This window comes from Mesoplodon densirostris, chromosome 3, assembly GCF_025265405.1.
Source record: "Mesoplodon densirostris isolate mMesDen1 chromosome 3, mMesDen1 primary haplotype, whole genome shotgun sequence".
NCBI lineage: Eukaryota > Metazoa > Chordata > Mammalia > Artiodactyla > Ziphiidae > Mesoplodon > Mesoplodon densirostris.
In genome coordinates this window covers 126,447,393-126,571,919 of record NC_082663.1, presented here as the reverse complement: position 1 = coordinate 126,571,919, position 124,527 = coordinate 126,447,393, and the positions used below count along the sequence as shown (strand labels likewise).

The window sequence follows — 124,527 nt, the reverse complement described above, 5'->3', positions numbered from 1 at the left end:
AAAGAAAATCAATTTGTGATCCCAGAAGAGGAGGACATGGATGCTAGGCAGATAAACACAGCAGGTGGCCACAGGCAGCATTCTCAAGCCTGCAGGGCACGACTGTTTTCTCAGCACAGTATCTGTGTGTAGGCTGGGGTAGGTGCGGGAGAGGATCAGGAGATGGTAATTCCTGGTGAATTGCTTTTATGTGTGATGAACACCCAGGTGAAACCACGTCAGAAGCTACTCTGAGTGTATAAGGAATTACTTCAGTTTGACGTTCAAGGTTTGATGATTAAGAAGCTTTTGCCCTTAGTCGCATTTTGTGGCTTGAACTCAGGACTGGTGAAACACCTCTCCCTGCTCATGACCATGGCAGCAGCTGAGCTCTGCTTAGGATAAGCTTGGGTGTAAAGGGCAGGGTCAGTGCTTAAAATGATCTCAGCCTGCAGGGCTCCGAAAGGGATGAAGCAGGTTTTTTTGTTTTTTTAAGTGCGTGCAATTCACACATTGACTTTCACACCTCTGCGGACTGAGTCACATCCACCAGGTGGGGAATAAGAACACTGAATAGGAATAACAAGGTCCCTCTGGTTTTGAAGAACTTTCTGGAATCAACTCCGTTACCATCAAGCTATCCCAAGGAGAACACCAACCATGAGCAGGAAATGGGATGACAGGGCCAAAGCAGCCTGCAGGAATGAGGTTGCATCCTTAAGGCTGGCATTGCTCAGAATGGAAGGTCTAGATCCTGCACTGTGATCGGTGGATGCTGAGAACAAGATAGCACACTTCACGTGACCTGGACAACAGAGTACTCTGCATGCAGGACTTCAGAGCCCACAAGACTTAACGAGAACCTATCCCGGGAACCAGTTAGCCTGTGGCTGCTAAGCTGTTGTGGGTCTGAGAGGTGATTGGAAGGCCCCTTGATTCTCCCCTGAGGCAGAAGTTGCTTCTGGCTGCAAGAGTTCAGAGCTGTCTGTTAACCTTCCTGTCCCGGGATATGGGCCTTGGACCATCCACCTGCTGCTTGGGTATGTGGAACAGGACAAAGATGTGGAGGGGTAAGAAGGCAGAGTGCTGAAAAAAAGAGGTGCAGGGACTCTCCATGGCCTTAAGGTCATAGTGAAAGGCAAAATCCAGAATTCTGGGCTGTGCTTCCTTAGGTGTGAATACTGGAGGAGTCAGGTTTTCAGTTTCTACATATGCGGAGCAGCTAGACTGTGCTGCATTTCATAGTTACAGTGCCAGAGGGTTAGAACACCATCTCTAACATTCCATAGTTCTAGAACATCATCTCTAACATTCCATAGTTCTAGAACATCATCTCAAACACCAGCTTGTCTCTAGTAAAGGACATTCCTCACAGCAGGAAATGGAAATAAGACCAGGTGACTTTGACGCTACCCCTAGGGGAAATGATTACACACACACACACACACACACACACACACACACACACACACACACACACACACGGCTGACAAAGAAGGAAGTGGCTTATGGTGTGCAGAAGACATTTTAATACAGGCACACTGACAGTACATATGCTACAGCTCAACAAAAGCACAAATTTCCCATCCAAGGGCTACCTGTTCACAACAGCACAGTTTGTGAACTGTGTTTGGATTTTTAACATCAGTGTTAAATATCAGACACACTGAGATTGTAAGAAACGGTAATCACAGGCACAGTTTCTAGGAAACAGGAATTTGTGTTGACAGAATGCAGGGACAACTGGATACTGAAACAGTTCACTGCTTTTCATGCCTTTTCATTCAGCCCTTGAAGAATTAAAGCCTTAGCATTACTGTGTCACCCAAAAGCAGCAACACTGGCCCCTGCTAGCTATATGACCCACTCTTTATCCCTAGTTATTTATTCATCCATCCAGTCTGGAAAAGCTATTATGATATGAAGTCTACTTTTTTCTGGTTAAAACTTTACTATCAGTAGTAGTATTGTTGGGAAATTATGTGAGATAGTATATGTAATCTAGAGCACTTAGAATGGTATATGGTTCAACCAAAGACTATATATGTGTTTGCTTTCTTTATGGTATTTTATTGTGTATATACAATATAATTAATTTAGCTAGTTTCCAAAAACAAAAACAAAAAACCCCCCAAAAAACCCTTTACTATCAGAAGCAGCCTAACCACTAATTAATTAAGTGACCCTAATTAATGGAGCAATGCTCTGTGCGGCTTCACATTCATTCCTGCCCTAGCAATGCCCTCTGCCAAAAGCAGTGCTGCCTTTTGGGGTGTGAGCCATTAGCAAAGCCTCTCCTTCCATGGAGTCCGGGTCATGGCCAGGGTCACAGGGCTGCCCCACCCATCTACTAGCGGTCCCTGTGGATGCACTGGGGTGGGTGACCCTGCTACGGTGCCAGAAGGTTAGAACCAGGATGCCCCTGGTCTTCCAAACCTGCTCACTTTTCAGATGTTCCATATAGGTAAGGGAGGAAGCTGTGAGGAGCAAAAGATGCCAGAAACGCCGGACAAAAGGAATTGAGTCACCCTGTTTTCTAAAATGCTTAGCCCTGAGCCTTCATTGTCATAAACCTAGATGAGATATGTTCCACACTGTAGGGTAGTAACTTTTAGCCCAAGTTATGGAATAAAACCCAAGGATCTGATTTCAACAACTAGCAATCATGGTAAGGATTTAAGAATTCTTTTATTTTTTGGAAAACATTTTTGTCCTAACACTCAAATGTCCAGTGGTGGGAGGTGCTTAAACTCAGCCATTCTGTACTGATGCTTTTTCTTTTCTAACTTGAAATATTACGTGGTGGGTCTGTAACCTATTTAGGACTGGAAATCCATCTTACCTCTCTAGTCAGTGCATCCATGGTTCTTGACATCCCATAAGGGTGCTGTAGGCATGGAATCAGGTCATTGGAAGTAAAAACTAGGGGTTCAACCTACAGAGGTTGTATTGGGTTCCTATCCCACTATAAACTGTATAGACGTGAAATGGCACACATGAGTTAACTCCCATCCCAATGGAGACCCTACCAATCCCATTGCACTTGGGTAAGTGTTTCCCCAAGTCTCTCCTTTGGGATGATATATATAAGGTCAGAGCGAGAGAAGGAATCAGGTAACTGGAGAGATGAGGTGACAGCACATCAAGGCTTGAATTGGAACAAATGAAAGAAATGGGTAAACATGCAAGTGGCCCTGACACTCCTTGTCACCCACCAGGAGCAGGATCTGGTCACCTCCTTATAGCTCTGGTCAACCCAGTCCCCCTCCTTGGGAGATTGAGCCAGAGTTTATAGTGTTTGGAGAAAAACATAGCACAGACAAATAAGGTGGGGGAAATGTAGAGAAAAGGAATCAAACAGAGAACAAGAGCTGGCTTCTAATTCTTAACAAAAATATGGTTACTCTTAAAGTAGAGAGACACTATTTCACAGCTTTTCAAGGCCAGAAATTTGGGGCCTATTAGCTCAGTGGGGAGAAAACCATCAATGCTGAATTAAAAGTTCAGCACTGGCTTTCTGCTCATGTCTCATTGCCCCAGTGTGACCTCCCTTTTGGAAAAGTCCTATGTAGCTTGCCGCAGTCTCTGTTACTTCGGCCCATTTCCACCTGTCTGGTCTCCCCCGTTGCCAGCTGACTGCCACCCTGCTGAGGCCCATAGTCTCCCTAAGTAAGGACAAGGTTTAGGTGATCTGAGTGGCCAACAATTAAAGCAATCCCCCACCAACCCTGTTTATTCTTGACTCTACCCAGCAGCATCTGTGAGTTGCCAAAAATAGTTCTCCTGCAAAGATCTTCTGTGTATCAGGAAAGTAGAGTTACATCCCAACTTAGGTGAATTAAACTTTGTGTTTGGCAAATAAATAAATACAATATAAAGAAAAAGTGAAATATCAATACTATTTTAAATAGGAGATTCTGCTCGCCATTCTTGCAGTAAGCACAAGTAAGTATTGCTGTTCCCTTAGTCAGTCTTAGACCTCTCAGATGTGTGGGCATCCCATGGTTCTAAGCATGTGATTCTAGTTTATAAAGGCATGTATAATCTGTTCAACACTTTAGTGCATCTTTTATTAGCCAAAAGTGAGACCAAAAGAGGTGATTCGTTTCATTAGTGAAGGGTCTCATGATATTGGGCTTCTCTAAGAAAAGATACTCACCATGTGTTGTGTATATTAAAGGAATTTTTCAAGGGTAAATTTTACTATCTTCCAAATTCACCTCACATTCTAACAGACTGTAACTCCCATATAAGATACAACTTCAGGTAGTACAAGGTGGAGGTGCTTTCAATGTGACAATGTTCTTTTCTGATGCTCTCCGGACACAGGTCTCTGGTAGTCGTTAAGAAGACAATTAGCTCTCAAGGAACATGCTTCTAGAAGGCGGCCAGTGGTGTGCTAATATTTCACAACAGGCTTCCCGGGGCCGGGTGGGCGGTGGGGGCTGGAAAGGGTGGAAAGCCCTGATTTGTAGCATCTGCCAGTTTCCATGATGTAAATCCTTCCACCATCACCAGTTTCAACTCTCAACTTCACATCACTGTACGGGGTGCTGGGACAGATGCGCATAGTGGCTCTTAACAATTGATACAAGCTGGTACGGTGTTCTGACTTCAGCACACCACTGGAGGGCCCTCATCAATCTGTGTTACTTATAATCTGGTCCCACTCATTTCTTCCTGAATGAATTCCTTACTCCTATTCAGTCGGATTTGGGGATTCTGACCAATTTATGAAGTTTTCTAACTCTGAAGAGATTCACTCCATCACCCACCTATGTCCATTTGTCACAGTGTAATTAGGAGTGGAAAAATAAATCTGCGTCCAAATATTCCTTTTAAAATAAAAATAGAGGCTGTTTAGAATAACAGAATGGAGAATGGTGGCAGTAAAAAGGCAGCATAGGGCTCATCTAGTATTACGTTCTCGTTTTTAGATGAAAAAACTGAAGCAGAGAAAGGGGGTAAGTAACTTGCTCAAGGTCACGTGGTGGTGAATCTAGTTCCCAGGAGCCTGGGGACTCTTCCCTGGGTCATGCTGCCTCCCTCCAAAGGATTCAGTCACATTTTCTAAGGTGTGTGAGGTGTGGAGAGGTGAGAAGTTCTGTCAGCTCTTCCTGATGTGGAAATGTCCCAAGAAGAAGATGAGGACTTCACAGGTTGTTATGCCGGCCATCCTTTTCTTGTGGGTCTTTGGTTTGTTCCAAGGCTTGATTGGCTTGTCTTTTATTAAAGTCCTTTTTGACTCTTAAAAGGAAAAAAAGCCAAAGTGGGTTTATTCATTGAAGTGAAAAAGAAAAGATTTAAGCTTTTGAAATGATAGCATTAAGCCCAACAATTTATAAAGAGGCGTGAGCCAGGGTAACTCTTAAAAACCTCATTGATTTTAAGTGTTGAAGCCCCCATTCTTCTGCCCTTCCCATCCACAGAAACCTGATACTAAGCTAATTTACCTATTACAATTTTTGAAATCTCTTACAAGAAAAAAAAGTTTCTGAATTTTCCAGATTTTCTCTCATGGATATGCCTCATTTTTGTAATCAGAAAGAAAAAAATGTTTACAACTATATTAAGTCTTTGCAAGTTGAATCTGGCTGAAACACTCCATCATTCGCTGAGCTGCTGTTCTTCCAGGGGTTACTTACTTCTCTCTGTTGAAAATTATGAACTCCTTTTGGACAGATTCAAGGTGCTCTTGAAGAAGGCACATCTTCCGGGTGAACGTTGAAAAAAAATAGAGGTATAGTTAGCAGACCAATGAAGATCCTCAAGGAGCCAATAACCTACTGAGTGTCTGTTAACTGAGTGACCCAAATCGATGAGGACCAATGTGTCCTCAAAATAGATGCTATCTGAGAGTTTGTAGGAGTGAGACCACAACCAGATTAATAGAGGAGCATATAGGAAAGAAACAGGGAAAAATACATCAACTCTCTGCTCCCCACAATGAGGCAGCAAGGAAGACCTGGGTTATGGTTTATGAGCTTGATGTCTTTCAGCCATTTAGCCCAAGAAACCACGGCTTCAAGGCAGTTGGGCACAAGGGTTTATTAAGCTGGTCACCTATTTGCTTCTCATCTCCTGGCCCTCATGTAAAAGGTTTGGAGGTTCTGAAACCAAGTCCCCCTAAAACTGAGTTCCCCTGCCAAGTTTATGATTAATCTCTCTGTCCAAAACTTTATTCCCTTTTCTGTCCTTGCCCCTGTCCCCCTCAGAATTCAAAGAGAAGGGGAAACTGAAACTGAGCAGGACCCTGTGGGGCCTTCCCGGGTACAAAAGTCCCTCTGTGCCCCCATTTTTCTTTGTAGAGAAAAAAAGGCTTTAGTCTCCTAGGCCTTTCCCAAGTTCCAAAGAGCACTCAAGCAGTTACTGATTAGGACAATAGAATCACAGGACTCCCATTTCCTCCTGAAGGGAACTGGATAACAATCTGATGCATATCTTTGAGTTGTTCTGTAGAAACTCAGACCCCCCAGCCAAGTGGGGGTATGGTGACTAAATGCTGACCAGAGCACATAGACCCCAGGCTGGTTGGAACCAGAGGGTTGAGATTCCCAAAACATCACCCTGTTCCCTCGCCACCAACCAATCAGAAGAAGGTCCGTGGGCTGAACACGCATCCTAGGACCCCATCATGCATCCCATGACCCTCTCTCCTAACACTGTCTTTAAAAACCCTTGTCTGAAAGCCATCGGGGAGTTTGGGTCTTTTGAGCCCATCCCCTCCTCCCCTTTCACCTTGCTTGACCCCTGCAATAAACCTTTCTCTGCTCTAAACTCAAACATTTCGGTTTGTTTGACCTCACTGTGTGTCAGGCACGCAAACTTGGGTTCAACAACAGTTCTACTTGGATTTAAGGAGTAGCCTAGAAACATGTCTTCACACTGAATTCTGACTGACCCCCTCAACTGCACTGGGGCTGATTAATTACACTTCAGTTGTGGTGAGCAGCCTTCTTCATTTGTGAATTGCTCACAGATTTGCAAAGCATTTGCTTTGCTGCTTCACTGTCTGGCTGTCAATATCTCTAGATGACTTTTCCAACATAATGAGAAAATTTAGCCTCAAAGAAATGACCATCATCAGGCCCAGGATAGTGTCAGCCCCAGATCAAATGTTTTAAAAGTCTGTAACAAAATACTTCCAAATTACTTCTGATGACAAATATTCTTCTCAAAGGAAAAAATATCATTCATTCATTTTGTTTTTAAATCTAGGAATTAGAAAATACTAAGTCTTCAAGTACCAGAGAGTTGTTTTTTTGTTTGTTTGTTTGTTTGTTTTACCTTTCCTGAACAAATAATTAAGTGCTAGGAGAGTAAACTATAAAAATGAGAGGAAATTTTCAGAGAAGGGGTGGGGGGAAGCAAAACAAAGGAGAGAAAAGAGATTCTGCTACACCTCACTCTTATCCTCAAGTTGGGGTACCTGTAACCCTGGGGGTTTCCAGTATCAGTAATAGGGGACATGAAGCTATGGGATAAACATGATCTGATAGAGGTCCTTGGAGCAGCAGCTTTACCCCAAGATTGTAGAACAAATATTTTTAACATTTAAATATTACATAAAAATATATAAAATATGACATAATGTCTTAACATTTATATAATACTTTAGATGTTTATATAAACATGTTTATATGTTTTATATATGTTTGTATTTTATACATATACATGTTTCTATATGTACATATGTATGTATTTATATATATTATAGACATAAAAATATATGTATAATATAAACATATAAATACATAAACATACAAAATGTTATATAAAATTTAACATGAAGATATTTAAAATATTAACATTTAAAAATATTTTAACATTAAAAATCAAGATTATAATCACTAAAATGCAGAAATTCACTCAAGTTCTTTTCTCTGTCATGTAACTCTGTCTTATTTAAACAAAGCTGTAAAATGCACACTCAGATGAGTTTGTGATATGGCACTGCAGACCCTGTGAGTCCCACCCTGGCCCTAAGGGCTCATGTGCCACATGTTCTTTTTCCTCTGCTTTAGTTGGAAAAGTTTAAGAAGTACAGCTACATGGACAAGTCAACAGGAGTAGCCAGAATGAGAGTATGAGGGAAAGGAGTGGGGAGCAAACAGAATGGAGGAACGAATGAGTCTTATGTGATTGAGAAGAGAACTACTGGTTAAAAATCGTAGAATGTGCTTCTCAGGGGTGACAGAGCAAACAGAGATTAGACTGGTGTAAGTAGAGATGCCATCAGAAATATCTGAAGGGTTTAGAGCAGGTGGAAATCTCAGGAGGCAGAAAAAGAGGACTCAGGTCATTTGCTTCCATAGCAGGCAGACTGGGTGTGTGTCAGTTTTTGGTTCTTTAAAGGGGATGATGAGCAGAGAAGGTCAGTGGAGAACATCCTGGATGCAAAGAAACAACAGAGGCATCTACTGTGAGCATGAACCAGAGTCATGGAAAAGAATGAAGTTAGAAGTCAGGAAGTCGAGTGGAAAAGTAAAACATAAAAAATGGCTAACTTTTTTTTTTTAGGGTTAGCACTTTAATATTTTTTGGTTTTGTTTTTTAATTTTTATTTTATACTGGACTATAGTTGATTTACAATGTTGTGTTAGTTTCGGGTGTACAGCAAAGTGATTCAGTTATACATATAGCTATTCTTTTTCAAATTCTTTTCCCATTTAGGTTACTACAGAATATTGAGCAGAGTTCCCTGTGTTATACAGTAGGTCCTTATTAGTTATCTATTTTAGATATAGTAGTGTGTACATGTCAATCCCAAGCTCCCAATCCATCCCTCCCCCACTCCGTCTCCCCCTTAGCAGCCCCAGGTCTGTTCTCTGTGAGTCTGTTTTGTAGATAAGTTCATTTGTGTCATATTTTAGATTCCACATATAAGTGATATCATATAGTATGTCTTTCTCTTTCTGACTTACTTTACTTAGTATGATAATCTCTAGGTCCATCCATGTTGCTGCAAATGGCATTTCATTCTTTTTTATGGCTGAGTAATATTCCATTGTGTATATGTACCACATCTTCTTTAACAACAGCTAGCATTTTGGCAGACATGTACTAATTGACTCAGAACAGTCTATGAAGTAGGTAGCAATACTAACTCCATTTTATAAACGAGGAAACAGAGACACAGGGGGAAAAGGAAAACTTTAGTGCTTTTACTTTATTTAATCACAGCCTGCATTCTACAGCTGTAGATAGTAACAGTCACTACATACCTGAATCACCTGAAGAACTTAAAAAATCCTGATGCCCAGGCTACACCCCCAGATTCAGCTGAATGAATAAACAAGCATAATGATAATGTAAGGAGCTGCTAAGATTGACTCTCACATTTTAAAATCCTTGAATAGAGATAAAGTGCTACTTTGAGATTCACCATCTTTCTGATTCTTCTTTGAGGGAAGGCTACTCTTTGTTTTGAAACAAAATCCTTTTTATTTTTAAATGGAGGCTATGAGATTAGGAGAAACTAGAGCAAAATGATGGCACAGGCAGCTCCAAACCCTCAACCCTCAACAGAAACATCAGAAAACAAACAGAAACGGTTAGGGCCAACACTGTCAGAACTCTGGAAAACAAGCAAAGGTTTATAGCAACCAGACAAACACTGAATCAAGAAAAAAGCAACTTAAAAATGGTCCTGGTGTTTAAGGAAATCTCTATCAAAATATTATCCGAACACAAGCTAACATAACAAGAGACAGCAGTGGTGATGCATAGTCTTTTTGCAGAAATAGTTTGTAAAAGTCACTCAAAAATGCAAGTACAGCCTTCAACAATCAAAAAACAGTAAACCCTAGAGAAGGAAGGGGAGAATCTGATTTCTGGAGTTACTGGATTGTAAACGTCAACTAGCAAGTTTTCAACAAAAATACCACAAGGTGTACAAAGAAACAAGAAAGTATGGCCCGTTCAAAGAAACCAAATAAACGGACATAAATCATCCCTGAGGAAGCCCAAACATTGGACTTACTGGACAGAGACCCTAAAACAACTATTTAAGGTATGCTCAAATAGTCAAAGGAAACCATGGAAGGAAACCATATGTTAGGCCACAAAACAGGTCTCAACAAATTTAAAAAGATTAAAATCATACAAAATATTTTCTCTGACCACAATGAATGAAGCTAGAAATCAAAAACAGAAGAAAAACTGGAAAATTCACAAACGTGGAAATTAAACAACACATTCTTAAGCAACCGATGTGTCAAAAAATAAATCACAAGAAGAATTAGGAAATATTTTGAGGTGAATGAAAACAGAAATACAACATGCCAAAACTTAAGAGATGCAGAGAAAGGCAGTGCTCAGAGGGAACTTTATAGCTGTAGATATCTACATTAAGAAAGCAGAAATATCTTAAGGTCCAGAATGGCATAGTACAAGGGTTGGGGCTGGGCAGGTAGACAGATTATATAGAGCATGGAAGGCATGGAAAAAGTTAGTCACAGATTGCTGTCATCTCTAAAACTTTAGAAAACTTGTAATTAAGGTGATGTCTTGTACTTGGCTAATTTGGGGGTCTGTTAACAGAGGAGCCTGCATAGGCAAGCTTTCTAGGTGCAAAGGAAGGAGCTGGCCTGGAGAAGCTGGTTGGTTATGATATGAAGAAGAACAGATCATTAGGAGGAAGACGGGTGAAGTAAAAAGCAAGAAGCAAGATGGGTTTGTGGCATAGCTAAGCATTCCTTGGAGGGCCCTAGAAAACACTTAAGGATGGGAATCTGGTAAGAGGCCAGTTCTGTGGACAAACAGGATGTGGACTTTGGTTAACTGACCGTTAAAGGGTATAGTAGCCCCTGAGGACTAGAGAAATTAGGGACATTGAGGATACTTATTTGTTTGAAGAGCTATTTTCACCACAAGACTATGCAATCTTTGAGAACAGGGATGTCAGTGAACACAGGAATAATATCTCATCTATATCTCTCTCCAGTGTTGAGCACAGAATGTGGCAGATAATAGGGATTCAATAAAAAGAGCCTAAACAATTGGATGGGGGGAGGGATGGAGGGGTGGAGAGATGGAGGAATGAAGGGATGGAGGGATGGAAGAATGGACAGATGGAGGGAAGGAGGGATGGAGAGATGCAGGGATGGAAGAATGGACGACCATTAGTTGAGTGGGTAGGGTGACGGGTGGATGATGGCCATTAGAGGCAAAATGAATGTTTGTTACTTTACCATCATTATAATACGCAGAACCACATGTATAAAATCCTCCTGAGTCCCTGCAAGTCACCGTATTGAAATCTGACCTCGAACTCTGACAGAGGATAATGCAGTTAGTTACAAAATTAATTTGACTCAGCCTGAATTCCAGCAATAGCGCTCAACTGTATAAGAGTTGTATCTTTTCTGTGAATAGATACCCTTACTTCTGCTAGCCCTGATATCACAAGATTCTGCATCTGGCCAAGAACAGACACCCCCGTCTAGGGTCGGCTGCTCCCTGTGAGTCCTTAGAGTGTGGCCCAAAACAGCCATGTGTGTACTTTAGAACCAGTCCATTTCCATCATTTTAGGGATGGTCGCCTGACCTAGGCTTGGCCAATTAGATTCTCTCCCAGGAGATTGTAAAGTTTGAATTGAGAGCTGGGAGAGAGCAGTAAGGGAATCAAGTTAATGGCAGAAACCTAGGGAGGAAGTCCACATGTGAAATGTTGCTGCTGGGACCCCCAGAGCTGCCCTTTCAGAAGCTGGGGTGTTCAGCTCCGCCTCACATTCATGAAGCAGCCAGTTCTCGTGGGATGGCCGCCCACCAGAAGCTCTCCAACGAATTGCAGCTGCCATGAAGATTCCCATGACCCTGGGTCTGAGGGGACTGCTTACCTGAGAGGAATCACATTTCCTCATTTCCTTCTCCTTCTTGGCCAGGCGCTTCTTTTTCTTGTGAAGAGGCTTGGACTCCAAAATCATTTCTTCGAGCTCAAAGGTGGGGTCGCAATTCAGCCTGCCTTTCTGCAAGGAAGACAGGTTGACCACTCCTTAGATACCTGTATCTTTCTAAAACTAGACCCAGCCAAATAAGGAGAATAACACTCCCTCCTGCAGGAGCAGTCTAAGGATAACCAGCTGGGAGTCCCACTTGCAGTTTGAAATAATTTATTGCCAACCTTGCTTTTCATGTTCTTTGTTGTTTATTTTTCTAAACTCCCAAGGAGCCTTCCATGAGTTAGAAAGGAAACCCTATTATAATTATTTTTCTAAAGTTTGCCTTTGGGGCTGTTTCTTGAAGTGGGTTCAAGGGTAGATCAGAATCACCTGAGTTGATTCCCAGCTTCCCCAACCAGACGTGGAGAATCAACACGAGGGCCAGGAAATTGCATGTTTAACGAGCTGCCCAGATGATTCAGATTCACAATTAAGTCAGAGAAGTCGAGGTAGAAGGTCTCTCGAGGCAGCACTGCCGGCTCATTGCAGGGCTCGTGGCAGAGCAGAAACAACAGGAAAGGTGCTTAGATCTCCGCGGCGTCATGCATCACCCACCGTGCAAGCGGCCCCTGCTGGACCCTGTAGGGTGGCCAGGTAGGACCCCACCCCCTGCTGCTCCATGAGCTTGTTATTCTGCCGACAACTGAATGTGTAAAATCAGGCTGTGGGGAGAGAGGGGAGTCAGAGCCTTCACTTGGCCCCTTGGCCGGAGCTTCTGGGTATGGCTTTTACCGGCCGACTGCGGGAGGCCACAGATACCTTGGCCAGGTATAGCCGGTGGGAATTATTTCCCTTTGGTTATTAGTCATTGTGAATATGGTTCCCAGCATAGAACTACCAGAGGAGGAGGCGTGCATGGTAAGGATAAATACCCCACCCCATCCTCAGTAGCTGTCAGACCTTTGACTCAGAACTCCTTGGATACAAATTTGTATATCTTTGGAATCAGAGAAAACTTTTTTTTTTAATTGGCAGATTCCCAGAAATGACTGTTTGTAGGATTAGGACTTCTTTCCATTAAAAGTAAGCCACAAGGGCTTCCCTGGTGGCGCAGTGGTTGAGAGTCCGCCTGCCGATGCAGGGGACAGGGGTTCGTACTCCGGTCCGGGAGGATCCCACATGCCGCGGAGCGGCTGGGCCCGTGAGCCATGGCCGCTGAGCCTGCGCATCCGAAGCCTGGGCTCCGCAACGGGAGAGGCCACAACAGTGAGAGGCCCACGTACCGCAAAAAAAAAAAAAAAAAAAAAAAAAAAAAAAAAAAGCCACAAAACGTGGTTAGGAGCTAGAACTCCCAACAAAGATCTAGATTAGAATCCCAACTCAGCTGTGTGACCTTTGGTGGCCAACCTACCCTGTGTGCGCCTCAGTTTTCTCATCTGTAAAATAGAAATCTGGGCTGTCTTACAACATTGGCGTGTTATCTAATGAGACCATGTGCATCTGGCACACAGAATTAATGCGCATTGAATGAGAGTTACTATGGGTTTGTTAAGATTGACTCACATTAGGAATAAATCCTGGAATGAGCCTCTTCTGCAAAACTGCGTCCCAGTTCATATCATTCATATATGGGAAGTTTTGAACATCAGACAAATGGGAAAATCGTTGGTCTGGATTCGGTTCCAGTAGCTGCCAATGGAATACAAACACCAAGATCATGAGGAAGGTCAAAACTTGGAGTGCAAAAAATCATACAGATTCCCTATGAATATTTCCAAGTATAGGATTGAAGGAAACAAGTCGTGTTCTCCTTTCTTAGCCCCATAAACAAATAATATAGATGAGTGGTCAGAATGGATTGTAAGTTGGTTTTTGTAAGTTGCAATGTGGTGAGTGAAAATAGCTTGTCCTACTGAGTCAAACTTATGTTTGATTACTGATACCCCAACTTAGTAATGATGGGCAAGTTTGTTCTCTAAACCTCAGTTTACCCATCTGTAAAAAAGGGATAATAAGCTATTTCATAAGGTTTAGCTACGATTAAGTCAAGCCATGTTTATAAAGTGACCAAGAGAAGGTCTGTTCTTCTTACGTGGAAAATGTACATTGGTTTTCTGAAATGAAATTTGTTTCACACTAAAAACTTTAGCAGTTTTTACCACTAATCAAAATATACTGGGGTGACACAGATAAGATGTAACTAAGGTTGCTGTGATAGTTCTGGGTTTTATGAACTGGGATTAAAGATTTTTTCCCCTTTAACCACTCCAGAGCCAACATCATTTCAATCCTGTGGCTCAAATGGAAAATAGCAGTTCCACCTGAGAATGGGCCTGGAGGTGACAGCTGTGGGTCATCAGTGTGCACTTTGGGGATAATAGGGCTGTCTCGGAGCTAAGGAAAATTTGCTTATGGAAAATGACCCCCGCCCCCATTCTTCCTCTTTGACATCACCAACGGCAATATCCCTATTCCAAAACAGAGCACTGGACCCATAGACAAGAGACGTAGGTTTTGAATTCTCAGCCCCCAAAGCTCTTTTCCTTGACCAGTTACAACCTGGGCAATTTTCTCTCTTCAGAAAAAAGCCAAGCTCATCCTCTTAGGCTCCTCATTCTTTCTTTCACGTAATTATTCACTACACATGACTGAGCTCTCACTACAACTGCCCTTAATCTTTCTGGTGAACACAGGCATCATGAAAAGCTGAGGAAAACTGTGGACCTCATTAATTCAAATACCAAAGTCTACCACCTGTCATACTCTGTGTTAAGTGCTGAGGACACCATGAACAAGTCAGACGTGGTCCTTCCCTCATGCAGCTTAAAGAACAAGGGTCATGAACCCAAGAGTCACACACGTGCAGTGTATAATTTAAAAGTGTGAAAAATATGATGAAGGAAAGTTCGTACTGTGTGATCTGACAACAGAGGGAGGCTCCCAGAGGAAGTGATACGTGAGCTGAGATCTAAAGCTGTGTTTCTCAAACTATGCAGAAGGGCCAGTTATTTCTCTTTGTTTGTTTGGTTTAATTTCCAACCCACTGAAGTCAATATGTGGTGTTACTGTGCATGGCTAGTATAGAACAACACACTGTGTGCAACTTGTGATTTGAGTTCAACATCACTGCATAGGCTTGGACCCTATTCAGTGAGATGAGTCCACTGACCATGTGCTTTGAGGTATCAGAGGTATCAAGTTGCTATAAAAGTTTTTAAATACTTCCCTCAATTTCTATACGTGTTATGGACCTGTTGGAAGTAATTCATGGACTTGAGCCAGTCAGTGAATCGCATTAGTAGTACTGACCTAAAGGAGGGAGCTGGAAGAGCTGGGGATGGGAGCAATGTTCTAGGCAGTGAGACTAGCATGTGCAAAGGCCCTGTGGTTAGCGAATGATACGTGAGGGGGAGGAGGGGGAGGGCAAAGAGGAGAGAAAAGAAACTCAAAGCAGTTTGTAGTCAAAAGGGGGGAAACAGTCCAAAATAAGACTTGAGGGGTAGTTAGAACCTTTATACCATACAAATAATTTTGATCTTTACTAAGAACAATGGGAAGGCAGTAAACTTTGGATTGAACAGATCCCTATGGGGCACAGCAGAGAAGAGAATGGAGTGTATAAAAGTGTACAGGGGCAAACCAGTGAAAAGGCAAGACTTGATGGCAGCAGGACTAGGAAGATAGATGGAGAGAAGTGACAGATCCAGAAGACATTTAAAAGGTCAAATATGAACATGGTGATGAACTGGGTGTGCAGATGATGAATGATTTCTGGTTCTGGCTTATATTAGTGGGTGGACGGAGACGCCAGCGCAGGAACGCTGGAGAAAGTCCAGGAAATAATGAGTTCAAGAATCCCATTTGGCACATGGAGTTTGAGATGTCTTTGGGACATTTAAGAGGACATGTGTGTTGCCTTATTAATGAAGCCATGTATTTGAAAGCTGTTAGCTGCAAAACCCACTCTGGAAATGTATTTATCATGACTGCCTCCAATATTGTAACTTAACTTTTAACTTCAAACCAGAGCATGTGCTTCATTTTTATCACTTCCTTTTGCCATGCATTTGTCCTTCTTACCTTTTTAAGAAGTGACACCATTTCCTGTGACCAGGCAGAAGGGTAAGTCACAAGCGCCGTCTCAAACATGTGTGCAATTTCCTTGCTGGAAGTACTGGAGCGAATATGATACGGTCTCTTAAGGGAGAGAAGTAAGAGTCCTCATTTTTAAAGGGTAAAAGAAAAAATGTTCCTTTGCAAATGCTTCCAAGCTAAATGTTCAACTAGTAAAATCTAAATAGCATTTTCTAATCCCCTCCAGCCAATTGTTGTGTTGCCATATGCATATGTGGTCCACGGTTGCCAGATTTCCTACATTTTTGTTTGTTTTTTTTTTTCTTTGCGGTACGCGGGCCTCTCACTGCTGTGGCCTCTCCAGTTGCGGAGCACAGGCTCCGGACGCGCAGGCTCAGTGGCCATGGCTCACGGGCCCAGCCGCTCCGCGGCATGTGGGATCCTCCCGGACCGGGGCACGAACCCGTATCCCCTACATCGGCAGGCGGACTCTCAACCACTGCGCCACCAGGGGAGCCCCAGATTTCCTAACTTTTAAAAAAGCATACCAGAAATCTATACATCCTTGTGAAATCTTGGAATTTTTAAAAGTTGGTAACCCTCTGGGTCAAAGGAAACATTTCTGTGGGCTAAATCCACATCTGAGATGTCAGTTTGGAAACGTTTTGTAAGGTTAACTAATGTAAGTATTTACCTAAAACACTGGACAAGCGCTCAGTAAATTTTAAAAATTGTTATTTAAGTGTTGATTATAAAGAGATTCAGAGTTTTACCATACACACACCACTTTTTACTTGTTCGAATCATAATGACCAAGCTCAGGTTAGAAGGTTACCCAGAAGACTTCAACCCGAGTCCCAAATGCTATGAGCTGCTAGTACTACGGAGTGGGGTAGAGAATTTTGTGATGAGGCAAAAGTATTTTTACCTCTGAGAGAACCAGATTCTTCTATAGTCCTAACTTGGGGGAAAAAGAAATTAAACAAAACGGTGGCTTTGTTATAATTTTCACAGATATCCACTAGAGGGCAGCCTTTACCTACATTGATTTCTCTGTTTCATAAAGGGTTCACCCTGGGATTGTCTCTCTTTATGTGAAGTGAGCTACTTAAAGCTGGAGATTTGACCATATTCACATTTTTGCCCATGGGACCTAGCACCTAGTGAGTGCTCATTACATGTTTGTTGAATGAACAAAATTTTCATATTAGATTAACCAACAATAGAACAGTGAATATAGATATGTACATTAATCAAGTGCCTGACTCTTTCGAGAAAATAGATGACTGGACCGATTTCTCCCAACTAAATTGGGAGAAATGGAGGAGCTTAATTTTTTCCTTGTTGTAAATCATTATTAAAAGGTAACATAATGTAATTAAGTGTTGGAGCTCTGAAGGCAAAAGGATTTGAGTGCTAAACTGGGTCAATTTGAATTTCAATTCCATCATCTGTAGATGAAGTTACTTCTTCTGTAAAACGAACCACCTTAGGGGAGTGTTGGGAAAATTAAAGGACATAATACATGTAAAGTTCTCAATAGAGTGGCTAATATATATTAGCCATAATACAGGAGAGATATGATTATTGACATAAAGGTAAAAAGGATGGTGGCTATAAATGTAAATAATGAACAGCAAGATGAGTCATCACAAAAGGTGATGTGAAGGAAGGCTTAAGTCTGTGCATGGCATGTCAATAGCAGTTACCCAGGGAACCAGGAAGTGCTAGGGGTTGACTCCCTAAAAGGGAGATTGACCAAATTTATTTTTTTAATGCAAGGTTTAAAAACCCCTGCCGCATATTTTCTTCCCTCAAGACTGAATAAAGGACCATAGTTAATTCATTTGTCTCAGTAATGATACAGTGGAAACAACCCTTGTAACTCAATATCAGAAAAAGAGTGCTGGGCCGGGTACCTTATCAGCGTCATCAATGTTTATTGACTGTTTGCAAGCCAAGGGCACTGTGGGTCACTACATGTGATTCACTGCATGTTTACCATTAAGAGCTGGGGCAGGTTGGCACACCACGTTTCCTGGGTTATATGCATGTGCACATATATTTTTTCTTTTTTCTAATTTTCTTCTTTAATTCATTGATGTCTCTAAACCTGCTTTTGAGACATCTAAAAACACAAAATGCTTTGATAAGCTGATAAAGGAACTGACAAATGTCACAAGCAAATGGCTTAAGTTATGTTGTGTTTTTTTCATTTACCTTAGGCCATATGACTGAATGTAATATACATATATTTAAATCCTCATGCTCTATCGACTTGTTCAAAATAGTCAAATTACCTTTGTCTTATATAATAATGTATGTTTCTAGTTCCAAACTTTAAAATCCACATTAAGCCATCAACAACCAGAGCTTTATATTTATTCATTTACCAAATATTGATTGAATGCCTACAAAGTCCCGCACCTCTGCTGGGCCCTGGGGATACAATGAAGACAGGACAGATGGGATTTCTACAGTGGTAGAGCCTACAGTCTACTCAGCAAAACCATAAATAATAACAGAGACTGTACACACACACACACACACACATACACACACAAATCAATGGCATACATGCTATAAAGAAAAATTAGTGTGCAATGACAGGATATAGCAGACAATTTTAGGGCAGCATATAAATTAAGAATGAGAATATAAAAAATAACCAAGGCAGAAAAGGTAAAATGTTAGATGGGACAAAGTGAGGTGTTGTGATTATAGTCTTATTTCAGGAGTACAAAAGCAAAAGAGCTGCAGCCAAGGATGTACAATTAGTGCAAAATGACATACTTCCCTATCATAAGCTAATACTATGGATAATACAAAATTAGAGAAGACGTGGACCTTGCCTTTACAATAGCAATGCGAGCAGGGACACAGAGAGATGACAAAGTAGCTTAAGGGCTAAGGGACCACGGTCAGGACAAGATCAGACACCACAGGGAAGTTTCAGGCACATTTCCCTTTGAAGCATATATTTTTCTGTTAATCACAATTTGTAAATGTGGAGGAAATGATTGTTTAGCACCCTTCTTCTGTGGTTTAGTTGTGTTGCCAGTTGTAATTAAATGTTGGTATTTCATTTCTTCAGACTAGCTGTATTTTGAAACATAATTACATGCAGGCTCCTTGGTGATTCTTTGTGAGAATGTGTCTGAATTGTTTTGTAGTGACTTGTTCCTCTGTACTTTCAACAAGCATTTGTTATGTACCTGTTGAAAGCTAAATATTGTGGATAATACTAAACTGTATAAAACACTGGCTTCACCTTTACTAAATTTACAGTCTGATGATATAGAAGAGATTAAAACCATAAAGATAGATATACCTGGAAAAATTTACAAGGGCAATATATTTGCAAAATGGATTTAATCCTAAAATGTAAAATAGATTTACGTGTTCTGATGTAGAAAGTTCTACATTTTAAGTGGAAAAAAAAAGTCTCAACAGGTTAAAGCATAATTCTCTTTTTACTGAAACAACAATAATTATGTATATGCGCATGTATGTGAAAACATTATCCTTATAAAATCAGAAAAGGTTTGGAAGTAAATACAAGCTGTTAATTCTAGAAGATGAGATTGGAAGGTCAAATGAGCTTTTAATTTCTTAATTGAGAATTTTTTAAGTCTGTCCTTTCTTAGAAATGATCAATATACATGAGATATAAGGATTCTGTTCTACAATTAAGACACATCCTTAACTTTACTCAAACTTAATTTAGCAACTTCCAAACTTATTCAAAGAGTGATTTTTTTTTTTTTTTTTTTTTTTTTTTTTTTTTTTTTGTGGTACGTGGGCCTCTCACTGCTGCGGCCCCTCCCGCTGCGGAGCACAGGCTCTGGACGCGCAGGCTCAGCGGCCACGGCACACGGGCCCAGCCGCTCTGCGGCATGTGGGATCTTCCCGGACTGGGGCACGAACCCGTGTCCCCTGCATGGGCAGGCGGACTCTCAACCACTGCGCCACCAGGGAAGCCCCAAAGAGTGACTAAAAAAAAAAAAAAAAAAAAAAAAAAAAGACCAGGGCTTATCTTAGGAAATATCTTTATAGGCAAAGGAACAAGAGGAAAAGAGCTCCAAGGGATGCCTCGAGACAGGAGGGAGTCCAAAGAGGCTGAAGTGAGTTTGTGAAGAGTCAGGGTCATTCAAATTGAAGCAAAATCTGAAAAGTTAACATGGTTCTAAAGGGCAAAGAATGCCAAGCTAAGGTGTCTGAAGAGTGTCAGGGAGGAGAGGGGTGGGTAAGGCAGGTGAAGTGTGTGTGTGTGTGTGTGTGTGTGTGTGTGTGTGTGAATATACGAGGCATTAGGGAGTAACAGCATTTTTTTTAACATGAAAAGTTATATCTGTGCTTTACAAAAAAGAATCTGCATTCCCATGTTCATTGCAGCATTATTCACAATAGCCAAGGCACAGAAACAGCATAAATATCCATCAACAGATGAATGAATAAAGATGTGTGTGTATATGATATACATATATATATTTATACATGCACATATATACATATATTTATCTATAATATATACTTATATATGGTATTATATATTTACACATAATATTCATTATATATGGATAATTACAAATGAATAATGGCATATTATACATAACATATAATATATATTCATATACAATATATATGAATAATGGAATATTATTCAGCCATAAGAAAAAAGGAAATCCTACCATTTGCAGCAACATGGACAGACCTTGAGTCTAATACACAAACTGAAACAAGTCAGAGAAGCCAAATAACTGCATTGTATCACTTACACATGGAATCTTAAAAAAAAAAAAAATTCAAACACATAGAAACAGAGAGTAGAATAGTTGCCAGGGGTTGAGGTTGGGGAAAATAGGGAGAGGTTGGTAAAAGGGTACACACTTTCAGTTGTGAGCTGAATAAGATCTGAGGATCTAAGTGTAACGTAGTCACTATAGCCGATAACCCCAAATTTATATATGTAGATATGAATTCAGCAACCTAACAGTAACTATGCTTCACCTTTCCTAAGCAGAAAATGAAAAGAAAAATGAATCTGACAGTGTTAATACATTGTCAGTTACATCAAATCACAGGGAACTACCACGAGGTACAATAATATGGGAGGGAGGAAGAAAATCTTTTCTTAGCAAAATTTTTCCTAGGCATTTTCTTAGTTTAAGATATGTTTCTTTTAAAAGGAAACTACTCGGGCTTCCCTGGTGGCGAAGTGGTTGAGAGTCCGCCTGCCGATGCAGGGGACGCGGGTTCGTGCCCGGTCCAGGAAGATCCCACATGCCGCGGAGCGGCTGGGCCCGTGAGCCATGGCCGCAGGGCCTGCGCGTCCGGAGCCTGTGCTCCGCAACGGGAGAGGCCACAACAGTGAGAGGCCCGCGTACCGCAAAAAAAAAAAAAAAAAAAAAGGAAACTATTTTAATTTGCCTCTGAACCCAGAACCCAAGAGGCAAATGAAAGACAGGAATCCAACAAGACAGGGCATGAATTGTATTATATTAATAATTCACACTGAATCAGAGCCCTGGACTATGACTGCAAAATTATTTTCTTTAAACAAACAAATATATTTATATAAGATATGGAGTGACATGTATTGATTTTCCCTCTCTGGGAGTTAATAATATCACTATAATTCATTTAATTTTATCTGCATAATTTAATGTCAACTCACATGCTTGGCTCCATATGTAGGAGAGTGAATTAATTATAGGAGAGTGAATTAATTATGGGCAGAAATCCCGAGGGTTGTTACCAGCATCACATGGCATTGTTGCTTTCATCTCTGGAACAAACTACTTGACTTTTGGCAAAAAAAAAAAAAAAAAAAAAATCCTTTCACTGTAAAAATGAAACTTGCTGGAAGAGTCACTAAAGAGAAATGTAATTCTACTGTACCCGGCCTCTCAACAGCTCATATGCTGTAACTCCCAGTGACCACCAGTCAACAGCAAAGGAATAACCTGCTTCTCTTCTGGAGTTGAACATCTCAGGTGCTGAAAAACACAGAAGAGTTAGGTCAGTTTTACTTCCTGAGACATTAACAAATCTACCTTCCCAACATGTTCCTCCAAAGGTGAATTGCCAGGGAAAAGGGTGCAAACACTTTTATGTGTGTTTATCATCCATTGCTAGATTGCTCACTGCAGGCAGAAGTTTCTAATTTTCTAGTCTTTCTCATTCATCACCAACACACACAGGCATACACAGCCCTTAATGGACAAATTCTTCTCTGACTTAGAACATGCACCTATGAAAAATTGGATCCCATCAGGCCTCAAATGTGTGGCTGACTCTGAAAGCGGGAAGGCTGAGAAGAGGTTATATTCATTGTCTTGATTTGGAAGGGTTGTGATCAGGACGTAAATTTGTATTACGGCTGCGAACCTTGTTCAGAATTTGGCTCCAACTACGTGGGATTGACTCTCCATCTCAGAGTCATCTGGAAGAGGCAAAGGCAGCATTTGCAGCCTGTACTGGGGGTGAGGGAGAGGAGAAAGGGCGGGGCACTCTGAGAGAGACGGTTTCCCATCACTTGTGGGGCATTGACACTTTGTCCCATAGTTCTGTGAATTGGCTCCAGTGGAAGGCAGAACCTCAATCTTACCCCAGTGGAGACCCCTAGTTATGTGTTCCCTAACACACTGAGAACCTTCTACCTTCTGCACACCCTTCCAAGACTATACCTAACTCCTGAGGGATGGAGTGGGGAAAATGAAGTACAAAGCAAGGGCAGGTCTCTTCTCTGTTTGCTTGTCCAGTACCGAATCCGGCATTTAGTGTCACTCAACAGAAATGGGTTAAAAGAATGAACAATACTGAATCAATCAATCAAGCCCTGGTTGCAAACATTAGCTGAAACCAGGCTGTCTGTGTTCAAAAACTGCCTTCACCACTTATTGTGATCTTAAACGAGTCAGTGGGCTGAGCTTGAGAATCTTCATCAGCAAAATCAGAACAATGAGAAGGCAGTTCCTACAGAGGTGAGAAACTAAATGAGATGATGCATGCCAAAATCACAGCACAGTGTCTGGCACCTGGAAAGTACTCAAAAAACTAGGCACTCTTCTAGAGAGGCAAACATCCATAATAATGGGGATTTTACCTAGCCAAAAGCTGCACACTTGACCCAAGCCTCTGATAGTAAGGTGCTGGCTCTGGACAAAGGCAATTGGTGTGATGTGAGGCCTGCATACAGGTTTGCCCTGCCTGGTGCACTCAATTTCAAGAAAAATCCTGTGGACAACATCCAGTTTGAGAGGTAGAATGTTGACATCCCAACGTCCAGGGTTGACCCGGACTATAAAAGCCCTCTGTAGCAGAACTAAGGAAGCTTCATTCCCTGGTGGATTCACCTTTCATGCATCACTGCATTCTCTCTGCAAGTCACAGCTCCCCATGCAATTTGGGAGATAATGGTCCTGACCCCACGGTGCTCCCACAGACTGGATGGAGTGGGCTATACTTCTGCTCTCCCTTATCAGTATCTCACAGCAAGTCATCTGTAGATGACGTAGTCCCTCCAGGTGACAGGTGACAGATATCTCAGAGAAGCTGCAGAGAACTTTGAGGGATAAACAGACAACTGTGCTAAGAAATTATCCACCAGCATAAACATCACTCTATGAAAGCTGTGTATTCTGTTGTCTTGGACCACCCTTGGAGTTTATATGAGTAGAATCCTCTTCTACGTAGTTTTCCAGCATGGAGACACTTGAATATGCATTCATTCATTCAACAAATATTCATGGTATGCTAGGCATTGAGGAATTTTGGAAGAACACTGAAAAAACATGATGGCAACATACAAAAGCATAACAGATGGGTAATTCTTTGAGCCCTCAAAGAGCTGAAAAGTCAGGGCAGGGAGATGCTGAGGGCTTCCATCAACCCTGCAGGAGGATCCTTGCTCCTGAGATGGTACAAATAGAGGTGGAGAGGGACTAAGTTTCCTTCAATAAAGATGTTGAGTATTTCATTTAATTCTTAAACTATTTCCATATTTCCATTCAGAAAAGTAAATATAACATAAAAGAAAAATTAACAGCAGTTGTAAGTAAATGGCCACGTAACCTTACACAGGGCACATTATAGAATCTTGACTCCACCACTGGGTCCTGTCCTGTTTACAACCATAGAAGTAACCACTATCCTGAATTTCTGTTGGTAATTTTCTTCTTGACTTTCTACATAGATTTACTACCTGTGTATGCATTTCTAAGCAACACCTTAGTTTTGCCTATTTTAGTAATACATATGTTATATGTATGTTGTGTATATATATATGTATATGACATTATGTATATATAACAGATGTGTGTATAATGTATATGTATTTGTGCATATATATAACATGGGTATGTGTGTTGTGTGTGTGTGTTAAATCTTACTCCTTGTTTTCTTCGGTGACTTGCTTTTCTTTTTCAACATTATGTGTATAAAATTTATCCAACTTGCTGCACATAGTTTGTTCACATTCAAAGCCATACGAATACACTGTCATTTACCTACCTTTCCTACTTTTATTTTATTTTTATTTAATTTATTTATTTATTTTTTTGTGGTATGCGGCCGCTCACTGTTGTGGCCTCTCCCGTTGCGGAGCACAGGCTCCGGACGCGCAGGCTCAGCGGCCATGGCTCACGGGCCCAGCCGCTCCGCGGCATGTGGGATCCTCCCAGACTGGGGCACAAACCCGTGTCCCCTGCATCGGCAGGCAGACTCTCAACCACTGCGCCACCAGGGAAGCCCCTTTCCTACTTTTAATGGCCGTTTGGATTGTTTTCAATTTGGAGTATTTTGAATAATGCTCTGATGAACATTCCTGCACATGTAAGACTCCTCTAAGTCCACACGTCTTTAGGTTACATTTCTGGGAGGGGAAATTCTGGGATGGGCTGTGCATCTTCACCCATGCTAGATAATACCAAACTATTTACCACAGTGGTTACCAATTAACGCTCTGACTAGCAACGCGTGAGACTTTGCTCAACCTCCTTATCCACACTCGACATTAACTAACTTTGTGACTTTTCCAATCTAGTGGGTATGTAATGGTCTTCCATGTGGCTTAAATTGGCATTCTCCTGATTACTAATAAGCTTGCCCGTGCTTTAATACATTTATTAGCTATTTGGATTTCCATTATTTGCCTTTCAGATTTTAAAGAAACTAGACAGTAGATTCTGCTCAGGACATAAAGAAAGGGGCCAAAAACTGATATATAAATATAATACAACAGAAATAATTCATGGAATTTACAAAAATGATTCTAAATTTCCTCTATAAAATATGTGAATAATAAAGGTTTTCTGAAAAAGGATAAAGGGACTTGCATTCCATGTGTTAAACCACATTATAAAGCTACAATAATTGATTTGAAAGCCACAGAATATAGATGCTAGTACATAAAAATACTTAGTTTATGATGAACGTATTTCAAATTAGCATGTATGGGATCTTGTGTGATACATGGTCTCAAAAAAATTATTTAAGAATATAACAAAAATGAAGTCATATCCTTACTGTATATCTTACCACATATATAGCTGGATTAAGAAAAATTGAACTATAACAAAAATAAGAATATAGGTAACCATGTCTAAAATCTAGAGGTAAGAAGATCTTGCTAAGAATACCATCAAAGGTATAAAGTAAAAAGACTAATGGTTTAAGATCTGGAAGCAACCTAAGTGTTCATCAACAGATGAATGGATAAACAAGATGTGGTAGATATATACCATGGAATACTACTCTGCCATAAAAAATAATGAAATTTTGCCATTTGAAACAACATGGATGAACTTGGAGGGTATTATGCTAAGTGAGATAAATCAGAGAAAGACAAATACTGTATAATATCACTTATATGTGGAATCTAAAAAATACAACATCAAAAAGAGTCATGTACCAAAATGTTCATTGCAGCTCTATTTACAATAGCCAGGACATGGAAGCAACCTAAGTGTCCATCAACAGATGAATGGATAAAGAAGATATGGCACATATATACAATGGAATATTACTCAGCCATAAAAAGAAATGAAATTGAGTTATTTGTAGTGAGGTGGATGGACCTAGAGTCTATCATACAGAGCAAAGTAAGTCAGAAAGAGAAAAACAAATACCATATGCTAACCATATATATGGAATCTTTAAAAAAAAAAAAGGTCATGAAGAACCTAGGGGCAAGATGAGAATAAAGACGAAGAGCTACTAGAGAATGGACTTGAGGACACAGGGAGGGGGGAGGGTAATCTGGGATGAAGTGAGAGAGTGGCATGGACATATATATACTACCAAATGTAAAATAGATAGCTAGTAGGAAGCAGCCGCATAGCACAGGGAGATCAGCTCGGTGCTTTGTGACCACGTAGAGGGGTGGGATAGGGAGGGTGGAAGGGAGGGAGCTGCAAGAGGGAAGAGATATGGAGACATATGTATATGTATAACTGATTTATTTTGTTATAAAGCAGAAACTAACACACCATTGTAAAGCAATTATACTCCAATAAAGATGTTAAAAAATTTTTTTAAATAAAGATAAAAAATACAACAAACTAGTGAATGTAACGAAAAAGAAGCAGATTCACAGTTATAGAGAACAAACTAGTGGTTACCAGTGGGGGGAGGGAAGAGAGGAGGGGCAGTATGGGGGGAGGGGCAATATAAGGGTAGGGGATTAAAACGTACAAACTACTGTTAGGTATAAAATAAGCTACAAGTACATACTGTGCAATACAGGGAATATAGCCAATATTTTATAATAACTATAAATGGAGTATAACCTTTAAAAATAAAAAATAAAATAGACTACAAAAGAATATGACTAAGGGTTTGATGTTAGGAACATAGTTTTCATGTAAAAAATGCTATAAGAACAACAGCAACTAAAAAGTAGGAAATTTATAACACATGATACATTAGAATTTAAAATCCTTTATATATAAAGGTCAAGAATTCTTTACATAATAAGAAATAGAAAATAATGTATTAACACTCTAACAGAAAATGGGCAAAGAACATGAACAGGCAATTTACAAAAGAAGTAAAATAAAAGCAACTTTCATGTCATAATGAGCTACCATTTTCACTTATCTTTTTTGCGAAGATTAAGATATTGACAGTGCAGCCCTGGTGAGGATGCAAGGAAGTGAATATCCTCAGGTGCTTCCAGAGCAAATGAGTAGAAATCAACGCAAACTTTCAGGAGGGAAATGCATTAACATAGATACCCTTTGACCAGAAATTCCTTGAATGGGGATTTATCACGGGAAATAAGTTGTAGCACATATTTCTGCTAACAGGACTTTTATCACAAATTTATTTATATTTCAAAATGAGAAATAACCTAAAATTCAACAATAAAGAATTGGTTCAATAGATTTTGATGCAGCTCTCTAATTCTGTAGCATGTGAACATTAAAAACGATAGTTATATATATGGGCCTGGAAAAATAAGTAGTGTCAGTTGTGCAGAGCCGGGCTCTGAAGTCAGAGAGAAGTGGTTTCCGTTCTGGCTGAGACACGCTTATTGCCAGGAGGCAGAGAGATAGCACAGCAGCGTGTGGAGGGTTAGACTCTGGCATCCCTCACTGAATTGCTTTTAGTTTAAATGATGTCACATGTGCACTTAGGACAGTGCTTGGCCAATAGAAAGAGCTCAGTAAATGTCAGCCATTACCCCTCCTGCTCTGTTGTCATCACCATCAACATTCCAGACTTGAGACGTTTTCGATTTGGATTTAACTTTGTGCTCTGCCCGTTGCTTGCTGTGTGATTATAATCATGTCGCTTTCTCTGTAGGCCTGATTATTTTTAACCTATGAAAACATATTTCGTTGAGTTGCTTTGAAAATTTAATGATATAATGTTAAAAACTTAGCAAAATGCTTGGGACATAATAGATTCTCACTATATGATGCCTATTATTGTTATTACATTTTAAAGTGAAAATTTAGGTTGCAAAACTCCAGTATGATCCAACTTAAAAAAATGTGTTTGTGTGTATACAGAATAAAGGTCTGGAAGGAAACCCTAAATATCTACAAGTAGAGAGATTAATTTCCCCATTGCTTAATCAGCATTTTACACATTTTCCAAAGTATATCTGTTTGTTTGGTTTGGTTAATTTGGAGAAGAGGAATGTTTTAATTGGTTAAGCTCTAAGTGATCTGGATGATATTCACACAGACCAGGGGTTGGGAGAAGGAGGGATTGGAGTTGATTGGAAAGAGCATGGAGGTAGAAGATGAGGAATTCAAAAAAGTAAAACTTCCTTGTTGGGTGCAGGTGCTTAAGAACTGACAGACAAGGGGTGGGATAGGGAGGGTGGGAGGGAGACACAAGAGGGAGGGGATATGGGGATATATGTATATGTATAGTTGATTCACTTTGTTATACAGCAGAGACTAACACACCATTGTAAAGCAATTATACGCCAATAAAGATGTTAAAAAAAAAAAAAAAGGGCTTCCCTGGTGGCACAGTGGTTGAGAGTCCGCCTGCCTATACAGGGGACACAGGTTCGTGCCCCGGTCCAGGAAGATCCCACATGCCGCGGAGCGCCTGGGCCCGTGAGCCATGGCTGCTGAGCCTGTGCGTCCGGAGCCTGTGCTCCACAACGGGAGAGGCCACAACAGTGAGAGGCCCGTGTACCGCAAAAAAAAAAAAAAAAAAAGAACTGACAGACAGCTCATCTTTTTATTGCCAGAGTCGAGGAACTGCTATATAATATGCTAAGCATCTTACATTAGAAAATGTTGTATATTTCTATAATCTTCATTCAGTATTTCATCCTAGTTTTCTTTCTTTTTAGAATTTTTTTTCTCTCTGGGTAATTGCTAATTACATTCTGCAGGAATGCTATAAAATGAGTGCTGGTGAATGTCTGTTAGGTAGATTTTACCAAATTATTGGGAACATAATTTTTAAAAAGAGAAAGCAGACTTCTGCCTGTGGTACCTCTTAGGAAGATTCCCATCCAAAAATCAAAGGCAAGAACAACGTCTGGATGAAAATATAAGCATTGACAGTCAGATACTCATTTTTTAAAATAAAACTAGAAACATTTCTAAGAGCATGGCCTACCTAATTCAGCTTACATCTATTTAAGAATCATAAATACATAAACTTTTAAATTTCTCTCTTTTAGGGAGAAGCTTGGTTTTCTAAAGTCAGAACGAGCTTGCTTTAAATCTAGGCTTTTTCAATTATTAGCCATGTGATCTTGAGCAAATTACTTAGCTTCTTATTTTCCTCATTGTAAAATGGTGATAATTACAGTTTGCCTCACAGGGTTGTTGAGAAAAAATTAATGAGTCAATGAATGCAAAACATTTAACACATTGTCTGGTCCCTAGAAGGCTTTCAATAAATATTAGTAATTGTTAATTATAAGGGTGAGGGTGGAGAGGTGCAGAGAAACTTGACTGGATTCCAATTTCCTAGCTCTATGTCATGAAAAGACTGGAAATGCCAACTTTTAGGAGAATCAAATTATATGGATATTGTATTTAAAATCACTGGGGAGAGAAAACAAAGATGGTCTTCCTTTACTCCTTTCACCATGGAAACCAGGCTTAGAAAACCCAGATGCACATTTTCTGATTTGGCTCCAAGCAAATAGCCCTTAATATGGAAACCCAGGAAACCTGGGGAATAAACTCATCAGACCAGCAGTCTCAGAGATTCCTTTTTATCATTTGAGTACCATGGGTTTCAGGCAAGAAAATAGGCTGAATTATATGTGTCCATTATTTTAGAAGGACAAAGGAGACTTCTTCCCCCCACTGATAATTGGAAGCCAGGAACTTACAGTTGTTCAAATACCATATAAAATCAGGCTCATTTTTCCCCACGGATGATTTCTTTCTCTTGGAAAGTGAGGTGGCCCTGCACAGTTCTCTTTTCCTCTCTCTCTTTAGTTCTCTCTTTAGTTCCATGAGGAAGAGAATGAAATATTGAAAGAAAGTGGCATTGCTCTTTAATTTCAAGTTCAAATATTTCACCTGCGAATTATTTATGGGATTGTTGTGGTGATAAACCTAAAACCAAAATTATAACTGGAAGTTACTTTGTGAACTTACAGCCCTGTGTATGTTATGCAGGATTATGTAAATCATGGTTATAATAATACTTATGTGACTTATTACCATCCTACTTATGGCTGTACCTTCTCTGTTTGATTCTATTTTTTTTTTTTTAACTCCTTTTACTAGAAGGTAAGCTCCATGGGCTGGAGACTTTGTTTTGCTCCCTGCAGGATCACCAGCACCTGAAACAGTGCTGAGTCCATAGAGGCAATTAGTAGATATTTATTGAATTAATTATTAATATTCTTCATCAGGAAGTAGGTAGAAACTGTCCTTAATAACTCATAAAATAGTGTTTTTACATGTAATCCGTGACTCTCCTGAATCAAGATCAGACTGGGTGCTTGCTAAAAGGAGATTCCTGAGGCTCATCGCAGACCTGTGAAATTAGAAGCTCTCTAGGTAAAGTCAGAGGGGGACTTGTCATTTCTAGCTGCAAGGCCCTACAGATGATTGAACCCGTAGTACATGGTGTCTACAGGAATGAATAAAGAAGCCTTCCTCTTAGTCGCTGTGGTGGCTCAGGGGGCCCATACCCATGTAAGGCTTGGTGCCGGCCATGGTGGTGATGCACATCTCCACAGGTAGCACCGTAGCAATGTTGAAGTCTGTGATGTGCACGTGCCCTGCGAGGGAGAAGGACCACAGAGAACATTAAGTTCCATTCAACCCAGTGGCAGACCACGCTTTTTTTTTTTTATCAATAGTACCTGGAAGCTTAGTTTGTAAATTCTTGTACGCCATTAGCAATTGGGTACAGACAGTAAAAACTCAATATCCTTAAGACCAATATAGTCTAAAGCAGCATCCCTCCAGGTTCCAAAACATGAAAAGGTTAATGTCTGGTTGTAAATTTGTAGTTCAATGTCAGAAAGTTTTAACCTTGGTCTTTAAGAGCCCACGCCCTGGTAAATTCTACTTAGGCAATGTTTGCCTGTTGTCAGCATTTTAAGTTGGTACAGCCTGTGAGAATCAAGAGGGGGGCAGATAAGAACTATTTGAAGTATCAAATTTCCAAGCATCTTTACAGGATCTTTTTTTTTTTAAGAAACAAATATTGTTAATACAAAGCAGACATGACTGTGGATGCATATATTTCTTTCTTTGCCAAGAAAGAGTTCTTTCTCTCCTTGTTTTTCTGAATATCATTAGTAGTTTTTTGTCTGATAGTTCAGGTCGTCCCCCAGTGGTCCCCAACAAAATAATGTACCAAGGAAAAGTAGGGAAAAGTCAAGTTTTATTTTTAAAGAGGCTCTAGAAAGAGCCCTAGACTGGGAGCCAGGAGACTTAGGTCCTGCCCTGAATTCTGCTCCAAATACATCATACACTTGCAGTTCCTTTCCTGTGTTGAACCTAAGTTTCCCTTTAAAAAAAAAAAAATTCATGGGCGGACTAGATGATCTCTAGGGTTTCTCTGCAGTGTTCGCACTCATGGCAATATAGTGTGGGTCTAACACTTAAGTTCAGCAGGGGGCACACCCTACAAATTGTATTACGGTCCTTGCATTCACAGCCAGAAGTAGGATAAGCCCGTTCTGTCAGCTGTTGGCAGGAAATTCATATGCTTTGAGAGGATCGTGAAGTGTTGGCATTTCCATTTGCATGCTTCTGTGGTTGTGATGAGACATGGTGGTAACTGGAGGGGATTCTTCTTCCATATCCCACAGACCATGCTCCCCCTGCCAACTGCGCTGTCTGCTCCCTGATAGCATCCAGCCTGCCGCTAACGATAAATCTCACTGTCTTTATCACCAGGGTTTTGTGTGGTGCAAAAAGTGTTTTGTTTATATCTGATGACATTTTAATAAAGTAAAAGTAGCGCTCATCAAGCTGAAAGGGAAGGTATTCTTGCATAAGTGGTACCAACAGATGATTTCCAGAAATCACCCTATCATAATATAGGTTGTTTCAGTATTTTCTTTCTCTGTTTCTCCCCATGGGTCACGCTCAAAGCACTGGATCAATGTTTCCCAAGGTTTGATACAAAACAGGTGAGCCTGGAGACTTAATGATTAAGAGCCTGTTCTCTGGAGTCTGACTGCCTGGCTTCAAGTCCCGGCTCTAATACTAACTAGCTATGCTACCTCAAAAAGGTGACTTATCCTCTCTGTAAAGTTGAAATGATAGTAGTCATCTTCTCATGAGGTTGTTGGGAAGATCAAATGAAATGATACTGTGGAAGGCTTTGCTCAGCATTTGGCAGGAAGTTGCTATTTGTCATGATCAGACGCTCCAGAGTGATTCTGTGAAACCCACACGCCCGGACTTCATTCTCCTGGGACACCAGTGCAGTGGGACTGGTGGGAGAGCCAGGCATCCACGTTAGAAACAGAACAAGAAACTCCACAGGTGATTACTGGGCAGCCAGGCACAGGATACTCTACGTTAGCCTGAGCAGGTGCTCTAAGCCGACTCAGTCCTATGATGGGCTATGCTCATGTAGAAGTAGAAGGTAGAGGATGTTTCAGAGTCAGCTGGTTCTCAAAGTGCAGTCCCCAGACCAGCAGCATCAGTATCACCTGGGAAAGTGTTAGAAATTCAAATTCCTGGGCCCTACCTCTGCATACTGAATCAGAAACTTGGAGGATGGGGGCCCAGTGTTTTAAAAAGCTCCCTAGGTGATTCTGATACCCAGTAAAGTTTGAGACCACACTTTTAAAAGAAGACCAGGCTTAGTAGAAGATCTTGACTGCAGTAAGTACTCACGCATTACATTTCTTTTGAATGTGGTTGAAAGAATGTTAATGTTATAAGTAGTAGTTTTTACATTCATATGGTTAATTGCAATTTTCAAAAGGTTTTCGTACACTTTAGCCTAATGAAGTAGCTCCTGTTTTACAGAAGAGCTGTTTGTGGCTAAGTTCTCAGTGCTTAGAAGTAGCAGAGCTAGAATTAGGATCTAGAATTTGGTCCAGGATGTCTTTGGTGGGTTATAAATCGCCCAAAAACTTTTTGCGCTTTCTCATAAGACCAAAGAGCTGAACAAACTAAAAGAACTATGTGCTGGTTGGCTCAGGGTTCCCCCACCAGGGTGCATAGTAAACAATGGGGAGGAATCATTTGAGGGTCAGGATCTACTGGAAACTGGTGCCTGGTGCCCTCAAGCTGAACAAGGAAAGCAGAGCCCCTGGCCACCAGCCCCGATGTCTCCATTCCTGGCCCAGGATGCTGCCATGCTTCCCTGTGCTCACCGTGGGGATCCTTCTGCCATGTTCCCTTCTGTGCTGTGGAAATGAATCTGAGTTCTGGCTCCCAGAGGAAGATTCGGTCACCTGCTCATGGAGGGACACAGGAATTGCTTGGGTGTGAGGGACCACTCTGGCCTTTTCCATAAGCCCCGGCTCTGAGGGAGCCTTAGAACAGAGTTTGTCAACCTGGAACTATTGAGATCTTGGACCTGATCATTCTTTGCTGTGAAGGGCTATCCGGTGCATGGTGGAATGCTTAGTTGCATCCCTGGCCTCTGTCCACTAGATGCCAAAAGTACTTCCCTCTCCTGGATAGAATCCTGACCATCAAAAATGTCTCCAGACATTGCCAGGTGTCCCCTGCAGGGAGAAACAGTAGAGCAAAAGCATCCCCAGTTAGAACCACTGCCTTACTGTGAAGTTTTTCAGATACAAGGCTCAGAACTTCCTCACTGTGAACACCCTATAGGGAGTGATCTGCCAGCTCTTTTCACCTCTGTACCTTGAGGCACAGAATCACATTAAAAACTGGAGTTCATAGTATTGAGTCACTGAATTTAGTCATCATTGTGGTCATTACTTATACTCTTTCTCACTGTGCCTGTGTTCAGCTTGAGGATGTTTCTCAACACAGCCCTCAAGGACACCATAACCAATTGGTTGGCATGGCTCCTCTAACTTTCAAAAATTTCCTCAACTCAAGAATAGTTAGATCATGTGTGCCACATTTTTCTAGGATTCTTATTAAAAATTCATATCCTTAGGCACTTGCAGAGACTTATACACCTGATTATCTGGGGATAGGGTACAGAGTTCTCCTATATATATGTGTGTGTGCATGTGTGTGTGTATATATATATATATATAATATACATATATGCATAAGTATATATAGGTTTTAAGATGCTACCCACTTGATTTTTAGGTACCTTTTGGGACTCTGCAAGGGAGAAGCTGTTAAGGTAGCAGGATTATTTCTTCCTCATACCCCCAAATGGAGTTTTTGCCTTTCTCTATTCCCTGTGACTAGGGATGATATTAAGAAACCTAAATTATAGATGATGTGGTAATTGTCATTCTCTCAGATACACCAGGGAGGCATTATTGCTCCTTGTATGCAGCACTTATTTACTGAATAGCTTAGGAAAAACACAAGAATTTTAGACACTATTGAACTGATAGAATTGGATGGGGTACTTAAGTTGGTAGGACATGAAACCTATATATCAGGACAGTTGGTTATGAGCCATGCAAGATCTAATGCCATCTTGGGCTCTGAACTAGTGAGTGAGACATTTAAGGAGAACAGGTATGCTCTAAATTACAGACTTTTTAAAGTCAAATTCTGATGTATAAGGAATGTCCATTCACACCAGTGAAAGGATTTTCCATTTACAAAAGAATTTAGCTCCTTTAAATATCAGCCTTTTCTGATGAACATGAACCAATATGAATCAGTAAGAGTAAAACAAAATTTCTGCCTCTTACTGATGGTGCTGAATTAAAATATAAGCCATGTGGTGTAATACGCAGCTCCCTTGGAGGAACGGGCATAGGAGGTGTATTAGAGGTAAACAACTATCCTTTACAGTTGCTAAATCCCCATGCAAGAGGCGTACATGATCTTGTCCATAAAGGGTGAAAAGTTATAAATGTGGACAGAGGAGACAAATGAAGTTTTCGAACGTGAGACCTTGGCAAATCACACCAGAAAGCACTCCCAGAGGCAGGCATTGATTTGTGGTCCAGTTGGCTGTCACAAGAGCAGCTCTGCATAATGAGCTGGGGAGCGAGGGCCACCGGGAATCGCTTCATTTCAAAGTAGTTAATTATGGTCCCTGAGCAATGCCTGAAAGCTTAATTTTTCAGAATTTGAATAAATGGAAAGTAAATAACCTCAACAAATTATTTTCTCCAGAAAGGGATCCCCAGGACAATGCTTAGAGAATGACTCGCAACCTTTTTGTTTGCTTGCTTCTATCCCATTCACATATCCAGTCCTTCCCAAAGCAATGTTTCTCTCATTGACTGCAGTGATCCTCCAGTTGAGTTTAGGATGGGAACAAATATAGAAAAGCCCCCTCTTAAGCCATTGTCCAAACCCCAGAACTTGAGAGTGAAAAAGACCTTTGTAAATAGTACACCAGATAACAGGTATAGACTAGGACCATCCCTCAGGCAGACCGGGATGCCTGCTTGTAGGCCCTAAGTAACAGAGCCCCAGTCCAACCAAGAATAAAATGCCCTGAAACGTGGGCTTAACCCCCTGCGTGCATGAAGGAAAGGCAGAATGGGCCACTGAAAGTGTAGTTACCTGAGAATTAAGTGTCAGAGAAGATTGTTTAAACACAAGACCTAAGAAGTAGACACACACAATCTTTGGTATATCCCACCTGGAATCACAATAATTCTTTAGTAAAGACAGGTGAGGACCCAGCTTTCACTTATGCTCTATGATATAGATAAAGTCATATAAAACAAAATGAAGTCACCTAAGCTTCCTTCTGTGGGGAGAAAGCCCCTACGAACTCATGGAGTCATACTAGCATTTAACTGTTATTGAGTGATTTCCTTGTGCACGTGGCAATCAAGTAGTTTATAACCAGGGTGTCAGCTAGTGTTTACAGTTACCCTGAGAAGTAAGGACACCTTTCATCCCTGAAGAATCTAAGGTGCAGAGAAGTTTTAGGCAACCTGTCAAGCGTCTCAGAGCTGGTGAGTGAGAGAACTGGGTTTTGAGCTCCGAACCCCACACTCTTATCTACAATATCACAGAATCTTTCCCAAGGGTAGTCTCTAAGCGTGGATAAACTCGAAGATTAATTTATTCCTGGATCTTTCTCCTAATCTACAATCACCAAGTTGACAAGAAAATGAGGAAGAGAAAGAAGTTGAATGAGAGAGAACAGGATGACCTCATGGTAGGAATAAGATGAAGCCATGTTTGAGATCCAAGACCGAAACGTTGTTCTCTGAATGGAAGGTACATTTTTTTGGTTGACAGGACCAATATGTCTCCATTCAGGGTCCTGACAAATGGTTGAGCAATATATGGGGCACAAAGGCAAGCAGGTGAGGGGGAAGTGGGGACAGAACCCGAAATCAGGCTCTGTATTACCAGTGGTCACCTTCCCAAGGCTGTGGTGGGCACACAGAGCAACTTCTTGTACATCGTGCAAAGATGGCCTCTAGAGGCTGGAGGAGGCCTTGTCCACAGCTGTGAAGCTCCACAGAGTTTATCTGCACCGGTGTGAGAGGGGGTCCTGCTTCCCATTTAAGGCAGAGATAGCTGGTGCTTTAATGAAAGTCACCTTCATGTTGCCTCACCATTGCCCACATTTCTGAGATTCAGAAACTATTCCCAAATGTCAGAAGCAGTAAAGGGAAGGAAGAAATAAGGCATTGCAAGAAAGTAGAGAAAATCTTTTTAGACAGTCCATAAATAAATAATGACTCCAAGCTTTGAAATTAGAGGTCATACACAAAAGTGTTTCTTAGCCCTCTGAGCACACATGGCGTCTGGCAAATCAGGCTTAAAATGCAACTAGGTAAATAAATAATAAGTGATGGATGGTCCGTGGAGTTTCGGTCCCACTTGCAAATCCCTTTTGTAAAAGTTAAAGAGATACAGAGCTTTGCAGATTTAGGACTCCCTCCCCTAGCAGCTTTCTAAAAATTTAACAAGGATCTTATTGCCTCTGTAACATTTATAACATGCAGGCTGTGTGTCCTACACGTCTGCTCTAATAAATAAGTCCAAATGTGCATTAAAATAATATTAGGAAGAGATTATCACGTTTAATCACTGTTGGCCAAAGCTTGTTCTATAGGACATCTTCAATCAGTGCTTCTTGGACTTCAGGCATTCATGTATCACCATCATGGCCATTGCCATATCCCTCGGTCACTTTCATAGCTGGGTACCAGAGATACTCTTATCTGCTTTATATCTTTCTTTAAATGGACTGATTTTTAGTAACTGAAAACCTTTGAACAGAAAACTTGATATCTCTTCTGTAAATGTGAAACCAGTTTACCGTCAGAAGAAGGAAAGTCTGTCACGAATCTCCAGGTAGATACTATTGCCTACCAAATGCTCTAAGCCTCTTCTGTCTTTATGAAAAAAAAAAGGGAGATGATTGCTATGGAGATATTAAAGCAAACTAGCACCAAAAAACTGGGATGCTTTTCTTGAAGAAATCAGTAGGAATGGAAGAAAATTGAAAAGAGAATGACTTTCTCCTTAGGTAAATGCAAGGCTATTTAAGGGTGTACTACGTCACTGCAATAAATGATAAAGTTCCCCCATATGGCCCCTCCCACCATAAAATGGAGTTTGTACATGCAACTCAACTGAACCGAGTAAGACGCTTTTTCCCTATATAGTACTACTTTGCTGGGGATAACCAACTTGTTCTACATGCATGTTATGTGGTTGATGGCAAACAAATCATTTACTTACCATGTTCATCAAGCAAAATATTGTCAGGCTTCATATCCCTAGGGGAGTAAAAAGAAAGGAGAAAGTTGCTCATAATAAAACAAAGAAACAGAACTAAAGGATAAAGGTGAACTGCTTAAGAATGCTAGCTAGGAATGAATGTACTAACCCTTCATCACTCACAATCTCATTCAGTTCTCACAGTGGATTGAGATAGTTACCATTAATACCCCCAATTTCTAGGTCAGAACTGAGGCTTAAAGAGGTTAAGGAACTTAACCCAAGGTTACAGAGCTAATAAACAGAAAAACAGGGCTCTGAACCTGGGTCTCTCTCATTCAAAAGCTCAGACTCTTTTAAAAAAAAAATATTTATTTATTTATTTGGTTGCACGGGGTCCTAGTTGCAGCAGGCGGGCTCCTTAGTTGTGGCCTGTGAACTCTTAGTTGCGGCATGCATGTGGGATCTAGCTACCCAACCAGGGATCGAACCTGGGCACCCTGAATTGGGAGCGTGGAGTCCTATCCACTGTGCCACCAGGGAAGTCCCTAAAAGCTCAGACTCTTAATTTCTACAGCGTATTATATCCAAGTGTGTCAGTATTGCTCCATAGATCATCCGGCATTTATTTATTTATTTAAATTTTATGTATAATTTTTTGTTGTTGTTTTGTTTTTTTATTTTGCGGTATGTGGGCCTCTCACTGTTGTGGCCTCTCCCGTTGCAGAGCACAGGCTCCGGACGCACAGGCCCAGCGGCCATGGCTCACGGGCCCAGCCGCTCCGCGGCATGTGGGATCTTCCCGGACCGGGGCACGAACCCATTTCCCCTGCATCGGCAGGCGGACTGTCAACCACTGCGCCACCAGGGAAGCCCTATGTATAATTTTTATTTATTTTTATTTTTAAAATTTTATTGGAGTGTAGTTGATTTACAGTGTTTGTTAGTTTCAGGTGTACTGCAAAATGATTTATTTATACATATACATATATTCACTCTTTTTCACATTCTTTTCTCATATAGGTTACCACAGAATATTGAGTAGAGTTCCCTGTGCTATATATAGTAGGTCCTTGTTGGTTATCTATCTTACATATAGTAGTGTGTGATCATACAGCATTTAAATTGTCATAAGGTGGTAGTACAGTAGTAGTACTAATCATCATTGTTGCCTGTGTAACTCTAGAGCTACAGAGATGAGGTAAACTTAAAGACTATAAAAAAGAGAAACAAAACAATCTATAAGGTGATTATATTTTAAACTTGCGGAGATTAGAATCTTTTTTAGGATGATGCTATAATGCCTCTAGTTGCTTAATAAGTATCATTCCTGGGATTGTTAATTAAAGGATTTGGACCAGTTTTCTATGCATTGGTGAGATCCTTAAATCCATAGAAGGGAACATAATCCACCCTCTTCCAACGAAGGCAGTAGTTTGATGGTAAAAACTTAGAGGTTTGATGGTAAATACTTAGAGGAATGGCCTGGAGAGTTTCAAAAGTCCTCAAGAAACAGACATTATTGTAAGCAGTGTTCCTCAGTGAGAGCACAGCTCTGTAGTTCATAACAGCCCTCACTCTTCCACACTCCGGTTTTTACTACCCTTCCCTGATGTACCATTAAAGCCCTTAAACCCAAACTCCCAGAAGCCATTAGGGAAGAAATTCTGCAACAGGTTTGGGAACACATTTTCAGCCTAGTCAAGTGGCTTTTATGTCACTAGAATAAGGTGACTTTAGTCTGTGACAGACCAAGACTGTCAGAGCCCTCTTTTGAAAATATTAATGAATAACAAGCCTCTTGCCTACACATAGAACCAAGTATATGCCCCACCCAACAGGCAGGTGAATGGGTACTTTCAGGAGCTTTGAATATCTTCTCATTTAGTTTATGAGGTTCTTAAAATTGGTTCTGGATTCATAAGCAGTCATCTGTAGCTGTGGCAAATTTTTCTCTGGTTCAGGGTATAATTTGCTAAAAAGATAGAGTGCAAGGGGGTTTCAAATTGCATGTTTCCCTGGCTGAACTCTCAGTATTGCAGACTCCACCCTAACCCCTTTGATGGATTTCATTATTCCAAAAATTATCAAGTCTAAATTCACTCACATGGATTAAAGACCCTTTCATAAGCTGGCTCCTGTGCCAGCCACATGGAGTGCATGGAGTCCCCTAAAAGCTCCCTGCATCCCCTCACCTTCTGCCGTTCCTTTGCCTGAATCAGAGCCCTGAACCACCGCACCCAGAAAATGCAGATTCATCCCTCATCTGTTAGCTCAGATGCCACTTCCTACAGGAAGCCTTCCCTGATTTTCCAGTTCTGAGTCAATGACCCCTCCTGTGTGCTCTGCATGGTATGCTTATCCCATCACAACATTTATCACACTTCTATTCATTTTTTCTCCAACTGGATCATGAACTCCTTGATGGCGGGGATGGTTTCTTGATTAATACATAAACCAGGATATACCAGAGCACTCCAGCACACCATTGAACATTCTGCAGTTTAAAGCTCGAGGTAAACTAGCCATTAGGCTCTTGACACCTCTTTCCGACCTGTACCAGTGAGCATCAGGTAGTGTCTGCCAGGCGAGGAGGAGGCTCTGAGGAGCCCTGCCAGGAAGGCAGAGACTTGGGTGTGGCAAGATGAGCACAGTGATTTCTTGGCCTGAATTTATGAGGGCTTGCTAGGAGAAATCAATTGCTGTGGGTTTGGCACTTTATGAGCTTTCTATTAAATCCCTAGGTGTAATTTTTTTTTTTTTTTTTGCGGTACGCGGGCCTCTCACTGTTGTGGCCTCTCCCACTGCGGAGCACAGGTTCCAGATGCACAGGCTCAGCGGCCATGGCTCACGGGCCCAGACACTCCATGGCATGTGGGATCCTCCCGGACCGGGGCACATACCCGTGTCCCCTGCATCGGCAGGCAGACTCTCAACCACTGCACCACCAGGGAAGCCCTAAGTCTTTAAATTTGTTATAGCCACACTTCGTTATATCCACTACTTTCCCCAGAAACTTCCTTGCAGCTTAAAGAATAATATGGAGATCAGAGAGGTCATAGTTTAAGGTGATATGTCCTACTTCAATCTTATATTCATTTATTTAGCAAACATTTATCTACCTTGATAAGTCACTGTGTTAGGATATGAGAAATATAAAGATAGATGAGACATAGTTCCCTCAGGGATGGGGAGGGTAAGAAAGGTTCAAAAGGAACCATGCCAAAGGGGTTTAAAGTGGTAAAGAGGCATGTTTATTACTAAATTCAGAGAAAGACTATGAGGAAAATCTAAGAAAAATATAAAAGAAAAAGTGGACTTTTAACAGAAAAATAAAGTATATAAGCATAGATTCTAAGTACATAGTTTCTCTAAAAAGTGATGAGGTAACCTCTAAGTCACTACAGGGTGAATGGCAGTGTGATAAGATTGTTTATTCATGCAGTAGGAGAAAGGAAATGAAAATAAACCCAGGTGCTGTATTAAAATTCCTGCTAGAACAAGTTGAGATTTTCTAGTTCAGAATTTTAGCACCACTTCTTTTCTGTCTTCTCCAATAATCCAATAATCCTAAATGGTTTTCTTCATTTAAGGCAATCTGTAAGATGGTTTAACTGGGTAGTTACCAAAACTGGGTATATCTAGGATCACCTGGGGAGCTGAAAACAACATGCACCCCAACTGTTTCCTCACTCCCATTTCCCTAATCATTCCTTTGTCATCATGACAGCCTATCCACCAGGCAGCATGACCTTATATCATATACCTTTTATCACCAGACCCGACCCAGGGATTCTAGACTAATAATATGTAAAACTTCCTGCCTGATGTTTCCACCTGTATGTTTAGCAGCCATGATAAATATAAATATAATATGTCCTAAAGAGAACCTTTGATATCCATCACATCCCACACAAACACCAAAAAAACCCATGAAATTAATACTTGATCTAGTAATTCTACTTCTGGGTATATACCCCAAAGAAGGGAAAGCAGGTATTTGAACAGATATTTGTACACCCGTGGCAGCACTATTCATAATAGCCAAGAGGTGGAAACCACCCAAGTATCCATTGATGGGTGTATAGATAAATGTGGTATATACATATGGAATAGTATTCAGCTTTAAAAAAGAATAAAATTCTGATACAGTCTCTAACATGGATGAACCTTGAAGACATTATGCTAAGTGAAATATGCCAGGCACAAAAGAGCAATTATTGTATGATTCTACTTATATGAGGTCCTTAGAATAGTCAAATTCAGAGACAGAAAATAGAATAGAGGTTCCCAAGGGTTGGGGGGAAAGAAGGATTGATGATTTTTTGGTTTAATGTTTATAGAGTTTCAGTTTGGGATGACAAAAAAGTTCTGGAGATGGACGGTGGTGATGGTTGCACAACAGTATAAATGTACTTAATGTACTTTGTCACTTAAAAATGGTTAAAATGATAAATTTTATGTGATGTATATTTTACTACAGTGAAAAAATATTTATACATAGACACACATTAGAATTACCATCTCCAGCACTACCACCATCATCATATGAAGTCTGCAATAGTATAGTACCTTGTTCTTCTTGCTTCTCCTCTTGTCCCCTGACAATCCATTATCCACATAGCAGCCAGGGTGGTGTTTTTCATTACACACACCTTCCCTGCCTAATGACTCCATTGGCTCCCAACCCACATGGAATAAAATCCGAACCATTTACCCCAGTCTTATATGACCTGTAGGTGCTCTAGTCCTGCGGAGCCCTGAGCTACATCTCATAGCATACTCTCTCTGCCACACACCATGCTCCAACTGCACTGTTCTTCCTGGTCTCCTTCACACGTTGTCCCCTCTGCCTGCAATCCTGTCCCCCTACACCTTCAGGTGGCTTGTGTCTTCTTGTCACTCAGATCTTGGCTAAAATATCACATCCTCCAAGTTCTTTCTTGACCACCCAATCTAGAGTAGTAGCCCTCTCCTCCTCATCTCTTCACCTCCATCTTATTTTCAGCACAGCACTATCATTACCTATTTTCTTCTTTATTTGTTCATTATTTGTTTTCCCCCCAAGTTCTCAGAGCTAGGACATCTTTTCTGTGCTGTTCAGTGCTGTAGCTCCTAGGCTCATCAAAGTGCCCAGAACAAAGTCAGTGTTTAAACAAATATTTGTCAGAAAAATGAGTGAATCTAGTCCCTTGGCTTCTCAAACTTCTGGAATAATAAGCCATGTATTTCTTTTTCTCCTAAGAAGAGAAAAACAAAAACAAAAGAATAAGAACAACGACAACAAAACACCCTCCATGTGCCAGATGCACTGTATTTACTGTTGGCAACTAAAAAAAACCCATCCTTTGCAGAGTGGTAAAGTACACTTTTAGGAACACACACATTCTGTAGAAATCCTTCATTGGATCTTGATTTAATGAAACAGAAAAGTCCAGGTCCTGCTGAATCAGCTGATTCCTACTGTGAAAACTATAAATAGCAGTGTGAAAACTAACACTCCTTGTGGCAGGGTCTGAGGGGCAACTGATATATCTGCTGTTCTCACCTGAATGACTTTAACAAGACATTAGCAGAACTTAATAGGCTAATTACATCCCCTCACTGCACCTACCCTGGAATCAAGTTGCTCACCCTGCAATCTGATATGGGGTGTTGTGAGAAGAGGGAACAGGAAAATCAGTGTATCCAAATCAAACTCAGCTTCTTCAGTGTCCCACGGCTTTCTGACAGGTCCACAGTTTGGATTTAATTCTTTGTCACATAATGCTCTCCTGGATTGGGTCCTCTCCCAGTTCTTGAGAGGGGGAAAATATACGTATAATATTTTATTTATATATTTATATAATGTTATTTTATAATATCATATTTATCGTGCATATAATATATTAATTACAGTGTTACATGAAGGCTATTGGTCACATAAACAGACCCATGTTAAGAAAAGAGAGGTTTGGGGGTATGAGAGTGTGATGGGAAATTGTAAGCAAAAACATGTAATTTCGAACAGGAGACAGAAGTGAAAAGCTTCCAGGATTGGATTAGTAAGGGCCAGGTATCATCCTCCAACTTTCTTACCACCTGGATGCTGCTGCTTTTTTTTTTTTTTTTTTCCTCGGTACGCGGGTCTCTCACTGTTGTGGGCTCTCCTGTTGCAGAGCACAGGCTCCAGACGCGCAGGCTCAGCGGCCATGGCTAACGGGCCCAGCCGCTCTGTGGCATGTGGGATGCTCCTGAACCGGGGCACGAACCCGCGTCCCCTGCATCGGCAGGCGGACTCTCAACCACTGCGCCACCAGGGAAGCCCCCTTTTTATTTTTATTTTTTAAATTGAGACATAAATGACTATTATATCAGTTTCAGGTGTGCAATATAATAATTCAATATTTGTGTATATTCTGAAATGATCACCGCACTACATCTAGTTAGCATCTATCACCACACATAGTTATGAATTTATTTTTCTTGTGATGAGAACTTTTAAGATCTACACTCTTAGCTACTTTCTGGCTACTTCTTTTTGTTGTTACTCAATGCCAGCCTTTCCCACAGTTTGTTCAAGGTAGTATTAGTTACAGAAGCCATTACAAGGAAATGAAGTAAAGAGACTGAAGGCTTTCAGGCTGTGTTGGTAAAGGACCTCCATGTCCAAGGGAAAAGATTGATTAGCAATGCCTGCCATTGCCATAGGAAGAGGTGTTGGGGCTAGTCCATAAGAGTGTTTTCAAACTGCTGTGCTTCCCATGAGTCAAGAGAGTGGTATAGCTATTATTTATTGTCCATGCTGTGGCAGGCACATGGCAGGCACTTGAGAGACAGCATCTCTCTTATTCTTCGTAACAGCTCCATAACTTAGATATTACACCCATTCTTTTTTTTTTTTTTTTGCGGTACGCGGGCCTCTCACTGCTGCGGCCTCTCCCGTTGCAGAGCACAGGCTCCGGACGCGCAGGCTCAGCGGCCATGGCTCACGGGCCCAGCCGCTCCGCGGCATGTGGGATCTTCCCGGACCGGGGCACGAACCCGTGTTCCCTGCATCGGCAGGCGGACTCTCAACCACTGTGCCACCAGGGAAGCCCTACACCCATTCTTGCAAATGAAGAAGGGGGAGCTCAGAGATGGTTCAAGATTTTAAGTAACAGACAGAACTGGGATTACAACCAAAAACTGCAAGGTGCAATCTTAGTTTATATCTCAAACGTTCATATCTTACTTCCTCTCAGGAGAGAGAATGTCCTAACATACCCAGGGGTCTGGGGTGTGGTTGAAATTGGTCTGCAGCAAGTTTAATTTTTTTCATAATTTCTATTGTATATTTGAAAATCATATAGACTTTGCACCCTACTCTATAATATATACATATCTCTTTTAATATAAAAGTAAAATTCCACCTTTCTTATTCTGGATAAATGTGTTGTTCTAGGAAGGTGAATCCCCAGCAGTACAATAGTGCAGACATTCTAGTTTGAGAAGTATGACCATGTACCACCATCCCAGAAACTTGAGATTTTTAACCATTTTGTAGTCTCTGGAGGCAGAAGGTTTAGATGACAAGGCTTCCTGCCTTACAGTTTAACATTAGTCAATGCTCGTTCATCACCATTGTTTTCCTTAATTTGGATTCACACAGCTAGAATCCTAGGTCACATTTATGCGTTCTGCACCCAAGGAGACAGGGACACAGAGTAAATCACTCTGCCACAGAGACCAGCCTAACTCAGGGCTCCTGGGTCTTCCACTCAAACCCAGGAGGTTTTAGGTAAAGAAATGTACTAGTTAGAGGCAGGGAAAGAGTCTGCAAAATAAGAGGAACCAGAAAGGAACAAGACCACTTGTGGTCCGTTGATGGTAACAGATAAAGTCTGTCATCTGGATGCTGGTGGGGGCACAGGAGCAGAACCTTAAGGGGCCCCTGCTGGGCCAGGAGTTAGCACTTTAGCTGCTAGATCAAGGAAGCTGGTGGGTGAGAGAGCAGAAAACAGGAGGAAGGGGTGCAGGAAAGGGATTGGGTAACAGGAAGGCTCAGGCAGCAGCTCTATCAACCAATACAGTGAAATACAAGAATCTCAGTAGTTTTACAATGGGTATGTCTATACCAGTATATGGACTAAACATGTGCCTTATATATGCTATACTGTATTGTACTGTGTAGTGTGTTTGTGTGTGTGTGTGTAGAATACAGTTAGTAATCACAAATGTTTCTATCCCTTCCCAGGCATTACTAGGTTTATTTGGGAAGCAGTAGAACCTAGATGTTAAGAGTGGGGCTCTGGAGTTAGATGACCCAGTTTCAAATCTCAGCTGAGAACTTGCTAGTTCTGGGACCTTGGGCAAGTTATAACCTTGTATAATGTACATTGTGATTGCCCTCCTAACGTGCCATTCTTCATTCTCTTAATCATTTCAGTTCTCATTTGGTTATTTAACCTCTCTGCCACACACACACACATACACATATACACACATGCTGTAGTCCCTTTGTTTGGGGGAGTCTATCCCACGCTTGACTGTAGGAGACGGTTCTGTGACTAAGGCCTAAGCTAGTGAGAGTTATGCTACTCCATAGTCCTGGTTATTGGTTCTGGGATGGGCTGTAACGCTATTTAAGCCATTAAGTAGGAAGAAGAGTTAAGCTATGGGCTTCTGAGGAAGAAGTGTCCTTGCTGTCCTGGGGAAAGCTTCCAGAAGGTGTGTGATTCATTGGATTTAAAGGAGTTAGCATAGAGTCCTAGGCTGAGGTGTTGGATCAAGATAGCCTACAAGTATGGCATACATCTGGACTTGCAAGTATCATAGAAGAATAAATCCCCTTTATTGATTAGTCTCATGTGAGTTAGTTTTCTATTGAGACTAGAAACATGTTTGGTAATATGTTTCTGAGACTCGGCCCCCTGAATCTATAAATCGAGGACAGCAACAGTATCTGCTTTATAGAGCTGTTGTGAAGATTTAGTGAGATGGCACATGTAAAACTTTTAGTTTAGTATCTGGCACATAGTAATTGTTCAACTGACTTTCAGAAAACATTGAACAAGTAATTAGGAAGTGTCAGTGTAGGAAGGGCTAGATGGCAAGAAACTGGTGTTAAACTGAGAACGATAAATGCTGAATAGCTGTTTTCAACTATCATGGAACCATTGTGATGTACTCATGATGATAGATCTCACTTAATGCAACAAGTGAGATAAGGATAAGCCTTTTAAATACTTTACTCCCTATTATCCTCTAACAACCTTATGAAGTAGGTATAATTATTACCCTTATTTCATAGATGGGACCACTGAGGCACACAGAGGGCTAATTCCAGGAACTACTGCATTGTCATCCACTATTATGAGAAGAGTCAGGATTCCAGTTCATGTTTACCTGACACCAGGAGTGATATTCAAAATACTTAACAAGGAACAAACACTAATCACAACAGGGCACCGACCATAAGGAATCCTGGAGGCTAGAGATAAATTACCAGTAAGATTACGAGTGGGTGACGACTAATAGAAGCCCTGTCTGACTTGACACCTTACTTAGTTCAGCTCCAATGGGCAGCAGGGGAACCATGAGGCTGATTGTGAATCAACAGAAGGAAGAACTTTCTAATACTTCAGCATGTCTAAAAATGAAATCATCTACCTTACGTGGTAATGAGTATCTCACCTCTGAAGTGTTTAAAAGCTAGGAAGACAATTCCTTGTTGGAGAGGTTGTGGAAGAAATTCTGCCTTTGGATGTAGGTAGCACTTGATCTCTATGTTAATCTTCACTCTAACATCCCAAGGTTCTGTAATAGCCCATAGCTGTTTTCCTACTGGCAGGAAAATAGTATGGCTTCCCTTTATTAGCCATCCCTGACTTTCTGAGCAATGTAGTAAGGGCTTGTCATATTTTTCCTGCTTTAATATATATGACATTATTTTTTATTTTTTATTTTTTTTTGCTACGCGGGCCTCTCACTGCTGTGGCCTCTCCCGTTGCGGAGCACAGGCTCCGGACACACAGGCTCCGCGGCCATGGCTCGCGGGCCCAGCCGCTCCGTGGCATGTGGGATCTTCCGGGATCGGGGCACGAACCCGTGTCCCCTGCATCGGCAGGCGGACTCTCAACCACTGCGCCACCAGGGAAGCCCCTATATATGACATTATTAAATCTACTTCACAAATTAGTGAAATAGATCTCAGGGCTTATTAATTTTCCTAAAGTCATACACCTAATAAGTGGACGAAGCCCCAAACTGAACCCTGATCTGACTAGTCCAAAGCCCCTTACCCTGTCTACTATGTCATACTCTGCTTTCAAATGAGAATATTGTGTTTTCTTAATGGTTGTATTATAAGATAAATGTGTAATTTTGGTGATGATGTATTCTAGAATATGAGAAGGAACAGTATGTTTTCCCCATAGTTTAGTGCAAGGAAGGTAATGGAAGCAAATGGATATAGTGTATCAATATTAATCAATAGCTATAAATTTATTGAACACTTTCTATGTAGGTGTTGTGCATATGTTAGAATTTATCTCCACCACAGCCCTGTATTTATGTATAGGTTTCTTCATTTTACTGATATAGCAAATGAGGGTCAGAGATGCTAAGTAACTTGCCCATGGTTGCCTCTCTTGTAAGTGGAAGAGCCATCATATAATTCTAATGAGATCAGTCACTGCTTATGACGGACACCTTGCAAATAGCCTTGCTATGGGCATATGATTATCATGGTGGACAACTACATGATCTGAGCATATAAAATATCTTCATATTATTCTGTTTACAAAGGATATGACTATATGTATATATTTGTATATTCCTATACATCTAGTGATAATTCTATAAAAGATTATCAGTATATATTTAATGCTCAACCAAATAAGACTAGAAATAAACAAAACACATTAGATTACCACTGGGTTTTTATTTTCTGCAATACTTTTCTATATTTCCCCACAAATTTCTAAAATAAACATGCCATCTTTATCGATTTGAACCAAAGTATTACATAAAAATCTTATTATAAGATATTACATAATATCCTCTCATTACTTTTATCCATGAAGACACTATTTTTTTTTCTTTTAAGTACCAGCCTAATAGCTAGAACACATGATTTCTTATCTTAGCCTTCTCTCTGATTTGCCTTGTGACCTTGGGCATATCACTTGCTTCTCTGGGCCACAGTTTTAGCATCTGTACCGGGGTTGACAAACTATGGCCCATGGGCCAAATGTAGCACATCATCTGGTTTTGTATGGCTATGAGCTAAGAAGGGATCCTACATTTCTAAATAGTTGAAAAATAAAAAAATGAATACTATCTTAAGACACATAAAAAATCATGTGAAATTCAGGTTTCAGTGTCTGTAATAAGGTTTTACTGCAACACAATCATGTTCATTTGCTTACATGTTATCTGGATGCCTTCACTCTACAATGGCAACGTCGATGAGTTGTGACAGACCCTATAGCCTACAAAGTCTAAAACATTTGCTCTCTAGCCTTTTACAGATAAAGTATGCCAATCCCTTACCTACAGAGGGAGCAAGTTGAACTAATAATCTCCAGGCTCTGTTTTGCCCTAGTATCTAGAATAGCTAATGGATCCCATTCTCTATGATTTCCCTCCTTATTTTCCTACCACCCACTGTGAATGTTCTATCCTTATCTCCAAACTGATTACAAATTCAAATATGTCCCCTCTCCTGACTGGCTCTGTATTTTCATTAAAGCACAAATACGAAATAAGTTTGAACTAGAGCCTTTGTTAGAGCATGGTAAGACAACCTGATTTCGGCTCACCTCTCCTGTGGCTTCTTGAACCACGCTCCCCCTTTCTCACATGTTCCAACCACAGAGGCCTCTGTTCTGCTCCAGGACACCTAACAAACTTCCACCTTAGAGCTGCTTGTCCTGCAAGGCTTGGCTCAAATGCCACCTACTGGCGAGGCTTCTTCGAGAGCAATGGCCCTCACCCCCAACTCTGTACTTTTTCTTAGATCCTTGTTTATTTCCCATAAAGCACTCAACAGAATCTGTAACTAACATGATTATTTATGTATTTGTTCATTGTTTATGTTTCTGTATTATATTCATTGTCCATCTCCTCAACCAAACTGTAAGCTCTAAAGGGACAGAAACCAGGTTTTTATTCTTCAAAAACTCTTCATACTAAGTGAAGTAAGTCAGACAGAGAAAGTCAAATATCATATGCTATTGCTTATATGTGGAATCTAAAAAAATGATACAAATGAACTTATTTACAAAACAGCAATAGAGTCACAGATGTAGAAAACAAACTTATGATTACCAAAGGGGAAGGGGGGAGGGATAAATTAGGAGTTTAGGATTAACATATACACACTACTGTATATAAAATAGATAACCAAGAAGGACCTACTGTATAGCACAGGGAACTTTACTCAGTATTTTGTAATAACCTACAATGGCAAAGAATCTGAAAAAGAATAGACTTATATATATATAGATAGATAGATAGATAGATGCACACACATATACACATATATATGTGTATATATAAACTGAATCACTTTGCTGTATACCTGAAATTAACACAACATTGTAAATCAACTATACTTCAATAAAAAATTTTAAAAATATACATGTGAACAAACAAAGTTGTTAATAAATAAAAAAAAACCTCCATTCAAGAGCTGTGTGTCTGGCACATAAATAAGTCATCAATACTACCTGTTAAATGACTAAACCTGAAAGGATGAAGCTTCAGCTTTGTACTAAAATGTAGGCTAGGCAAAGTAAAATTTAATTTGGACTAAGTTACAGGTTGCATATTAACGAAACTCTTGACCTTATAGAAATTATTAAAAGCTCAGGACCAGGCGAGTTAAATGTTAACCTGTAAGCGAGCAGCTCTTTGCCTTGTTCACGTGGGTTTTCACAAATGGGTGCCCTCGTGTGAGAAGCACAGTTTCAAAGCTCCTTTCGGAACTGCCTGACGCACAATACAAAGCAGGCAGAGCCTCCTGTTTTCACAATGTGTAATTCATGCTCATTCATTATTCGGTAGCTTGGGAGCAGGTGCTGAATAGAACGTACCAACCTAATACCCTCATTACTGCACTGCCGTTTTGTTTTTGAGGCTCAAATGGCCCTTCTGCCATGGGAGTTAGGAAGAGAAAACATTCGCAAGGGCTGGTGAGCTTCTGAAGAGAAGATTTACCAAAACAACAAGCAAGGGCATTTTCTCAACCACTCCACAGAAAATGGCAGTCGGAAGCCAAAATCTATTATCCCACTGCAATAAACAGAAAATATTATCAATACATTGGGAGGAAGAAAGGCAGCATCACGTAGAGCGTGAACAATACAAGTAATCGGATCATCTATAAGTATTTTTAGACTTTTAATTTCATCATCCTAGACATGCTGCTTTGGTAAATTGGAAAAGATTTCACTTCCCTTAGAGATATGTTAAGTGCAAAACAAAACTCCTTGGACTAGAGAAACGTTATGAAAAAGTCAGAGATATCTGAAATATCTCACCAAATCTGAAATATGAAAGTAAGCAGAGACAGTCTCTGGGCAACATAAAATAGCTTACCATATACTAAAGCTAATGGGTTTGACTTAGTGAACTCTCTCTCGGGTTACTGTAATTTTATAAACAATTCTAACAAGTTTTGTTCTGGCCCTCCATCCCATAATATATTTGAAGCAGCATATCAGGAGTGAAGTAGAAGCTGCTCTGAGTAGTACGTGCTAGAGAAGCAAAGAATGAAATTTCAGCACCTAAAAAAACTGTGAAAACTTACTGTCTTCATTTGCCAGGGCTGCTGTAACAAAGTACCTCAAACTAGGTGGCTTAAAAAAACAGAAATATACTGTTTCATGGTTCTGGAGGCTAAAAGTCTAAATCAAGGTGTCATCAAGGCCCTCCTCCTTCTGAAACCTGTAGGTGAGGGGTCTTCCTTGCTTCCTCCTAGCTTGTGTTGGTTTGCTGGCAAACGTTAGCCTTCCTCAGCTTATAGACACATCACTCCAATCCTTCATCTTCACACAGAGTTCTCCCTGTGTCTCTTCACATCATCTTCCTTCTGTTTATATCTATCTCTATGTCCACGTTCCCTCTTTTGATAAGAATCCCCGTTAGATTGGGTTAGGACCCACCCTCATAAACTCATTTTTACTTGATGACCTCTGTAAAGACCTTAATTCCTAATAAGGTCACATTCTGAGTTACTGGGGATTAGGACTTCAACATAGCTTTTGGGGGGGACACAAAATTTAACCCATAACACATACCAACTAAAAATGTGTATCTAAGCTAGTGTTTGTTGCTGTTGGGTAAATAGCACTAAATAGCTCATCTGATCTTGAAGAAGTCTATTACGTTCATAAGAATGAAACTAAAAGAGCCTATCTTAAGAGCAGGATCTTTGAATCAGTTCATCCTACTTTTGAATGTGGCCTTAGTATACCAACTGTATGGTACTGGGCAAGTCACTTAACCCTGTCATAGTATTGTTGACTATCAGACTAGGCAGTGTGTGCAAAACGCTTGTTAGTGCAGTGCCTAGTTCTTGGTATATGCCCAATGAATGACAGCTCTTCTTATGCCATTAAGAAAATGAGATAGGTACTTGTAGTATAATTTAAATGGTGAGCAGAGGGGAGTAAACACCTCCAGGAATTAGAAAAGCATCTCTCCAGATGACTCATTTCCACAGGCTTCAGAAACCTGGGGTGTCACTGTGTGGACAAGTTCATTCATCAGAAACTCATCTGTCACTCAGTGATCATTGACTAAAATGATTAGCTGCAGAAAGATCTTATTTTTTCCCTATGAATGATCATCCCAAGAAAATAAAATGTGTTTTCTAAGATGCTGCAGTGTGTATGAGTCAGACAAAAAGACGAAATCTCAGCCTTGAAGATCTCTGCCTGTAACAAACTGAAGACCTTCGTTAAAACAAAGAATTTGGGCTCACAACTGAATTGCAAAAAGGTCTTGATTATTAAATGTGTTAAAGGCTGATTATCCCACCTCACTGTTACATGCCCTTTGACAGTTCATTTCGGTCATGGGGCATTGCTGGGGAGAAATGGGTGCGTGGTAGAGAGTAGAAAGTCAAAGAGGTTATACTTTGAAGAGTGTCATCCTATCAGCCCCTATCAGGGCTGAGGGGAAATCACCCTAGACTCTTAGGTATGAAAGAACCATTCCTGTTCATTTGGCCAAACCACCTCATTGCTTCCTTGACAGGGATGTCCAGGGTTATGTTTACGGTCATAGAGGATATTGATGTCGGAGTCAGGCATAGGAAAACTTGTTTAGAGGAAGTATGGTAGACAGACTTTATGGTGCCCCCCATGGTCCCCACCTCCTGCTGTTCATGTCTTGTATCATCCTCAGCCCTTGAGTGTGGGCTGATTGTATGATTTGCTTCTAACCGACATTACACAGCAAGGGTGATGGGAGGTCGCTCTTCTTTGTGAGCGATTGTGTTATGTAATTTTATTCAATGTCTTGCTAGCAGACTCACTCTGGAGTCTTGGTCTCCTCACTGAGTTTGAGGAAACAAGCAGAGTCCTATAGTCATGAGGCAATGAATTCTGCCAACATCCCTACTGAACTTGGAACTGGACCCTTGCCCAGTCCAGCCTCCAGAAGAGAACCCAGTTCTGGCCACCACCTTGATTACAGCGTTTCTGAGAACGCAGCTAAGATGTGCCCAGACTCCTGGCCCAAAGAAACTGTGAGATAATCAATGTGTGTTATTTTGAGTCACTACATCTGTGGTGGTTTCATTACACGGCATAAAAACTAACACAACATGGAGGAAAGGCAGTATGGAGCCCCATACACTGTAGACACACAGTGGGGATAAATTAAAAAGATGCTGAAGACAACTTTATCCGCAGCAACCTTTACCTTCCACGTCCACCCAAGGAGCACGTGTATATTCTGTCCTCATTCATTTGTTCAGTCACTGATGTATTTAGCAACCGCTCTGGATTAGACTAGAGATTAGATTAGAGATTAGAACAGGAGTGAGAAGTAGGGCCTCAGTTTAGGAGGGAGAGACCACTTCTTATAAAGAATATTGTGAGCCAGGGGCTACCACTAAAAGTAGGATCAAGACCACTGTGAAGATGCACTGAGTGTGAGTGATGTGTATGGGTGGCACAGGATACACACATAACTGCTTATTTCCTTTGTAGTAAATGCCACAGAATTTAAACACCTTTCTGGTACGAGTGTTGAATTGTTTACTTGACTCCCTTTCATGCTATATTATCAACTCTGGATGACGGGGAAGTTGTCTGCCCTTTCAGCATTGAGGGTCAGCACCGAGAACATTGTCTGGCAAACAGATACTCAAGAAACAGTTCTTGAATGAATATTTTTGAGAGAGCATATCCCTAAGTTTTTTTCTTCACCATCAAAATGCTGATTTCTAGAAGAATGATATAAACACCTGGCAAGCAGCTACTTCAGTCCAAGAGGGGATGTGCAAAAACTAATTCCTTTGTGTATTTTATGGAGGCTCCGAGATGGACTGGGTGTTAGTTAACAGTTTCTATGATTATAGCAGAGAAGATAAAGGTGATGAATAAAAATAGCATCCTATTCTTTTTTTGACAATCATGAATTTTCTTTTATTCCTACTTCAGCGTATCTGTAATCAGTTGGAGATGAACTTTTGCAGCTCACTCTGTTGCACCGCTATCATTGATACCAATGGCCTAATTAGATTTTTATCTTATTCCTGTAGGAATTTAGAAAGCAGTTAGTTATAACTTCATTAGAGTGAGATAGTTCTTAGAATGACGGAAAAAGAAACATCCTCTCAAATGGTATTTTGACCAAGATGACTTACTATTTAACTGTCCCAAACAATTCATCTCATTAGATTAAATCTGTAATTGAGTCTTTAACATCTGACAAGGGAAGGAATACAAATTTGTCATTAGACTGTAATAATTACTTTCTATCACTTTATTCACTGGAGAGACTGTGGCAATCAACAAATCAGAGTACTATCCCACAGGAAGGATTGTAATGAGTTTAATTTTCCTTATTTTTAAAAATAAAAGCAAATAATCACGGTATCCATATCTTAAGCTCTTCATTCACCGATGTAATGTAAGTAAAGCGGAATATTGAACAAGGAAATGGCCATAATTTGGAAACTAGAGCTGATTTTCAAGCTATAGTCATAGAAAAATGTTTGACTTCCCACCCAATAAGAAATATGTCTAATTGCACAATTCGAAATTAATGATTACTGTGCAATCCTGTGTCTTTCACAGCTATAGAGAAAACAGATTGTAAAAGTGAAAAAAAATTAGCTAAATATTCTACATATTTAGGAAACTACAAAAAGTCAAGTCTGTGGATTAAAAAAAATCCACAAACAAAATAAAACAAAACCCCATTTAAGTCTCATTTGGAATTTAGGCAGAAATAGCATTTATGGCATTTAAAAAAAATAACTAAGCTGGCCATGCTGGCAGGAAAAACAATGCAAACAAAAAAACTAAAGACAGAGCCTATTCTGTGTTACCACAGGGAGACAAACGAATACTTTCATTTGGAATACAGTTCCCCTTACACAGACTAAACTCTCCTTCCTGCTTTTAAGCCCTCTGAGCTCAGAAGAACCTTGTTTCGTTACCCCAAAGCATCTTCCCTACTGAAGCACTTCAGTCTTTCTCATCCAATTTAGCTTCTAGTTTTAGGCTCTTCTGTTGTCTGTTGGCTCCATTTGCATCATCTTCACTTGTGCAGCCAGACAGCGGGTACCTGAAGGCAGGTGGCCGTGCCCCACCCTGTACCACACCCTCCTCAGGGCAACAACAGTGCTGAACAGCAGTAGGTGTGGAGAGTGGCTAAGAGCTCTGCATATCCTTCAAGTGTAGGTGGCCTCACCTACACGTTAGCCAAGTGATTTTCTGAACCGGAGTTTCATCAGCTATAAAATGAGGACGATCACACCATCAGCCTCTTGGACTTGTGGGCGGACTGAGTGAAATAATTCACAAGTGTTTAAGCAGAGCACCTGGTACCCAGGAGTCCCTCAGTCAGGGCAGCCTATTACCGCTTCTGCTCTACACATATTCGCTGACCACCACAGGTAATTTGGAACCTTCTACCCTGTCCAGAGACAAAATGTTTTGTTTGTTTGTTTGTTTGTTTGTTTTTTGCAGTACGCGGGCCTCTCACCGTTGTGGCCTCTCCTGTTGCGGAGCACAGGCTCTGGACGCGCAGGCTCAGCGGCCATGGCTCACGGGCCCAGCCGCTCCGCGGCATGTGGGATCCTCCCGGACCGGGGCACAAACCCGCGCCCCCTGCATCGGCAGGTGGACTCTCAACCACTGCGCCACCAGGGAAGCCCCAAAATGTTGTTTTGAAATTAGGAAGTCACATATTTTATATCTGCACTTTTATGCAGATGATCTTTCCTTGCCTGGGAAATCTACTGTATTCTGTCCTTTTTTTTTTTTTATTCACATTTTAATACCTTAGAACTCAGGTTGTGTCTTACAATCCAATCCTCTAAGTAGCTGAAAGATGTTTTGTTATCATAGATGCCATCAAATACAGCAGGAATTCTTCAGATTCTTTGGAAGAAAGAGATTTAGAAAGAGAATTACAGTACTCAGAAGCCTCTATCTCTTCTTCTATGTTGCTCTTCACGCTTTTAACTCTGCCCCAGGAGCCCTGAAGCTGGCTTCAGAGTGCCACCACTATTATCCTCTAAATGCCGTAGACAAAGGGACACTGCTTACTTCACCATGTACATGTCTTTTAAGCCATTTGATACCACTTCACAAGGAAATCACTTCACATTGATAGCTAGTAGTCTGAAGGCAGAAAGTCCTGGTTATTAGAGCTCTCTCACAATTAAAATGCCTATTTGGTCATGGCTGTCTTGAAAAGCCCTAATGAGGTTGATATATGTTCTGATTTTTCCAAAACACTTAGGAGTTTTGCCCGTTGTCCCAGCGTAATTATTAACACAACTCCTTTCATTCTCAGGAGTACCCTGGTTTGGATGATAAATTATATGATTACCCAATGTGAAAACCAAGGTAGGTCTGAAATTTATGGCTTTAATGCCTTCTAGTTTAATTTCGTCTTTGTTATCTGTAAAGCTGGGCTTTTAGTCAATCTGTCATCCGTGTGGTTCGAGCAGTGTTCATTCCTTCAGATTTTTGTCACACACTGGTTACACAGTGAGAAGCACATCATGCATGGCCCCAACTCAGGGAGTTTACAGTTTAGCACAGCAGACAGACATTAGGTAATTACATACCCAAAACATCACAACTCCTCAGGAGAGGTACAAAATGCTACGACTGCCTATAAAATATAATGCATGGGGAGGCAAGGTAGGACATATGGGCAGTAGAAATACATCTGGATTGTTTTCTGGTTTTTTTTTTAACATCTTTATTGGAGTATAATTGCTTTACAATGTTGTGTTCTGCTGTATAACAAAGTGAATCAGCTATACGTGTACATATATCCCCCTATCTCCTCCCTCTTGCGTCTCCCTCCCACCCTCTCTATCCCACCCCTCTAGGTGGTCACAAAGCACCGAGCTGATCTCCCTGTGCTATGCAGCTGCTTCCTACTAGCTATCTATTTTACATTTGGTTCTGTATATATGTCCATGCCACTCTCTCGCTTTGTCACAGCTTACCCTTCCCCCTCCCCATGTCCTCAAGTCCATTCTCTACGTCTGCATCTTTATTCCTGTCCTAGGATGCTATCTCATTTTAACCCAGCATTCATAACGTCATGGTGTTTGCCTCCCATTCCTCTGCCATGAGAAGGAGACATTCCAGTACAAAGAGGCCCTCTGAAGACGGGCACTAAGTAGTAATTGTGAGTGTGTAAAGGGCAAGGAGCAGAAACTTAGTCCTTGGTTTCTTATTCAAGTGGCAAAACCATGATAGGAGCAAAAGAGAGTGAGGGAGACAAGGACAGAAAACAATGCTATTTGGTATGGTTATGTTCCTTGGGGGTGAAAATTGTATCAAGTTTTCTGTTTCGTTTTTCTCCTGTATTCTTCTTGGAACATGGTTCTAAGCACTTGGCAAAAATGCTCAGAGCATCTTGACTTGTGATGACTGAGAAAATGAAGCTCAGAGAAAGAAGGCACAGAACTCAGATTCAAACAGAGAAGGGAGAAAGTTACAAGGTGGCCTCTGGTGATGTTGGCTTTTCATAGTCCCTGGCTTCTGCCTGAGATCTGCAATGTCAGCACCCCAAACAGACTGTGGGTTGGCAATTCGGGGGAGGATGAGTGAGCATGAAGACCCTGACAGGGACTCTATAGCCTACAAATACGAAAAGTTTCTCCTCGGAAAGAACTAGGCGCGAGGTACCAGAAAGCCACTATGGGAGAAAGATCGCTTGTCAACAGGATTCCAAGTTATTGACAAAAACACCAGGTGTGTAAATTTACTTCCGAGATCATACAGGATTAACTGGTCTGCTTTCCATTTATCCATTGCCTGAAGAGTATGTTTCCAGTACAAATGGGCCCTTCCAAAGATAGAAAATTAAATAATAATTATGTAAGCACCAAGGCCAAAAAGAAAAAAAAAAAAAGGATTGGTCCACAGTGCTTGCATGGAGAATCTATAAATTATGATGTTACATCTTCAACCACAGGCCCTGTACTAGTCCTGATAAGTTCTAGATAAATGTCAACTAGTGGTGGGCAAAAATTTTATCTAGACAAATTTTCAGTAAGTGAGACATAATTAAACTTAAAAACTCAGCAGATTCTTCTAGGATTAGAGATGACAGTGGCAGAGTCACATGTTGGTTGTTCATTTAACAATGTAAAATTAATTAATGTATATATTTCATATGTGTAATTAATGCAAGGTAGTATAGTAGACAGAGCTCTGACTTTAGGATCAGAGAGATATAGATTTGAATCCCGGCAATGTCAATTGTCAGGGTCTCTCCTTGGCACATCTTTGAGCCACACATTTCTCATCTGTATAATGGGAATAGTGTAATGAAATGTGGAGTCCTCTTTGAGTTTTGAGAATTTAACAGGATAATATAGGAAAGTACCTAGCAGTACCTGGCATATAGAAAGCCAGGTAAATAGTAGCTGCTTTGATGGTGATTAGGTTCAAACTTCTTATAAGTAACCTAGATGATACTTTAATGCCTCCAAGTCACAGAATCTCATATTTAATACTGGTCTGACTATACCTGCTCAGCTCACTTGTCACTTATTACAGAGATCAAGTGAGATATTATATAGAAAATTACCATTAGAACTACGAACTTCTTGGGCTTCCCTAGTGGTGCAGTGGTTGAGAGTCCGCCTGCCGATGCAGGGGACATGGGTTTGCGCCCCGGGTCCGGGAATATCTCACGTGCCACGGAGCGGCTGGGCCCGTGAGCCATGGCCGCTGGGCCTGCACGTCTGGAGCCTGTGCTCCCCAACGGGAGAGGCCACAACAGTGAGAGGCCCGCGTACCGCAAAACAAAACAAAACAAAAAAACTACGAACTCCTATATAAACATAAAGTATTATCCTTTTCTCTCTGTTGTCTGTTTGGGTTTATAGCTACTTGTGTTATTTGTTTGTCTTTAACACAAATGCCCCAAGTGAAGGAGATACATTGCTTTTGCTGACTTCTGCCTTCAGCATGCCCACACAATAGGGTAGATGACAGGCAGATGCTAGGACTCAAATTTTCTCCCCAAAGAATTTTCTTCCTACCCATTCTATTTCTTTCCCTTCATGCACTTCCTCCATTTCTTTTGATTAATTCATTTATATTTATTAAGTTCCTATATGTCACCTTTTCTTCTCTTTGTCTAGGCTTAGTTATAAGCAGCACCAACACTCACTAATTCTGGTCTTGTTGTTTACAAACTGTGACCTTGGGCAGACTAAGCTCAATGTGCTCAGTTTTTGGGTTTTTTTCATCTGAAAAATGGGGACAGTACACCTCCCTCCAGGGATGTCGTAAGAATTGAGTAAGAATTAGATGTCACGTTCAACAAGGACCTGTTGAATGCTTCAGGTTGTGCATTCCCTCCTGTGCATTCAGACCAAGGCTGTCCCCTTGGACTTGACTGACCTGTGAATGATGCGCTGGCTCTGCAGGTAGTCCAGGGCCATGGCCAGCTCACAGATGAAGAGCTTCACGGTGTCTTCCTGGAAGCGGACATTCTGCTGCAGGTGATAACGCAGGTCCCCGCCCAGCAGGAGGTCCACCACCATGAACATGTCTTCCTCATCTTGGAAGGAGTACCTGGAGGGGAATTAGAAATGCAAGTGGGTTAAATACATTTACACACTAAAGAGGCCCAGAGGCAAAGGACACCTTACAGATCAGAGCAGAACTTTCCTAAGCTAAGGGTTCAGGCTTTGGGAGTACTGGTCTATTATTCACTCCAGGCCCTCAGTTTCCACATGTGTAAAATGGGAATGATAAGAAGATCTTCCACATTTGATCATAGTAAAGACAAGATATGATGAGTATAATATTTAATGTCATTCCTGGCATATAGTAAGAACCCATTAACTGGAGGTCTACAAAGCTATAAAGCCCAGGATATAAAGAACACCCCATTTATTCACCTATTATTAACGATCATATCCTGAACACACTGTTGTAGGAGGTCCATAAAATATGAGTTACAAGCCCTCCTTGAAGCACCTCATGCTTATTTTTCCACACTAACAACTTCATTGCCCAGCAACATTATAACAAATCATGAACCACATAAATGATAAGAAAAAGATATAAAAAGGGCAATAAAGAAGTAAGTGCACAGTACAGGGCAGTAATTCACTCAGTCCCTGGGATAAGGAGGGAAGGGAAATCTACTCAGCAGAGGAGAAAACTGAGTTAAATTTTGAAGGATGGTGACAGTAATAATAACTACAAAATAAAGCCAACATCTCTGGGGCAGACTCTAAAGCACTCCACAAATGTGGTGTCATTAACCCCACAATGCTGTTCTTACGCTCCCATTTTACAAATGAGGAAATCAGGGCCCAGTGAAGCTTAAGTAATGTGCACGAGGTAAAACACCCAATAAATGGTAGAGGTGAAGGGGTCTCCAGGTCCAAAAGTAAGATTTGAGAGAGGAAAACAACACGAATTAAGCACAGACATGGGAAAGAACACAATGTGAGGGGGGAAAGGAAAATAGTTTGGGTTTGTTGGAACAACAGGTGTTAGGGGAAGCTTGAGCCTGGGGAGAAGGAAACTTGAGCCTGAAGAGAAAGACAGAGGGCAGATCCCATGACAGGAGCTTGTTCACGAGTCTGTGCACGTTGGAAAGACGGTGAAGAGGTTTAAGCAGGACGTATGATCAGACGGGGACTTCACACTTGAAGGAGCATGGGCTGGAGGGACGGGAAGAGGAAAGGAGACACAGGCCAGCAGAATTGGCCTCTGCTGTCTGCAAGGAGTCTTCTGTAAAAATGCATTCCAACTGCTATGACTTGTTTTGTTTTCCTCAAAGCACAGACATGATTTCTAGTCACAAAAAGCTCTCTGTATCAGCACTATTTCGACATGTTTCTTTTGACATCATGTCACTGAGATCGTATTTTCAAGTTTTATTTGAATCACAGAATGAAGAGTCTGCAGAGCAGTGCCCAGGATGCAAACGAATTCCTAGTGACAAATTCTTTGCTTAGGAAACAAACATAGAATATCAATGATGGGAGAACTGTACTGAGTACATTTTCTTCTTTAGAGTGATCATTGTGCTAGAGGAGGAAAGGACTTGCAAACAAAAGAAAAAAGAGAAATTCAATGAAGCATAAATCTGAGGCTGTAACATTCTAATGAAGACTAGGTCCTCGGTGTTTACTTGTTCAGTCAATAAAATTCTGTTTACCACTGAGGACTGATTCACACAGAAGATGTCAGAAATTAAGCTCTTAGGGGGAGTTTAGACAGAAACACGGGAAGTGCTTGTAAAAATGTGGGCAGCGCATCCTTGGTATTGTCTTTTAGGAAGTGTTATTGTTCACCTCCTTGCAAGGACTGGCTGGGCATCTCTGCCATAGGTTTAGTGAGCACCAGGATATGTTCCTGAACCTGGGCTATTTGGTTCAGAATCCTCCCAGCTGCACCACTACACGTTATATCCATTGTGTTTTACACATCTTTCAGGAAGTAATAATGTGCTAGTTATACGTAACCCTGCCCGGGGTCTATTGCACTTAAGCTGCCCTTAGCTAATATAACAAACAATGGTGGCTCATGGGATGTGAGCAGTGTCTTGTTGGGATAGCTGGCAAATGAGGTGGCTGAGAACTGGGTAGCAAAAGAAGGGAGAAGAGAATGCTAACCATGAACGTAACTCGATGCCAATGGATACAACCCAGGCAGACTGGGTTCGCATAGAGAGCAGTGATTGGCTGCATTCAGCTCCCCACTGGAGGCAGGCGGAGGTCCCAAACCCGCTGACAGAGAAGAGGACTCCTCTCCCATTACTCTAGTTAACTCGAAGTGGGGGACAAGGGTATTATTAAATTCACCCTAAGTGAACGAGCATTTTTATTGCAACTTGGGCTCAGCGATTTTTATTCAAAGAACAAACTGATAAAGGTGGCAGTTGTGTCAAGTTAGCGACAGTGTCCGGCCACACGGGGGATTATTAGTCAGAGAAGAAGCAGCCCAGGCAAGAGGCAACACGCTTCCCTTGCCCAGTATGATTTTAAATTAATTTAATCATGGAGCCAGTTGGCTGTTAAGAATCCTTTTTCCCCTTCGGCACATCAGACCTGAAGCCCTCTATCACAGATCCTAGACTCTCAGAGGGAGAGAAGATAAGATTTTAATTTCCAGAACTATATCCAGTAAAATATGTGGGCACAGCACAGTTTGGTAATAACTAGGATATGAAGATTCATATCATAACCTGATTTTTTTAAACCTAAAAGTGAAAGAGCTTCCCTACACCTTGGCCATTTATCCCATAGACTCAATGATGCATTTCCATTACTTTAAAAAAATGCTATGTCATGGCTTATTTGTTAGTTGACAGCTCCAAAATTAGTAAATCTGGTCCCACTGCATGTGAAATGCATTGTAAAGTCTGCTCAGTAAGAGCGGAGATAAGTAACAAAAGACCACCACCCTACTCCACCCAACTCCATCATATTGCCATAGACTATACACAGCTCTCTCTGTGTAATGTTTAACCTCTCCAATCCACGCGGGCCTCTCACTGCTGTGGCCTCTCCCGTTGCGGAGCACAGGCTCCGGATGCGCAGGCTCAGCGGCCATGGCTCACGGGCCCAGCTGCTGTTCGGCATGTGGGATCTTCCCAGACTGGGGCACGAACCCGTGTCCCCTGCATCGGCAGGCGGATTCTCAACCACTGCGCCACCAGGGAAGCCCCTTGGTTATCTTTTTACAATGTGAGTTTTATGTTATTCAGCCCCATAAAACCCCTTTTCCTCTTTCCATGGTCCGCAGGACCCTGTGTGGTCTGGCCCTGTTTACTTTTCCAGACTTAGTTTGAAGACCTTTTCCTTCCATTACTCAACTAGCGGTTCATGCCCCCTCCAGCTTTAGAAGACTGTGATATGGTATGACCTTGCCTGCACGCACAATGCTGTCCACTACCTGGTTATTGTCTCTTCCTCTTTCAGTCTCAGCCCAAAGGACACTTCTCACAGAGACATTTCTAACACTCCATATCAAATCTTGTCTCCCTGTTATACACAGTGCCATATTCTTGTTTGCTCAACGTATCATACTTTGAAAATATTTTCCTGTATGCTTTTGGATTAACAGCTTTCATTCCCACTCTGCCATCAGGAAGCATGCCTGCTTTTACTCATCCTTCACTCCTCGGTCCCTGTATGCCTCCTGAAATGTAGACTCTACAAACAGCTGTAGAAAAAGTAACAAATTCATGAATGAACTAAAAAAAGGAAAGAGAAAAGCAAGATTAAAACTCAGGTTTGGGTGGGTCTGACATATATTCGTTAGGTTCTATTTTTAGAAAGTAGCATGGCTACCAAATCAGTCACTCACCTTCTTGAAGCTGTCTCATGCAGGCCACTTTGAAATAAATCTGAATTGGAGCACTGGAAGAGATCTAAAGTATTTTCCAATGGAGGGTTTTTCAAATTGTGGCTCATAATGCACTAATGGTTGTGAAATCAGTTTGGTTGGTCCTAACAAGCATTTTTTTCGAAGAAATAAAATAGACTGAATAAAATAAAATAAATGCTATTAACATATAAGGCCAAACATTGTTTTTGTAAATATAATGTGTGTCTCTGTGAGTATATCTACTGGGTTGTGATGAAAAATAGATTTCTTCCTGTGGGTTGAAGATAAAAAAAGCTTGAAAACCATGACACTAGGGCAACCTGCTGCTTATTCCAGAACTATTGTATCAAATCCTCATTCAGACTTTACCATTTCTGATGTCTGTCAGTTCTGATGTCTCCATCTAGCAAAGCATGGGAAATGCAGGACAAATATTATTAGATATTGCTTTTAAAAGCTCTCAGCTTTTGTAGAAAAAGACATTGATTCATCAAAGATGGAATCCATTTAAAAACATATTTAAGGAAAATACAAATGGAAAATGCATAGGCTTTAGGCAGGCCTGGGTTTAAATATCACATGTGAATTTGGAGCAAGTCCCTTAAAGGAAACTGAAACTCTGAGAGGATATTTGTACATTGGAAATGATTTTATGTACCATGTGGCAAAGAGCAAATTAGATATAATGTTTGTAAAGTAATTAGCGCACAGCATGGCTCATAGCATGGTGGTAAGGAACTTGGCCCTGGGGACAGACTGCTTGTGTTTAAATCCCAGCTCTGCCCTTTAACATCTTTAAAACTGGATGGAGCAAGTTATATAAGCCCTCAGCATGCCCATCTATAGCAGTATATACCTCATAGGGCTGTTGGGACGATCAAGTGTAGTTAATACACATAAAGTGCTTAAAAGAGTACATGGAAGTACTTGGAAGAAAGCTATTATAATTACCTTTCTTCTTCCACCCATGAATGTAATATAACTCTGGTATTAAGCAGATTAACTTGTTTTATGCAACTGTTTCCTATTATTTTATATGAGGTAATTATATGAAGATACTGATTGATTTATAGTTGATTTACAATATTGTGTTAGTTTCACATGTACAGCAAAGTGATTCAGTTATACATACATATGTATATCTATATTTTTTTGATTCTTTTCCATTATAGTTTATTATAAGATATCAAATATAGGTCCCTGTGCTGTATAGTAAATCCTTGTTGTTTATCTATTTTATATACAGTAGTTGTGCATTTGTTAATTCTGTACTCACAATTTATCCCTCCCCCTTCCCCTTTGGTGACCATAAGTTTGTTTTCTATGTCTGTGAGTCTGTTTCTGTTTTGTAAATAAGTTCATTTGTGCTATTTTTTTAGATTCCACATATAAGTGATATTATATTTGTCTTTCTCTGACTTGCTTCATTTAGTATGATAATCTCTAGGTCCATCCATGTTGCTGCAAATGGCATTATTTCATTTTTTATGGTTGAGTAATATTTCATTGTATATGTATATATATACCACAACTTCTTTATCCATTCATCTGTTGATGGACACTTAGGTTGCTTCCATGTCTTGGCTATTGTAAATAGTGCCACTATGAACATTGGGGTGTATGTATCTTTTCAAATTAGAGCTTTTGTCTTTTCTGGATATATGCCCAGAAGTGGGATTGCTGGATCATATGGTAACTCTATTTTTAGTTTTTAAAGGAACCTCCATACTGTTTCCCATGGTGGCTGCACCAATTTACATTCCTACCAACAGTAGGGGAGGGTTCCTTTTTATGAATATATTTATTGTCAGTGGTATAATCAACATGATTACCATGAACTGAGCTCTTACTATGTGTCAGATACCATGCTAGGTACTTTATGTATATTACTGCATTTGATTGTTACTATAAACCTGTGAGGTAAGTAATATCTTTTTTTAAAATTTTCATTTATTTTTTTATACAGCAGGTTCTTATTAGTTATCTATTTTACACACATCAGTGTATACATGTCAATCCCAATCTCCCAATTCATCACACCACCACCATCCCCACCCCCGCTTTCCCCCCTTGGTGTCCATGCATTTGTTTTCTACAAATCCCCACCCCCGCTTTCCCCCCTTGGTGTCCATGCATTTGTTTTCTACATCTGTGTCTCTATTTCTGCCCTGCAAACCAGTTCATCTGTACCATTTTTCTAGGTTCCACATATATGCGTTAATATATGATATTTGTTTTTCTCTTTCTGACTTACTTCACTCTGTATGACAATCTCCAGGTCCATCCACGTCTCTACAAATGACCCAATTTCTTTCCTTTTTATGGCTGAGTAGTATTCCACTGTGTATATATACCACATCTTCTTTATCCATTCATCTGTCCATGGACATTTAGGTTGTTTCCGTGTCTTGGCTATTGTAAATAGTGCTGCAATGAACATTGGGGTGCATGTGTCTTATTGAATTATGGTTCTCTCTGGGTATATGCCCAGTAGTGGGATTGCTGGGTTGTATGGTAGTTCTATTATTAGTTTTTTAAAGAACCTCCATACTGTTTTCCATAGTGGCTGTATCAATTTATATTCCCACCAATAGTGCAAGAGGGTTCCCTTTTCTCCACATCCTCTCCAGCATTTATTGTTTGTAGATTTTTTGATGATGGCCATTCTGACCGGTGTGATGTGATAGCTTATTGTAGTTTTGATTTGCATTTCTCTAACAATTAGTGATGTTGAGCATCCTTTCATGTGTTTGTTGGCAATCTGTATACCTGCTTTGGAGAAATGTCTATTTAGGTCTTCTGCCCATTTTTTAATTGGGTTGTTTGTTTTTTTGTTATTGAGCTGCATGAGCTGCTTGTAAATTTTGGAGATTAATCCTTGTTGATTCGTTTGCAAATATTTTCTCACATTCTGAGGGCTGTCTTTTTGTCTTGTTTATAGTTTCCTTTGTTGTGCAGAATCTTTTAAGTTTCATTAGGTCCCATTTGTTTATTTTTGTTTTTATTTCCATTACTCTAGGAAGTGCATCAAAAAGGATCTTGCTGTGATTTATGTCAAAGGGTGTTCTGCCTATGTTTTCCTCTAAGAGTTTTATAGTGTCTGATCTTACATTTAGGTCTTCAATCCAGTTTGAGTTTATTTTTGTGTATGGTGTTAGGGAGCGTTCTAATTTCATTCTTTTACATGTAGCTGTCCAGTATTCCCAGCACCACTTATTGAAGAGACTGTCTTTTCTCCATTGTATATCCTTGCCTCCTTTGTCATAGATTAGTTGACCATAGGTGCATGGGCTTATCTTTGGGCTTTCTATCCTGTTCAATTGATCTGTATTTCTGTTTTTGTGCCAGTACCATATTTTGTTGATTACTGTAGCTTTGTAGTATAGTCTGAAGTCGGGTCTGATTCCTCCAGCTCTGTTTCTCTTTCTCAGGATTGCTTTTTCTATTTGGGATCTTTTGTGTCTCCATAGAAATTTTAAGATTTTTTGTTCTAGTTCTGTAAAAAATGCCATTGGTAATTTGATAGGGGTTGCATTCAATCTGTAGATTGCTTTGGGTACTATAGTCATTTTCACACTCATTTTCAATCTGTATGTGCCCCTAGGTCTGAAGTAGGTCTCTTGTAGACAGCCATATATATGGGTCTCATTTTTGTATCCATTCAGCGAGCCTGTGTCCTTTGGTTGGAGCTTTTAATCCATTCACATTTAAGGTAATTATTTATATGTATGTTCCTATTACCATTTTCTTAATTGTTTTTGGCTTGGTTTCATAGTTCCTTTTCTTCTCTTGTGTTTCCCACCTAGAGAAGTTCCTTTACCATGTTGTAGAGCTGGTTTTGTGGTGCTAAATTCTCTTAGCTTTTGCTTGTCTGTAAAGCTTTTGATTTCTCCGTCGAATCTCAGTGAGATCCTTGCTGGGTAGAGTAATCTTGGTTGTAATTTCTTCCCTTTCATCACTTTAAGTATATCATGCCACTCCCTTCTGGCTTGTAGTGTTTCTTCTGAGAAATCAGCTGTTAACTGTACGGGAGTTCCCTCGGTATGTCATTTGTCATTTTTACCTTGTTGCTTTTAATAATTTTTCTTTGTCTTTAATTTTTGTCAATTTGATTACTATGTGGTGCGGCATGTTTCTCCTCAGGTTTATCCTGTCTCGTACTCGCTGCGCTTCCTGGACTTGGGTGGCTATTTCCTTTCCCATGTTAGGGAAGTTTCCGACTATAATCTCTTCAAATATTTTCTCAGTCTTCAAATATTTTCTCAGGTCCTTTCTCTCTCTCTTCTCCTTCTGAGACCCCTATAATGTGAATGTTTATGCATTTAGTGTTGTCCCAGAGGTCTCTTAGGCTGTCTTCATTTCTTTTCATTCTTTTTTCTTTATTCTGTTCTTTGGCAGTGAATTCCACCATTCTGACTTCCACGTCACTTATCCATTCTTCTGCCTCAGTTATTCTGCTATTAATTCCTTCTAGTGTAGTTTTCATTTCAGTTATTGTATTGTTCATCTCTGTTTGTTTGTTCTTTAATTCTTCTAGGTCTTTGTTAAACATTTCTTGCATCTTCTCGATCTTTGCCTCCATTCTTTTTCCAAGGTCCTGGATCATCTTCACTATCATTATTCTGAATTCTTTTTCTGGAAGGTTGCCTATCTCCACTTCATTTAGTTGTTTATCTGGGGTTTTATCTTGTTCCTTCATCTGGTACATAGTCCTCTGTCTTTTCATGTTATCTATCTTTCTGTGAATGTGGTTTTTGTTCCACAGGCTGCAGGATTGTAGTTGTTCTTGCTTCTGCTCTCTGCCCTCTGGTGATGAGGCTACCTAAGAGGCTCCTGCAAGCTTCCTGATGGGAGGGACTGGTGGTGGGTAGAGCTGGTGTTGCTCTGGTGGGCAGAGCTCAGTAAAACTTTAATCTGCTTGTCCGCTGATGTGTGGGACTGAGTTCCCTCCCTGTTGGTTGTTTGGCCGGAGGCGACCCAGCACTGAAGCCTACAGGCTCTTTGGTGGGGCTAATGGTGACCTCTGGGTGGGCTCATGCCAAGGAGTACTTCCCAGACCTTCTGCTGCCAGTGTCCTTGTCCCCATGGTGAGCCACAGCTGCCCCCCCACCTCTGCAGGAGACCCTTCAACACTAGCAGATAGGTCTGGTTCAGTCTCCTATGGAGTCACTGCTCCTTCTCCCTGGGTCCTGATGTGCACACTACTTTGTATGTGCCCTCCAAGAGTGGAGTCTCTGCTTTCCCCAGTCCTGTCGAAGTCCTACAATCAAATCCCACTAGCCGTCAGAGTCTGATTCTCTAGGAATTCCTCCCCTTGCCGGACCCCCAGGTCGGGAAGCCTGATGTGGGGCTCAGAACCTTCACTCCAGTGGGTAGACTTGTGTGGTATAAGTGTTCTCCAGTTTGTGAGTCAACCACCCAGCAGTTATGAGATTTGATTTTATTGTGATTGCACCCCTCCTACCACCTCATTGTGGCTTCTCCTTTGTCTTTGGACGTGGGGTATCTTTTTTGGTGAGTTCCAGTGTCTTCCTGTTGATGACTGATCAGCAGTTAGTTGTGATTCTGGTGCTCTTCATGTTAGATTCTCTGCCATGTGTGATGTCCGGTGATTCTCTCAGTAAGTAATATCTTTATCCTCATTTTTACTAATGGTAGAAATTCAGGTTTAGTCATCTGAAAAAATAGCAAACCAAATCCATCAACATATTTAAAAAGTTATACACCATGACCAAATGAGATTAATATCTGAAAATCAATGAATATAATACATCATATTAATAGAATAATGGACAAAACATTATGATCATCTCAATAGACACTGGAAAAGCATTTGACAAAATACAGCACTCATCCGTGATCAAAACTCTTAACAAATTTGAAATGGAAGGGAGCTTCCTCAGTTTGATAAAGGGTATCTGCAATAAAACCCAAAGGTTGAATACTTCCCCCTCTAAGATCAGAAACAAGGCAAGAATACCTCCCCTCACTTCTTTTCAATACAGTACTGGCGATTCTAGCCAGGGAGAGAGGGAGAGAGGAAGGCAGGGAGGAAGGAAGAATGGCATATTAGAAAGGAAGAAATGAAACTTTCTTTAATTACAGACAACATGATTCTGCATATAGAAAATCATAAGGGAACTACAAAATACTATTAGAACTAATAATCAAGGTAGCAAGGTTTCAGGATACAAGATCAATATACAAAAACCAATTGTATTTTTCTATATAAGCAATGAACAAAATGGAAATAAAATTAAGAATACAATTGTGTTCAGAAAAGTTAAAAAATAATAAAATGCTTAAGAATATTAAATTAAAATTTAGCAAAGAAGAGCAAGACATACATTAAAAAATCACAAAACTCTGTTCAGGGAAACTAAAGATCTAAATAACCGGAGAAACATTCCATGTTCATAAATTGAAAGACTCAAATATTGTTAAGATGTCAATTATGCCCCCAAATATCTATAGAGTCAGTGCAATTCCTATCGAATTCCCAGCAGGCTTTTTGTTTTTGTATGAACTGACATGCATCTCTTAAATTTATAAGGGAATGCAAAACACCTAGAATAGCCAAAATGATGTTGAAGAAGAAAAAACTCAGAGGACTTTCACTTCCCAATTTCTAAATGTATTATAAAGCTGTAGTTATCAACATAGTGTGGTACTGGCATAATGTAGAGGTATAGGTCAATGGAACAGAACTAAGAGTTCAGAAATATATCTTTATATTTATAGTCAATTGATTTTTGACTAAGATGCCAGGAAAAGATAATCAGTTTAACAAATGGTGCTGGGTCAATTAGATATCCACATCCAAAAATGATGAACTTAGACCTCCACACCATACATAAAAATAACTCAAATGGATCATAGATGTAAGTGCAAAAACAACAAAACTTTTAGAGTAAAACACAGGATAAAATCTTTGAGACCTTGGATTAGGCAAAACTTTCCTAGATACAATACTAAAAGCAAGGTCTATTAAAAACTTGATAAATTAGAGTTTATCTAAATTCAAAATTGTTGCACTTCAAAAGACACCATTAAGAAAATGACAAGAAAAAAAAAGAAAATGACAAGGCAAGCAACAGACTAGGAGAGAATATTTGCCAAATATGTAACAGATAAAAGGATTATACCCAGACTTTACAAAGGACTACTACAATTCAATAATAATACAACCCAAGAAAAAAGTGGGCAAAGATATGAACAGATGTTTCACTAAAGAAGATACACATGAAAAGATGCCTAACATTACTAAGCATTAGAGAAATGGAAACTAAAACCACAAATGCCATGCTCATCTGAATGGCTGTAATAAATAAAACAGACAATAACAAATGTCAGCTCTAGGATGCAGAGAAAAGGGAACCCTTATACATTGCTGGTGGAAATGTAAATGGTGCAGTCGCTTTGGAAAACAGTTTGTGAGTCTCAAAAAGTTAAACATTAAATTACCATATCACCCAGCAATTCCACTGTTAGGTATCTATCCAACAGAAGTAAAATCACATTTCTATGCAAAGACTTCAGGTGTTCATTGCAGCATTATTCATTATTGCCCAAAACTGAAGACAAGCTATATGTCCATCAACTGGTGAAGGAACAGACAAAATGTGGTACATCCATATAGTGACATACTATTCAGCTCTAAAAAGGAACAAATTAATAGCACAGACTACATAATGGATGAACCCCATAAACATTATGCTACACGAAAGGAGTGAGACACAAGAGATTACATATTTATAATTCCATTTATATGAAATTGTCAGAAAAGGCAAATTTATAGGTATAGAAAGTAGACTATTAGTTGCCTGGGGCTCAGGCTTGGAATGGGAATTAACTAAATGGGCACAAAGGATCTTACTAGCAGGATAAAAGTTTCTAAAATTGATTTACGGTGACTTGCACCACTCAGTAAAATTACTTAGGATTACTGAATTGAACACTTGAAATGGGTGAATTTTATGATGTGTAAAATATGCCTCAATAAAATTGTTGCAAAAAAGAGGACAGTGATTGGAGGAAAAGAAAAGATTATGGTGTAGAGAGATTAAATATTTGCTCAAGAACCACATGTTAGGAAATTGTGGAGGCGGGATTGCACCTAAACCCACGCAGTTAATATACATGTGTGGGGCCTCCCTGGTGGCGCAGTGGTTGAGAGTCCGCCTGCCGATGCAGGGGATACGGGTTCGTGCCCCGGTCTGGGAGGATCCCATATGCCGCGGAGCGGCTGGGCCCGTGAGCCATGGCCGCTGGGCCTGCGCGTCCGGAGCCTGTGCTCCGCAACGGGAGAGGCCACAACAGTGAGAGGCCCGCATACCGCAAAAAGAAAAAAAAAAATATATATATATACATGTGTGCACAGCGGCCAATAAAGTTCATGCGACAAAAAAGCATCTAAAGCTTATGATAAAATCCTGTCAGGGAGTAGGATACTTATTTACGTGCCCTTCAATTCAGCTCTCAAAATTCAATTTGTATGCCTCTTGGGTAGTCTCATTCCAATGGTGGGACATTTCTGATCTTCAGCCAGGGATCTCCACAGAAGTGTTTTTGAGACCCATTTGTTGTCCTATGCACTGAAATGGTAGAAAAATTAATCTGTGTTTTTCAGACTCTGACCAGGGAGTGCCCACAGCAAGTTTTTCACAGTTTAGGAAAATCATTAGCCCTTGTGAGAAGAGATCCCTGAGGAATGGGCAAAGAGGAGGTTAGGGTGCACTGTCCCATTGTCTTTCTTTGGAGCAATGCTCTATCATATTTCTCTTCTTGTGGCTCTGTAGTAATTTTCCAAAGTGTGTCTAGTGTGAAACTCACAAAAAATAAAACCAAACTAGTATCATTTCATCTAACGAATTTGCCATGACAATACAGAAAATCTAAGGTTTTCAAAAGTCAGATTTCAACAGTTTATAAATAACTATGCCCAGTTTGTTGGTGTGTGTGTGTGTGTGTGTGTTTGAACTGAATTTCCAAAGCATGTATGACAAACTGAAGTAAAAGAAAGGTACATGGCTAGGATAACATGGGAACCAAGTTGAGACAAGAATCTAAATTCTCTCTGCTATATATTTAGAAGGAGGGAATTTACAACCTAAACAAGCATGTTTGACTCCTACTCAGTGTGTCAGAGTGAGAACAATTCCATCAAGGCTTGAGGCGAGGCACACTTGGTGACAGCTTGGAGAACTGGGCACTCTCATGTGCTCTGGATGGAAGGTAGTTTGGTAAAAGTGCCTCTGAGGACAATTTGGAAATACCTCTTGGAAAAACACATGGTGTTTGACCCTGTAATTTCACTGCTAGAAACTTTCACTATAGATGCACTTGAAAAATCACACCAAGATGTACTTGTAAGGATACACAGTACATCATAAAAAATCGAAAACAATTTGCATGCCCATTAATAGGGGAACATGTGAATAAATTATGGTAAATTCATGTTACTGATTATACAGCAATTAAAAAAAAGGCAAATCTATATTCTCTTATGACAAGATTTTCAAGATATGATATGAGATAAAGTGAGGGAAAGAAAATGTTTAGACTATAGTATGCATTACAGTACATGAATGCTTAGTGTACATAAAACCTATACAGTAAAAAAAGGATATATAAACACAACCACAAAAGGAAACATGTTACACAAGTATGCTGGTATATGCATAAAATTTTTTTGAAAATAAGATAACCAGTTATCTAAACAGTAAGATTACATAATTTTATTTTTATATTTAAGAGGCCTAATAAATACAACAAAAATATTTCTACTTTGATATACCTAATATATATGGTCTCCTTGTACTAGATCCCAGTGATCTAGTACATGGTATAGTGAATATAGACAACAATACTGTATTATACTCAATAAACTTGCTAAGAGATTAGAGTTTAGTGATTCCAACCACTGAAAAAAAGGGATCATTATATAACTCAACAAAGGTGCTAATTATCGCAATGGCAACCATATTACAATATATAAATGTGTCAGATTAACATGTTGTACACTTTAAATCTGCACAATGTTAGATGTCAAATATATTTCCATTAGAAAAAGAAAAAATGATCTATGTTGTCTCATCAGGAAAGGAACTAACATAGATGAATCAGCTTCTAATCGCTATAAATTACCTAGACTCAAGGTTTTCACCAGATACTCAATGTTCACAATTCCCTGATTGTTCTATAAATGTCTGCTTTTATTTTTTAGTTATTTTTTTTAATTTTATTTTTAATACAGCAAGTTCTTATTAGTTATCTATTTTATACATATTAGTGTATACATGTCAATTCCAATCTCCCAGTTCATCCCACACCCCAAACCCCCGCTTTCCTCCCTTGGTGTCCGTACGTTTGTTCTCTGCATCTGTGTCTCTATTTCTGCCTTGCAAACCGGTTCATCTGTACCATTTTCCTAGATTCCACATATATGCATTAATATATGATTAAATGTCTTCTTTTAAAAAGGAACTTTTATAGAATATTTGGGTCCTTTAAATGGATTCAAACAAGGTCCATACTTTGTCCTTGGTTTATGTGCCTTTAAGATGTTTTTTATTCTATAGCTTCCCTGACCAACTCTTCTTTTATTCCTATTAATTTTTTGTTGAAGAAACCAAATCATTTTTGCTATAGCCGTTCCACAGCCTGAATTTTGCTGTTTGCATTTCTGGCTCGTCTTTCTACATGTTTCACAACTCTCTGTATTTTGTGAAAATTGCTGGTTAGATCTTAAGGTTTGCTCAGATTCAGGTTTGATGCAGGGGGGCGGGCAGGACTACTTCACAGGTGGTGGGGTATGCTTTGAGCAGGAGGTAGATAATCAGTAGGTCTTTCTTTTCATGGTGAATGCCTAAATCCAAAAAGGCATCTGAATGCCTAGATCCAAAAAGTTCTTATGGGTTGTAATATTTGAATTCTATCATTTCTCCTTTGTATTTTAGCTGGAGTACTTTTATAAAGAGAAATTGGCTTTCAGCAATTAGTTAGTTACTTTGAGGTACAGTTCATACAGGAAACGTAAAACAAATGCTGAAGTCTTTTATTTATCACTTTTCAAAATGATTTGTTGGTTTCCTAGAATCCTCCCAAAGCAATCAGTAAGGTTTTTTAAAAAATCATAATGAAATCATGGGTTTGATGGGTTATCATCCTTATTGATGTCCATTCTTTGGCCAGTAGGAACATAGTCAAGTTGGATCATGTGTTTTTTTGACATGGCCCTAGTTGGTTTTGATAGCTTTATGACTTTCTGATATGAAAAGATATTTCCTCCTCCAGACTGAGCAATAGAAGTGTCTGCTGCAATTGGATTGTCATTGTTACTAGGTCTTTTCAATGGCTAGAGCTAGGAATAGATACAGATATTTGATATAAGTATAGGTATAATATATATATATATATGCATACACAAACATAATTGAAGATAAATGCATTGTAAATTCATGATAGTTTCAATTTATATTCAAGACTGCAGTGACTCTTAATCTCATCACTATTATGTCAGTAACTCCTTTCTTCCTTACTGAAAATCCTAGTTCTCAAAGATTTTGAGATCTCTCAAGTTTTTACCAAATTACCCTCCATGCTGTTTGCTTTATCCATAATAGATGTAAAACACTTTCAGAATAGCAATATAAACATTACCTTCAACAATACCATTACTGAAAACACTTTAAGATATTGCTATTCTTTTTTGTCATTAAGGTATAATTCTACTAATGATATATAGTAAAGTCATTGTTTGAAACTCACTTGAAATAGTACATTTCTTTGTGGTTATGCCTCAAACTGGATAGATACTTGGGTTCATTTGTTTTATTATACATTCCATTTGGGGGAATTGTTTTTAAATTTTCATTTTGTTTTAGAGTTACATAAAGTATTTCTGTATTTTATAAAGTCAAAGTCAAATCTGCAAAACAAGGTATCTTGAGAAAAAACCTCCTATCCCTCTCTGTTTTCTTTAATACCACCATTTGTCTATTAATAACTTTTTAAAAGATATTTTTTGATTGTGGTAAAATATATATATAACATAAGATTTACCATATTAACCACTTCAAGTGTACAATTCAGTGCCATTAAGTACATTCACAATGTTGTGTAATCATCACCACTACTTATTTCCGGAACTTTTTCTTTATCCCCAACAAGAACTCTACCCGTTAAATAATACCTCCCTATTCTCCCTCTCCCCAACCCCTGGTAAACTCTGTTTCTATCTGTATGTATTTGTCTATTTTAGGCACCTCATGTAAGTGAAATTATACAACATTTGTCCTTTTGCATCAGGCTTATTTCACTTAGTATAATGTGTTCAAGGTTCATTCATGTAGCATGTATCAGAATTTCATTCCTTTTTAGGCTGAATAAGATTCTGCTCTATGCATATATCACATTTTGTTTTTCCATTCATCTGTGGACAGACATTTGGATTGTTTCTACCTTTTGATTACTGTGAATAACACCGCTATGAATATTAGTGTACAAGTATCTGTTTGAATCCCTTTCAATTATTTTAGTATATACTTAGGATAGAAATTGCTGGATTGCATGGTTTAACTTTTTGAAGAACTGCAGAACCACTTTTCACAGTGGCTGCAACATTTTACATTCCTACCAGCAATACATACTGGTTCTAATTTCTCCATATCCTTGCCAACCCTTGTTATATTCCAATTTTTAAATAGTAGCCATTCTAATTGGTGTGAAGTGGTATATCATTGTGGTTTTGATTTGTATCTCCCTAATGTCTAGTGATGTTGAGCATCTTTTCATGTGCTTATTGGCCATTTGTTTATCTTCTTTGGAAAAATGTCTATTCTGACCCATTGTCCATTTTCTAGCCGGTTTATCTCTCTTTGTATTATTGAGTTGTAGGAATCCTTTACATATTCTAGATGCAGGTCCCTTATCAGATATATGATCTGCAAATATTTTCTCCATTCCATGGGTTCTCTTTTAACTTTCTTGATGATGTCTTTGAAGAAAAAAAGTTTTAAATTTGGATGGTGTCCAATTTATCGATTTTTTTCTTTTATTAGTTGTGCTTTTGTTGTCATATATAAGAAAACATTGCCTAATCCAAGGTCACAAGGATCTACTCCTATTTTTTAAAAAGAGTTTTTATAGTTTTAGCTCTTACATTTAGGTCTATTATCCATTTTGAGTTCATTTTTGTACAGTGTGAGGTAGGGGGTCCAACTTCATTCTTTTGCATTTGGATATCGCATTGTCCCAGTACCATTTGTTTTTTTTGTTTTTTTTTAAAGAAGATGTTGGGGGTAGGAGTTTTTTTTTATTAATTAATTAATTTATTTTTGCTGTGTTGCGTCTTCATCTCTGTGTGAGGGCTTTCCCCAGTTGTGGCAAGCGGGGGCCACTCTTCATCGTGGTGCGCGGGCCTCTCCCTATCGCGGCCTCTTGTTGCGGAGCACAGGCTCCAGACGCACAGGCTCAGCAGTCGTGGCTCACGGGCCTAGTTGCTCCGTGGCATGTGGTATCCTCCCAGACCAGGGCTCGAACCTGTGTCCCCTGCATTAGCAGGCAGATTCTCAACCACTGCGCCACCAGGGAAGCCTCCAGTACCATTTGTTGAAAAGACTTTTTACCCATTGAATTGTCTTGGCATACTGGTCAAAAGTCAATTGATCATAAATGGAGGGTTTGTTTTCAGACTCTCAATTCAGCTTCATACCCATCGTTATGCCACTACTACACTGTCTTGATTACTGTAGCTTTGGATTAAGTTTTGAAACCATGTGTGAGCCCTCCAACCTTGTTTTTTTCCAAGACTGTTTTAGCTATTCCCTTGAATTTCTTGAGTTTCAGATCCCTTGAAGTTAAGATAAGCTTGCCATTTTTTTTCAAAGAATCTAGCTGAGATTTTGATAGGCATTTTGTAGAATCTGTAGATCAATTGAGGCTACATTGCTTTTTCCACTTAACAGTATATTCTGGACAGCAGACCATAAAAGTATATAAAGATACTTCTCATTCTCTCTTTCAGCTGTGTAGTGCTGCATTTTATGGGTGTCACTTGTTTACTCAACCTGTTCCCTACTGAAGGACATTCAGGTTGTTTCCAGCCTTTTGCTATTACTGATACTGCAATAGTGAAAAACTTTTTGCATCTGGCTTTTTGTATTTTGGCCAGAACTACTTTGAGCTAGCTTCCTAGAAGTGGGTTTGCTAAGATAAAGTTTGTTAAAACAAAGGATAAAGGCATATGTAATTTTAGACTCTATATTGCCAAATTATCTCCATAGAGGGTGTATCATTTTGAATCCCCACCAGGAATTTATAAGAGTACCTAGTTCCCCACATTCTCTCTCTAGAATATGTTGTCAAGTTTCCAGAAGTTTTCATCTTCAGAAAAACACAGCAGTAGAGTAAGATTTGAAACTTACAAAGTGCGTTTTCTCTGTCTCATAAGTAGCCTTATAATGTTCTAAAAGGGAAGAAACACACCTTAAGTGCCCTCATCAAAACACACATAGATGACCTCATCCACCCTTGTGTATTTTGTGTGTACAGGATATCCAGGTTCAAAACCCATGTATCTAAAATTCATAAACATGTAAAATTTAGAGTTTACACAGATCTTTTTGGCAGTGGATAGAATGGATTTGAGGGACCCACCATATAATAGTTATGATAAATGTTCACTAAAACTTCCTTTTTAGCCAGAAGAAACCTTTATGTACATCTCACGAGACATAAAGACTCTGTCTGAGTTCATTTCTCCTTTACATTAGTCTTTCCTGACCTCTTCTTGCCAAACATAAATTAGATGTTATCCCTCTTTGCCCTTCCACAGCACCCAGCCGTTTCTCTGTTACAAAACACTCCAGAAGCCTAGCTATAGATGGTTGCATTGTATTATATTGTATCATAATCATTAGGTTTCTTTTTGCCTGAATCCCTCATTTGACTGAACACTTTGAGGAATCTGTGCTTTGCTCATCTCCATCCATCAGCAACCCAGCATATATTATTAGCTTGATACATAATGAACACTTGTTTATTCAGTGGCCATTTTACAACTGTTTATTGTATATTTATCATACAGGTGATGAGGCTAAAAGAGTAAACCAAGGAACATGGTTTCCTTCATCTTAAACCTAATCATCTGTACAACATAAATATTTGCATAAACAAATATGTAGTTATAAAATGTGGTAAGGGCTGTGAAGGAAAAGTGCAGGATACTGTGCTAGAAACTAACAGAAGGACCTAATTTTGATTGCAGGGGATCATAAAAGCCTCAGAGACAGTAATACACATACTTACTTGCCTGATTCAAACCATAACCTATAGCCTCCAATAAAATGAACAAAAATCCATAATTTACACAATGAAAAAGATTGTGGATGATTTTTAAATGTCACACCTAACAGGTTGCAGATTATTTTCCTGATGTTCTGATGTAATAGCTGATTTCCTCCAGCTCTGACCTTTCTCTGGGCAGAGCTTTAAATGCTATTTTGTGATCTGTCAGCTCATCTGTGCTGGCTCTGGAGATGTATTTATGAAGCTTCTCTGGGGAAAATATAACTATTATTATCTTCTACAGAATCTCTTGAGATAGTTACCTCAGAGAATAATATAGCCAGTAAACAGGCAAAGGGGAATAACAACATCTTGCCACCCGTATAAAAAGAAAAGCCAAGCCCCAAGCTCAGATGATAATGAGGAACAATTAAATCAGACTCTTACCCACAGAATTTATCAGGGGTCCAGAGGAAAAAAATGTTAGAAGTTAACACTTTTTGTGCTTCTGGAGAACTGTAGACTGCCAGCAGAGAGACAATCCAAGGGGGTGAGTTTGGGTCACTGATGGATCACAAATTACCACTTGTGATTCAGAGAGTGGTTGGGCAGGTCCTGGCTGGGCTGAGAGGGTTCCAGGATGTGCTGAGTCATACATTTTGATTGGTCATTTCTCCAGAGTGGATGAAGTGGAGAGAGGGCAAGTTCATCTGGCTCGTGGTATCATCTACCCTTCTGCCTCTCTAGCCAGAAAAGCAATTTATTTCCTTACTGACCTAGCTGCCCCTGTCTCAGAATTCCAGGGCAGGGAGAGGACTTCCCAGTGCTGCTACCAAATACAGAGATTCTTACTTTGCCCTCCATGCCCTTCTCCTAATCTCTCATTTTTAATGCATCCCACTTCTGATCACCTGACTAGTGTTTATAGTCCAACTAGATCAATTACATCTTCAGAAATGTTTTGATCTTTCCTGTCTCTGCTCCCATCTCATGAGGCTTTCCATGCAACTCTAGTTCTGATATCCAGCCCTTGGAACTCTACCAGGGAAGCAGGAGTAGGCATAATGTTTTAATTTTTTTAATCTCAAACTGAAATATATTAAGTTGTAAGTGGTGATTTTGTTTCTCTAAAACATCATAACTCATCATATTAAAAGGCTCTTGAAATTTTTTAAAATTGATTTTGCAGTGGTGTATAATTTTTTAAAGTTCAGTTTCGGAAGTAATGATACATGTATAAGCGACATTAAAATAAAATATAAGTTAACACTAAGTGTTTTAAAGAATTTGGGGGTGGGATTTAGAATCTAGATGTGCCATGACTTTCTGGTTGTATAGTTTGGCAAGGAATCAAACCTCTCATCTGCAGCTTACTCATAAGGGGACAAATACTATTCCTATTTTATAGGAACTAGTATTTGAAGATGTATGAGATTATGCATGTAATATTTTAGCATAACACCTCAAAAATATTAACTGTCTTAGACTTCACGAATGTATGATTTCCTTAAGTTTCCCCCAGGAGTCTACTTCTTGAGTCTACTTCCTCAAATATATTTTTCAATTCATCAAATTCTATCATAGTGAGGATACCTCTCTCAGCTAAACTCCAATCCTGATTAAACACACCTATATGCTTTAAAACAGCAACAGAAAACAAACTAATATCCATTAAGTGCACTCTGAGGAGAAAAAACACAAACAGTGCTGATTGGACTCACTTAAATTTTTAACCACAAGTCTCAAATAGATATTAAGAAAGTCCTAATTCTCTATTAATTTTATACTTTCAGTCACTTAGCTTTTCTCCTCAAAATTTCCTATACTGGGCCCATTCCTCATTCTCAATTGGTAACTCAGGTGTCACAGAGGCAATGGCATGAGAACTACTTCATCTGCCCAGCAACAAATCCACCACTTTAGGAATATATACAGTTACGTACTCTGCCTTCTGTCCTAGTACAGTGAAAGAAGTGCCCTGGCTTCTCCCTAAGGCCAGCACACTTACCTGTGCCCTGAATCACATCCATCTCTCCACCTTCAGCAGCTTGCTCTGGCTATCTTCCCTTTTCTATCCTACATTACCAGGTCCTTCCTCTTGATTGGCTCATACTCTGCCTTCAAACTTGTTTATGCACATTTGAAAAAAAATATATATAGTATACATAATAAAATAAATGTTGATAAATAAAAATAATACATGAAAATAAATACTTAAAAATATGTGTTATAGTGATATATACAAAAGGATAATAGAACATGACCAACTAGGGTTTATTTCAGGATCAAGGTTGTTTTAAGATTTGCAGATCAATTAATTTACTTCACCACATAATAGAAATGATCTTGATAAAGCAAAAACATATTTGACAAAATTTAATACCCATTCATGATCAAAACTTCTAGCAAACTAGGACTGGAAGCAAACTTTCTTATTGTGATAATGGATATCTACGAAGAGCTTACAGCAAACATATGAAATCTTGAAATCCCTAAAACCTTCCCGATGAAATCAGGACAAACTCATAAGGATGTCTGCTACATTTGACATTGTTCTCAATGCAAATACAATGGGCACGAAAGTAAAAGGTAAGAAGATTGGAAAGGAAGAACGAATACTGTCACTGTTAGTTAATGACATGATTGTAAATATTGAAGATCCAAAAGAATCTACAGGCCTACTGCTAGAAAGAATAAGAGAATTTAACAAGGTCATTGGACATAAAATCAATATTGAAAATCAACTGTATTTTGGTAAACAAGCAACAAACTACTACAAAATTAAATTTTGATAAACAATTGCTATTTATAATAATTTGAAAACATTAAATACCTAGAAATAAATCTAAAGACAAAAATGCTAGAACTCTACACTAAAAACTGAAACTAAAGACAGAAATTAAGGGATACCTTAATTATATGTGAATTTGATAAATTGGGAGGTTTAATAGTTTTCAAATATTTTAATTCTCCCTGGACTAGTCTATACATTCTATGTAACCCAATATAAATAACAGCAGCTTTAAAATACAAATTGACAAGCTGATTATGCAATTTATATGGAATTGAAAAGGTCCAACTATAATGAAGATAATCAAGAAGGAACATTATGTTACTGAATTCTTTTACCAGTCTGAAGCTGTAGTACTTAGGGTAGTGTGATAAATCTGTCAAGGTACACAAGTAGATCAATAGAACAAAGTCTGGAAACCCACACGTATATGATGACTAATAACAAATGTGTTACTGTGATGCAGGAAGGAAAGCATAAAAGCTCCAATAAATGGTGTTGGGTTAATTAGATAGCCATATGGGGAAAGAAAGTGAATCTTGGTCCTGGAATATAGATCTAAATGTAAAAGCTAAAACAACAAAGCTTCTAGGAAACAGGATAGATATTTTCACATTGGTATGGGCAAAGATTACCTAAACATGACACAGAAAGCACTACCCATAAAAGAAAAGGTTGATAAATTATACCACATTTAAATTCAAGCTTTAATGATTATTTTAAAAAACATCATTATAGAGTGAAAAGGTAAGTCACAGATTGGGCAAATAATTTACATCCTCAAAAAGATTGTTTACAGAATATATAAAGAACTTCTATGGATCAATGAGAAAAAGAGGCAAACCCTAAAAAGATGGACCAAAAACTCAAGTACTTCTCAAAAGCGGATTCCCAATGGCCAATAAGCATAAAAAAATGTTCCCAAACTCTAAGTCACCAGGGAAACTCAATCTGAAACCAAATGAGATACAATTACACATTTACTGGAACACCTATATGTAAAGAAACTGCCAATACCAAGTATTGGTGAGGTTTTAGAGTAACTTGAATTCTCACATCTTGCTGATGTGAATATGAATTGGTACAACTTCTTTGGAAAACTGTTTGCCAGGTAAACCTACATAAATTTTAGGATCCAGTGATTTAATTCCTAGGTTTATTGCCCCCCAATATGTGTACTTTTGTTTACCAAAAGATACAAAGAAGAATGTTAACAGCAGGACTATTTGTAAAAGTTTCAAACTGGAAACAACCCAAACATCCATCAATAATAAGATGTATATACACACACTACTGTATATAAAATAGATAACCAACAAGGACCTACTGTAGAGCACAGGGAACTATTACTCAATATTTTTAAATAACCTACAATGGAAAAGAACCTGAAAAAAGATATATATATATATGTAACACAACACTGTACATCACCTATACTTCAATTAAAAATTGTGTTGCAGGGCTTCTCTGGTGGTGCAGTGGTTGAGAGTCCGCCTGCCGATGCAGGGGACACGGGTTCGTGCCCCGGTCCAGGAAGATACCACATGCTGCGGAGCAGCTAGGCCCATGAGCCATGGCCACTGAGCCTGCGCATCCAGACCCTGTGCTCTGTGACAGGAGAGGCCACAACAGTGAGAGGCCCACGTACCACATTAAAAAAAAAATTGTGTTGCATAATAAAAAAATAGTAAGATGTATAAATAAATCATGGGATAGTCATACAGTGGACTATGATAGAGAAATGACAATACACTATTGCTACTTGTGACAACATGGATTAATCTCAAAACACAACAAAACCACTTTGCACTCCACCCTCGAAAAAGAAAATTACTCAGTCCCATGCTCTGATCAAGCCACTCCCTTCCACCTTTTGTCCAGCCATTTGGAGTTGGCTTATATCAAGGTCACCACATCTATCCCTTCCTAAGTCAGTGGACAGTTGTCTCCTTATTCTTGACTTCTCTGCAGCACTTGAAATGGTTTACATGCCTTCTTTTCTGAAACACTTTCCTTTCTTGATTCTAGGATTCTCTCCTGATTTACCCCTAGCTTGTTGGCTAGGTTCCTGGGAGTACCTTCTTTGTCTAGTTCCCTGAGTCTTCCTCTGTCAGAACTACTGTATTAAATGCTCTAGGTCTTGAGTCCTCAGCCCTTTTCTTTTATGTAATCTCTCTCCAAAGGTGCTTCCTTCAAGTCTCTGATTTAAATAGCACCTATAAGCCAATGATTCCCATATTCGTGTTTTGTGGGACTTCTCCCCTGACTCTGGATTTCTCTCCTGAGCACCAGACTCAATGCCTATTCAACAGCTTTATATGGATGACTAAGATGCAGCTCAAAATTAACAGAGAGTTCTTGTTAATTAAGAGAGTTCTTGATTTTGACAGTGAATCTGCTCCTCTTCAGTGAAGGACACAATTATTCACCAAGTTTCTCCGGCCAACAATCTAGGAGTCATTATTTGTTTCACTCTTTCTTCTAGCCAAGGGGTAGGCATGTTTCTGAGCAAGGTCAGTTGGATTCCCTCCCAGGACTTTGAATGTTGAGTCCCTGATGCAAGGTTAGAAAATTGGCCGGAGCTGATTCAGCCCAGCTGAGATAGCCTTAAGAGCCTGTCCATTACTTCCTGCTACCTAGAGTCCCAGAACTGCCTTTGTCCCTTACCCTCCTGAGACCTACTTCTTCAAGCTTTACTTCTGATACTCTGTAAGCTACCACATATTCTTCCAATGAATTTCTAAGGAATCCTTTGTAATATTGAGGAATAAATGAATAATCTGCATTATAAAGATCCAGTTTCTTGGCCATTAGCCCAACAGTCAACAACTGTATGGAACAAGTACTATGTATTGGCCACACGATAACACTGTTCTCTGCCAAGTTCTTCAGGGACTGCTTCCTTCTTCCCCAACTATCCAAGTTCATCAGGGACAACTTCTTCCTATGACAACACTGGATAATTCAGGATAATCTCCCCCTCTCAAGATCCTTAATTTTTTAACATCTCTTCCTAAGTTAACAAAGCTGACACTGGTTAAAGTAGTAAGGAGAGTTTAGTCCGTAATATCCTACCACAATAGAAAGAGTCCACTTGTGAACTGAACTCAACTTTGATTTGTTGAATAGGGAATAGAGAGGGTGGTGAGCAGGGGCTCAGAAGAGCCAGGAAAGTGAAAACTTACAAAAACTGGGAAGGTGGGGTTGGTCCATGTGAATCCCATCTGGTTTGTTAACTGATGCCGTGTATGGAAATTGGGCTCCTCCCCTTCTGCAGTGGCTGGGAGACAGGGGCCCTAGCTTCAGGTGTTGGTGGAACAAACAGTACATTTTTCTCCAGCCTTGAGGTTTCTCAGGCAAGCACTATAAGTGGGCTAGGGTCATCCTAGGATGAGGCCTTGAGCTGTTAAATTAGTGTTTTGTTCAAGTCTTTATTGGGTAGGGTTGAGGCCTAGCTGAGAAGAGGGGCCAGTGGAGAGTGGCTAGAGCTTGATCAAGAATCATCATCACCAGGTGGGCCCAATGCAATCACAGGAGTCCTTAAAAGATGGAAGAGGAAGGCAGAAGGTCAGAGAGAGGTTTGAAGATGGAAGAAGGAGCCATGAACCAAGGCATGCAGGCAGCCCGGAGAAGCTGGAAAAGGTAAGGAAATAAGTCCTCCCCCTAGAGCCTTCAGAAGGAACACAGCCCTGCTGATAGCTTGGTTTTAGCTCAGGAAGACTGATTTTGCACTTCTGACCTCCAGAATTGTAATATAATACATCTGTGTTTTAAAAATATTTTCTATATTCTTTTAATGAGGGAAAATTATAGTAAAATGCACAGATATTAAGTATAAAATATAATTAATTTTTACAAATATATACTCTCCTATGAGCAACGCCACAATAAAGATAATGGAATCTTTCAATTACTCCCGAAGTTTTCCACATGCAACCTTCTAGTTAATCTCTACATTCCATAGGCAATCATTGTTCTGATTAGTTTTGTCTGTTGGTGAAGTTTCAGTGCAAATAACCGTGCAGGGCAAAAGGAAAATAATGTTTTCATTATATTACGAAAATAGCTTTAACCTCAGCTACTTCAATTCCTGTTGTTTTAAACCACTAAGTTTGTGGTAATTTGTTGTTGTTGTTTTGTGTGTGTGGTAATTTGTTAAAGCAGCAATAGGAAACTATTACAACAGTTATTTTGAGTGACGATATATGGGTATTTATTATTTTCATTAGAACACTCTGTATTTCCTTATTTTATATCAAGACATTTATTTTAGATTCAAAGAAATTGTTTGAGTTAAAATTTTAGAACAAAAGACTTTCTAATGCCCAAGGCAGCTCAAGTTCAGGTGCATTTGTCCACCTAAGAATCTTTAGAATCATCTCTGGCTATCGGGGCAGGGGGTCATGTCATTTCTGGGGGGAGCCTCAGAGTTGTTTGTTTAAAGCCATCATTTATTAAATATCTACTGTGTTTGAGGTGCTTTATAATACATGTTCTTATTCATATCAGTACCTTCTACTATGGATATTGCTGTTATTCCCAATTATAGATGAGGAAACCAAGAAAAACACATAATGTAATTTGCTTCATTTACACAGTTAGCAAGTGGCGAAACAGGGATTCAAACTCAGGTCTCTCTGACCTCAGGGCCTACAAAGAATCTGGAATGGGCATGATTATATGGGGCTGTTTGTGAGTGTGCAAGAGGTGGCAGAGGTATGATGGGCAAAGAGCAAAAGACCAGGAGCCAGAAGACTAGTCCCACTGCTAATTCACTTCGTTTGTTCATTCATTCATTCAACATATATTTATTGAGCCCTGTCTGTGAGCTGGGCACTACTGTAGGAGGCGGAGAGCGAGGCAGTAAACAAAAGATACTAACATATCTGCGTCCTGGAGTTTGTATTCTGGTGGGGTGTGGAGAAAGATCCACAAAATAAATTGCATTTCTGTACGTATTTTGTAAGAGAGTCTCACAAGACATCTGTGGGGGAGGGTAGAGTATAGCCGGAAGAGCAGGGTCTTTGAAATCAGGATTCCTGGGTTTGGGTCCTGGCTGTGTGACTCTGTGGAAATGGTGTAACCTCTCTGAGCCTCAGTTTTTTCAGGTGTAAAATGGGAAGAATAATCCTTATCCACGTAGGTTGTTGGGATGAATACATGAGAACATATATGTAAAACCCAAAGTAATAGAAGCTATTATGGTTGATGCTGAGACTCTGAAGGCTACCCTGAGTTCTCAAAGGTCTCTGATTCCGTGAAGAGGTGCTGGCACTCTGAGTCACAGATGATAGAGGTTGCTTCCAGGGAACTCATTTATGTGACTGTGTTGAGCTATCTCACGGGGCTCCCTTTTCGCACTCTGAGTACCAATGGTCCTTTTCATTTAACACAGACAATCGCATCTCCTCATTTCCTGAAATCACACGAGGACCCTTGGGGTTCACGGGAGAGGAGAGCTCGGAGCCCTGAGTGGCTGTGCGCAACTGCAGGCTTAATCTCAGTGAACAAAAGCCACCTGGGGATCGGCTGTGCTGGTCAGGACTGGGGCGATTCTTTTGCGGGCTGTGGGTTGCCAGGGCTTTGTTAGAGGCCCCCAAGGAGGGGCTCGCAGGAAGATTGTATTTGCTTTTCTTGGATGCCAGCCCTGTCAGGCAGCCTTCACTTTATAACATGGCCTTTATCTGATAACTGTGTTCTGAGTTGCGCCAGGTGTGGGGAGACTGGAGAGGCTGATAATAAAGATAATGGAATCTTTCAATTACTCCTTAAGTTTTCCACATGCAACCTTCTAGTTAATCTCTACATTCCATAGGTAATCATTGTTCTGATTAGTTTTGTCTGTTGGTGAAGTTTCAGTGCAAATAACCGTGCAGGGCAAAAGGAAAATAATGTTTTCATTATATTACGAAAATAGCTTTAACCTCAGCTACTTTAATTCCTGTTGTTTTAAACCACTAAGTTTGTGGTAATTTGTTGTTGTTGTTTTGTGTGTGTGGTAATTTGTTAAAGCAGCAATAGGAAACTATTACAACAGTTATTTTGAGTGACGATATATGGGTATTTATTATTTTCATTAGAACACTCTATTTCCTTATTTTATATCAAGACATTTATTTTAGATTCAAAGAAATTGTTTGAGTTAAAATTTTAGAACAAAAGACTTTCTAATGCCCAAGGCAGCTCAAGTTCAGGTGCATTTGTCCACCTAAGAATCTTTAGAATCACCTCTGGCTATGGGGGTAGGGGGTCATGTGGGAGGTATGTGTTTTGAGGGTTTTCAGGGAAGGAAGTTCACTAGTCTGGGAGCATCAGTGTTAAGGGTGGAAGAACCTTCTGAATTAACAATTTGTGTTTTCCTTCATCCTGAAAACCAGAATTTTCTGAACACATCCCCAGAGGACATTTTGAGCATCCATGAGAAGATTATTATTAAAAGCAATATTGGCAGGCCTACACAACATATCAGCAAAATAGAGTACATGAATGGGTACAGAAGAGTTCTAAAAAATATTGCTATTATTTTGTTAATCATAAAATGCTTCTTAAGAAAATCGGCTCCTGAAGTTTTGGGGATATAAAGCTCAGTCTAGTTAAACCCAGGATAGAAAAATCTTGATTAAATTGTACATAATACACAGGGAATCTCTTCTTTGATTTGCAGAATGCAGGTGGAAGACAAAACAAACATAAGCTCTTACAGGGAATGAGTTGAAGACTCTTCCCCCCTTCCTTTACCACACACAGCTTGCCAGGATGCCTTGGGACCAAGCACCCTTCAGATTTGTCTTTTGGAGTTCCACATTGGCCACCAGTGATGGGCACTTGAGGATGCTATGCCTTAATGGAGCAAGGAAATTAAGAGCTACCGTTTGTAAGATGCTTGCTATGTGCTGGGCACCGGGCAGAGCACTTTGATCGTACTTCACTCATAGAAACAACCCAAATTACACACATTAAGCGTATCTTATAACAATGGGACTTAAAAATGATAAAGTACATTACTCACAGCCACACCTCCTGAAGCACTGCAAGGTGCTCAATAGTTGTGCAAAGATCACTTATATTTACTATGCTGTCCTGAGTAAGGTAGAAAGCATTTATTAGAAGGAATAAAGATGCTGAAGTCTGAAGACTTTCATCTCAAGGTTTGAGAGGCAAAGGGGTTTCTGCTGTACCTTTAGGAATGCCCCTTATCAGTTTCCAGTTCTCAATGTGGTACTAGAATCATGGGGGTGGAGCTGTCTCTTCTCTCTCTTCTATCAGTGTTAATGGTGCCCAGGATTCCACTGTAAGATTCAGTGTCAGAAGTGAGAAGAAGGGTAGAATAGGATATATGTCCTGTTATTGCCAAGTCAGGATGCACAGACAAGAGAATGATGTCTGGAATGAAACCAAGTGAGCAAGTAGCAAAATCTATACTCTTTGGCTTAAAGTCTCACAACACTCATGTTATTAAAAAAAAAAATGGGAATAGAATGAAATCAACGTGGCCTACTCAGGGATGACAGACAAGCATGAGAGGGCAAAATGCTAAATGTGCCCTTACAAAGGGTTCCTGGTCTTAAAAGAAGAAAATTAGTTGGTTGAACTTTTGAAGGAGGACAATGTGAGTTTGAACAAAGGGAGGATCATCATTGTGAAGAGAGGGGAAAAAAGGCAATTTGATGATTGCTAAGGACAGGGAAGAAAGAGCTGCATCCATTTAACTCTTTACATGGCAGCATTGTGAATAGGCCATTGTAAAATACTGATTAAATACACCAAGGCTGGGCCAAAATGAGCTTCCCGATGTCTGAAGAGTGCATAAACTCTAACAGACCCATTTCCAAGTCACACAGAACCATCTTCTTTTCAACTGTGGCATAGAGTCTTCAAGCAAATTGTGTATTAAGTGAACTGTATTAATTAAAGATGGAGGGAGACAGGTTTTATGCACTGATTCCTCTAGAGAATCTCCCTAAACACACAGTGACATTTCGATGACTTTTCCATTAGTATTCTCTGAATAGAGATCTCTTTTTTTTTTTCCATTTGCTAGTAAGTAAGAACTGCTTGGTATACATATTTAAATAATAGTCATACTGAATTAGCTTTAAGAACTGGCTCTTAACATAATGGATGCATTAAAATGTAGAGCAAAATGAGCCAGCCACATAAAGACCTCCATGGGTAAGAAGAGAGCAGGAAGTTATAGATAATGCAAGCGTCTCCGCAGTCTTCTAAGGCTTGGATTATGATAATGGCTTTGAGAGCAGATCAGTCATTTAATGTCTAGCTACTGACATAAATTAGCTCCGGTTGTGTTAAAGTCTATTTGGTGAGAAAGGCAGCACCCGTCCTTTTCCAACTCACAGGTATATATGTGGCTGCTTAAGAAGTATGCTGCAAGGAAAAAAGGTGATTGCCAATCACTTTAAGGAGAAAGTGTTTTGTACAAGTCCTAACAGTCAACCTTATCTCTGCCAGTGATGCCATACTTTGCACTCCAAGTCCCTGCCCCACGAGTAAGGGGGAAAAAGACCTAATGAGTGAGAAGATATCTGAACTCATTCCTTGCCAGCCTATTGAATGACAACGCTTTAAAAAAGAACACTGACCTCGGGCTTCCCTGGTGGCGCAGTGGTTGAGAGTCTGCCTGCCGATGCAGGGAACACGGGTTCGTGCCCCGGTCCGGGAAGATCCCACATGCCACGGAGCGGCTGGGCCCGTGAGCCATGGCCGCTGAGCCTGTGCATCCGGAGCCTGTGCTCCATGATGGGAGAGGCCACAACAGTGAGAGACCCGTGTACCGCAAAAAAAACCAAAAAAAAACAAAAAAAACTGACCTCAAGGACAAGGGGAAATATGGCAACTGAACTGAGCAGTATTTACTGGTGATAATATAACATTTTTGTTTCTTTATAAAGTCAAAGAAACCAAGGTGACCGAAAGTCCCGAGGAAGATCCCAATGAGGGTTTTGCTAATGCACACGTAGAAATCAGGAAGGGTTTATATAACAGGATTTGGGGGTGAAGGTAGGAGTGTCCCATTCAGAGGTCCAAGAAAACCACTTACCACAAATTAACCAGGAAAGGATGCTCCAGCCCCTGCATGATCTGGAGCTCCTTGAAGACATTCCTCACTTCATTGCGCTCCACACACTTTTGTTTGTTCATGTACTTCATCGCATACATCTTCTTGGTATCATTCTTCTGTACGATGCAGACCTAATGGTGCCAACCAGAGTGAGAAAGTGATCAGGGAGATGATGGATCATGGGAATGAGACAGAACAAGACCGTTTATCACAGCATGGAGGCCCCATCACTTGCAAATTCTCTGATGTTAAAGTTGCCCCTTAGCTCTGATTTCAGAGTAAAAAATTTCATTTTCTTCCCCTGTACCAAGTCAATTTCTAAATCTCCGCCTTCTCAAACAAGTTTGCCTGTTTTTGCTTTTGGGGATTTTTAAGACAGCATTTTGGGGAAAATAGCTGCCTCCATGTCAGGAATCTTCCAATAACTAACAGCATCCTTATTCTGCTGTTTAGTGACCAAAATAGGCATGACTAAATGTCAAGATGAACAATATTGTGCAAGAATTTCTGTTGACAGCCATGGGTGATACAACCAAAAAGGACTTGAAGCATGGGGAAAAACACTAAGCATGATGTGCATATTTTTGAAATTCTTTTAGAGGTTCATATAATGCCTGATAAAGTCGACAGCAGATGATTCTAAAATGCAATTTCACTATGAAATATGAGATATTCTGTTAAAGTATGTTTCCATAAGACACTATAGTAATCAGAATATGAATCTAGAAGATTCTTACAAAGAATTGGACTGAATGAGTATGAATTTTATGGTAGGATTTTTATGGTAGGTTTTTAAAAATAAAACTATGGTACAATTGGGGAAAACAGAAATTAGGTGGCTTCTTTCCCCTATGAAAAGATTTAATTCTTATACTGACAAGACAACTGTTACTGAATGTACTGGTACAACTTGCAAATGATTATGAAATCTTACTCTCCCCATTAGTGCAGAGAAAGCCTCAACCTCTAGTGAGTAAACTGATTTGACTTTAAGATAATTCTGAGAACATTCATGTTCATTATGTAGCTGCCTGTCTTACACTTTGCTCAAACTGTGGTAATAATTTTATAAAAACCCATTATAAAAACATCTCCGAATTATCATTGACTGTGGTCCCAGTAACTAATCTGAACCTTCTTGGGCTCCCTGTTCTCTGAGCTACATACCCCATTATTGGTTAATCATTTTGGTTCTCACCTTCCCAAAACTGCCTTTTCCAATGGCTCTTAAAATTTCAAAGTGGTCAAAGTTGACTGTAAAACAAACAGAAAGAACATCATGAGTGATTCAGGTGCTCTTTTAGTAGCTAATGAATAATATATAAAGACAACTAAACCTAAGTACTTTATTTAAAACAACATTCCTTAACATGACCATTCATTCATCCAATAGACATTTCTTTAACACTTAATCACATTGCTTAGTACTGGGGGATATAGTAGTAATAGAGTAGAAATAAAATCTCTACTTTTATGGAGACTAGTCTAATGAAGGCTCCCCAGAGAGACTCTTACGGATTAAATCATCACAAGATGAGTGGACAATTAAAACTCTTGGTGAATGTTAAGAAAGAGAGACGTTGTTGGGCTCTAAGTGGATATAACAGAGGGTTTCACATAGGTGGCCAGAGACCTGGTCCTCTGTGCATACAATTCTACTAAGGGTTGGCACTTTAAAAATCTTCTCCTTGTCTGTTTTCTCACTAAAACCACTCTTTAGTGTATCCAAATGATTTCAATTTTCCCAAGTAAGAAACTATTACACATGTAAGTTTATAGAATGAGTTGTTCCCCAGGGCATAGATATCTAAGAGATGAGGATGATTATGAGTATAAAAGTCTATTTTATACACTTCATTTGAAGTTGAGATGATCTTTTCCATCTGCCATTTAAAAATTTCCACTCCTAAACTTTAAATGGAATATAATCTATAAAAATATTGAATCACTATGCTGTACACCTGAAACTAATACATTTAAAATCAACTATATATACATCAATTAAAAAATAATAACATGTTCACTCCTTCCTAGGAGCAGTAGATGTTTAGTTTATAGATAGCATGGTCTCTTGGGTCAATGCTCAAGAAATGCTTGGTGAAGAGAAGAACAAAGCATAGATTCTTCCAGACAGGTGACATTCTTTGGTTCCTTGCCTTGATGATCTTCAGAAAATGTCCCACTTTCTTTCCTGGTTTTTGAAATAAGGGTTTAGATGAGTAAAATTCCAAATGAGGGATTTTAAGAATTTAATCGGAAAAGATTGCAAAATACAAGAAGGTGCCATTCCTCTCTTTAAAAGACATAATTTGTCGATTTCAAAAATAATCAGATTAGCTCCTTCTGAAGGAAAGAGAGATGAGTAATGGGACCTCTCATCTTCCAAGCTTTCTCAAGTTTAAAACATTTTTATAATGTGACTTAATCATCACTTCTTCTAAACTCCCAACCCACTTTATTTCAACAAAAACCCCAAAAACATTTAATCATGTGAGGCAGCATGTCTATTACAAATAATCCTGGATTTGGCCTGAAAACAATGATGTAATTCTGGTAAATGACAGATTCTTTTTTCTAATTTTATTGAAGTATAGTTGATTTACAATGTTGTGTTAATTTCTGTTGTATTAATTTCTTCTGTTAATTTCTGATTCAGTTTCATGTATATTCTTTGTATATTTCATGTATATTCTTTTTCATATTCTTTTCCATTATGGTTTAGCACAGGATATTGAATACAGTTCCCTGTGCTCTACAGTAGGACCTTGTTGTTTACCCATCCTGTATATAATAGTTTGTATCTGCTAATCCCAAACCCCCAGTGCTTCCCTCCCCCACTCACCCCTTCCCCTTGGCAACCACAAGTCTGTTCTCTAGAACTGAGTCTTTTCTATCTCGTAGATAATTTCATTTGTATCATTTTTTTAGATTCCACATGTAAGTGATATCATATGATATTTGTCTTTGTCTGGCTTACTTCACTTAGTATGATAATCTCTAGGTCCATCCATGTTGCTGCAAATGGCATTATTTCATTCTTTTTTATGTCTGAGTAATATTCCATTGTATATATACCACATCTTCTTTATCCATTCCTCTGTCGATGGACATTTAGGTTGCTTCCATGTCTTGGCTATTGTAAATAATGCGGCTATGAACATAGGGGTGCACGTATCTTTTTGAATTATAGTTTTGTCTGGCTATATGCCCAGGACTGGGATTGCTGGATCATATGCAACTCTATTTTTAGTTTTTTGAGGAACCCCCATACTGTTCTCCATAGTGGCTGCACCACTTTACATTCCCACCAACAGTGTAAGAGGGTTCCCTTTTCTCCACACCCTCTCCAGCATTTGTAATGATGTCCTTTCTGCCTGGTGTGAGGTGGTACCTCACTGCAGATTTGATTTGCATTTTTCTAATAATTAGTGATGTTCAGCATCTTTTCATGTGCCTATTCGCCATCTGTATTTCTTCTTTGGAGAAATGTCTATTTAGGTTTTCTGCCCATTTTTCGATTGGGTTGTTTGGTTTTTTTGTTGTTGAGTTGTAAGAGCTGTTTGTATATTTTGGAAATTAAGCCCTTGTCTGTCGCATCATTTGCAAATATTTTCTCCCAGTCCATAGGTTGTCTTTTTGTTTATGGTTTCCTTTGCTGTGCAAAGGCTTATAAATTTTATTAGGTCCCATTTGTTTATTTTTGCTTTTATTTCTATTGCTTTGGGAGACTGACCTAAGAAAACATTGGTACAATTTATGTCAGAGAATGTTTTGCCTATGTTCTATTCTAGGAGCTTTATGGTGTCATGTCTTATATTTAAGTCTTTAAGCCTAAATGACAGATTCTGAGTCTACATTTTCTCATCTGTAAAAATGGGACTGACCCTGCTAGATAAAGAAACACTTTTTATCCAGAAAAATGCTAATAAAACAGTTTACTTACTTAAGTCATTCACTTGACTATGTTGTCTTCCCAAACTCCTTGAGTTCTGAGTTTCTTTCATTCACTAGATCATAAACTCTATGAGGGCAGAGATTATATTTTGCTTTGTTCACCTGTGTTTTCCTGGCAACTCAGAAAATTCCTGGCTTGAGGTAGTTGAAGGCATCTCTTTGCACTTCCCATAGAGCCTGGTACAGTGATTTACACGTAAATCTCACATAAATCTGGTTCTCAACAAATAAAGTAAGCTGTAAAGATACAGAAGAACCCCCAAACAATTGCTTCTTGTAAACCAGAGCAGTGTGAGAATGTGGGTCTTCTAGGGAAGTGTTTTTTAAACTGAGTCAAGACCTATTAATAAGTTATGAAATAAATTTAGTTGTAATAAAGAACATTAAAAAATTTAATGGAATAGAAGAGATAATAAAATATCAGAAATGTCTTAAATGCAGTTAGAGTAGTATTGACTCTGAAACTTTTGTTTCAGTTTACATATGTGTGTAGATAGACGCGTACTGTATCATGAGAATTTTTTTTAGTCTATATTTTACTGAGTTGTAGTCAAAATAACTTGAAAAACACTTTTATAAGTTTTTTCTTAAGTTTCAAACTGAAATAACCAATGCAATGATTTCCTCACACTCATCACATGAGGCTGAGTTATGCATTATGTACTATGGAAGTGTTAAAAAAACAAATAACCAAGATTTATTTCATTTTTAGCAAATCCAATAACTCACAGTGGTTACTTCACTAGCAGCCTAGCCTACAATGCTGTGATGATGTATTAAATCTCCAAGTATATAGCAGGTGCCTAGAAAGCAGGACGTTCCATTGCAATATCAATCCATTTCACAAACCATGTCTCTTTATAAGCCGTTTTAAGCTTTAATGAAAATGATAAAGGATTAGATGCCAGGTTGCTGATAAATTTCTACTAGCAGAACTGCCTTAATTAATGTCAGGTTAGGACCCAGAAAAGTGGCAACCTTAAGGTTTTAGAGATACTACACCTTATTTATGCCTTTGTTTCTAGTCAGTCAAAGAAAGATCCAACTCCAGTCCAATGCCATAGTGCCTAAGGTCACTTCCCTGTATAATAATACATCCTGGAGAGAAAGCCGATGACACACTGAAAGTGACTGAAAAATAAGCTCTTATTCCATCCTTACGGTCGCTTAAATGTCCAACAACAGCAACACCAGTCTGGAGGAAGGCTGATTGAAAAGGCAACCAAACCTCATCAATTCAGACAAAATGAGAGAGAGAGATGAAGTCAGAACTGTGGATTATTTTGTCAACAGAAAACCAATTATGTTACAGGCACATAGGATTTGCCTAAGGGGAGTATGCAATAGCACACCCACTGTGTGCTTAAACCTTTGATCAACCCATGCAGTATTAACCAGCAGATTACATATGGCCCACAGCCAAAATGGGCCTGCTGCTTGTATTTGTGCCTCCTGTGAGCTAAGATTGGTTTTACATTTTTAAAGGATTTTAAAAAAACAATAAAGAATATGTAATAGAGACCATATGAAACTCGATGCCATAATATTTACTAGCTGGCCCTTTACAAAAAATTTACCAGCCCCTGAGATTAAGAGCACAGTCTGTGGAGGCAGACTACCTGAGTTCAAATTCCAGCTCCTACAATGAATACTTATGTAATCCTGGCAATTTCTTTTTCTTTTTCCTGTTGATTTATTTCCATGCTCTGTATCTTCATTGATAAAATAGGGATCAAAATAATATATACATCATAGGGTTTATAGCAAAATGAAATGAGTTAACATATGTAAAGTACTTAGAATATGAACTGGAACAAACTACGTTTACTAGTACTACTACTACTGCTTAGGGAATAGGCTAATTCAGAGCCCCCAGCAAATACCATGGTAAGCTGCTATCATGACACATGGATATTAGCAGGCAACACGGAAGTGGCATCTGTTAGTGTCATTTCTACACATCTGGGCTTTGCAGTCTGTGGTGTGGTGGCCTTGCAGCAGTGTTTTCTTCAATCTCTGAAGCAAAGTTAACCTTTGTTGTGGCTTCTTCTTGTGTCTTGTCCTTGTATCATGTTCTAAAACTTTCCTTCTGGTTCCTGGAGAAGCTCTGGTGCCGAGAAGATAAAAAGGGTCTCCTGGAGACCCTGTTAGACCCTGGGTCTTTGTGGGGTTTTGAAGGTCATGGTTGAGTGTAGGGAGAGACAGAATCAGGTTCTCACTTACACTGATAGCGCTGGGCCATGGAATGTGGCCTGTGGGGAAACAAACAGGCAACAGCAGCTCAACCTCCGGCACCTTCCTCTCTGCCCCAGAGTCTTGCTTTCACACAGGTCTTGTCACCCCAGTCTTAGCAACCATCATGTCAGTATATACAGTATTCTTTTTTTTTTTTTTTTGCGGTACACGGGCTTCTCACTGTTGTGGCCTCTCCCGTTGCGGAGCACAGGCTCCGGACGCGCAGGCCCAGCGGCCATGGCTCACGGGCCCAGCCGCTCCGTGGCATGTGGGATCTTCCCAGACCGGGGCACGAACCCGTGTCCCCTGCATCGGCAGGCGGACTCTCAACCACTGCGCCACCAGGGAAGCCCACATACAGTATTCTTAAGGCTTCCTGGAGGTATATCAGGTTAATAGACAAAGCTGAACAGATCCTAACGTTATGATATCCCATGGAATATTTTTATTTATTTTTAAAACTAAGTATCTTAAAAGGACTTACTTGAGAGTTTTTCTTTTGGATAGGTGCACATTCTCCACTAATCAACCAGACACGGAAATTCTATAGGCATTAGAGGTCTGTCTATGTATGTTTCCTTTGTATGTCTCATTGTATTCTCTCAATAACCTGACAGCTTTTACAGATAGGTGTGTTCAGCCTCAGAGAGATTAAATAATTGGCCGTGATTATAACTAGTATTGTGACTCACTCATCTTGGGGTTAGGTTCGTAAGTCAGAAAGTAAGGCAAAACCTATTCAGTCAAAACTACACATGTAAATCCTCAGAGAAGGTACCCCATTTGAAGACAAAGACAGTCTGTCAAAGTCCAATCCAGTTTTGTTTTCCTTGTGTGAGCACCCAAGGAATTTCATTTAGGGGCTATTGTATGAAAAACAAATGTTTAAGCACTAAAATCACACTCAGCTCTTTGGTAGGCTTGAATTTATAAGTCACATGGACAATAAGACCAACTGAGGGGACAGCAGTTGACTGGTGTCATAAAGCCACACCCAACACTTGAGTGGAGGAACAGATAGAATAAATCCACCTTCATGTAAATTCATATACACCTTTCTGATCCTGCACCCACATTTTTAATCTCTATAGCTGTCTTATGGTTATTCTTGCTGTGTGTCCACCCATTCCAGAGGTAGAATCAGGAGAAGCAAGGTGGAACTTCTTTGTCTATCCTTCTAGAATCACAGTCAGGCTTTCCCAAGTCTTTCCCTAAGCGGAAGCATACTGATGGTGGGATTCAGGCCTGATGCTCTTTATTTCCTTTGTTCTACTTCTCTTAACATCTCCCCAGTCTAAACATTCTGGTCAATAAACAGTGTTGAAGGAAAGAAAAGGGGAAACACTTTTTAGACTTTGTTATATCACCCTGACACTTGAAATTTGGGAGAAGAGCATTCTAGAAAGTAAAGCAGAAAATCCATTCTTTTTTCTACTTTTGAGGTAAAAATATTTTATTTTTTCTTTAAAAATGTTTCAGCCTTCCTAAGTATGGAATCATGAACATACATGAAATTATTGAGAACCGCACTCCTTGATATTTCTGTAAACCTTTCTATTGATGAGAGAACAAGGACACCAGCAGTGGGACCCTAGATAAGTTACTCCATCTTTTCAAATCACAAGGTCCCCATCTGTAGAACAGAGCTAATTAAACTTGACTCGCCAGTGGTTTTGAAGATGAGATGCTATAAACCAGAAGTATAATGTCTGGCCCACTGAAAGCTAAAAGTTACAAATGATAAAAAAAAAAAAAGTACAATTATTCAGAGAAAATTAAGTCTTCTTCCCATTGCAAAATTTTTACTTCTATTCCTAGAAAGCAACCACTATTAACCATTTCTTCTGTATCCTTTAAGAGATTTTTTCCTGCATATTATATGTATTCCCTTTTGACAGCAATAGCAAGGTACTAGCATTCCTGTAGGAACAGACTATAAGCCTTTTCTACATAATTATACTGTTTCTGTCCTTTCCTACCATTACATATAGCTCTATATCTAAGTATTTTAGATACCTCCTTTATACTTCATTGCATAAATATACCATAAAATATTTAGCCTGTTGATGGACTTTCAAAGACGATTTAATTATCTGCTATTTCCTACAATACTACCATAAACATCCTTGATCAGCTTATGTACATGTGTTGTAGGCTAACTTTATAAAAGTAGAACTACTGGGACAAAGATTATGTGGATTTTCCAATTTAATGGATATTGTCAACAGCCCTCCAAAGATGTTGCACCCAATCTCCTTCCAGCAACGTGTAAGAGTGACATTTTGTCCACCTCCCTGCCTGCCGGCACTATCACATCAACTGTCCTTTATCTGACAAGTGAAAAAAAATTGAATTATTTACTTTATACAGTTGACCCTTGAACAATGTAGGGGGTTAGGGGTGCCAGCCCTGCTCTCAGCAAAAATCCACATGTAATTTATAGTCAGCCTTCCAAATCTGAGGTTCCTCCATATCTGTGGTTTCGTATCTGCTGATTTAATCCAAGGTAGATCGTGTACTAATGTAGTTACCGTAGTACGTATTTATTGAAAAAAAATTAGTGGACCACACAATTGTTATTCAAAGGTCAGTTGTATTTCTTTAATGAGTAAAGTCTCATATCTTTGTACATTTATTTTTTCAAAGAACTGCCTATTCATATATTTTGCCTGTTTTTAATGAGTTATTCTTATTGATTTGCAAATGCATTTAAAATGTTAAGTAAATTAACTTTCTCTTAGTACATCTCGGAAATATTTTTCTAGGCTGTCCATTTGGCTTTTGACTTTAAAACATTTTTAATAAGGTAGAAAACAAGTGTTAAATTTATATTTTATAGTCAAATTTTATATGGTCAAATGTATCAATCTTTCCCTTTTTGTCCCTCTGGACTTAAGTCTTTTGTTTTTTTTTTTTTTGCTGTATGCGGGCCTCTCACTGCCGTGGCCTCTCCCGTTGCGGAGCACAGGCTCCGGACACACAGGCTCCGCGGCCATGGCTCGCGGGCCCAGCCGCTCCGCGGCATGTGGGATCTTCCGGGATCGGGGCACGAACCCATGTCCCCCGCATCGGCAGGCGGACTCTCAACCACTGCGCCACCATGGAAGCCCTAAGTCTTTTTTAAAAAGGCATTTTTGGGCTTCCCTGGTGGTGCAGTGGTTGAGAGTCCACCTGCCGATGCAGGGGACACGGGTTCGTGCCCCAGTCCAGGAAAATCCCACATGCCGCAGAACGGCTGGGCCCGTGAGCCATGGCCGCTGAGCCTGCACGTCCAGAGCCTGTGCTCCGCAACGGGAGAGGCCACAACAGTGAGAGGCCCGCGTACCGCAAAAAAAAAAAAAAAAGGCTTTTTTGTTGTTGTTGTTAAAAGCATGTACTTGTATTTTAAATCAATAGCTTTTGACATTTCTAAAATACAACATAATTTATTCTAAGGTTATATCTATCCAAGATACACAGAACAAAAAAATTTCCAAATTCCAACAATTCTAAAAACTCCTGCTACTGCTTAAATTAAAAGCCAAAACAATCAATCATTTCCTTGCATGCCATCATGCCAATGTGATTGTTAATAAGTGGATACTTTTAAGTGCTTTGGGAAATATCCTCTTGAAGCAGGCTCTCCATATCTTGCTTATGCTGGCAATTTATTTAGTAAACACTTTACTTATACAGCATGATGTTAAATTCCAGTGCTATTTGGTCCCAATTGATACATTACACACATTGGTTGCTTAAACATGACACTGGGGTTAGATGTGGTTCTCTACAGGCAAAGTCAATTCCACACGGAGACAGTAATGGCTTAGCTGGCCCCATGTGCCCCTTCTTCACTCCAGTTCAGGAACTGTGTGTGTGTATGTATGTGTGTGTAAGTGTGTGTAATTCCTCCCCCCTCCCTCCCCCCACTACAGCAGAACAGACACTTAGGTGGAGTAAAGGTGCAGATGTTGCTCACTGAACTTGGTCTGCGTTCACCGACAACAAAGCTGTACTGATGGCTCACGCAGTAACAACCAGGCATTGTGCTCTGTGCTGGGGAGAAAGAAAGCCAAGGTTGCCTACCTTCCTGGGGCTGACAGTCTAGGGGACAACAGAATAATTAATAATAGCTAATATCTAACATTTTTGTAAGGAATATCAGGCATTAGTCTAAGCATGTTATATAGATATATTATCTCAATTTTCCATCAATCCGATGAAATAGTACTACTATTATTGCCATTTTTTTAAGCTGAGCAAACTGCAGCCCAGAGTAATTAAGTAATTTTCTCAAGGCCACAGCGTAAGCAAGGGGCAGCTGCAAGGGGTGGAGTCCGGAGCTGTCCTCAAACGCTGTTCTCTGCTGCAGCCCATTAAATGTAGATAATTGTACCTGAGAAAGTAGTATATGCAGCACAGAGTCAGGGAAAGACTTGTCTCACAACAGTGTCCATCTTTCTGGCTTGTCTTCTTCAGCAAGATCTTTTTTTCATGGATCCTGTCTTATAACACTGATCCCACCAACCATGTGTGGTCACTGATATCTGTCACTCATCATGTCCCCCACCCTTCGCCAGAAGCCCTGGTCTGGGAGTGGGACTGTGACCTGAGCCATTCCAATCTACATACTTTACATGCAGGGTTTTCTGATCTGGAAATGCATGCTTCCCCGCTATCACAAAGCTTTCTGAACATGAGAACAGAACTGGCCAAATGGAGAAAAAGCAGGTCAGTAGGTCCCAGGAAATGTAACTAACACATGGAATAAAGTGGACTTGCAAGATAAAAAGGGATCCCTGACAGCATTAAAGTGTGTGGCTTTCTATTCAGATAGGGCCTATCTTGATTACTCTGCAGGCACCCTGATATTCTTCCAATAATTTTTAAATTTTTACGTTTTTAGCAAAACTCATTCAGGTTCCAACTAATACAAGCTCCACTGCTGTAGGGAGAAAATCAGAGTGTCATGGGAACATACAGCAGGAACAGCTGTCCAGGGAATGCAGTAAAACATCTTAGAGGAGATGATTAGGATCTGAGAAAAATGTTACAAGGGACTTCCTCTTTCTATTTTTTCTTATTTTTATCCCTACATTGAATTGGAGTATCAGAAAGATAATCTACAAGGAAAAGAACTGAAACATACACATAAATAACTGCAATGTAAGGGAATGCGTATGTACTGAGAGCCTCATGTTGTCCTACAGTGATTCCCAAATATGTCTGCCCACCAAAAACACCCAAAACACTGTTTTAAAGATGCAGATACATGGGCCTCATCTGAATCAGACTCTGGAGGCTGGACCTAAGAATCTGTATTTTAATCCACTCCCTGGGGGATTTTGATGGAAACTTCCCGGAACCAGTCTGCAGGGCTTTATTTACGAACCACTGTTTTGTCCACTAAACACATGGGAGTTCTAAGGTGGGAGAAATTTCTTCCTGCTATAGAAGATGAAAAGAGCTTCAGGGAAGGGCAGCATTTCATTTGGGCCTCGCAGAAAGGGTGAGAGTTGAACAGGTGACCAAGCAGTGGAGGGCAGGGAGGATGTACTTACTGAGCGACTCAAACCCTAGTGTGAAGAAGCTCTCAATAAATAGTTTACTGAATTTGATTTCCAAGGCCTCAGACCTCCCCTTCTACCTCTGTCTCCATCCCCATGAATTGGAAGCAAATTAATAATGGTGTCTATAAATAATTAATAGGCCTCTGTTGCCTGCACTGTGCCACATCTTAGGTCAAAGTTGATAATTATACTCATTATCTATTATGTACACCCATTGTATAGGCACTGATCCAGTGCTTTATATACATTATCCTAATTAATCCTTACCAAAACACTATAAGGTTGTCTTTTTTTTTTTTTTTTTTTTTTTGCTGTACGCGGGCCTCTCACTGTTGTGGCCTCTCCTGTTGTGGAGCACAGGCTCCGGACACGCAGGCTCAGCGGCCACGGCTCACGGGCCCAGCCGCTCCGCGGCATGCAGGATCCTCACGGACCAGGGCACGAACCCATGTCCCCTGCATCGGCAGGCGGACTCCCAACCACTGCACCACCAGGGAAGCCCAAGGTTATCATATTATTGCTACTTTGTGGATGAGTTACAGAGACCCCAAAAAAGTTAAATCTCCCAGGGGTGGTGCTTGGACTTGAAACCGACTATGTGTGGCTCCAAGTTTGGTGATTTTAATAGTACAGAAGAGTCCTGGAAGTTTTGCAATACGATATGGTGGTTATGAGCATGAAATTCTGGGTTTGGGTTTTGGCTGCACTGCTTACTAGCTATGGACTTTAAATTAGTTAACTTCTCTGAGTTTAAATTTCCTCCTCTGTAAAACTGATTGCATTTAGCATCCCTTCTAAGGTTATTAGGAGGACTAGGTGAAATAAGGCATATCAAAGGTGCTTATCAAGAGTTTTTAGTTAGAACTCAATAAAAGTATCGTTATTACTGTTTTCGCTATTGTTACTGGATGAGTCACTGTGGTATCAGCCCAGAACAATGCTTTTCTTGCCAAAACATTAGGCAAAATTATGTTGGGACATGACACAGAATGAACAGTACCAAGAATATACCCTCTATGAAGGCAGACACTGGGCCCATCCTGTTGACTATGGTATCTACGTTGCCTACAACCATGTTGGGCATGTAGCACATGCATAATCAATACTTATTAAATGGAGGAAGTACCATCACCAAAGTTTAACAGAGTATGTAATAGCTTAGGAGGAAACATTTAAAAGATATTTTTCTTCATGTTTATTTCCTAGCATGTCATCATTTAAAATTGGCACCTCCACACAACATTGTAAATTAACTATACTTCAATTAAAAATTTAAAAAAAATTTTTAAATAAAATGGGTAGCGTAGCTCCTAAGGAATGTCTTACCAATGACCTATTATCAAAAGGCTTCTTAATGAGCTAGGCAATTAAAAAAGAAAGTCTCCATTTGAATGGTGACAGCTTCAGATTTCTCTGAAGGCACTAGATTTATATCTTAAACACCTCAAGGATTGATTTACTCATTCTTTGAGCCCCAAAGTGTCAAGAACTGCCATTCTCTGAACTGCCATTTTCCACCCTACCAACCTCATAACCAACAACTATCCTAAGCAAGGATGTGGATGAAAACCCCAGGAACTGAAGGATAATTAACAGCAGGAGTCAAAGGATATTGCCTTTGTCACTGCTGCATGATCTTCAAACAGAAGTAAAGTATCTCTCACTATGGCAACTGGAAGTTACCCACATTAAATTAGTCTTCCATATACCTCATCATACCTTCCATATACCTCCTGCTTTTGCCCATTTATTTTTAAGAATGGACACTACATGATTTGCCAAAAAGGGAATAAAAGGACCGAAAAAAATTGAAGCGTTGGTTAAAAATAGTTCTTTTGGTGGATTTTACCAGTTTTCCATTAATTAGGTGAATGTTTAGTCATCATGTTATATTCCCAAATGGAGGCAGTTAGCAAAAAAACTATTTACACACTTTCAGGACAGTCACAACAAGGAGAAAAGAAGTTCAACTCACTCCTCCAGAAGCCATAGCTTTACTAGCAAGTCAAATCAACCAATATTCTTTGAACATATCTGTGCCCAGGACTGTGCTAGGCACCGATGGAAAAACAAAAGGAGCTTGGGATCAAGTCATATCCTCAGGAAACTGAGTATGACTCATTCAGTTGTATTTGTGAGAACCTGGATAATCAAATGCCCCTTCCTCACTTTTATTTTATTTTGCTATAGTGTATGTATCTTTGGAATCCATTCTTTAATCTTTCTGGAATTACATGAGTATAAATAAATACATAGGCAAATAAGTAGACAAATGAAAGCAATCAAGTGTTTGGTATAGAAAGAAGCTCTATGGAGAGGGGAGCAAGTATTGTGGCATGGCAATTTTGCTTCTTGGTTTTTAGTGAAGATGGAATGCTTTGATGAAAGATAAAAAATGATTTGAGTCAGACAGAATTGCACTGGAATCCTAGATCCACCACTTACAAGACAAATGGAATTAGGAAATTTACTGGCCATTTCTGAGTTTCAATTTCTTGTTCATAATGAATATTTTTTATATAAAACTAATATGCTTTTATCATAAATACAGAAAAGTAGAAGAAAAACAAAATCATCTAAAGATAACAGTGATTACTATTTTGATTAGTTTTTCTATCTTTTAGACATTTTAATTTTTATCAAAGGTATGTATCTATATCTATCTACATTAAACACTGATGTTAGTCCTATGATCCACTTGTCTCACGCTTCAATCTCTTCTGGCCAAGAAGCTAACACTTTTACTTCTTTGAGGTAATAAGTTTGGTAGTTTCCACCGTATCATCTAAATAGTATCTTTTTTTTTTTCTTGTCAGTTTTAGGCATTACTTAGTGAATTTTCAGGGTGGCAGGTGGGCATTTAGCTCAATTCCTTGGTCTTTTGGTCTTACCCCAACATGCTCCTATCTTTCTAATACAGTATAGCTGTATCTGATAAAATAATTTCAATTAGATCAATATTCAGTATTTCCATTATTATGAGTATGGAAATGGTACACACACCTGAGTCATGTAGTAAACTACAACTGGTTTTCCCCTCTTGCACATGCTTTTTTTTGGTTTTCCCTGGAGTTAATAATTGTCTTGTTTATACTTTTTTGCTTTTCTATAGCCTTTTTCCTAATTCAATCTCAAACTCTTCTCTAGTTGTCTAAGTTCCCTTTCAACATGTTCAAGTGCATCAATCACAAGGCCATCTTCCTGAAAATGTCTCTACCAGAGCCCTCCAATCTGGACTCTTTATCCTTTTTGCTTCACAGCTGTCATTCTTGGGCTTCCCGTCACAGTCGTCCTAGGGATTTCCTTCACTCCTCTTTCACGAAGGAGTCCCTGCTTATTGCATGCACTGTCTCCCTCTTTCTTGCTTGATTCCCCTGTTTTCGTGGAGTGCATTCTACAACAGTTTTGTAGGAAGGATTGAATGGGAGGTAAATTTTTGAAGCCTTATATATATGCAAAATATATTTTTCTACTCACACTCAATTGCAAGTTTGGCTGAGTATTGAATTCTAGGTTCAATTTCCTCCAAAATTTTGAGGACTGGCTCTCCTTAATTTCTAGCTTTTTGTGTTGCTGTTACATCTATAGCTATTTTGATGTCAAACCCTCTGATGTAACAACAGTTTTCTTCTCTGGAACCTTGCAGGACTGTGTATTTGTGCTGAATGTTTTGAAGTTTTATGATGATATGGGCTTATTTTATTTGTCATGCTGGGCACTTGATAGGCTCATTCAATCTGGAAAAGTTCTGGGCTTTTCTTTTTCCTTTAAATTATATAGTGATGGTTTCCTCCCTTTTATTTTCTCTTGCTCTATTTTTATACCTACTATTATTTAAAACTAGAACTCTTAGACTGGCTCTTAAGTTTTCTTGTACTTAGCCTTCTGTTTTCTATCTCTGTTCATTATTTGAGGAAATTTTCTTAAATCTATCTTCTGAACCTTTGGAATTTTTCCATTCTTGCTGTAATTTTTTCTCCTCACACTAATTTTTGGTCTATGAATGTTGCTCTCTTGGTATCCTATTTTTTTTCTTCAAAATAAATTATTGGTCACTATATCACATCTCTCTCTGACAGTTATCATCAAGCTGCTGTTTTTTCTGTTCATGTGTTTTAGTATCTGTCAGTCCCATTAGAAGCCTTTCCCATATGTCCAAAAATCCTTGGTTATCTGTTCATCTTTAAGTGTGGAGACCTAAACCCCTGTCTGAACGTTCTGAGCACGAGGGTGGAACTTGTCAACAGCAGGCTTCACTCCAGAAAACAATGGCTAGGATGTTGAGTTAGAAAACTCTGAAGTCGGCTAACTTTAAATCTTCCTTCTTGGGTTGTCAAAAGCTCCAGGAAAGACACTACCTGGAGTCTTGTCTGGAGAGGGAGGCCCCTGGTGTCAGTGTTAACAGAGCCTAATGGGAAAGAGGGCTGAGGGCTTGCACACCCAGCATGCATTCATTTATCCAATTCCTCCATTCTCCACAAGGCACTGGTGGCCCTCAGTGTGCCAGGTCTTTCCCGTTAAGGGACCTTCCTCCCTTATAAAGTTTTTAGCACCTGTTATCATTGGTGGGTTTGTTTTTTGGCTTCGTTGCTCTCTTCTTTCTTTTCTTTTTAATTACATTTTAAGTTTTAGTAATTATTTTTTACTTTTTATTTTAATAATGTTATTTTATTTTATTATTTTTTTCTTTCTTTCATTCTTTTTTTCTACTTTTTCTTCTGAGCCATGTGGCTAACAGGGTCTTGGTGCTCTGGCTGGGTGTCAGGCCTGTGCCTCTGAGGTGGCAGAGATGAGTTCAGGACATTGGTCCACCAGAGACCTCCTGGCTCCACGTAATATCAAATGGTGAAAGCTCTCACACACATCTCCATCTCAGTGCTAAGACCCAGCTCCATTCAACAACCAGCAAGCTACAGTGCTGGACACCCTATGCCAAACAATTAGCAAGACAGGAACACAACCCGACCCATTAACAGAGAGGCTGCCTAAAATCATAATAAGGTCACAGACACCCTGAAACACACCATGAGACGCGATGCTGCTCACCAGAAAGACAAGATCCAACCTCATCCACCAGAACACAGACACCAGTCTCCTCCACCAGGAAACCTACACAACCCACTGAACTAACCTTAGCCATTGGGGGCAGACACAGAAAACAACAGGAACTATGAAAAGGAGACCCCAAACACAGTAAGTTAATTAAAATGAGAAGACAGAGGAACACACAGCAGATGAAGGAGCAAGGTAAAAACCCACCAGACCAAACAAATGAAGAGGAAATAGGCAGTCTACCTGAAAAAGAATTCAGAGTAATGACAGTAAAGATGATCCAAAATCTTGGAAATAGAATGGAGAAAATAAAAGAATGTTTAACAAGGACCTAGAAGAACTAAAGAGCAAACAAACAATGATGAACAACACAATAAAAACTTAAAAATTGTCTAGAAGGAATCAGTAGCAGAATAACTGAGGCAGAAGAACGGATAAGTGGCCTGGAAGATAAAATAGTGGAAATAACTAATGCAGAGCAGAATAAAGAAAAAAGAATGAAAAGGATTCAGGACAGTCTCAGAGACTTCTGGGACAACACTAAATGCACCAACATTCGAATTATAGGGGTCCCAGAAGAAGAACAGAAAAAGAAAAGGACTGAGAAAATATTTGAGGAGATTATAGTTGAAAACTTCCCTAATATGGGAAAGGAAATAGTTAATCAAGTCCAGGAAGTGAAGAGAGTCCCATACAGGATAAATCCAAGGAGAAACATGCCAAGACACATACTAATCAAACTATCAGAAATTAAACACAAAGAAAAAATATTAAAAGCTGCAAGGGAAAAATAACATACGAGGGAATGCCCATAAGGTTAACAGCTGATCTTTCAGCAGAAACTCTGCAAGCCAGAAGGGAGTGGCAGGACATATTTAAAGTGATGAAAGGGAGAAACCTACAACCAAGATTACTCTACCCAGCAAGGATCTCATTCAGATTTGACGGAGAAATTCAAACCTTTACAGACAAGCAAAAGCTAAGAGAATTCAGCACCACCAAACCAGCTTTACAACAAGTGCTAAAGGAACTTCTCTAGGCAGGAAACACAAGAGAAGGAAAAGATGTACAGTAACAAACTGAAAACAATTAAGAAAATGGTAATAGGAACATACATAGTGATAATTACCTTAAATGTAAATGTATTAAATGCTCCAACCAAAAGGCAAAGACTGGCGGAATGGATACAAAAACAAGACCCGTATATATCCTGTCTGCAAGAGACCCACTTCAGACCTAGGGACACATACAGACTGAAAGTGAGGGGATGGAAAAAGATACCCATGCAAATGGAAATCAGAAGAAAGCTGGAGTAGCAAGTCTCATATCAGACAAAGTAGACTTTAAAATAAAGACTATTACAAGAGACAAAGAAGGACACTACACAATGATCAAGGGATCAATCCAAGAAGAAGATATAACAATTGTAAATATTTATGCACCCAACACAGGAGCACCTCAATACCTAAGGCAAATGCTAACAGCCATAAAAGGGGAAATCGATAGTAACACAATAATAGTAGGAGACCTTAACACCCCACTTTCACCAATGGACAGATCATCCAAAATGAAAATAAATAAGGAAACACAAGCTTTAAATGATACATTAAACAAGATGAACTTAATTGCTATCTATAGGACATTCCATCCAAAAACAACAGAATACACTTTCTTCTCAAGTGCTCATGGAACATTCTCCAGGATAGATCATATCATGGGTCACACATCAAGCCTTGGTAAACTTAAGAAAATTGAAATCATATCAAGTATCTTTTCTGACCACAATGCTATGAGACTAGATATCAATTACAGGGAAAAAATCTGTAAAAAATATAAACACATGAAGGCTAAACAATATACTACTTAATAACCAAGAAATCACTGAAGAAGTCAAAGAGGAAATAAAAAATATACCTAGAAACAAATGACAATGAAAACATGATGACCCAAAAACTATGAGATGCAACAAAGGCAGTTCTAAGAGGGAAGTTTATAGCACTACAATCCTACCTCAAGAAACAAGAAACATCTCAAATAAACAACCTCATCTTACACCTAAAGCAACTAGAGAAAGAAGAACAAAAGAAACCCCGTTAGTGGAAGGAAAGAAATCATAAAGATCAGAAATAAATGAAGAAGAAATGAAGGAAACAATAGCAAAGATCAATAAAACTAAAAGCTGGTTCTTTGGGAAGGTAAACAAAATTGATAAACCATTAGCCAGACTCACCAAGAAAAAAAGGGAGAAGACTCAAATCAATAGAATTAGAAATGAAAAAGGAGAAGTAACAACTGATACTGTAGAAATACAAAGGATCATGGAGATTACTGCAAGCAGCTATATGCCAATAAAATGGACAACCTGGAAGAAATGGACACATTCTTAGAAAAGCACAACCTTCCAAGACTGAACCAGGAAGAAATAGAAAATATGAATAGACCAATCACAAGCACTGAAATTGAGACTGTGATTAAAAATCGTCCAGCAAACAAAAGCCCAGGACCAGATGGTTTCACAGGTGAATTCTATCAAACATTTAGAGAAGGGCTTCCCTGGTGGCGCAGTGGTTGAGAGTCCACCTGCTGATGTGGGGGACACGGGTTCATGCCCCAGTGCAGGAAGATCCCACATGCCGCGGAGCGGCTAGGCTCGTGTGCCATGGCTGCTGAGCCTGCGTGTCCGGAGCCTGTGCTCCGCAATGGGAGAGGCCACAACAGTGAGAGGCCCGCGTACCACACACACACACACACAAACTACAATGAGGTATCACCTCACACCAGTCAGAATGGCCATCATCAAAAAATCTATAAACAATAAATGCTGGAGAGAGTGTGAAGAAAAGAGAACCCTCTTGCAATGTTGGTGAGAATGTAAATTGATATAGCCACTATGGAGAACAGTACGGAGGTTCCTTAAAAAACTAAAAATAGAACTACCATATGACCCAGCAATCCCACTACTGGGCATAGACCCTGAAAAAAACATAATTCAAAGAGTCATGTACCACAATGTTCATTGCAGCTCTATTTATAATAGCCAGGACGTGGAAGCAACCTAAGTGTCCATCGACAGATGAATGGATAAAGAAGATGTGGCACATATATACAATGGAATATTACTCAGCCATAAAAAGAAATGAAATTGAGTTATTTGCAGTGAGGTGGATGGACCTAGAGTCTGTCATACAGAGTGAAGTAAGTCAGAAAGAGAAAAACAAATACTGTATGCTAACACATATATATGGAATGTAAAAACAAAAAAGAAATAAGTTATGAAGAACCTAGGGGCAGGACAGGAATAAAGATGCAGACATAGAGAATGGACTTGAGGACATGGGGAGGGGGAAGGGTAAGCTGGGACTAAGTGAGAGAGTGGCATGGACTTATATATTACTACCAAATGTAAAATAGATAGCTAGTGGGAAGCAGCTGCGTAGCATGGCGAGGTCAGCTCGGTGCTTTATGACCACCTAGAGGGGTGGGATAGGGAGGGTTGGAGGGAGACGCAAGAGGGAGGAGATATGGGGACATACGTATATGTATAGCTGATTCACTTTGTTATACCGCAGAAACTAACACACCATTGTAAAGCAATTATACTCCAATAAAGATGTTAAAAAATTAAAATTTTTAATAGTGTTAGCTTTATGAGAAACTACATTGCCCTTGTTTTTCACCTTTCTCCACAAACTAAGAAAAATGTTACATTTGTCCACGGAGGGTGTCTGGAAGCTAATGATTTAACCAGTAACTCTGACACCATGATGCTAGTTAAGGTTGAAGGTCCACTCTAGAACATTTCACTGGTGATTCACTAATTAAAACATTACTTAGCTGGCTCACTAGCCCTTTATCAAACCAAATGTTTGGCAGCAAATGGTTGCCACTAATACATGTGGAGCTTGGCAGGTCGTTTCAGGATATATTTGAAATTTCTCCAGGGAAGGAGCTTCCAAGGCCAGTTGAGGCATCTGCTTGCACAGTCACCACTTCCCTTTTAGGAAACGCGGTGCCCCAGGGAGTCTGGGCTTTACCGTCACCCATTACTGGTGCCAAGACCAAGCAGTGGGCACCAACAGCTTCTTTTTCTGCTGCCTGGACCCCAGTTCATGAGTTTGCTCAGAAGTCAGAATTACACTGGCTATTTCTTTAGAACAAATCAGGAAGTAGAACAGTGGGGCAGGATGGGGGATCAATACCCCCAACTGTTGGATGCCTCTCAGTTGACTAAATAAATGCCCCAGTAAGAAATAAATTCTATCTAATGATAGTTCAAATGAATTCTAGGTTGTACCTATTTAACTGAATCCAGTCTATGTGGTTACCAAATAATATATATCACAAAAATGATATATTTTATTCTCTAAAACAGTAGATTTCTCGGTTCAAGTACTTCCACTGACTCAGACTAATGAACCAAAAGAGAGTTGGTGAAGACTGCCTTTGTTAAGCATCTATAGAGAACAGATGTCAGTCTCCTTGCCCAGTCCCTCAGTTACAGCTAGAGGGTTATGAACGGATATCAGACGAGCCCCTGGCACATGTAAAGTAATGTCTGCAGGATGCTTTACAGCAAAGGTTAGTACAGTATGGCGCATGGGCCAGATCCAACCCACCATCTATTTTTATATGGCTCATAAGCTAGGAATGGCTTTCATATTTCTAAATGCTTGGAAGATAAAAATATTTTGTGACAAGTGAAAATGATGTGAAATTCAAATTTCAGTGTCCACAAATAAAGTGTTAGTGGAATACAGCCATGTTCGTTAGTTTCCACATTATCTCTGGCTGCCTTCATGCCACAACAGCAGAGTTGAGTCGTTGTGACAGAGACTGAACAGCAGAACATAAAATATTTACTATCTGGCCCATCACAGCAAAAGCATGCCAATCCCTACATTTAGCTGTTCTCAGAAATAACAAAAAACATAGGTTACTCAAGTGTAAAACAAGGTGAATATCAATTATTGTACTGTAAATATGCCTCCAGGAAGGAAAGAAGAAATAGTTCAGGAGAAAAAATAAAATAAAGCCTCTGCCAGTCTTCTGAATTCAAAATCTATATCCATAGGTTTCTCAGTCCTTTCAACCATATAAATTGTGCTCAGTGTCCTATTTTAACAGGAATATAATTCCATCATTGGCATTGTGTATGTGTGTTTCCAAATACAATTTCCACAAATGGTCCCATAGCAATGCATAGTTGAAATCCCCATATAATTCATAGGACCTAAATTGGTAAAGTGATGGGTAAGGCTGGTCACTGTAATTAAGTTGACCCTGGCAAGGCCATATAGCAGAAGTCAGATTCTCTGAAGGCCTTCACTCCCATTCTCATTGAAGTAGTTGCTGAATATTGAAGCCAGCTTACAGATTTCATTTTTCAACCTAGGTTAGTTTCAAGATGAAAATGAAAAAACTGTCTATAGCTTTGGATAGGATAAAAAGTTAGTATAGCATGAGTGTTTAATAATCGGCAAATACATCACCATAATTTGTTCATAAGACACTCTTTGAACGAAAATGTTCTTTATTTAAAGAACAAGGGCTTCCATGGTGGCGCAGTGGTTGAGAGTCCGCCTGCCGATGCGGGGGACACGGGTTCGTGCCCCGATCCCGGAAGATCCCACATGCCGCGGAGCGGCTGGGCCCGCGAGCCATGGCCGCGGAGCCTGTGTGTCCGGAGCCTGTGCTCCGCAATGGGAGAGGCCACAGCAGTGAGAGGCCCGCGTACAGCAAAAAAAAAAAAAAAAAAAAAAAAAAAAAAAAAAAAAAAAAACAATAAGGAAGTGAATTATCTCCCAATCTAATTCCCACTTGGACTAGAAGCATCCCACCATTAAACAGAGCTACCTTGTGTTGTACTCATTAACCTGAGTAAACATGAATTGTGTTGCCTGAAAAAGTTGTGGTGAGGAGACCTTAGAGAAGAACATAATTGCTCTTCAGCTGTAGAGATTCTGCAAATCAGAAGCTGTAGCTGTTAAACCAGGGAGGGGAGGAAGGAGGGGATAAATGGGAAGAAATGACGTTTCCAATAGAAAAAGAGTGTTCCTGATCATGACCTTTTGTTTCCCAAATTGAGGTACACAGAGAATTATTTGCCACAAGGTATTAAAAGGTTTTCCACAAAACTGATTTAATTTTGAAATAAGTTTGAAAAATATCAGAGTACCGAGATTTCAATATTGTTGCACATTTCAGAGCCTTTATTATGCTGATAAGCATTGTGAATCTCCAAGGGCAGAATGTAAGTTTCCTAAATTTGTTTGAGTAGATTCTCCTAAACATGTATCGGGAAGCAAGCAAATCGGAAGCACTAGCTCCGTCTTTGATGTCTGTTTTCTTGGCCGTCTAGTCTATTTCTCCTAGATTCCTCCAATCGCTTGGGATATGGGAAATTAGAGCCCTCCCAAGTTAAAAGTGTTTGTTACTATAAACTAGTGGATCTGAGATTTATGACAAACACCTCAACTAAAGAGTAGACCGTCCAAGATAACATAATGGTTTTAGGAGCCCGATTCTCGGGCTTCCCCCGTGGCACAGTGGTTAAGAATCCGCCTGCGAATGCAGCGGACACGGGTTCAAGTCCTGATCTGGGAAGATCCCACATGCTACGGAGCAACTAAGCCCGTTCGCCGCAACTGCTGAGCCTGTGCTCTAGAGCCTGCGAGCCACAACTACTGAAGCCTGCGCGCCTAGAGCCCCGTGCTCTGCAACAGGAGAAGCCACCACAATGAGAAGCCTGTGCACCGCAATGAAGAGTAGCCCCTCTCTGCAACTAGAGAAAGCCCGTGCATAGCAACGGAGACCCAACGCAGCCAAAAATAAACAAATAAATTAAAAAAAAAAAAGCCAATTCTTACGAGGGAAGTTTTCATTTTACTTTCCCAATCATTTTAACACAAAATAGTAAATAATAACAGACAACATAACTCAAGTTTGAGAGGGGAAAGTCTGAAATTCATTTGCCTACCCCACTGGGTACAAATATGCAATGCATGGACATTAAAACAACAAAGAAGAGTCTCAGAGTACTTCCGTGGCTGGAATCAATTCAGTAACCTCCCATTTCTTTTGGACTGCAAATCTGTGGCCAATTTTTTTGGCCCAACTTTTTTGAAGGACCCAGTGCCTCCCTCACCAAAGAAGATGTAGGAAAACTGGAAGCGATCACATATCCTAGGAGACAAGTGTTGCCAAATGAAAGTGGAACATTGGGTTTTCAGCAAGTCTGAAGAACAATGCAATAATTGAGCTCTCTTTGCAAACTCAGGGCATTGATGTACTCTTTGTAGAGGCATTTGAACCTAAGGCCAACTGTTCTAAGCTACAGCACTCCAGAAGAAAGTTGTCTCTTGGTTTAACTAAACCAACTCTATCACCTCTACATTCTTTGTATATGCTTGGAAACACATACTACTTAAAATGATTGCAAGATCCTCTTCTGTTGCCCAGACTGTGAATTATAACCAAGTCCACTTTTTCCCATACTAAAGAATTTCTTTCTCTAAATCAGCCTGAAAACCTCAATGATTGGACTTTAAAAATGTTAATTTTTTAATCAAACAAGCAAAAGAAAAAAAAAAACCCAAACAAAACAAAAAGCACTGCATTCAGAGGGAGGAAATAAAGCAGATATAATGAACAAGCTATAAACATTAAAAACAAGTACCACCTGTACTTCTTTTCTTTCAGAAAACTTAGGATGCTTTTCTGTATCATTATTTCTCATAGTATCCACATGATAGTTGGTTCTGGGGGACTACTGTCACTGTGTCTGTTGATCAAATGGGATTACTTAAATAATCTGCTTTGGGCTTAAATCAGAAAAAGTAAGTTTATCGATTTTTCAGCCCAAGGAGTTCTTGATTTTGCCTTAAATGAAAATACAATCACCCCAGGGGGGATCACAGAAAAAACAGATGGGATTATGTTTTTGTGAAGTTAATAATTTGGCTTCTTTTCAGAGGACTTATATAGGTTTTCACAGAATCCATACAATCTGCCATCTGGCAATTCAGCTCTGTTGATAGAAGTGTGAATAGGTCATATTAACTATGGCATCTACACAGTTGCATGTAATCGATTTTGTTCCTTTTAGAAGTTGAAATACTTCAAAGAGTTCATGCTCAGAGACTCTGGCACTGATAAATAATATTATAACTAGCATTAATTGGGTGGTTACTTTATATGAGACACCTTGCTAACTGTTTTATCTGCATTATTTTATTCTATCCTCACAATGACCCAGTGAAGTATGCCCAATTAACTTGCATTTTATATATGAAGAAACTGAGCTTACAGAAGTTTGATAACTTGTACAATCGAAGGGTTTGTTTGGTTTTTTTCAAATTAATTCACTAGTAATTATTCAGATTTGGGGACTTTTTTCTATTGTATTTCAAATCCCTTTAGAACACTTTATAGTTAGTTGACTCTAGTGTTTGATGGTTGATCAGGCTATATCCCCTTTGCTTTTTCTCATAGAAATACACAGATTGCTAGTCTGTGGCACAGCTGAGATTTGAAACTGTGTATGGGTTTCCACTACCAGAGCCCTGGCCTGTTAGGTCAGGTGGTCTCCCACTACTAAAACACAAAACATAATTAGGTGGAAGACATTGTGCTGGGTGGTTCCTCAAAAAATTGAAGAATTATCATATGATCCAGCAATTTTGCTTCTAAGGATGTACCAGTTGAAAACAGGGACTTGAACAGATACTTGTACACCCGTGTTCACAGCAGCATTATTTCATAGAATTTTTTTTATTTAACAAATTTAATCAGTTATACATATACATATGTTCCCATATCCCCTCTCTTTTGCGTCTCCCTCCCGCCCTCCCTATCCCACCCCTCCAGGCGGTCACAAAGCACCGAGCTGATCTCCCTGCACAGCAGCATTATTTATGGTAGCCAAAACGTAGAAACAACCTAATGTTCACTGATGAATGAGAGAATAAACAAAATGTGGTATCTGTATACAGTAGAGTATTATTCAGCCTTAAAAAGGAATGAAATTCTGATACATGCTACAGTATAGATGAACTTTGATAACTGAAATAAACCAGACACAAAAGGACAAATACTTACATGATTCCACTTATATAAGGTACCTAGAATAGTTAAAATCATAGAGACAGTAGAATGGTGGTTGTCAGGGGCTGCAGGGAAGACGGAATGGGGAGTTACTGTTTAATGGGCACAAAATTTCAGTTTGGGAAGATTAAAAAGTTCTATGGTGGTGGTGATGGTTGTCCCCAAATATGAATATACTCAATGCCACTGAACTGTACACTTAAAAATCGTTAAAATGGTACACTTCATTATGTATTATACCACAATAAAAAATGTAGGACTTGGGTTTGCCCTAAGCCACAAAAGAAAACAACAGTATCATGTGAGGTCTACTTGGTAAAAAATCACTTAACAGTAATTAAATAAGCAAGCCTTCTGCTCTTCCACAGCAGCTGTAAAGCTTATACTTTGTTTTCACTAAATAAAGATCAACATAACTAACTAACAGAATGATCTCAGGATCAGTATCAGATGGAACAGCATGAAACACAAAGTGTCAGGATGAATTCCAGCAAGAACAGCTTATCTCAAGGGACATCCACTAACATCTTATTCCTTAATTACCTTCAAAGTGAACCAAAACATTTTTTCCATGAGAAAGAAATCTTGAAATATTACTTGGGAAAATGGGTACACATTTTCTCCTCAAATCTATATATTGGGAATAGTAAACACTTTGAAGGAAATATTAGATACTTTTCCATCACATTTTGGGATTCTTTTCAGCAATATATTAAAAAGAATTAAATTGGTTCATTTAAGTGCCCTAGATTCTGGCCCCATTTGATTATTTATATAAAAATAGATAAAAAATGATATAGGTATTAATGTTCTTGGATTAGCCAGTGCTTTTTGTTGTTGTTTCTTGGTCAGAAGCCTCACAGCTATCAAAGTTTTACCTTGTGCTCAATCCAGACCTATGAAAGGAGCCAAATCACCTTTATAGGATTTACTGATTAATAAAAAGTAAATAACCAGAATTTCATACTTTTCCTCCCCCAAACTCCATGATCTTGTAAACAAGTTAATACGGCAATTAAATGCGATTCCTTTCAGGACTTCCCTGGTGGCACAGTGGTTGGGAGTCCACCTGCCAATGCAGGGGACTGGGGTATGACCCCTGGTCCGGGAAGACCCCACATGACTCAGAGCAACTAAGCCCATGCCCCACAACTGCTGAGTCTGCACTCTAGAGCCCGTGAGCCACAACTACTGAGCCTGCATGCCACAACTACTGAGCCCATGTGCAGCAACTACTGAGCCCGTGAGCCACAACTATTGAGCCTGCGCTATAGAGCCTGCGAGCCACAACTACTGAGCCTGCGAGCCACAACTACTGAGCCTGCGTGCCACAACTACTGAAGCCCGTGCGCCTGGAGCCCGTGCTCCGCAACGGGAGAGGCCACCGCAGTGAGAAGCCCGCGCACCACAACGAAGAGTAGCCCCCGCTCGCCACAACTAGAGAAAGCCCGCACGCAGCAACGAAGACCCAATGCAGCCATAAATAGATAAATAGATAAATAAATTTATTTTAAAATATCCCCTTCATAATATACAAACTCATCCTCATCGGAATGTGAAGACATAGGCAACTGGTCATTTCCGATTTTGTCATTATTTGGACTTTTTCCTGTGCCTGAACTGTTCTTCTGTTATTACATGAGTGGCTTCCTTTTTCAGGCTTTACCTCAGATGTCACCTTGTCAGAAAGGCCAACCCTGGCCACACCCTATCTGAAGTGGTCTCCTTACCATCACCTGTCACTCTCCATAAGATCACTCACAGTCATTTCCTTGGTGGCACTTTAACACTATCTGAAGTTATCTGGTTTATGTATTTGTGAACTAGTTTATTGTTTGCCTCCCACGATTAGAATACGAGCTCCACAAGGGCAGGGGAAGGGCCATCTCTCCTACTCTGTTCCTCACATTTGGCAGAGGGACATCTAGCAGAGTGATGGGCTCATAGTAGGCGGATTTGCCTTTCTACTTCTGCCTTGCAACTGTGTGTGTGAATGGACTCAGAGCTTCACCCCTGGGAAGTGCAGACATACTGTTAGGCTCAGCTCTTCTCTCTAAGGGTGCTGCTGTAGGCTCAGCTCATTGGCCTGGGGGGCAGGACCACAAAAAGTGGTGACCCTAGAGGGTGTTAAGAACGATCTGCTTGCTCCTTAAGCCTAACTTCACTCTAACCTAGTTTTCCCAGAGCCCCTTGAAGGTACTTATAAAGTGCCACCTGATTTCCCATTTGCCATAATCCCTTGGGGCAGTTGCTTTCTTGGGCACTCCATGAGACCAAGGGCTGGCTGGATGGAAGATTTAGACATCTGTGTATTTTCTCATTATCATGTTACCCTAATACCTTAAAACAATACATACCCCTAGCAAGTAACAAGCACGAAGCTGGCCTCTCTTACCTCCTCTGTTCTCTGAGGACCAGCCTCATGCACATTAATTTTGAATCTGTAGAGAGTACAGGGAACCAAACAAATGAAATCTAAGCCTTCTTGCCTTTCCACTTTAGAGATGGAAAAATCAAGTAACATCCCTGGCCTCTAGATCCTTGACTTTACAACTTGATAAAGAAAAGCAAGGCAACAGATATGAGTGGGAAAAAGTTTTCTTAAGACCATTTTCAAACTATATAATTTCAGGGTTCCTATGAGAATATTTTGGTTTTTTTTTTTGTTTTTTGGTTTTTTTACATCTTTATTGGAGTATAATTGCTTTACAATGGTGTGTTAGTTTCTGCTTTGTAACAAAGTGAATCACTTATACATATACATATGTTCCCATATCTCTTCCCTCTTGCCTCTCCCTCACTCCTACCCTCCCTATCCCACCCCTCCAGGCGGTCACAAAGCACAGAGCTGATCTCCCTGTGCTATGCGGCTGCTTCCCACTAGCTATCTACCTTACGTTTGGTAGTGTATATATGTCCACGCCTCTCTCTCGCTTTGTGACAGCTTACCCTTCCCCCTCCCCATATCCTCAAGTCCATTCTCTAGTAGGTATGTGTCTTTATTCCTGTCTTACCCCTAGGTTCTTCATGACATTTTTTTTCTTAAATTCCATATATATGTGTTAGCATACGGTATTTGTCTTTCTCTTTCTGACTTACTTCAATCTGTATGACAGACTCTAGGTCTATCCACCTCATTACAAATAGCTCAATTTCTTTTTTTTATGGCTGAGTAATATTCCATTGTATATATGTGCCACACCTTCTTTATCCATTCATCTGTTGACGGACACTTAGGTTGCTTCCATGTCCTGGCTATTGTAAATAGAGCTGCAATGAACATTTTGGTACATGACTCTTTTTGAATTATGGTTTTCTCAGGGTATATGCCCAGTAGTGGGATTGCTGGGTCATAGGGTAGTTCTATTTGTAGTTTTTTAAGGAACCTCCATACTGTTCTCCATAGTGGCTGTACCAATTCACATTCCCACCAGCAGTGCAAGAGTGTTCCCTTTTCTCCGCACCCTCTCCAGCATTTATTGTTTCTAGATTTTTTTGATGATGGCCATTCTGACTGGTGTGAGATGATATCTCATTGTAGTTTTGGTTTGCATTTCTCTAATAATGATGTTGAGCATCCTTTCATATGTTTTGTTGGCAGTCTGTATATCTTCTTTGGAGAAATGTCTATTTAAGTCTTCTGCCTGTTTTTGGATTCGGTTGTTTGTTTTTTTGTTATTGAGCTGCATGAGCTGCTTATAAATTTTGGAGATTAATCCTTTGTCAGTTGCTTCATTTGCAAATATTTTCTCCCATTCTGAGGGTTGTCTTTTGGTCTTGTTTATGGTTTCCTTTGCTGTGCAAAAGCTTTGAAATTTCATTAGGTCCTATTTGTTTATTTTTGTTTTTATTTCCATTTCTCTAGGAGGTGAGTCAAAAAGGATCTTGCTGTGATTTATGTCATAGAGTGTTCTGCCTATGTTTTCCTCTAAGAGTTTGATAGTTTCTGGCCTTACATTTAGGTCTTTAATCCATTTTGAGCTTATTTTTGTGTATGGTGTTAGGGAGTGTTCTAATTTCATACTTTTACATGTCCCTGTCCAGTTTTCCAGGCACCACTTATTGAAGAGGCTGTCCTTTCTCCACTGTACATTCCTGCCTCCTTTATCAAAGATAAGGTGACCATATGTGCGTGGGTTTATCTCTGGGCTTTCTATCCTGTTCCATTGATTTATCTTTCTGTTTTTGTGCCAGTACCACACTGTCTTGATTACTGTAGCTTTGTAGTATAGTCTGAAGTCAGGGAGCCTGATTCCTCCAGCTCCGTTTTTCATTCTCAAGATTGCTTTGGCTATCTGGGGACTTTTGTGTGTATAGGTAGTCATGATGTACCTCTAAACTGATAGTGAATAGCTGGCAATAAGGCATCTTGATCGGTAAGACATTTGTTTTTTAAAGGGTCCAACCAAAGACTCAAAAATTAAGATTGCAGCAGACTTCTGTTTGTCTCCCAGCCATGGCAAATAACTAATTGTCCCCTTCTTTTGTAACAAAACACAACTCCTTGTATTTAGAAGGTTCTTGGCCACGCAAGATAACTAACTAAATTTCCCAGTCTCCTTTGTAATGAAGCATGTGCATGTGAGTGAAAGTGACAAGCAAGAGGCAGATCATATCCTTAAAAGAAGTGGGCTCGGTCTCCCCACTCTTCCCCTTCCCACTGGCTGGAATGTGGATGTGGTGGTGAGCCATCCTGAGGCATGAGGGTGACAGTAACACTCTAGGGCTGGGAAGGGAAGGAAAGGAAGCCAGCTTGTCAGAGCCAGAGTCCCTAACCCTTCGCAGCCACATCTCACCTGAATTACTTATGCCTAGATTGTTACATGAGAAAGAAAAATACTACCATCTTCTTTATGCCACTGTTATTTGTAGTTTCTGTTTGAGCAAACTTTCCTTGATGATTCAGATGCTGCTTCATAATTTTTGCAAAGTGCCTTTAGGATCTCAAAATGATAAACTTTTGGAGTTGAAAAAGACCTTCAAGGTTACTACCCTCTCCTCTCACTTGATTGATGAGGAAATTGAAGGTAAATAAACTTCTTGAGCACACAGGTAGCTGGTAATAGGACTAGTGTTCAGATCTCCTGGATTTCAGTTCATTGTTCTTTTTCTCTGTGGTCCATTTAGCAGAGCTCCCTGGAAATGACTGAGGGCTGCCTCTGGGGGGCCTGGATAACTTACTAGCTAGGACCCAGGGCCACCTTTTCCCCAGGCAACCTATAAACAGTATATGCCTACAAGGCTGCTGTAAAGTTTCCCCTTTCTCCAATAAATAAAACTGATCCTTTTTCCTATGACCTAGCATTGTGGAATTTGGCTAGGACCCTGGAACATGCTAATGAGAAGCTCAGAAGGCACAAACTTGCTTGCCTGACTCCATTGTATAATATTATGAGTATCAATTATCATTCACATGCAACTTGATAATATAAGAATTTTTCTATAACAGTTAGCAATAGGGGTAACTTCACTGTCAAGGGAGCAGCACAGAGAACAAATAAATCATTTTGTTTCAAGGTCTTCTATCCACCAGATGATAACCCATAGCTCCCTTTGGACAAAGGGCATTGGTAGAGTTGTGATTAAGAAAGCTGTATGATATCACTTATATGTGGAATCTAAAAAGAAATTATACAAGTGAACTTATTTATAAAACAGAAACAGACTCATAGATGTAGAGAAAGAACTTATGGTTACCAGGGGGAAAGGGATAGTTAGGGAGTGTGGGATTGATATGTACACACTGCTATATTTAAAATGGATAACCAACAAGGATCTACTTTTTTTTTTTTTTTTTTTTTTTTTTGCTGTACGCGGGCCTCTCACTGCTGTGGCCTCTCCCGTTGTGGAGCACAGGCTCCGGACACACAGGCCCCGCGGCCATGGCTCGCGGGCCCAGCCGCTCCGCGGCATGTGGGATCCTCCGGGATCGGGGCACGAACCCGTGTCCCCTGCATCGGCAGGCAGACTCTCAACCACTGCGCCACCAGGGAGGCCCAAGGATCTACTTTATAACGCAGGGAACTCTACTCAATATTATGTAACAACCTAAATGGGAAGAGAATTTGAAAAAGAATAGCTATATGTACATGTATAACTGAATCACTTTGCTGTACACCTGAAACTATCACAACACTGTTAATCAACTATACTCCAATATAAAATAAAAAGTTTTAAAAAATCTAATATATCACTTTTCTAATTAAAAAAAAAAAAAAGTTGTCCAAGGTCCCATGGAAAGTGGAAGGTAAAAATCCAGCTCTTAGCCTACCAGGTCCTCAGGCTTACCCTTGCAGTTCTTTTTTTTTTTTTTTTTAAGGTCTTACATGACAGTTTACTTATGAAACAAGGAGCTTATATTTGAATTTTGCAGACTCTATGTTTATATACAATAATCGCACGTTTCTCACCATCGTCATTTTCATCAAACACCGGTGGTTTGCTTGAAGTGTTGGCTCCCATGGTCAAGTCTGCCCAGACCCGGATCCTCCAGTTACATTATCCCAGCAGAAACATTCAGCTTCACTCAAAAGAGGACCGGAAACCTTAGCTAGATATCTAGGGGAGAAAAAGAAATGGTATCCTTATGATATGGTATACTCTAGGTACCCTGATTATAGACTATGGCCGAAAATTAACCTCATCTGTGCCCCTGCAGTGGAATTTTTTTGTTCTTGAAAATAATAATTTCAGAGAAAACAGAGAACATCAAGCATCTGGGAGTACCCACTACATGGCCTCATCAGAAGTGGACCTGGACTTACAAAAAAGGACGAAAGCAAAATATTTTTCTGAGAGTGAAGGCAAGTTTAAAATGAGGTCAGCAATACTTTATTTAACCAATATAAACTAAAAAATATTTTATTGTGACTCTCCATGTCTTTGAGAAAATATGTTAATTTTAAACATTTTTTTGATGTGTGATCAACAACTTATTTTTTTAGTCATAAAAAGACATACCCCTCTTTCCTCCTACCCTGGAAGTTACTACAACATCAAAGGAACAAGTTCTGAGTTTGGGCTTGATCATACCAGCAAGTCGCTGAGTTTCATGGAACACATTACTTTTTTTCCTTTCCCTGAACTTGAAGATCATAACGGTCCTTACCTCAAAGACAAATTAAATGTGATTTCATGAGATAATACGTAAAGTCTTTTCACAGCACAAGTGCTTGATAATTGCAGGCCACTAGGGAGCCCAAATTGAACAACATATGCGAGAGCTAAAAAGCCCTGAAAGTTGTGTATTTATGGCTTTGTTCATTTTTAAACATAAATAACTTTACTTTCTTGGAAACTGGTAAGGAGAGGCAGCATCCAGAGTTCTGGTTCTAAAACTGACACTGATAATGGCTTTGGCTCAATGACCTAATTTCTCATCTCTTAAATGGGAGAAATAGCAATGCCTTCTGTAGGAATAACAAGCTCAGATGCCTACAAGAGCCAGAGGGAAATGCAAGTAATTGAGCTGGACCAGGTGGAAGACATTACTGCCTGCTGGCGACACTGGTGACCTAGTGAATCCAGGCTCCATCTACAAGATGTCACTGCTCTTGGATCTAAAAGATTGTTGCTAAGTGGAAACATGGGCCCAGGGGCCAGATCTTCAGATTTACCCAAAAAAGGGTAAAGATCCAGATGTTATATAAAACTATATTTAAAAGTTCGTTTTATGTAAAGCAACTATACTCCAATAAAAATTAATTTTTAAAAAAGTTTGTTTTAGCTCTATGGCTTGAGCAAATCTCATGTACAGGACAAATACAGCTCATGGCATA

General features: G+C 39.8%; 1 protein-coding gene across 1 annotated transcript; it reads right to left on the bottom strand.

Moving 5' to 3' along the window:
- Positions 1 to 5,132: 5,132 nt before the first annotated feature.
- Positions 5,133 to 92,103, bottom strand: STK32A (serine/threonine kinase 32A). Its single transcript, XM_060092037.1, has 11 exons — positions 92,056 to 92,103; positions 90,837 to 90,988; positions 59,749 to 59,922; positions 37,682 to 37,719; positions 30,568 to 30,657; positions 21,837 to 21,934; positions 15,942 to 16,058; positions 13,425 to 13,550; positions 11,820 to 11,948; positions 5,625 to 5,689; positions 5,133 to 5,226 (listed from the first exon to the last, which is right to left on the bottom strand). The coding sequence occupies exons 2-11, from the start codon at positions 90,953 to 90,955 to the stop codon at positions 5,133 to 5,135; spliced, it is 1,050 nt and encodes a 349-aa protein (XP_059948020.1). The 5' UTR covers positions 90,956 to 90,988; positions 92,056 to 92,103.
- Between the last annotated feature and the right edge of the window lie 32,424 nt (positions 92,104 to 124,527).

What these genes read in the sequence shown, in the direction of transcription:
- STK32A (XM_060092037.1), bottom strand. Translation starts at nt 90,955, where the DNA reads ATGTATGCGATGAAGTACATGAACAAACAAAAGTGTGTGGAGCGCAAT. An exon ending in TATTTTGCTTGATGAACATG is followed by an intron (nt 30,658 to 37,681) that starts GTAAGTAAATGA and finishes TCTCCCTCGCAG; the next exon opens with GGCACGTGCACATCACAGAC. An exon ending in GGAAATGTGATTCCTCTCAG is followed by an intron (nt 5,690 to 11,819) that starts GTAAGCAGTCCC and finishes TTCACCCGGAAG; the next exon opens with ATGTGCCTTCTTCAAGAGCA.